The sequence below is a fragment of the Rhinoraja longicauda genome, chromosome 8 (assembly GCF_053455715.1).
Source record: "Rhinoraja longicauda isolate Sanriku21f chromosome 8, sRhiLon1.1, whole genome shotgun sequence".
NCBI classification, from domain to species: domain Eukaryota; kingdom Metazoa; phylum Chordata; class Chondrichthyes; order Rajiformes; family Arhynchobatidae; genus Rhinoraja; species Rhinoraja longicauda.
This window is the reverse complement of record NC_135960.1, coordinates 59,452,452-59,596,630: the sequence shown is the minus strand read 5'-3', so window position 1 is coordinate 59,596,630 and position 144,179 is coordinate 59,452,452. Positions and strand designations below refer to the sequence as shown.

Sequence of the window (144,179 nt, the reverse complement as noted above, 5' to 3'; positions counted from 1 at the left end):
TCCCTGTGATGGAGGCTTGTATTCACTGGAGTTTAGAAGGAAAAGAGGGGATCTTATAGAGACGTATGAAATCATAAAAGGTCTAGACAAGCGAGATGCAGGAAAAATGTTCCCAATGTTGGGGAAGTCCAGAACAGGGGACACAGTCGAAGAATAAAGGGGAGGCCATTTAAAACTATGGCGCGAAGAAACTTTTTCACCCAGAGAGTTGAATTTGTGGAATACTCTGCCACAGAGGGCAGTGGAGGCCAATTCACTGGATGAATTTAAAAGAGAGTTAGATAGAGCCCTAGTGGCTAGTGGAATCAATGGATATGGGGAGAAGCCAGGCACAGGTTACTGATTGTGGATGATCAGCCATGATCACAATGAATGGCGGTGCTGGCTCAAAGGGCCAAATGGACTCCTCCTGCACCTATTTTCTATGTTTCTATCTCACTGCCCCTGTGAACGCTGGAGTCCACCTGTGTATTCTGGAGGTGATTAGGCATCAGGCAATGCAGTGAAAGGTTCAATTCCAGGTAATGGACCATAAGGCTCATTAATTGTAAAAGTCATTGACTTTAAGAGACTTTATCTGACCAAATGGAGACATTTAAAAACTACTTACAGTGTGGAAATAATGTACGGATATATATTTTTAGTAGTTTTAAACACAACAAATCTAAATTATTTTACTTTAGTTTAATGTTTTCATGTTGCCACTGAATGACTGGCCTATGTTAGTGACCAGCTGCAAATATCCTTACAATAGCACAGCCCTCTCTGCCTGTTGCTTGACCTGACCCAGAGCTTAGAGTAGTCATCAATGAGCAAGAACTGCAGGGCCTGAAAGCAGCAGTGTCAGATGTGGCTGTCCTCTCTAGGAAACGTTAGCCTCTGCAAAGCTGAGCATCTGGTACAACTTGAACCATGAGATACTGCAGCCTATCATTTTAAATTATCCTGCCAAGCAGCACAAAAACTCAGGCTGTGTATGCATATGGATGTAAATTTATTTTAGCAACTGTGTGCACAAAGTGGAATTACTTTTGATACACAGTTGTACTAGTCAGCGTTGTTAAATATGTGTTGATCATCTTAAATGAAGGGTTTTATTGTTGGTATTTCTATTACTTGCCTTAGGGAACATCCGCACAAAAGATAGACACAAAGTGCTGTAGTAACTCAGCAGGTCAGGGAGCATCTCTGGAGATAAAGGATAGGTGATGTTTTGGGAAAGATGACATTTCCGACCCAAAATGTCACCTGTCCTTTTTCTCCAGAGATGCTGCCTGACCCATTGAGTTACACCAGCACTTTGTGTCTATCTTTGGTATAAACCGGCATCCGCAGTCCTTTAATTCTACAATTTTGATTGCAGCCACACAAAAGAGCCTAGAGAAACCACATTTGAAATGAATGAGCATGTTGCTGTTTGAGGCAGTATAGACATACAGTGCATTCAGAAAGTATTCAGACCCCTTCGCTTTTTCCACGTTTTGTTACGTTACAGCCTTATTTTAAAATGAATTAAATTCTTTTTTTTTATCATCAATCTACATACAATACCCCATAATAAAAAAGCATAAACAGGTGTTTAGAAAATTTTGCAAAGTAATTTAAAAAAACCCTGATATATCACATTTACATAAGTATTCAGACCCTTTACTCAGTACTGTGTTGAGGCACCTTTGACAGCTATTACAGCCTCAAGTCTTCTTGTGTATGATGCTACAAGCTTGACACACCTGTATTTGGGTAATTTCTCCCATTCTTCTTTGCAGATCCTTTCAAGCTCTGTCAGGCTGGATGGAGATCGTCGATGCACAGCTATTTTCCGGTCCCTCGAGAGATGTTCGATCGGATTCATTTCCGGGCTCTGGCTGGGCCACCCAAGGACATTCACAGACTTGTCACGAAGACACTCCTGCGTTGTCTTGGCTGTGTACTTAGGGTCGTTGTGCTGTTGGAAGGTGAACCTCCGCCCCAGTCTGAGGTCCAGAACGCTCTGGAACAGGTTTTCATCAAGGATCTCTCTGTACTTTGCTCCGTTCATCTTTCCCTCAATCCTGACTAGTCTCCCAGTTCCTGCTGTTGAAAAACATCCCCACAGCATGATGCTGCCACCACCATGCTTCACCATGCTACCTGGTAGGTATGGTATTGGCCAGGTGATGAGCAGTGCCGTTTGGCATTCAGGCCAAAGAGTTCAATCTTGGTTTCATCAGACCAGAGAATCTTGTTTCTCATGACCCGAGAGTCCTTTAGGCAAACTTCAAGCTGGCTGTCATGTGCCTTTTACTGAGGAGTGGCTTCCATCTGGTCACTCTATCATAAAGGCCTGATTGGTGGAGTGCTGCAGATATAGTTGTCTTTCTGGAAGGTTCTCCCATCTTCACAGAGAAACTCTGGAGCTCTGTCAGAGTGACCATCGGGTTCTTGATCACCTCCCTGACCAAGGCCCTCCTCCCCCGATTGCTCAGTTTGGCCGGGCGGCCAGCTCTATGAAGAGTCCTGGTGGTTCCAAAGATCTTCCATTTAAGAATGACGGAGGCCACTGTGCTCTTCGGGACCTGCAATGCTGCAGAAATTGTTTTATACCCTTCCCCAGATCTGTGTCTCGACACAGCCCTGTCTCAGAGGTCTACGGACAATTCCTTCATCTTCATGGCTTGGTTTTTGCACTGTCAACTGTGGGACCTTATATAGACAGGTGAGTGCCTTTCCAAATCATGTCCAATCAATTTAATTTACCACTGGTGGACTCCAATCAAGTTGTAGAAACATCTCAAGGACAATCATTGGAAACAGGATGAACCCAAGCTCAATTTTGAGTGTCAGAGCAAAGGGTCTGAATACTTATGTAAATGTGATATTTCAGTTATTTCTTTTTAATTACTTTGAAAACAATTTTAAACACCTCTTTTCGCTTCTTCATTCTGGGGTGTAGATTGATGAAGGCTGTAACGTAACAAAATGTGGAAAAAGTGAAGGGGTCTGAATACTTTCTGAATGCACTGTAACTGCAGCAGCAATGCTCCAAAGAGTACAAGGTTTGCAGTATAACAAAGGCATGCTCCATCTACGGTGCTCGCACCACATCATTGCAGCCTGCATGTGCAGTGAGGGCCGCAACAAAATGGCAGGAGCATCACGGATGAAGGGCCGAGCTGCAGCCCAGACCCTGCTCCAGAGTTGTTCATCTGATGATCTTATAGGAGAATAGGGTCAGGAGGGAGAGATAGATCAGCCATGATTGAATGGCGGACTAGACCTGATGGGCCGAACGACCTAATTCTGCTCCTATCACTTATGATTTCAGTCAGAAAAAGTGCTCCTGACTCTCGAGCTTTCCGGCCACTTCAACCCCCCTGGTTTGCCCACTGCGGAACTGGGAAACCTACAATAGGAGGGAAGCCTGAAGAAGGAAGCCTCTGAGACTGACTCCTGCTCACCCCCTGGGGACTGGACGGCCAGAGAGGAGGGTAGAGGGAGTCGGCAATGGCGGACACGAGAACAAATGGCTGGTAAGAGGAACCGCGTTCTTACCTTCCGCGCCCTCAAAGTTGGCCTGAGGAGGTGCTCCCGGGGCACTAAGGCTGAAAGGTGGCCGGGCGAGGAGAGGGACGATGGTTCGTTGGACAATTCAGATGGAGGTGAGGGCTGCAATGAGTCTTTATGGCCAAATGCAGCTTGGACTTTGGAAGCGTTGCCAAACTTGGTGACTGTTGTATATGGTCTCGGTGGGCTATTTCTATGTGCTTTGTACTTAACCTGGGGTTGCGTTTATATGTGGTAATAATTTGCTGAACTATATGCAAAAATAGAATTCCACTATACTTCAGTACATGTGAAAGTAAAGATCCATTGAACCAAATTGTATTAAAGCATTAATTGAAAATGGGGTGCTCTGTGTAATGTAGTAATGACTAGACCAGGTGGATCCGTTGGGTCCAAATCTCTCCTGCATTGGTGCAGCACCCTCTCCTCCCCCCTCCCCCACTCCTCCCCACTCCTCCCCCCTCCCTGCCTCTCCCCCCCCCCCCCCCCCCCCCCCATCCCTGCCTCCCCCCCTCCCCCACTCTGCTGAGTAGGGTGCTTTGACAACAATCCAGAAAAGGAAGAATCAGAGACAATAACTTTCAGACTTCAGAAGGGACAGAAAAAGATAAAGGTTCCACCTGGATATCCAGATGTAAAACTCTGAGCAGAGGGACACAGAGAAGGGAAGCATACAGCATAGAAAACAATATAACTAAGTTTATAAAAGCAGGAAATGTTGAAAACACACAGAAGGTCATGCAATATCTGTAGAAATAAAATCAGAGTCAACTACCCTGGTCACAGTCTGATTTCACTTCTACCATCAGGAAGAAAGTCCAGAAACTTGGAAGCCATGACCACCAGGTTCATAAATAGCTTCTTCCCAACGACAATCAGGCGTTGCACATTACATAATGTGCAGGACTTTGCACACTACTTTGCACAACCCCAATTCTGGATTTTCCACTCATCACTTTAATTTCACGTTTCATGTATCTTGTGTTTTATGACTGTTGGCAGACCAATTTCTCTCCTGGGATAGGTAAAGTATTATCGTATCGTATTGTATCGTATTGTATAACACCAAACTCAACAATGTACTACTATGGACAGTGTCTTTGATTGCATGAGGGACTTTGGACTGTTTTGCAGTGGTATTACAGTTATCAACTTATTGAATGTTTGATTTCTTTTTTTGTTTGTGTTTATTGCATTTACTGACCTGTTAAGGTGGTGCAAGTAAGAATTTATTTTTGTTGTTGTCAGTGCATATGACAATTAAACATCTTGACTATTGTCTCTTGTGTTTCAGGACCTTTCATAAGACTCTTTGCTCTTTGGTGTGCCGGACTGCACAATATTAACTGCGGATGGTGCCTTCTGAGTGTTTCCAGTATTTTCTGTTTTTGTTACAGATTTCTTACATCTGGAGTATATTTTTGGATTTTCTTAACTAAGGTAACATTATTATTGCTATGTTATTAAGAATTACTGGAGAGAGTGTATGACTGTAACTACTGTAGTAGTCAGTAAGTGTTATTAGTCTTCATAGTGTTAAAGTTGGTGTTTAGAAACATAACAAAAATGATACTTTATGATGATGTATAGATCAGGTTATATCAGTAGTAAACAACATAAAATTGCCTTTGTTGCAGCTTATTGGAGAAATAATTTACAGGAACTATCTATATCTATTGCAGACATGCATTAATGTTAAATTTACCTCAGGGATTTTGTAGCTGAAGAGCCAGGAAATAAGTACATTTATGTTTGTTTTAAACAATGCTCCTGTTACGATAATTCACAGTAATTTAGACTTATCAGCTCCAAAAGGCATGTGCCTAGAGCCAAACAATACACTGTGTATGTCCTGTCCATGTTAGTCTTCCCAAAATGCAACGCCCCACATTTCTCTGTATTCAATTTCTCTGTATTAAATTCCCTCAGCCCACCAGCCCAAGCGATCAAGATCCCGCTGCAATTTTTGACAACCGTGTTCACTATCTGCAACACCGCCCACTTTTGTGTCATCCTCAAACTTGCTGATCGTGCTGTGTATGTTCTCATCCAGGGGAAAGAATGAATAGGAAAACCAGAAGCAACTTTTTACACGCAGAGGGCGGGTGAATACATGGAACGCACTGCCGGAGGAAGTAATTAAGCTAGGTAAATCATAGAATTTAAAAGACACCTGAACATGAACAAGAATAGGAAACGTTTAGAGGGATATGGAGGCAAAATGCAGGAAAGTAGGACTAACCTAGATGGGGCATCTTGGTCGATCTGGCCGAGTTGAGCGGAGGAGTTTCTGTGCTGTATGACTTTATTATGCAGCCTACTGGATAGGCACGTCATTTAGCCTCCCCTCTCCAGGCATTCTTTCCCTCCACCATAACTGATGTATGGAAACTGTATTGCGCGTTATCTACAAAACGCATTGCAGACGTTTGATGGGTCTGCCCTGTTAGCTAATCCAAAATGCTCAACCTCCACCACTCAGGGCAGGGCAACAAGAGGCAACACCACCACCTGCAGGCTCCCTTCCAAGTAACACACACTCTTGACTTGGAAATATATCTCCAGTCCTCCATCATTGCTAAATCTACTTATTCACAAAGTGCTGGAGTAACTCAGCAGGTCAGGCAGCATCTCGGGAGAGAAGGAATGGGTGACGTTTCGGGTCGAAACCCTTGTGCTCTCTCATTGCTAAATCTACATCGGGAATCTCCCTGCCTGCTAAAGCTGTGGCGGTATTTTACTGAGAAAGTCTGTGGCAGTCAAGAAAGTGTTTCTCCTCCACCGTTTCAAGTTAGGCAATAAATGGTGGCCTTCCCAGCCATGCCCAGATCACAGTTATGAATAAAAACAAACTAATTTACTGTTTATAAGTTCATAAGTTACAGGAACGGAATTAGGCTCTTCGGCCCATCAAGTCTTCTCCGCCATTCAATCAAGGCTGATCTATCGATCCCTCTCAACCCCATTCTCCTGCCTTCTCCCCATAACCTCTGACACCCGTTGCACTATGCACTTGCGACAAGAGGCATATGTGACGTACAATCAGGACAGGGTGAAAGTGGACGACAGACGCTAAGTCCTCAGAACGCATGCTCACAGAGTTCTGTAGCAGATTACCGTTCGTGCACCATAACAAGTTCAATGCATTAGTGGCCTGACAGAAAGTCTATGTGCACTGTCAAAGATAATGGAGCAGCTCAACGCTATGCAGATGCACCTTGCTGCAATCCATTCCAGCCAAGAGATAGTGCACAACTTCATAACGCAATTGCCACAATTGCTGATATCAGCGATTGATAGGGTCAGCATGGTGGCACAGCAGTAGGTGCTGCTTTACAGCACCAGTAGCCTGGGTTTGATCCTGACTATGGGTGCTACCAGTGCCGGATTAACCTAGGAGCAAAAGTAGCATATGCTACTGGCCCCGCATTTTTGAGGGCCCGCACTAAATGCTTCCGCACACTCAAGCTTTTTTTAAAATAACTAAAATACTTTATTTCTGAGTGTTGTTTTGCACAAAGGTTAAGCCAACCTTACCCTTCCCTCACCACCCTCTCCCCAGCCCCACGACAGTCATACTGAGATTAAACGGCCCCTGTAACGCACGGCTCAGTTTGGGCATGGCGATCTGTGGGCGTGTCTCTGTCGCCGGCGCTGTGCGGGCCGCTCCGTCCCACCGGTCGCTCCGCACTCCGTCTGGAGGGGCTGGTAGTAGCAGTAGAATTTCAGACCATAGTCATCATGTTCTGGTGACCAAAGTTCAGAGGGTCTTGTAAACCACACAGGAGACCAACTCTCCCAGAATGCTGTGGCATTGGCTCCATGAGTCATGGTCTTGATGCCTCTGATGATGTGGCAGTATTCATCCTCCTGTCGCTAATGTGTCTTGTGGATTATTGCTGTTACCTGTCGTTCAGGTGTACCTGTTTATAGGCTTTGGGCACCATGTGGGAACAACTCAGCACCCAGTGCATAAAGAAAATAGTGTTATAATCGCACCTGCACAGAAAAATAAAAACAGAAAACTAAAATTTTCTCTTTCGTTTTCTATTATAACTCTGCTATTTTCTAGCTAACACTTGGATATAAGAGGCTTTCCACCCGAGACCACACTTTCAGTTCGGTATATTAGTTTCAAATGGGTATTATATTGCCTTATCATAAGATTTCATCTTTGAGGGAAGTCATTTGATTTTTGGTTACGTGCAAAACCTCTTGAAATCTTGAACCACCCCACAGAATGTGTTCAATTCATGAGTTACCTTTAGCAGAATTTTGAGTGATTGAAAACTAATGAAGGTATTAGGAAGTAAGGCTGCTCAATGGAAGAGCTACTGCCTCACAGATTCTGGTTTCAATCATGACCTTGGATGATGTTTGAGTTGAGTTTGTGCATTCTCCATGTGACTGAATAGGTTACCTCTCACATTACAAAGACGTGTGGGTTTGCAGGTTTATTGGGCTCTGTTAATCGCCCCCTCATGCTAACGGAGTGGGTGAGAAAGTCGGATAACGTAGAACTAATATAAACGGGTGATCAATGGTTGGCCTGGACTCACTGAGCCGAAGGTTCTGTTTTCCTGCTGTACCTTTAAAACAAAACAATCATCAGGAAGAGTTATGGTCGAAGAGGTGCTGAAGGTACTATCATGTATGAAGGTAGACAAATCTCCAGGGCCTGATCAGATACATATATCCGAGGACATTGTGGGAAACTAGAGAGGCTATTGCCGGGGTCCTGGTTTTAATTTACAAGTCGTCTTTAAATACAGGAGAGGTGCCAGAAGACTGGAGGGTGGCAAATGTTGTGTCCCTATTCAAGAAGGGCTGCAAGGAAAATGCTGGGAACTATAGGCCAGTGAGCTCAACATCTGTAGTTAGCAAGTTGCTTGAGGGTATTCTGAAGGATAGGATATACAAGCATTTAGACGGGCAAGGGCTGATTCGGGATAGTCAGCATGGTTTTGTGCGTGGGTGGTCGTGTCTCACAAATCTGATTGAGTTTTTTGAAGATGTGACCAAAAAGGTCGATGAGGGCAGAGCTGTAGATGTTGTATATATGGACTTCAGGAAAGGCATTTGACACGCTTCCGCATGGTAGGCTGCTCTGGAAGGTGAGATCGTTTGGGATCCAAGGAGAGATAGCTGATGGATAGCAAATTGGCTTCATGGAAGGAAGCAGAGGGTGATGGTGGAATGTTGCTTTTTTCGGACTGGAGGCCTGTGACTCGTGGCTCAGGGTTCGGTGCTGGTCCCGTTACTGTTTGTCATCTACATCAATGATTTGGATGAGAACATACAGTACATGGCAAGTTTAGCAAGTTTGCTAATGATACAAAAGTGGGTGGTTTTGCAGATAGTGAAGATGGTTGTGAAAAGTTTTAGCAGGATCTTGATCAATTGGCCAGGTGGGCTGAGGAACGGTTGATGGAATTTAATACAGAGAAATGTGAAGTATTGCATTTTGGGAAGTCTAACAAGGGCAGGACATACATAGTGAATGGTAGGGCTCTAGGGAGTGTTGTAGAGCAGAGGGATCTGGGACTGCAGGTGCATGGTTCATTGAAGGTTGAGTCGCAGGTAGATAAGGTGGTCAAAAAGGCTTATGGTACATTGGCCATCAGTCAGAGTGAGTAAAGAAGTTGGGAGGTCATGTTGCACTTGAATAAGAAGTTGGCATTTAGAGTATTGCGTTCAGATCTGGGCACCATGTTACAGGAAAGATGTTGTCAAGCTGGAAAGGGTACAGTGAAGAATTATGAGGATGTTGCCAGGACTACAGGGTCTGAGTTATAGGGAGAGGTTGAGTAGCCTGGGACTCTATTCCCTGGAGCGCAGGAGGATGAGGGGTGATCTTATTGTGGTGTATAAAATCATGAGAAGAATAGATCGGGTAGATGCTCAGAGTCTCTTGCCCAGATTAGGTGAATCAAGGACCAGAGGACATAGGTTTAAGGTGAAGAGGAAAAGATTTAATAGGAATCTGAGGGGTAACTTTTTCACACAAAGGGGGGGTGGGTGTACGGAACAAGCTGCCATAGGAGGAAATTGAGGCTGGGACTATCCCAACATTTAAGAAGCAATTGGACAGGTACATGGATAGGACAGGTTTGGAGGGATATGGACTAAACGCAGGCAGGTGGGACTAGTGTAGCTGTTGTGGGCAAGTTGGGCCGGTGGGCCTGTTTGCACACTGTATCAGTCTATGACTCTAAGAGGTTCATGTAACAAAAAGAGGGAAAGCTTCAAGAAAATGTGATGTTAATAGATATAATTTCTTTATTTTGTATTAAGCTATATGACCTTTGGAATGTGAGTTCTGGCTGCACTGGAGCAGCTTGCATTTCTGAGAGCTAAGATACGTGCACACAGAGGGAAAAGAACAAAACACAAATGGGATGTGACATCTCGGACAGAAACAAAATGAGACAAACCAGATCTACAAGACAAGGAAAACAGATCAGAAGTAAATAAAACTTAAAGATAAGTAGGATGAAAAGAAGTTAAGTGATTGATATACACGCAAAGAATAGAAATCAGTCATGATTTATAAAGGTGAAATCTGCAGAACATGTACAGAACAAGACAGATAAAGACTTTCAAGATAGGTGAACAAAAACGTCTGGACAGCAACAGGATAAGCAAGCAACATAAATAAAAGTGATCTGGTCAGATAACAATATGACGTTAGCACATGGAGACAAAAGGCAAACGTTGGAAAAACATACTGAACCAACTGTGGCACAGTGGTGCAGCTGGTAAAGCTGCTGATTTACAGCACCAGAGACCTAGATATGATCCTGACCTCAAGTGCTGTTGGGGTGGAGTTTGCATGGTTTTTGTCTGTTTATTTATCAATCTATTTATTTATTTAATTATCTCTCTGTTTATTTATTTATTTATTTATTTATCTATCTATCTATTTATTTATTTATTTATTTATCTATTCAGCCATTTATCTATTTATTTATTTATTTATCTACTTATCTATTTATTTATTTATTTATGTATTTATTTATTTGTCTATTTATTTATCAACTTATTTATTTATTTATCTATTTATTTGTTTGTTTGTTTGTCTATTTATTTATTCATTTATGTACTAATTTATCTATTTATTTATTTATCTATTTATTTAATTATCTCTCTGTTTATTTATTTATTTATTTATTTATCTATTTATTTATTTATTTATCTATTCAGCCATTTATCTATTTATTTATTTATTCATCTACTTATCTATTTATTTATTTATTTATTTATGTATTTATTTATTTGTCTATTTATTTATCTACTTATTTATTTATTTATCTATTTATTTATTTGTTTGTTTTATTTGTCTATTTATTTATTCATTTATGTATCCATTTATCTAGTTATTTATTTATTTATTTATTTATTTATCTGTTTATTTATTTATTTTATTTATTTATTTGTTTATTTGTTTATTTGTCCGTTTATTTATTTATTTATTTATTTATTTATTTATTTATTTATTTATTTATTTATCTATTTATCTATTTATTTATTTATTTATTTATTTATCCATTTATTTATTTATTTATCTATTTATTTATTTATTTGTTTATTTATTTATTTATTTATTTATTTATTTATTTATTTATTTATTTATTTATTTATTTATTTATTTATTTATTTATTTATTTATTTATTTATCTATTTATCTATTTATTTATTTATTTATTTATTTATTTATTTATTTATCTGTTTATTTATTTATTTATCTGTTTATTTATTTATTTATTTATTTATTTATTTATTTATTTATTTATTTATTTATTTATTTATTTATTTATTTATTTATTTATTTATTTATTTATTTATCTATTTATTTATTTATTTATTTATTTATTTATTTATTTATTTATTTATTTATTTATTTATTTATCTGATTATTTATTTATCTATTTATTTATTTGTTTAATTATTTATTTATTTGTTTAATTATTTTTCCGCACAAAACAATACAACAGATTAACCATACAATTGTGAGAGTTAAATAGTACGAAATCATTATATCAAAAATAAAACAATGTAATCACACATGATATTCTCTGACTGAAAAAAAAGGCGCAGGCAGAAGCCAAAGCTTATTGTGTCCACCCTTAATACTTTACAAAGCATTACCCTAACTAGCCAATATAGCAGTGAAACGAAACAATTGAACAAAATATAACAAAAAAAACACAGCATAGGTCAGAAGCAGATAAACAAAACATAGAAAGAAACACAAATATAATCAAGAAACATAATTTCTGTCATGTCAGTCATTTCTCAGTGCTGATCACATATTTTGTATCGTCCAAATATAATGTTTTTTGACCATTTCCTTGAATTTACACATATTACTACACTCTTTTAATTCAGTTGCAACTATTCCATAAATTGACCCCTTTAACAGTCACACATCTATTTTTCACATTTGTCCTTCCCCTCTTTTTTTCAAACATATAATTTCCCCTGAGTGGATACCTGCTCTCCCTCACTGAAAACAAACCTTGGATACAGTCAGGAAGTGTTCTTTCTTTTGCTATAAACATTATTTGTAGAGTATTAAAGTCTACTAGGTCCATAAATTTTAGGGCATATGATTTCATAAATAATGGGTCATTATAACCAGCCTTATTGACAATTCTTATGGTGCTTTTTTGCAGTATAAAGATTGAATTAGTGCTAGTTTTGTAGATGTTTCCCCATACTTTCACACAATATGTAATGTATGGAACAATGAGTGTGCAGTATAGAGTAAATAGTGAATTTTGATTCAAGATATCCTTAGTTCCGTGCAGTATTGCAATGGATTGTTTTGATTTGATATGTTTTATGTGAGGTTTTCAACAGAGTTTATGATCTATTATCACTCCCAAGGATTTATTTTCATGCACTCTTTCAATTTCTACATCATTAATCATAAGTGTTACCTCAGAATTTATTTTACGATTTCCAAACACAATAAATTTTGTTTTACTTAGATTTAATGACAATTTATTAGTATCAAACCAGTTCTGCAGTTTCTTCTGCAGTTGTATAGGGCCCTGGTAAGACTACATCTGGAGTACTGTGTACAGTTTAGGTCTCCTAATTTGAGGAAGGACATCATTGTAATTGAGGCAGTGCAGTATAGTTCACGAGATTGATCCCTGGGATGACGGGACTGACATACGAGGAAAGATTGAAAAGACTAGGCTTGTATTCACTGGAGATTAGAAGGATGAGAGGGGATCTTATAGAAACATATAAAATTATAAAAGGACTGGACAAACTAGATGCAGAAAAAATGTTCCCAATGTTGGGCGAGTCCATAACCAGGGGCCACAGTCTTAGAATAAAGGGGAGGCCATTTAAAACTGAGGTGAGAAAAATCTTTTTTACCCAGAGAGTTGTGAATTTGTGGAATTCTCTGCCACAGAGGGCAGTGGAAGCCAAATCACTGGATGGATTTAAGAGAGAGTTAGAAAGAGCTCTAGGGGCTAGTGGAATCAAGGGATATGGGGAGAAGGCAGGCACGGGTTATTGATTGGCGATGATCAGCCATGATCACAATGAATGGCGGTGCTGGTTCGAAGGGCCGTATGGCCTCCTCCTGCACCTATTTTCTATCTTTCTATGTTTCTATATAACCACTTCTTAAGGGTTTCCAATTCCCCTTTAACTGTGTCCAAACGTTGCTTCAAGTTATTCCCTGAACAAAATAAATTTGTGTCTTCCGCAAATATAACTAAATGTAACAATTTCGACACCTTATAAATATCATTTATATAGAGTAAAAAGAGGATGGAATTTAATACAGAGAAATGTGAGGTGTTGCATTTTGGGAAGTCTAACAAGGGCAGGTTCTCTCTGTGACTGGTTGGGTTTTCTCCGGGTGCTTCACTTTCCTCCCACATCCTAAAATGTAGCTTAATTAGCCTCTGTAAATTGCCCCAAGTGTGTAGAAGACACTAGGGTCTGAAGAAGGGTCTCGACAAGAAATATCACCCATTCCTTCTCTCCAGAGATGCTGCCTGTCCAGCTGAGTTACTCCAGCATTTTATGTCTAAATCTTCGGTGTAAACCAGCATCTGCAGTTCCTTTCTACACACCACTCTTAGTGTGTAGGAAGCAGATGAGAAAGTGGGATAAGAACTGGCGAGATCACAATGACTTGAGTTAAATATCAGATTTTACATAAATTAGGATGAAGGGAATAAATGCAGTCATCATCCATTCTCTGTCCTAAGGACAGATAGCATGGGATGGTCATCCTCCCCTCCCCATTGGGAAATTGTCTTTAAGCAAATTAGAGAGAGAAGTTAATGAATGATGGTGAATGGAGGTCTGGGTTGATTTAAATATGAATGACTTTAAAAATATAACACTGATTTCAATGTAACTTCTTCCATTAGCACCAAAGGGGCGACAGAGAGTACGGTTGGCCTAAAATTGTCACGCTATCATGTACGGTTTTGGCTGTAGTTCAGGAACAAACAAACAAACAAATGAGAGTTTTAGTACATAGATGCAGCTGAAGAAGAAACTCACTGACAGGCAGACCAGAATAAGCTGGTTAAGTTCTCTCCCCCGTGCCTCTTCCTCTTGCTTTTCGTCAAGTGACAGGTTAGTTTAGTTTAGTTTAGTTTAGAGATACAATGCGGAAACAGGTTCTTCGGCCCACCAACTCCTCGCCGACTGGCAATTCCCACATATTAAAACTATCCTACTCACACACTAGGGACAATTTACATTTTTATACAAAGCCAATTAACCTACAAACCTGTACATCTTTGGAGTTTGGGTGGAAACTGAAGATCTCGGAGAAAACCCATGCGGTCATGGGGAGAACGCACAAACTCCAGGCAGACAGCACCCGTAGTCGAGATGGAACCCAGATCTTTTGTACTACAAGCGCTGTAAGGCAGCAACTCTACCACTGCACCACCGTGCCGCCCTAGGTTACTCGGACGTAACCTTCAATGTGCCAAGGTTGTGCAGCATACAACATTCATACCTCATCCCCGCTGTTCCACATAGAATGATGCTTGCCTAGATTGCTCCATGCTGCAGAAGTATCATGTAACCTGCGGCTGGATTGCTATCATTACAAGCATGTTGCTTGTTCTGTCTGGATTCAGGAGCCATGACACTTTTTAACCCAGTAATCATATAATCTGTTGTGTTGACTCCATTGCAAACGGCACATGTTCTTATACAGGATTAACTCTTTGTATCTATCTCCAAGGTATTTGCTATCAATGTGCTTGACGTGCAGTTCACGGTCGCTCACCAACTGGATCCCACGGGACAAAACACCTTTTGATTGTGATGCATCACAGCGTTTGCGTTTGGCACCCATAATGTCACAAGAATATATTCATTAGCATCCTGCTCTCAGGGATGCCTCTTGTCCATGAAGCTGCCTGCCAGGCTTTGGCAAGTCCACATAAGTGAGTTCTCTTTGAATAGCAACTTCACTCACCTCCCTTTTGTAAAAAGTGGACAAGTTGTGAATGACCACAAATAACTGCAGTTTTGTTATGGAACGAATGAATGCATTGAAGTTTATGGACATGGTCACCTTGGCGGCCACAGAGAACGTGATGCAAATATTGTCGATGGTTTGGGTTGAGACCCTGCATCAGGAATTTCCCTCCCCCCATTCCTCGCGGCTGCTAGAGGCTGGATTGTTGAATTCCAGCAGCTAGTTTTTGCTGCAGATTCCAATATCTGCAGTCTCTTGTATCTCCAGGGTTGTTGCCCTGTTCTGAATGGTTGTGGGAGCAGGAAGATCATTTGCTGAGAACATCCTCACCCTAGCCTGGAAATCCAGTACACTGCATCTGAAGGTAATTCAGAGTATTCTGAGAAAATACTTGCTCCCTGAACATCCTGAAAATGCAGAGAAATCTCCTCCATCATATAGAAACAAGGGACTGAAGAAGGGTCTCGACCCGAAACGTCGCCCATTCCTTCTCTCCAGAGATGCTGCCTGTCCCGCTGAGTTAATCCACCGTTTTGTTTCTACCTCTTGAAACAAGGAACTGGTTTATACAAAAGGACACAAAAAGCTGGAGTAACTCAACAGGTCAGGCAGCATCTCTGGAGATCATGGATAGGAGACCATTTGGTTCGTTGAGACATCACCTATCCATGTTCTCCAGAGATGCTGCCTGACCCACTGAGTTACTCCAGCACTGTGTCCTTTTTCTCCTCCATCATCTGTTGTTGTTGCTCCTGTTTCACTACATTGCTTCTGCTCATTATTTCTGTCATGTGATTGTCCAACGGGAGGACCAATTAATAGGCAGCTGACTGAGAACAGTTGGATTTACGAGGCAGCAACAGGTCATGCCACGCCTGATTCTATCACCTTTGACTCGAGAAAGCACGAAATGTCGTAGAAAGAGCTAGCAGAAATCAATTAGCAGCTAATTGATGCCTCTATAAATACCACTGGTCAGGATCAATGCTGCTGCTGAATTAGTGATGAAATGTGTGGGGTTAAGAGGCCATGTTAATGTGAGATTTGCATTCCAGTTTAACACAAGTGGTGACAGATCGGTGCTGTCTGACATGATGATCTGCATATTTACAGTAAATGGGAACAGCAAGCCCAAATACTATCAGCAATCCAGCATCCAGTGCAACTTACACCATTTATCAGCACCAGGTTTGGAGGTAATATTGGCCCTTTCCAAGCATTCCATGGACCCGAATGCTCTGGACAATGCACAGTGTATGACCCCCCTGTGTATCAAAGAACTGCAGATGCTGCTTTACACCAAAGATAGACACAACATGCTGGACCATTGTGGGCTGCACCTTTCCTTGTTCATCGTTGCTGGCTTTAATTTGTTCTTTTCATTCCTTTCACTCGTTTCTTCCTTGTACCATTTCATACCTCTAGTTTCCCTTTCCTCTGACTCTCAGACTGAAGGTCTCGACCCGAAACGTCACCTATTCCTTTCCTCCAGAGAGGCTGCCTGTCCTGCTGAGTTACTCCAGCATTTTGTGTCTATGTTCAGTGTAAACCAGCATCTGCAGTTTCATCCTACACATAAAGGAGGTACTTTTGGATTCAGATATGGTTGGTAGGAGAAGCCAACTAGGTATATTAGGGATCATGAGAGACTGCAAATGCTGGAATCTTGAAGAAATAATAAAGAGCTGGAGAAATCCAGGAGGTCAGGGCCTGTGGAGGGAGATGGACAGATGATGTTTCAGGTCAAGACTCGACTTCAGCCAACTGAGTTTCTCTAGCACGCGTCTTTTTTGATACCGTTTATGATGGAGAAACATTGGGAAACAGCCATTGTTACGTTTAATAATAACCTCTGACAAAAATAATTCTGAGAAGGCAAATAAACTTTTAAAGTAAAAACGTAACAAGAGCAAATTTTAAGGTTAAGAAGCCGCCATGGGCTAAGCTAATATATACAGAGAAATGGATACACCTAACAATGCACAAGTAATTGAACAAATGATGAATGTAGTACAAATAAATGTTCTGCCAAAAGGAAATGAAAAAGGGCTGAAATACAAACAGAAATTAAAGGAAGACAAATTAAAATGCTTTAAAAGGGGGCAAATGACACTCACTCACGTCCAATATAGAATCCCAAATCCTGGAATACTGAGAGAAGTCACAAAGTTGATCACAAAATTTTGACACAAACTCTCAAGTTTACAAAAGTTACGCTAACTTGGGTGACATGGTGGCACAGTGAAAAGTTGCTGCTTCACAGTAACAGTTCGATCCTGACTACAGGTGCTGTCAGTAAGGAGTTCTCCTTGTGACTGCGTGGGTTTCCCCTGGGTGCTCCTGTTTCCTCCCATACGCCAAAGACATACAGGTTTAGAGGTTAATTGGCAGTGGTAAAAATTGTAAATTGTCCTGAGTATGTAGTGTGTCCTGATGCAATGGGGATCGCGGGTCGACGTGGACTCGGTGGGTCGAAAGGCGTATTTCTGCGCTGTATCTCTAAACTAATCTAAACTAAAACTAAACTAAACCATAAACTAAACTAAACAGATTGTCAGATGGGCAATGTAACATTTCAGTTCCAGATGTGATGATGGAATGCATAACATAACTCCAAAGATGTACAGGTATGTAGGTTAATTGACTGGGTAAATGTTAAAAAAAAAAATTGTCCCTAGTGTGTGTAGGATAGTGTTAATGTGCGGGGATCGCTGGGCGGCGCGGACTTGGTGGGCCAAAGTGGCCTGTTTCCGCGCTGTATCTCTAAATCTAAATCTAAAAAAATAACTGTTTATCAGACGTGCAGGTATGCATCCAGGGTCAAAACTGTGGGAAATGTGAATACTGAATGAGATGAAGGCTAAATTAAAAATATATTTTTCTTCATGTAATGTGGGCACTGGCAGAGATGAGATTCTAGTATTTATTGCCCATCTTTAATTGTGTTGAGATTGGTTGAAACCCAAGGACACTTCAGTCAAGAGTGATGCAGCGGTAGAGTTGATGCCTTACAGTGCCAGAGACCCGGGTTTAATCCTGAATATGGGTGCTGTCTGTACGGAGTTTGTACGTTCTCCCCGTGACCTGCATGGGTTGTCTCCGAGATCTTCGGTTTCCTCCCACATTCCGAAGACGTACAGGTTTGTAGGTTAATTGGATTGGTATGTGTAAAGTTGTACGCAGTGTGTGTAGGGTCCTGTTAGTGTGCGGGATCGCTGGTCGGTGTGTGCTCGGTGGGCCGAAGGGCCTGTTTCCACGCTGCATTTCTAACCTAAACTAAACTAAAACTAGGCAAGGATGGTAGATTGATGGACGTGAGTGAACTGGTCATTATTTTAATGAAAATCCAGTAACTTTTTCTCGTCTGTAGCATTGGGACAAACATTTCATTCCAAATTTACCTCGTTCCTCAATTTAAATTCCCCATCTGCTTTGAAGAGATTCAAACTCATGTGTTCAGAACAAATATCCAGGCTTCTGTATTCTATAGCACCAATTTAACGTGCTTATATCTGCAAATAAGCAAACAGCATGGGTTTGTAAAAGAGGTCACGTGGTCAATGTAATGGTGCCCACTGGAAAGAAATGATACACTAAATTAAGAAGAGTTTGTGCATGATGTTTGTATAAATTTTTTAAAGATATTGGATCAAGTTGAGCTTTAGAGACTTATTAAGAAAACATAACTGCACAGGATAAATAACAAAAACAAGCTTTTGAACCTTGGCCTATTTGCTGCTGCTGGTCTTACCCAAGAGGGGTGACCAGCAGAGCAACAGCATTCAAATGAAGATTCGGTGGTGAACAACTGCAGTGTTTCTTTTTAAGATTCTTGCATGGGAACTGTTAACCACTCCCGGTGAATTCCAGTTGGAGAGTTAAAGTGGTCCTCCAGGTTTCTATGTTGACACCATTGCTGCTTTTAGTTTAGTTTAGAAATACAGTGCAGAAACAGACACTTCGGCCAACCGAGCCCACACCGTCCAGTGATCCCCACACACTAACACTGTCCAACAAACACTAGGGACAATTAAATATACACCAATCCAATTAAGCTACAAACCTGTTAATATGTTTAAAGCCAGGTGTCTGGAGTGGACAGAGTACATACATGCAAATATGTACAGATGAGACAATGTGGTTCATTGAGGGCCTGTCCCACTTAGGCAATTTTTTAGGTGACTGCCGGCGACTGTCAAAGTCGTAGCAGATCGCCAATATTTTCTTTTACCCGACGACAATGACCACGATAATGCCGAGTCAGGTCGAGATTACACCGTCTTCGGAAACATCGCAAAATTCCCACGCTGTCAATGCTTCTCCGGCGTCCTAATTCGTCCGGAGGCCAATTCTCTGAATGCATTCAAGAGAGAGGTTGGCGGAGTCAGGGGGTATGGGGAGAAGGCAGGAACGGGGTACTGATTGAGAATGATCAGCCATGATCACATTGAATGGCGGTGCTGGCTCGAAGGGCCAAATGGCCTCCTCCTGCACCTATTGTCTATTGTCTATTGTCCTAATTTTCGCTGAAATCACTGACAAGTCGGTAAGTACTTGAGAGTTTTGAAATATAACATCTTGCCCAGGTTACTTGAAAACCAAGTTTCACGGTAACAAGGCATAAACTGGATTGACTTCCAGTTTACTAATAGCAGTATTAAGAAATATAATTTTAAAAGTGGTTAAATGGATTTTTGTGATGAGTGCGGGCATTCTTTGAAAATGTACAGGAGATGCATATCTGGTTTCTGGGTTGCATATCTGGGTTGGGAACCTACTTTAAATGTAATCGCTGATGGCCATAAACATTGCGAAAATTCCCATGCTTATCTGACCGTCAAACGGCCGCCTCCAATCTACCTGTCAATTGTCCTGACGGTAAACAAATTGGTTAAACACAAGTATTTTATGGTATCTTCAAATGACTTGACTTAATTTAATATTACGTGCTTCTAAATGCATCTAAGAGAACCTAGCAAACCTGGGGACAGCATGCGACAGCGCCCGCAATAAGCAACGATACCTGGCGACAAGCCAGCTGTCGCCGAGAAATTTCATACCGGTTGATTTCTCAGCGACGCGCTGAGATCCACTATGATTCTTTGAAGACTCCTCACGATCATGCCCGCAACACCCCGGCGAACTGTCGGCAACAGCCTAGTCGCCGGCAGTCGCCTTAAAATCACCTAAGTGGGACAGGCCCTTTATTCAATCTTACTGCAATTATACAAGTATTTGCTAATTGCACAAAAAAGACAAAATGGCCTGTTTCCATGCTAACGCTATGAATTTAAATTAGTCAGTTATCTATGATGTTGTTGGTTACTCAATTTTCAGTTGACTAAAAAATGTGTGGTTCATGATCCTATGCTGGGATATTCAAAACATACAATGTCCAAGACAATATACTTTCTGAACTGACCGCCATGAGAAAAGATCCAAAATGGATTTGTAACCTTTAGGATACCAATCAAAACGCCATCTATTCATGTTGGCCAGAGATGCTGCCTGACCAGTTGAGTTGCTTCAGCCATTTGTGTCTTTTTTGCTAAAGTAGCATTCTTGTGACCACATGAGAAAGGTCAGTTCTTTTCACAGTCTGCCAGTTCAGAGCATGTGAAGAAAACAGGGGGATAATGTCAGGGAACTAGAATGGGAGAGCTCAGCATCTAACAGTAGGTGGAGTTGTCAGGAAAAGTTTGACAGAATCACAGGATGATGGCAGTGTGAACCAAGGCAAACCAGCCCATCTTAGCCATGCCAGCGCTCAGTTTTATTAGGCGTGGAAACAGGCCCTTCGCCCACTGAGTCTGCGGCGACCAATGATCCCTGCACACTTGTTCTATGTTATCCCGTTTTCACATCCTACACACTGGGGCAATTTATAGAAGCCAATTAACCTACAAAACTGCACTTCTTAGGAATGTGGGAGGAAACCAGAGAATCCGGAGAAAGCCCACGCAGTCACGTACAAACCGTACAGGCAGCACCCATAGTCCGGATGGAACCTGGGTCTCTGGCATTGTTAGGCGACAACTCTACCGCTGCGCCACTGTGCCGCCCAAAATAAGAAGAATCTATCTCGGTCTACTACCTTCCACTAGGTTTTGCAGATTCATTCCTTTCATTTTGAATCTGTTTCCACTGCTATCTCTGGCATTGCTTTGCAGATCCTCAGTGCTCACTGTACAACAATCTTTCCTCACATCACTTTTGCTTCACCTTATTCTATAACCATTGTTCTTCACCACTTGACTAATTGCAACAGCTTTTTCTATCCACACTCTTCATGATTGCAAATACTTCCATCAGATCTGTTCCAAGGAGAATATTCCCAGCTTGTCCAGTATCTAAAGTCCTTTATTTCATGGTGGAAAGTCCTTCATTTCATGTTTGTTATGGAAAATTTGTCAGACCTCAGTCCTCAAACAATCCTCAACCTGAAACAATAATTATGTTTCTCTTTTCTCTGATGATGCTTGATCTGTTAAGCATTTCCAATATTTTTATTTTCACAATTTTAATCTACTGAAATTTAATTTTTGATTTTCATCCAAAAAAAACCAAAACAATTTCTTGGCCAAGTATGCACCTTGTGTATGGATTGATACAGAAAGAATTTCGCGATTAGATTGATCTTTTGGCAAAATAGTTTTAAAAAAATAGCAGATAGAGTTTAATCCAAGGGTGAGGCGATGCATTTTAGACTTTACACTTCAGACTTTAGAGATACAGCATGTAAACAGCCCCTTCAGCCCACCGAGTCCACGTCGACCAGTGATCACCCTGTAGACTAACATAATCCTACACGCTAGGGACAATTTACAATTTTACCGAAGCCATTTAACCGACAAACCTGTACGTGTTTGGAGTGTGGGAGGAAACCATAGCACCCGGAGAAAACCCACGAGGTCACAGGGAGAATGTACAAACTTCGTACAGACAGAACCCATAGTCAGGATTGAGCCCAGGTCTCGGGCATTGAAAGGCAGCAACTCTACCGCTCTGCCACTGTGCATTGATGAGGCTAGAACATGCACCATGAATAGAGGGGTCTTAGGAAGTATTGAGGAACAGAGGAATCTCAGCGTACAGGTTCATAGGTTTATGAAAATGGCAACTCAGGTAAATAACACTATTGGGAAGGCACGTGGGATACTGGGATTTATTAGTCTGGGCACTGAATACTGAAGTCGAGAGTTTATTCTCCAGCTTTATAAAATCTTGGTCAGTCCACAGATGGAGTACTGTGTGCAGTTATGGTCACCGGGGCATAGGAAGGAAGTGATAGCACTGGAGAGGGTGCAGACGAGATTCACGAGAATGTTACCTGGGATGAAACAGTTCAGTTGAGAGGAGGGGGTGGAGAAGCTCTACTTTCTGGCAGTGGTGGGACGGGTGTGGCGGAGAAACATGACTGAGTGCACACAATTATGACGGGAACATTTAGGGATGGACAGCATAAATCTTCCCTCCATGTCAGAGGTAGATAAAATGAGAGGGCATAGGTTACGGGTAAGGGGAAAAAGAGTCAAATGGGATATGTGGGAGACCTTCTTCACCCAGAACATGAACGTGAGACCTTCTTCACCCAGAAATAGATTCTTGATTAGTACGGGTGTCAGAGGTTATGGGGTGTAGGCAGTAGAATGGGGTTAGGAGGGCGAGATAGATTAGCCATGATTGAATGGCGGAGTAGACTTGATGGGCAGAATGGCTCAATTCTACTCCTATCACTTATGATCTTATGATCTTAATAGGCTGATGACTGTCGGGAAGAAGCTTCAAGATCTTCACAGTCATCCAGTGGTAGAATTCAATTGAATCCCACCATGGTGCGTGTAACAGTCACTCGTGTGATGACTTGATCTGGCACCACACTTGACAGAACTTTAGGCCACCTAACTCACTGCAAAAGCTGCTTGCAGCTCCCTTACCTGTTGTTCAGCTACAAGTGTACATGCTTTGTTTCTACTGATGTTACTTCTCGTCATCTAATCCATTATCTATGGTGAAACTAAGGTGGAAAACATTGGAACGTATTTGAACATGATGAAACTCAGCGGGTCAGGCAACATTTCGGAGGACATGGATAGGTTGACATTTTGGGTCGGGACCCTCCCTCAAACTGATTGCAATAGAGGGGAGAAAGCTGGAAAAAAATGTGGGGCGAGACAATGCCTGGCAACTAGTAGGTGTTACAACCAGTCTTAAGAAAGGTCCCGACTTGAAAAATCACCTATCTCCTCCAGCGATGCTGAGGTGCCACTGAGTTACTTCAGCACTTTGAGGTTTTTTTGTAAACCAGCAAATGCAATTCCTTGTGTCTCCAAATTAAACCATCTCTTAAACTCAGTCGATGTTGTGTGAGCAAACCTTTCCCTATTAATGGGTAAGGAAGCCAATCTGTCTTTTGAGCTGTTCCAGGTTGATAAAGATTGCTTCAGACACGTCAATCACCATTCTGCGTTCGCCGTGGTTCCACTGTTGGACCTCAAGCAGCCCAGGAAACTTTTCAGAGGACGTGAGAGGGAAAAACACTTGTCAATATCGCTAACCGAATGACCAGTGTTTGGAAATTGAACCTTCCCAAGGGAGGTGCACACATGAAGCTTTATGAGGTGAACTCAAACGTGTGGAAGTAGATGGTTTGCAGCTAGCTTTCTCTCACACTGAGTTTCAATCTCCTGCTGGCTCCAAAACCCACTCATTCTTCCAGATTAAATACCAGCCCTGAGATAGATGCTGTGACTCATGCAGCCTTCCGTTGATGAGATAGCATTGGCACTGACCAGAGCTCTCATCAGACTCACAGCTGGATTCTCCAAGCCTGGAAGAAAAGAAATCAGGAGAGTGGATGTGGCTATTTCTGTATGAGCATGGGAGATTAATATTGATAATACTGGAAATAATAGCTTCAATTATTTTCATCAAATCAGGTGACTATAGCCAACTAATTTGTTTTCCATCTTGTCTTAAACGATGGCAGGAAGTGATTAGACACAAAATGCTGGAGTAACTCAGCGGGTCAGGCAGCATCTCGGGAAAGAAGGAATGGCTGACGTTTCGGGTCGAGACCCTTCTTCAGACTGTCTGAATTTAAACCAGCATTCGATTTAAACCAGTTTTTTGTTCCCTACACGGGAAGTGACTAAGTATGTTAGTTAGTATACAGTGATCTAATGCCTTTGGACAAAGCAATCTGATGCTAAAAAGGATTTAACTGTTAACCAGACATTAAGCAATGTCCTTAGTTCTGAGTATATTAAGTCACCATCATTTTAAGCGATAAAGAATTAAAACAATGTTCAGCAATCTTTGAAAATCAGATTGTTTTCGGAGCACAAGCTGAAACAGGGTTGATTTTTCCTCCGCTACTTGTACTTGCTGGGCCACAGCAACTTCGGAAATCATAGTTTTGCTGGAAGCTGCGACTTGCATTTTCGATCTCTCCCTCTCGTGCACTTGTGTTCCATCGCTGGCACGAAAGTAAACAGTTGCTCATAATCGCTTCAGCATTCATATCCTTGCAGTCAGGTTTACAATTGAACATAGTTGGAGCCATGGCCATTGGAGTCCCACAGGAAGAAGGCAAAGCCCCTGATAATGGTGAAAATTATATTTAGTGACAATGGGTGGAAGTTCCAGTTTTGAGACAGAGTTCTCCAACTCAGCTCCCAAAACAATCTAGAAAGGCACAAAAAGCTGGAGTAACTCAGCGGGACAGGCAGCATCTCTGGACAGAAGTTTTGGGTGATGTCACCCATTCCTTCTCTCCAGAGATGCTGCCTGTCCCGATGAGTTACTCCAGCTATTTGTGTCTATCTTTGGTTTAAACCAGCATCTGCAGTTCCTTCCTACACAATCCAGAAAGCCAAGTTGGCATTGGAGAAATCTCCGGTGGTCATTTCTAAACTAATGAACAATTTTATTCGGTAATTTTTCAGGGCCTAAATTGTCACTTGATGGTACTACCAATAGTCAAAACCACAAAACATTGGTCTGAATCTTGCAAGGTTAAAACTTACTGTTGTACTGGGGAACTTAAACTTAGTGAATTAAATGAATCTGGCGTTTTAAGAAAATATGGTATTGGTGCCCATGAAACAATTATAAAACATCCTTTCTAATATCCTTTTAATAAAGGAGATCTAGTATCCCTTAAGAAAGGAAGTTGCTGTTTTTACCTAGTTTGGCCCTGTTATGACCCCAGGCATAAGACAACATTGGTGATCCTTCATTAACTGACACTGCTAGCTCAGTTAGAGTCATTGAATCATAATCATACAGCATAGAAACAGGGCCACACTGACCAACATGTCCCATCTACACTCGTCCCACCTGCCTGTGTTTGTCCCATATCCCTCTAAATTTGTCCTATTTGCACCTGTCTAAATATTTCTTAAACATTGCATTAGTACCTGCCTTAAAGGGCCTGCCCACAGGCGATTTTAAAGCGACTGCCAGTGACTAGGCTGTCGCCGACAGTTCGCTGGGGTGTTGCGGGCATGATCGTGAGGAGGCTTCAAAGAATCGTAGGGGATCTCGGCGCGTCGCTGAGAAATCAACCTGTATGAAATTTCTCGGCGACAGCAGGCTTGTCACCAGTTATCGTTGCTTATTGCGGGCGCTATCGCATGCTGTCCCCAGGTTTGCTAGGTTCTCTTAGATGCATTTAGAAGCACATTATATTAAATTAACTAAAGTCATTTGAAGATACCATAAAATACTTATGTTTAACCAATTTATTTACCGTCAGGACATTTGACAGGTAGATTGGAGGCGACAGTTTGACGGTCAGGTAAGCGTGGGAATTTTCGCAATGTTTATGGCCATCAGCGATTACATTTAAAGTAGGCTCCAACCCAGATATGCAACCCAGAAACCAGATATGCATCTCCCATACATTTTCAAAGAATGCCCACACTACACACAAAAATCCATTTAACCACGTTTAAAAATAAATTTCTAAATACTGCTATTAGTAAACTGGAAGTCAATCCAGTTTATGCCTTGTTACCGTGAAGCTTCGTTTTCAAGTATGTTATATTTCAAAACTCTGAAGTAATTACCGACTTGTCAGTGATTTCAGCGAAAATTAGGACGCCGGAGAAGCATTGATAAGCGTGGGAATTTTGCGATGTTTCCGAAGACGGTGTAATCTCAACCTGACTTGGCATTGTCATGGTCATTGTCGTCGGGTAAAAGAAAATTTTGGCGACCTGCTACGACTTTGACAGTCGCCGGCAGTCACCTAAAAAATCGCCTAAGTGGGACAGGCCCATAACTACCTCCTCCGGCAGCTTGCTCCATACACCCACCACCCTTTGTGTAAAAATTTTACCCCTCAGGTTTCCAATTAAATCTTTTCTCCACACATTAAATCTATGTCCTCTGGTTCGCGATTCCCCCATTCTGGATAAGAGACTCTGTGCGTTCATTCAATCTACGCAATCGCAAGTGGCGATCATGTTTTATAACTACTAGACCAAGTGGACCCGTTGGGCCCAAACCTCTCCTGCATTGGTACAGCACCCTCTCCTCCCCTCCCCCTCACTCCCTCCCTCCCCCTCCCCCATCCCCCCTCCCCCCCACCCCCTCTCCCCTCCCTCCTCTCCCCTCCATTTCCCCATTCCCTCCCCCTTCCCCTCTTGCCACTCCATCCCCCTCAACCCCGGTTATCCCTCCTCCCCCTCTCCCTCCCCGCCCTCCACACCCCTCACTCACTTCCCCCTCCCTCCCTAGGAGATAGATTTAAACTTTAAAATGTGTATAACTTTAAAAATATAACACCAATTTCAATGAAACTTCTTCCATTAGCATCAAAGAGACGATGGTGAGTAAGGAGGGCCTAAATCTGTCACGCTATCGTGTACCATTTTGGCTGTAGTTCAGGAACAAACAAACAAACAAACAAACAAGAGTTTTAGCGTATAGATTAAATGAATATATCAATGGTTTTATATGTTCATTGGTGAGTGAAAGCTGTGGGTTGCACCAACCTGTTTAAATTTAACGATGTTTAACAAATTGGATATTTTATTGGTTACATAACAAATGTTTTCAGCCAGATATTGCACATTCACTTTTGTATTTGACACACAGGAGTGCAATCCCAGAGAGCAGATTCTGGAAATGCAACATTTTAATGGTAAAAATTGAAAACTTTCCCTTATCTCCCCTTGCTTGATGTTTTAGTTGAAGTTTGCCAACTGATAAGAATTAATTCCAAAATTCTTTGTTTAATTGTGTTTGGTTGGTGTGCTTTGATAATGACTTAGAAACATAGAAAACATAGAAACATAGAAAATAGGTGCAGGAGTAGGCCATTCGGCCCTTCGAGCCTGCACCGCCATTCAATATGATCATGGCTGATCATCCAGCTCAGTAACCTGTACCTGCCTTCTCTCCATACCCCCGATCCCTTTAGCAAAAAGGGCCAAATCTAACTCCCTCTTAAATATAGCCAATGAACTGGCCTCAACTACCTTCTGTGGCAGAGAATTCCACAGACTCACCACTCCCTGTGTGAAGAAATGTTTTCTCATCTCGGTCCTAAAAGACTTCCCCCTTATCCTTAAGCTGTGACCCCTGGTTCTGGACTCCCCCAACATCGGGAACAATCTTCCCGCATCTAGCCTCTCCAACCCCTTAAGAATTTTATATGTTTCTATAAGATCCCCCCTCAGTCTTCTAAATTCCAGCGAGTAAACATAACTTACCCACAGCCTCCCTGGGAATTTGCAAAATAAATGTCCTGGACTCAAATCATACAGCAGCACTTCAATAAAACATGTTGACAGCTCGGGGAGGAATGGCCTTACAATAGAATCTAGTAAAGTTAAGTCAGGAAACAGTAGTTTTGAATTCATGTAATGCAAGAAGTAATTTACCTCTAAAATCATGTTTCAACGTAAACTGGTTACCCTGGACCAGTTCGGGTTGAAGGGCCAGTTTTCATGGCATCGACTCTGTAACTTTAATAGCAAGAAACCTATTCAATTTTGTAAATATTGTAGTTTTTGTGTACTTATTTTTAGAAAGACACTGAGCAATACCCAAACTTACTGTTGTACACTCTGCCTAAAGAATGTAAGAATTATTTCAAGAGAGATTTGCCTCATCACTGTGCACTAAAACCCAGTGGAGACTGATTGACACATGGCAACAAAGTAATCAAATACATGGAAATTAATTATTTAAATTAAAATTTAATTTAATATTTAAATTTAAACGGATTTTTCATACTTCCTGTCAAAAAAGTATTGATGTTCACATAGAAACATAGAAACATAGAAAATAGGTGCAGGAGTAGGCCATTCGGCCCTTCGAGCCTGCACCGCCATTCAATATGATCATGGCTGATCATCCAACTCAGTAACCTGTACCTGCCTTCTCTCCATACCCCCTGATCCCTTTAGCAACAAGGGCCACATCTAACTCCCTCTTAAATATAGCCAATGAACTGGCTTCAACTATCTTCTGTGGCAGAGAATTCCACAGACTCACCACTCTCTGTGTGAAGAAATGTTTTCTCATCTTGGTCCTAAAAGACTTCCCCCTTATCCTTAAGCTGTGACCCCTGGTTCTGGACTTCCCCAACATCGGGAACAATCTTCCCGCACCTAGCCTCTCCAACCCCTTAAGAATTTTATACGTTTCACCATGTGTTTCTGCTACTTTTTAACCAACTGATTATTTTACTAAACTTTACTTGGGTACCAGATCTATATTACATAGATCTAGAACAGTACCTGGCTTTTCAATGCTATCTTCAACAAATCAGTTCATCCCAATACTAAAATAGATTAATATAAACATTTTTGTGATAATATTCAGTGGCAAACCAAGATAATATTAAGCAGAGTAAATTTGTTTCTTAATCTTTTTTTGGTGTAGTTTTTGCAACAATAGTCCTAAAAAATAATTTTTAATAAGCACTTTAAATTCAAGTCATTACATTTCAATTATCAAGTCAATTTTTGAACAGCATTAAGTTCACAATTGGACTCTTAACACCAGTGGCTGGATAATTAATTCCGTACAAACAGTACAATTGTAAATTGGTAACTGCGGAATGTAATACATGGAATTATCATTTGGATCATTCACCAAGATTATAAACGATTTATCTGTGATTGCTGACATTGTAATTTTCACTCAGCCAAACACAAAGCATCAGAATGCCTACATCTTTTTACCTTGACAATTACCAAGAATTAGATATTGTTATTTTAAAATATGTTATCAATATATTTTCTCACTGTCTGATCATGAAAATTGTCAAAGAGTGCGTTATGCTTTATTTGGTCGACTACATATTCCCCCTGAATACACAGCCATCTTCCCCAACTTCTCCTTCCCATTCCCCCACTGACCTTTTTGTCCTAGGTGTCCTCCATTGTCAGAGTGAGGCTAAAGGCAAATTGGAGGAACAGCATCTCATATTTCGCTTGGGCAGGTTACAGCCCAGTGGTATGAATATTCATTTCTCTCACTTCAGGTAGCCCCAGCATTCCCTCTCTCTCTATCCCTCCCCCACCCTAGTCGCACTAGCTTCTCGTTTTCACCCTAACAATGGCCTGTTTCCTTTATCATCGTTACTTTTTTTCGTATCTTTTATTAATTATTCTTTATCTCTCCACATTATCGTCTATATCTTTTGTTTCCCTTATCCCTAACTAGTCTGAAGAAGGGTCCCAACCCGAAACATCCCCCATTCCTTCTCTCCAGAGATGCTGCCTGTCCCGCTGAGTTACTCCAGCTTTTTGTGCCTATCTTCCACAACTACCACACGGGCTATTGTACGTACTCACTGCATGACTCAGTGCAGTATGTCCCAAAACTATCGTCTCAATGTCACAGAAGAGTATGTCCCAAGACTACCATCCCAATCTCCCACCTGCATTCTAATGCCATCAATTCAAGCTACCCTCCAAACCAAACGTCATTACTGATTTTAACGTGCATTGCCAATTCTTCAGAACCTAAAGGCCATACTGGATTCACCTTCAGCACACGCTGGAACAAGAGAAAACATTCCAAAGACATCTACAGATGGTCAATATACATAATTAGAACAAAGAAGATTACAGCATAGGAACAGGCCATTCGGCCCACATGTCTGTGCCGAGCATAGTGCCAAGAGAAATTAATCTCTGAAGAAGGGTCTCAACCCGAAACCTAACCAATCCATTTTCTCCCGAGATGCTGCCTGACGTGGTGAGTTACTCCAGCTCTTTGTGGCTTTTTGTAAATTAATCTCATCTACCTGCATTTTCTCCATTCCCAGCGTATCTACATGCTTATCGAAAAGCCTTGTAAACACCAAACACCAAATCCCCATTCATCATGCCAAACAGAACAAACCATAAATACGGCGGCACGGTAGCGCAGCGGTAGAGTTGCTGCTTTACAGCGAATGCAGCGCCGGAGACTCAGGTTCGATCCTGACTACGGGTGCTGCACTGTAAGGAGTTTGTACGTTCTCCCCGTGACCTGCGTGGGTTTTCTCCGAGATCTTCGGTTTCCTCCCACACTCCAAAGACGTACAGGTATGTAGGTTAATTGGCTGGGTAAATGTAAAAATTGTCCCTAGTGGGTGTAGGATAGTGTTAATGTACGGGGATCACTGGGCGGCACGGACTTGGAGGGCCGAAAAGGCCTGTTTCCGACTGTATATATATGATATGATGATATGATATGATACAGTGGCAAGTGTGCTAAAGGCCTGGATTTTATGGGGGGAAATGCCTGCAATTTCACCTGCATCACCCAACTTCATTGCCACTAGGTTTGGCATTCCCAAAAGTGTACAAACATCTGAGTCCCACACAAATCAGTCACTTGTCATTGTTATTTTCATGAGTGCTTTCTGTGGATGGATTCCTGGAATCCAACCAGAACGCTGTGACAAATTCCTCAGCATTTATGCAATGGAATCTACCTGCACAACTAGAGTCAGGTCAAACCTGGTGCAGGGACTGCACATCCATTCATTTGAAGGGAGATGAATGGCTGTGATGGATAAAGGCAAAACATTAGGAATTTGCAGTTTTGAATTGAGTTTGTGAAATTATTTGCATTTAAATGTATTTTGAAGTCATTTCTTGAGGCCAAGAGGAAAATTACAATTTTTTTCATCTGTTTTGTGTGCCAGAATGGTCTTGACACACAAGATCATGACATCCTTGGTGAATAAGTTGATGTCAGTAAATGCACAGAAAGCTATTACCGTGCAGGTCAGCGGATGTGTAGTTGCCTTGCGGCTTGTTCTGAAGCTCAGGGTCAATGTGCATTTAGCACAGAATTGTAAGGAAATTTTAGTTTAGTTTAGAGATACAGCGCGGAAACAGGCCCTTCGGCCCACCATGTCTGCACCGACTAGCGATCACCCCGTACACTAGCACTATCCTACACACTAGGGACAATTTACAATTTTTATCGAAGCCAATTAACCTACAAACCTCTACGGCTTTGGTATGTGGGAGGAAACTGGAGCACCCGGAGAAAACCCACTCAGGTCACGAGGAGAATGTACAAACTCTGTACAGACAGCACCTCTAGTCAGGATCAATCCTGAGTCCCTGGCGCTGTAAGGCAGTAACTCTACTTCTGTGCCACCATGCCACCCCTAAATGTTCACAGATGAGATCTGGTCATAGAAGACATTTCCAGCATCTTAATGCATTGTTGGAAAGGTAGGAGCAGTTGAAAATGGGAGGGAAAAGGGAGCAGTTAATGACATCGGTCACAACGGCCACCATGACCACCACAACTGGCTACCTTGCCCACACCTCCCTCATCCTCCTCATCGCTTCCCCAAACCCCACTCACAGCAATAGAAACATAGAAACATAGAAAACAGGTGCAGGAGTAGACCATTCGGCCCTTCGAGCCAGCACCGCCATTCAATATGATCATGGCTGATCATCCAGAATCAGTACCCCGTTTCCTGCTTTCTCCCCATATCCCTTGATTCCGTTAGCCCTAAAAGCCACATCCATCTCTCTCTTGAATACATCCAGTGAATTGGCCCCCACTGCCTTCTATGGCAGAGAATTCCACAGATTCACAACTCTCTGGGTGAAAATATTTTTCCTCATCTCAGTCCTAAATGGCCTACCCCTTATTCTTAAACTGTGACCCCTGGTTCTGGACTCCCCCAACATCAGGAACATAAGACACAAGATACTTTTCAATGCTGGCTTTGAATAGATACGAATAAAAATTGAAATGGGTCAATGTATCAATTTGGCAGCAGTTGCATCAGTCACAGATACTTTCTATGCAAATATCCATTAATTATAGTACTTGCAAGGCATGGATCATAAAACAGCTTTGTCATTGCTACAATTGGATGATAATATGCATATGGTGATTCCAATGAGAATGTGTAGAAATCATAATGATTTTACCTTCATTAGCTTCAGGATTTTAATAACACAAGCAATGCTGGAATACTGAAGAAGACAAATGGAACCACAATCTGTGGTCTTCGAGCTATGACACAAATGTTCTATAATTCAAAGTGTTCTTAATTAGTTTAATTTATTGGCGACTAGAATCAGTTGAATCAGGTCCCAGTGGACTGCATTTCAGTTTCAAAGTGCAATTTGTCATTTCATTGGTTAAGGATATACTGTCAAGCAATGATTATAACTGACCTTACTGTCCTTTATTTTTACAGTGACAGCTTGACTACAATTTGGAAATTGAGTCCTGCCTTAATACACCTACAATTATTTATGAAGCACTGTGCTGAACTATTTTTTCCATTATAGTTATCTTACACCTTCACACGCTGTTGGCATCACTAGTAATTTCAGCATTTATTATCTATTATTATCCATGCAGCACACATTGAAGGAACAATATTCGTGTGAGACTACAGTCATGTAAAAGACAAGCCAGATTGGAAGAACAATAGTAAGAAAGCCAAAGTTATTTACATGCATCTTTGGGCACTATGTGCTCTTAAAAAGCTCCAAAATATTAAAAATCTGCCAGAAGTTTACATAACAGGTATAGTACAGGTGCGCAGCAGGTGTGGCTGGTGCTTTGCAGCTCCAGTGACCCAGCTTTAGTTCTGACCTCTGGTGCTGTCTGCGTGGAGTTTACATGTTTTCTTTATGAGTTTTCTCCAGGTGTCCTGGTTTCCTTATTAATCCCAAAGGCAGACAGGTTCATAGGTAAAATGGCCTCCTGTACTTGACTCAAGTGTGTAGGTCAATGGTAGAATCTGAAGTGAATGATGGGAATGTGGGAGAAGCATAATTGGGTTTACTTTAGTTTAGAGGTATAGCACGGAAACAGGCCCTTTGGCCCGAATCCGCTCTGACCTTCGATCCCCGCACATGACCACTGTCCTGCACTTCGAGGGACAATTTACACTTATACCAAGCCAATTAACCTACAAACCTGTACGTCTCTAACGAGTGTGGGAGGAAACCGAACATCTCGGAGAAAACCCAGCAGGTCATGGGGAGAACGTACAAATTCCATACGGACCTAACCCGGGTCACCGGCGCTGCAAGCGCTTTAAGACAGCAACTCTACCGCTGCACCATCGTGCCGCCGTGTCGGTGTTTAGACTCGGTGAGTCTGTGACTATAACATGGAACAAATCACTGACATAACACCAATGTCCCCATTTCAGGCCTGAATGCTCCAGTCAGTGGCTGCTTTGAACTTCATGCAGTTTTGCAGCAGGAAGGTACCCCCGTCCCACTATATTTCAGTGAGATTATTGACTATTTGCAGATTAACTGCTGATTTGTTTCAGGAGCAGCTTGGTCAGCCTGGCAGGCTAAAAGAGAACGGCAATGAGTCGCACAAAGTGACAGACCATGGATGATTGAGGTTGTCATGCTGAGAACAGAAGGCCAGTGCCTGACACAGCAATGACTGGGGACAGCTTTGCAACAACCCGATGGACGATTACTGAGTCGCTATAACATCTCACAAGACCATCTGGACACATGTATCTAGGACATAATGGCAGTAGTCTGAGTTCCTTCTGCAGCACAGACATCCAGTGCTTTGTTGCAAATGGCTTTGACCATCTGACATTGCTTTATCAATAAACCTGCCAATATGCTAATTCGTTCATTAGAAACATAGAAAATAGGTGCAGGCGTAGGCCATTCGGCCCTTCCAGCCAGCACCGCCATTCAATATGATCATGGCTGATCATCCAGAATCAGTACCCTGTTCCTGCTTTCTCCCCATATCCCTTGATTCCGTTAGCCCCAATAGCTATATCGAACTCTCTCTTGAAAACATCCAGAGTTGTTTAGCTTTGACCATCCGAGCTATCACTGTACGCTTAGTATTCAAAGGCTACCAACCCAGTAACATGCTCATTCTGTTTGTGTATTGAATATTACAAATCAATAACATTTCAGGAACAGACTCAAACCACTTCCTCAATCCAAATGGTTTGACTGGGTCTGCCAGGCTGCCTGCGGCCATGTGCGGTGGCAGGCCTGGTTGGCCGCTGCAAGAAGATAAGACTGTACTCAGAACTTTAAAACTTTGTCGGCACCAGATACATGGCAACTCTTTGTGTACTGCCTAAGTGAGGTCTGCTGTATGATTTTACCAGATTGTATGCAAAAACAAAGAATTTCACTGTAACGGGGTACATGTAACAATAACGTATCATTGAATCATTGAATTTTCTCCGGGTGCTCCGGTTTCCTCCCAAACTCCAAAGATGTACAGGTTTGTAGGTTAATTGGCTTTGATAAATTTGTAAATTGTCTCTAGTGTGTAGGATAGTGCTAGTGTTTAGGGTGACCGCTGATCAGCGTGGACCTGTTGGGTCGAAGGTCCTGTTTCCGCGCGTAAAAGCAAGTTTGAGGTAGCAGGTTTTCTGGATGCATCGCAGTGTCACCGTCTTTCACTGAATGCATGAAGATGCAATGAGGCATAAGTACAGATTATGAATTCTGATGATGAAAATTGTTGGTAGGTGAATGATAGTAGTGCATGGATCAGTTGCAAGACGTGATCACATTGAATGGCGGAGCTGGCTCGAAGGGCCGAATGGCCTCCTCCTGCACCTATTGTCTATTGTCTATTGTGATGCAACTACTGGGCTGTGGTATTTGAAGATACATTTGTCGGATTTGACCACCCAATCTACTGCAGTGGGACTGGATGTGTAGGAAGAAACTGCAGATGCTGGTTTAAACCGAAGATAGACACAAAAAGCTGGAGTAACTCAGCGGGTCAGACAGCATCTCTGGAGAAAAGGAAAAGGTGACGTTTCGGATCGAGACCCTTCTTCAAGACTCTGAAGAAAACCGTCGTCACTGATCAACTGGACGCTGACTACTTGCATTCATTTTCCAGACATACTTTATTTACTTGTGCACAAGGAGAGAAGCGCAGTCCCAGTTACTGTATGATGAAAATCCACTCGGAACCGGCAACTTTCTATACAAATTTTGACCCTTGAAATTGTGCGCACTTTCTAATTTCTCATCATCAAAAATAATACATTCTCAAAACATTAATATACAAATGCAATAACACTCATACAAGTAAAACGTCAGGCTATTTAATCCTTTATTTGATTTTCAATATCAAGAACCTTGTCGTGTGCGTCAAGGAATACCCATCCCAAACATTGGGGAACGTCAGTGAATACCTATCGGGAACATTGATGTGCGTCAATGGATAAAGGTTGTTGTGCTGTACAGCTATCCTAACCTTTATCATACTGCAGCTTCCACAAAGGGGCTCGACCCGAAGCGTCACCTATTCCTTTTCTCCAGGGCCACAGGGACTGGAACTCCCTGGGCTGAGTCTGGTATCAGACCATCACATCGTCATACTGAACATCAGGAATAAAAGCCCATTTCAAAAATTGGGCAGTCATTAAAGATTTCATCACCTCCAAAGATTTTAATGCATCGGCATTTAAGTACTGAAATGATAATTCCATCCAATGAGACACAAGATGCTTCCATAATAGTTTTTAACAACGAGCTTTGAAAGGAAATAGACTTGAACATTATTGCTGAATTATTAACAGGACTTAATATTATTTCAACACTTAATACACATTTTGTATTTCAATCACTCATAGTTTGTTTGATTATTTGGAGATCAAGTTAACACCCATTCTTCGTGATGTAAGAGCACAGCAAACTGAAGCACGTTTGCTTGCATTCATTTGGCAGTGGTTTATACTTGAGGGTGTTTATGGCACCAGAATAATGTTACATTCTCACTAAATGTAATCACTAAACCCTTTTGCCAACATGGTTTCATTTAAAGCAGATTTTGTAGACAAGTGCCATTAATCCCAGCATCTGTTACAAAGCTAGTTTGACATGTTTTGTTTGGTCCAATTTGTGTTACAAGACAATTAGCACCACATTCAATTTCTTAATTGTGTTTACAGTCATTTTTTGTGTTGTCGCTGGCAAAGACCCAGGCACATCCTGCCAACAGGTAGAAATGAAACTAGAACCAAGAAGACCAGAGTAATGGGAAATTTCAATGGTGGAAAACAACTTCAGCCTGTATATGACATCTGTGAAACCATTACATGTGTAGTTACGCACGGCACGGTGGCGCAGTGGTAGAGTTGCTGCCTTACAGCGAATACAGCGCCGGAGACTCAGGTTCGATCCTGACTACGGGTGCTGTCTGTACGGAGTTTGTACGTTCTCCCCGTGACCTGCGTGGGTTTTCTCCGAGATCTTCGGATTCCTCCCACACTCCAAAGACGTGCAGGTTTGTAGGTTAATTGGCTGGGCAAATGTAAAAATTGTCCCTAGTGGGTGTAGGATAGTGTTAGTGTGTGCGGGGATCGCTGGGCAGCGTGGACCTGGTGGGCCGAAGGGCCTGTTTCTGCGCTGTATCTCTAAATCTAAAATCTAAATGAATCAAAAATAGGCATTTTATACCGTGTTTTCAAAGATTAACATTAATGTGGCGGGAGTGTCCCGGGAGTCGCGCGGCCCCGGTCCACCCGCTGAACAACCGCGGCGCCGACGACCAGAACGACGACTGACGACCAGAATGCGCCCCAGTAGGCCTGACACCCCACGGGCCTCCTAGGGAACTGCGGAGAAGCCGGGCGGCGAGGCCTGTCTGGGCCGAAGGAGTCTCAGCGGTGGTGGCGGTGGGAGCCTCGGTGGCAGCTTGAGCCTCAACGACAACGGGAGCCTCAGCGGTAACGGAGTCTAGGCGGCAACGGGAACCTCAGTGGCGGTGGAGCATGAGTGAGGGAGGAAGGGGGGGAAGGGGAAGAGAATGGGGACCCGACGTGGAGGGACCGCCATGAGGAGGAGGAGCCAGCGCTGCCCTCGCAGCTGCGGCTTGCCTGCAGTCCGTTTGTCTTTTGTGTTTTTTGTTGTTTTTGTCTGAATTGTAGTTTAAATATGATGTAGTGTTTGTGGTTGTGTGTTATGTGGGTGGGGGGGGAACTGTAACATTGTCTCTCCCGAACGGAGACGCGACCTTTGTTTTCTGGGCCGTGTCTTCGTTCCCGCTGTGGCCTACCACTGGCCATGCACCTGGAGCTGGTGGGCTCCGGCTGGGACCACCCAGGCTCTGGTTCACAGAGCCCACGGCCCGGACTCACCACCTGCGGCACTGGCTGCCTTCGGAGGCTGCGGGAGCGGCTGCGACTCGTCTCCGGAGGCTTCGGCGCAGGCCGCGTGGACGTCGGAAGCTCGCAGGCCCCTGGGTGGGGGCCGACATCGGGAGCTCCGGCGCGGCCTGAAATAGGCCGCGGGATTTTCTCCGCCCGGCGGGGGGCTTCAATGTCGGGAGCCCCGACCGCCCCGATGTGGCAACTTCAACAGCCTGACCGCGGGAGAAGACGGCAGGGGAAGAGAAAAAGACATTCTCTGCCTTCCATCACAGTGAGGAGGGGACTGGAGGAGACTCACTGTGATGGATGGTTCTTTTGTTTGGTTTATGGTTGTATGTGTTATTGCATTTTTATTGCTTATTCTTATTGGTCTTATTGTTGAACTGCGGGTAATTTTTCATTTCACTGCACATTTATGTGTCATGTGACAAATAAATTGACTATTGACTATTGACTATTGAGGGACAGTGGGAGAACAAAGGGGGACCCGATGTGGAGGAGGTGGGGGAGCACCCGAGTTTAGAATCCTCTGCCCAGGGGATAAGTCTGTGTTTGTTTGTTTGTTCCGATGAAGGCAATGAGCACACGGCAGCTGGCCAAAAGTCGTTTGTCTTTTTCTTTTTGTTTTCACTTTTAATTTAAAGGTTTTCGTGTACCTTGTTGTGTGTTGTGGCTGTTGGCAGACCAATTTCCCTCCGGGGATGAATAACGTTTATCGTATCATATTAAGAAAGCACACACCATATATCAGAGAAGATGGTTCAGGCTTCGATATTAATACTGGGGTTTGAGCCACATATTACCTGAAGATGGTTAGGACTCTAAAGGAAACTGATGATCTTGGTCAATGGCAGATTTAGATACATGGTCTGCCAATGGTTATGCTATTCTGCATGAATTACTGTTGGGTGAATTCAGAGTCATGGAAGGTGTGTCTCAGAAATGGGGGAAAAAAAATCCTGTTGTTTTCATGCAGAGCAAATAGCTGAAGCGAGCTGAGGTGGTGAATAACAGACACAGTTTCACCACTCCATGAATGCATTGTACATAATGCCAGGTCAGACAGTATGTGTACATTGGCTGGTCCAACTACATCAGACAGGATGCTGGATAAACTCATCTTCCATGCTGCTGCCTGCCCTGGCTCACTTTTTTTAAAATTTATTATTATTTTTTTTTTTTTAATCAAAAATATTTATTCAAATATTAAAATAATATATACAATACAATAAAACCAAAACAGAACCCACCACCAGAGTACTATACAAACAAATATACCTATTGAAACTATTATACAATTATATTACAATCCCCATCCAGGATACACCCAATCCCCCGCGGTGCCCAGCGGTCCCGGAAATCCTCCAGGGTGCCCGTGGACAGCGCGTAGTCCCTCTCCAACACCACCCTGGCACGGACGTAACCCCGGAAAAGGGGCAGGCAGCTGGCTCGGGCAGAGCCCTCTTCTGCCTGGCGCCGTGAGTCGCGGAGCCCTGGCTCACTTTGGCTGGATGCGGAAGGACAATCAAACTCACCCTCATCAGCCAAACAGTCATTGGGTGATCACTATTGAACTCCATGCTGTGTGAGGGCTTTAGGAAGTGTCTCTCAAGGCTGCTCTCCTGAAGTGCTCTCGTGGCCCTTGACAGCTTGCCCGATCATCAGAGTGTTTTAAAGTTGCTGTAAATGCCTTTTAATGGTCAATCACAATTAAAATCTACTCAGATAGATTTAATGAATATGTGATTGATGGTAAAATATACATTTTAACATAGAAAATGTTCAAAGGGTAGACACAAAGTTCTGGAGCAACTCAGCAGGTCAGGCAGCATCTCTGGGGAAAACGGATGGGTGACGTTTTGTCAGAACCCTTCTGAAAGTGAAGGGGAGTGACTCATCTAGACTTCGTTTGTTCCAATAATACCACATCAAATATAAATATTTTGACCATTGCCAAATCGTGCTCATTATTGTATCCAAATTGGCTATTTCACTTGGTTCACGATGAATGAATGAATACGTTTATTGGCCAAGTATGTGCATATACAAGGAATGTGCCTTGGCGCTCCGCTCACAAATGACAACACAATTAAGAATAAAGCATAAACACATCAGAACAATAAGGATACAACATTACGGTCTAAACATGTGGGTGAAAATAAACCAGAGCAATAAAGAAACTACAGACTTTGGTTATTGAGTAGAACTACCACTCGTGAAAAAAAGCTATTTTTATGTCTGGCTGCGTGCGGCTGCTTTGACAGTCCGGAGGGAAGTGCTTCAAAGAGTTTGTGGCCAGGGTGAGAGGGGTCAGAGATGATCTTGCCCGCTCGCTTCCTGGCCCTGGAATATCAACATATGAATACCAACAGTGGTGGCACAGTGGCGCAGCGGTAGAGTTGCTGCCTAACAGCACCAGAGACCCGTGTTCGATTCTGACTACGGGTGCTGCCGGTACAGAGTTTGTAGGTTTTCCCCATGACCTGCGTGGGTTTTCTCCAGATGCTCCAGTTTTCTCAAACACTCCAAAGATGTACAGTTTGTAGATTAATTGGTTTAGATAAAATTGTAAATTGTTCCTCGTGAGTAGATAGTGCCAGTGCATGGGGTGATAGCTGGCCAGCACGGACTCGGTGGGCCGAAGGGCCTGTTTCTGCGCTGTATCTCTAAAGTCTAAAGTCTAAACTATACAGCGAACTACCGACAGAAGAAACTGGGTGTTGGAAGGAGTATTTAATATGTGACACATGCAGTCAAGTCAGGGAGACAGAGAAATTTGACAAATCACTGGAGAATTCAAAGTTGTTCATTTTTTGCGTTAATAGTTTTTTATCTAATATCTTCACATTGAGCAACATGAAAAAATTAGAGAAGTTATATAATCCTCTTGTACTTCTGCCAGCAAGTACTGGCGGAATTATGTCAGCTAAACACAGCTGTTTATGTTGTATTTGCTCCAAAGATAATAGTTTTGAATTTGGATAAATATCAGTGGTGTCAAATAGATTGTTGCAGAGAGAGTAAATAATATTCTTTCAAAGAATAGATTAGATGTGCACAGCGATATTATGTAGAATACAAAGAATAATTCCGTGAGAATTTCCTGCATGCAGTTTATGGGCCATTGAAAACTTGCAAAAGCGAAGGAGGCCATTTGTGTCTGAGCTGTTTAAAGAGGAGCTATCCCTGCCTTCCAACATGTCCTTCCAACATGTTCTTCAGCTACATGTGATGAAGGCTTCCTCACTTGTGCTACCCTTTCAAGCTGCAAGTTTCAAACTTCCGCCAATCCCTGGGCAATAAATATTTTCCTCATCGCTGCTCTACCCTTCGTCCATTACTTTAAATCTGTCTCGACGTCTGTCTGTACGGAGTTTTTACGTTCTCCCCGTAACCGCACGGGTATTCTCCGAGATCTTCTGTCTCAATAGACAATAGGCAATAGACAATAGGTGCAGGAGTAGGCCATTCAGCCCTTCGAGCCAGCACCGCCATTCAATGCGATCATGGCTGATCACTCTCAATCAGTACCCCGTTCCTGCCTTCTCCCCATACTCCCTCACTCCGCTATCCTTAAGAGCTCTATCCAGCTCTCTCTTGAAAGCATCCAACAAACTGGCCTCCACTGCCTTCTGAGGCAGAGAATTCCACACCTTCACCACTCCCTGACTGAAAAAGTTCTTCCTCATCTCCGTTCTAAATGGCCTACCCCTTATTCTTAAACTGTGGCCCCTTGTTCTGGACTCCCCCAACATTGGGAACATGTTTCCTGCCTCTAATGTGTCCAATCCCCTAATTATCTTATATGTTTCAATAAGATCCCCCCTCATCCTTCTAAATTCCAATGTATACAAGCCCAATTGCTCCAGCCTTTCAACATACGACAGTCCCGCCATTCCGGGAATTAACCTAGTGAACCTACGCTGCACGCCCTCCATAGCAAGAATATCCTTCCTCAAATTTGGAGACCAAAACTGCACACAGTACTCCAGGTGCGGTCTCACCAGGGCCCGGTACAACTGTAGAAGGACCTCTTTGCTCCTATACTCAACTCCTCTTGTTACGAAGGCCAACATTCCATTGGCTTTCTTCACACACTCCAAAGACATACAGGTTTGTAGGTTAATTGGCTGGTATAAATGTAAATTGTCCTGAGTGTGATGAGGATCGTGTTAATGTGCAGGAATTGCTGTTCAGTGCAGACTGGCTGGGCCGAAGGACCTATTTCCACACTGCATCTCTGAACTAAACTAATCTAAACTAAACTAAAACTAAACCAAATCCGTGCCCAATGTTTATTGACCCCCCCTACCCCCCATCCCCTCCACTAAAAGCAACAAATGTTTTCTGCTTATTTTATCTAAATCCCCCATCTTTGAACATTTCTCAATTAAATCTCCACTTTGTTACCTCTGTTCCAAAGAAAGCAACTTATTTCACATAGCTATTTCTTATGGCTGCAATTTTCCACTCCTGGCAATAATCTCATAATTTTTCTCTGCATATTGTGCAATCTGAACATTTTTTTCATGTGATGTGGCCGCAATTTTATAATTTGAGCTCTGACAAATCTTCGCATATAATTCTACCAGAACTTCTCTGCTCTTATTTTCTATCCCTTGGCCAATAAAGGAAAGCATTCTGGAAGCCTTTTTAGCCACTTTATTGACTGGACTGATATCTGTTCAGATCTGTGGATCCAAGGCCCTTCAGTTCCTCTCATTAATTGCGCAGTCCCTTACCAAGATGTGTCTCCACAAAGTATTATCTCACATTCCTGTAGTTCCGATTTTTTTAGGGTGGTGACTGCCTCGAACATGCTACAGGGGATGGTGATGAAGGCAGATATGATAGTAACATTTAAGAGATTTTGGGATAGGCACCTGTATATGCAGCGAATAGAACGATATGGCTTATGTGCAGGGAGATATGAGTTGGTCTTGGTATTGTAGGCTCATTGTAGGCTGAAAGTCCAATTTCTAGCCCACCAGGTGGCGCCGTCAGCAATGGCACCCTCGCCAACGGTCTGTCTGTCTTTTCGGCTTTTTTGTTATTTTTAGTGTTAATGTTCTCTGGCCTGTCTTATGTAGGTGATGGTTGGGGGGGGGGGGGGGGGGTCGGGGGACATGTTTTTCAATCTCTTACCTTGCCAGAGATGCGATTGTTTTCCGGATCATATCTTCGGTCGCTCTGTGGCCTAACATCATGGAGCTGGCGGCCTTGCTCGAGACTGACTTTGAGCCCCACAGCAGGGCCATGGATTTACCATCAGAGCCTGCGATCCCTTGCCTGGGATCGACGCTCCAACTAAGGAGCTCGCAGTCTCGGTAGAAACTGATGTCGGGAAGCTCCAAAGTCGCAGGAGGTTCGACTAGTTCTGACCGGGGTTCCGATCGCCCTGCATGGGGAGCTGAGATTCCCCCGATGTGGGAGCTTGATCACCCCGGTGCGGTGGGCCTGACCGCCGGCAACGGGAGCCAAGATCGCCCCGTCAACGGAAGACTCGAGGCCCCCGACCGCGGGAGAATGAAGAAGGGAAGAGATTGAACTTTTTTTTCGCCTTCCATCACAGTGAGGAATGTGGAGGAGTCACTGTGGTGGATGTTTATGTTAAAATGTATTTTGTGTGCTTTGTTGCTTTTTATTTTGTATGACTATATGGCAAATCAAATTCTTCATATGTTGCAAAACATACTTGCCTAATAAAGTTTGATTATGATTATGATACTGTTCTATGTTCTATGTACATATTTAGCTTGGGCAGCTTACAACCCAGATGAGAAAAACTGAGATGAGGAAAAACCTTTTCACCCAGAGAGGTGTGAATTTGTCGAATTCTCTGACACAGATGGCAGTGTCGGCTAATTCTCTGAATGAATTTAAAAGAGAGTTAGATGGAGCTCTTGGGGCTAGCGGAGTCAAGGGATATGGGGAGAAGGCAGGCAAGTGTTTCTGATTGTGGATGATCAGCCATGATCACAACGAATGGTGGTGCTGGCTCGAAGGGCCAAATGGTCTTCTGTGGCACCTATTTTCTATGTTTCTTGGTCTATAGAGGACGGATATTGCAGTCACCAGCCTCATAGTGCCCTCTCTGGCTTCTTTTAATCGCCTGGAATATATCTCACTGGCTCCGGATTATTTATCCATCTGCTAAACCCCTTGTTATTTCGTCTCTTGTCATGCTTTGCCCTTCCAAAATTTCACGTCCATTTGTCTTAATTGTGGCACTGGCACTGTTCCCTTTGTTTGTGAAGACGGGCGAAAGTGCAGGGATATCTGGGCAGGCCTGGTCATCTTGTCAGGAGGTCCCAGTTGCCTCCATTGACATTTTGAAACAGTGGAGGAGTAATGGAGGTCAGCCAAGTGCAAAGAGAATTATATAAATAATTTGGCAGATATCTTCTCAATCACCATGTGATTACCATTTGCAAAGCCAAAACGAATTACTGGAAGAATTTTGCCTTCACACACATTTGTCGAACCTGCTCAACTGTTGCGCGATGCAGAGGCTGAGACCATTTCCTTTCAAAGATAATGCACGGTGGCACAGCGGTAGTTGCTGCCTTACAGCACTAGCAGCGCCGGAGACCCGGGTTCAATCCTGACTACGGGTGCTATCCTGACTACGGGTGCTATCTGTACAGAGTTTGTACGTTCTCCCCGTGACCTGCGTGGGTTTTCGCCGAGATCTTCGATTTCCTCCCACACTCCAAAGACGTACAGGTATGTAGGTAAATTGGCTTGGTAAATGTAAAAATTGTCCCTAGCGTGTGTAGAATAGTGTCGATATACGGGGATCGCTGGTCGGCGATGACCCCGTGGGACGAAGGGCCTGTTTCTGCACTGTATCTCTTGTTTCCAAATACACAGGACAAGATGTTAGAAATCCAAAGTGCCAAATGTCAACTTGCTCCCGGTGGTGATGGGAGGCTTAAGCACTCACCTATGCTCCTCCGATGTTGAGAAAGGCTAGGCAGACACGTCATTGGGGTTATCAAGTGGGCACCTACTTTCATCGACGTTTCGCTGATTGGACCCACGACGTCTCCAGTAGGCTCAGCAGTGCATTCTGGCGTCCCAGAACCACCCCCCTCTGCATCTGCCTAGCCGGCTTATTTGGGAGACCAGATGGGGTCTTTCCTCTTCAGCCAGAGCCACTGGCTACTCCGCTCTGCCACCTGTGATGTTTCCTTGATAGCCTGGCGTAGGGCTTGTCCGCTGATCCCCAGGTCCTTCATCAGTCTTACGGTAGATGTTGCCACAAATCCTCGACATCCAACTTCTACCGGGCAGATCTTTGCTCTCCAGCCCCGCTGTTCTGCCTCCGCTGCAAGGTCTGTGTAGCGCAGTTTCTTTCTTTCAAAGGCTTCCTGCACAGCATCCTCCCAAGGGACTGTGAGCTCCACAAAATACACCATGCGCTGAGAGTTGGACCAGAGGACAAGAACAGGCCTCAAGTTGGTGATGGCTATCTCTGGTGGATCTCTAAATTAAAGTTCAAATTAATTGCAATAATGTCAGTATTATCTCTTACGGGCAGCACAGTGGCACAGCTGATATATCTGCTGCCTTACTACACGACAGACCTGGGTTTGATCCTGACCTCGGATGCTGTATGTGTGGAGTTTGGACGTTTTCCCTTGTGACCATGTGGGTTTCCTCCGGGTGCTCCAGTTTCCTCCCACATTTAATGATATGCGGGTTTGTTGGTTGATTGGTTGTTCTAAAATTGGCGGAAAGCGGAATAATATAGAACTAGTGTGAAGAGGTGATCAATGGTTGGCATGGACTAGGAGGGCAGAAGAGCCTATTTCAATGCTGTATCTCTAAACTACACTAAACTAAACCTGTAGGGTAGTGTTAATGTGAGGGGATCACTGGTTGATCCGGACTCAGTGGGCCGAAGGGCCTGTTTGTCTGGTGTATTTCTAAATTAAAACTAAACTAAACTAAACTGGCGATTGCTTTCTGACAAAAAGCCCCTTGGTAATCCAGAAAATGCAAAGAGATACCAAAGAGATTCATAGTTCAGTCAGTAATGGTTACTTACGTGAGAAACATAACCAGAAATTCCTTCTGATGATTTTGTTTTATGATGAAATGGCAGAGTTTCACTTTATATTTTGACTCGTATGTTGTCTCCAGGTGGTGTGTAGACTCTTTGAAGAGCACCACTGGTTGGTGAGGGCAGAATGGTGTAATCTTTGGTATCCATATAGACAAATTCCAAAGCCAAATCCTTCTGTGACAACTAAAGATACAAAGTGCTGGAGTAAGTCATTGGGTCAGGCAACATCCCTGAAGAACGTGGATAGGGACCTTTCAGGTCTGGACCCTTCTCCAAATCTATCACTCACGTCACGTACCCATGTACTCCACGGATGCTGCCTGAGCTGTTGAGTTACCCTTTGCACCTTTATGTAAATCAGCATCTGCAGTCCTTTTTTCCAACCTTCACTGACAAATGCTTGTTTGATAACTGGAGACGTAGAACAGTACACACAGGGAACAGGCCATTCGACCCACAATGTCTGTTCCGTACATGATGCCAAGACCAACTCTTGGCATTGGCCTAAACATAATCCATATCCCTCCATTCCCTACATATCCATGTGTCTATTTAAAAGTCTCTTACATGCCACTATCATATCTACATCCACCACCACCACCTCCAGCAGCTCGATTAAGGCACCTTCTGTGTAAAAAAAACTTGCCCTGCGTATCTGCTTTAAACTTTGTCCTCTCATCTAAAGCTATTGATATTTCTGTCCTGCAAAAAAAAAAGGTTCTGACTATCTACCTTATCTATGCCACTCGCAATTTTATATACTTTTATCAGGTCTTCCCTCATCTTCCAGTGCACCAGCGACAACAATCCAAGCCTGTCCTGTCCCTGCAGTGAATACCTCCAAAATAGAGGCATTATTCTGGTAAACCTTCCTGGCAACTCTCTCCAAAGCCTCCACACCCTTCCTGTAATGAGGCATCCAGAACTGCACACAATGCACTAAATGCGGCCTAACCAACGTCCTATAAAGTTGCATCATAGGTCACAGAGGACATCATCTCAGAACATGCCCAGGTCACAGGATCTTCACAGACACATTTGACCTAAGGATATCGTCAACAGGAGCCTCTGCTTCCTCTTTGTGTTGAAGATGAAATCTGCAGCACTCTGCAATGTGAACTGGCTTGGACCTGAAATACTCAACCCCCTCCCCCCTTCCCTGTTCTCCGATCAGTCTGACTGTCCTCATTTACATTTTATTTCTGTTTGCTTTGTTGTTACCTCTCCTCGCTAACAGTGACCTATTCTACATTTTCATTGATCTCCACCCTCCTTGTCTTGTTTTCACACCTTGCACTTCCTTATCTCTGTATCTCCCTCTCCCTGGCTCAGTCTGAAGAAGGGGCTCGACCCGAAACATCACCCATTCCTTTTCTCCAGAGATGCTGCCTGTCCCGCTGAGTTACTCCAGCATTTTGTCTCTATCTTCAGTTTGAACCAGCTTCTGCAGTTCCTTCCTACACAGTGTTTACAACATTCGGTGTAAGACATCAATACCTTCTGAGAAACCTAAAACCCATAAGGCCCAAAATAGTAAAGAATATGTTTGATTTCTTCATCTGCAATATTCCCCCATAATCACCATTTTAAATGTTTCAAATAAGAACCAATTCTTCTCCAGATTCCTCATCGCACATGGCCAATTGTTGGCATTTCTTTGCTCTGAGGGATCTTTTTCAACAGTGAAGTTGGAATTGTAGCAGCAAAACACTGCTGGCTTCTCACATTGGCCTCTGTGCCACTAACATTTCGCAAGAAATAACATAATAATGATAATTTCCAGTTGGTTTGTTTGAAGAGACCACTTCAGTGGAGTCATAGGCGTTTCTAGCACATACAGTAGTTTGGAGCAAAACTCATGTCTGATTTACAATACAAAAACCGCAATTTGGGATACTTGGATTTTGTTATAGTCTGACCGCAGATGCCACACAGAACCAAGCCACAACTAAAGAGTGGATGAGTAACATTTGGATTTGTGTTTCCCATTACGCAAGGGATAATTTAGAATAAGAAATCAAAGTCAATGAGTGGAAACAAGAAAATGCAGATGCTGGCTTATAAAAAAAGGAGACAGAGTGCTGGAGCAACTCAGTGGGTTGTTGTGATATTGCTGGGACTACTTTGTGTATCCAAGAACTACTTTGTATGGCTGTGTATATAAGTGATGGGTGTGATTAGGGGTCACTCTGGATCCAGGCGGCCTTGGAATAAACAGCCTGGAGTACAAGCTGCACCATGATAACATCTTAAACATGTGCACTCGTGGTCCGTCCAGAGTCACAACAAAGGTACAACAGGTACCGGACCACGAAGTACAACATGGTGGCAGCGGTTTGGGTGTTTCGCCTAGAAAAGGAAAACAAGAAAAACCCCAAGAAAAAAAGTTAACAAGTGCGTAAAAACAAACAAAAAAGGTTAACAAACAGGAACCCAGCACAAAGGTTAACAGGAAGAAAAGATAGAGCCCTGAAGAACGAAAAAAGTTTCCCGCTCGGTAAGGGGCCAATATATGTAGGTATACTTACCTGCGCAGTAGTCAGCGGCGAGCTGCCGACGTGACGCTGCAAGCTGCTGAGGGCGGTGTGTGAAGGCCCACATCGCGCCCCAGCACCTGTGCAGGCCCGAGATTGGGAGCCTGCGACTGCTTCGCGGGGGAGAGACCGGAGGCGACCGGGAGACCCGACACCCACGGAGGTGTGCGGTGACCGGGGAAGACCGACACCCACGGAGGTGTGCGGCGACCGGTAAGACCGACACCCACGGAGGTGTGCGGCGACCGGTAAGACCGACACCCACGGAGGTGTGCGGTGACCGGGGGGTCTGACACCCACGGAGGTGTGCGGCGACCGGAGGGGGTCGGCGACCGGAGGGACCGACCACCCGCGGAGGTCGGTAAGGCCGAGGCACTAAATACTCACCCAGGCGCGTCGACCGTAGAGTCGGGACGGCCCTGGGCCCGAGGCAGCGGCAGCGCGTTGGAATTGCGCGGCAGTTGCCGGGAGCACCTGTGGGCGGAGCCGGGGAGCACCTGTGGGCGGGGCCAGCGGCAGCGCGTTCGAAAAGTTGAGCGACAGCTGCCGGGGAGCACCTGTGGGCGGGGCCAGAGCGCACTGGAGCGGAGGTGCGATCGCACCGCGATTACAGCAGTGTCAGCCCCGCAGTGGGAGCCCAGCAGTGCCAGCCCAGCAGTGCCAACCCAGTAGTGGGAGCCCAGCAGTGGGAGCCCAGCAGTGGGATCCCAGCAGTGCCAACCCAGCAGTGGGAGCCCAGCTGTGCCAACCCAGTAGTGGGAGCCCAGCAGTGCCAGTCCAGCAGTGCCAGCCCAGCAGTGGGAGCCCAGCAGTGCCAGCCCAGCAGTGGGAGGCCAGCAGTGGCAGGCAAATCATGGTGGTGGAGCATCTAGAGCCTACACTACGTTTGATCTACACAGCACGTCTTCTTGAGGGGAAGATATGGAACAAAATGAATATTTTGTGTTTCATGACCTGTGTAGTGATCTGTGTAATGAAAGCTTAATGTATTATATTTGATGCTTTTGTATAAATGTATATATCTGTGGAGTGACCACACGGAGTGAGTGACCACACGGAGTGAGTGACCACCCGGCGATGAGTGAAATTCCGCAGAGGAGTGACCACCATGATGGCGAAAAAAAGCAATTGTGTTTAATTGTGTTTAGTTGTGTTATTGGTTTTGTTTGCAAAAAGCAATGGTGTTTTGGTTTTGTTTGTTAAATATATTTTAGCCCTCGAATGGTAAAGAAAACAATTTTAAATAAGACAAGGGGGATGTTGTAATATATAAGACAAGGGGGATGTTGTGATATTGCTGGGACTACTTTGTGTATCCAAGAACTACTTTGTATGGCTGTGTATATAAGTGATGGGTGTGATTAGGGGTCACTCTGGATCCAGATGACCACGGAATAAACAGCCTGGAGTTGAGCTCCAGCATTGTAACCTTTTATACACGTGTACTTGTGGTCCGTCCAGAGTCACTAAAGGTACAACAGGTACCGGACCACGAAGTACAACATGGGTCAGGCAGTATCTCCGGAGAACATGGATAGGTGACACTTCAGGGCATGAAGCCAGAGGAGGGAATGTGGGTGGAGGAGGAGGGGATAAATAGGTGCAGGTCCAAGTGGGGCACAGGGAAGGGGAGGAAAGGGTGGGGGGGGGGGGGGGGGGGAGGTTGGGTAAGAAAGAGGAAGATCATTCATGTAGCGGGATTTAAAATAATGATAAAACTCTTTTGTTTAGTTTAGGTTAATTTACTTTAGGGATACAGCATAGAAACAGGTCCTTTGGCCCACGGAGCCCGTACCGACCAGCGATCCCCGCACAGAAGCACTATCCTACACACACTAGGGCAATTTACAATTATACTAAGGCACTTAACCTAGAAACCTGTACGTCTTTGGAGTGTGGGAGAATACCGGAGATCCTGGAGAAACCCCATGCAGTTGTGGAGAACAATACAACTCTGCATAGACAAGCACCCATAGTCAGGATTGAACCTGGGTCTCCGGCGCTGTAAGGAAGCAACTCTAACACTGCACCACCATGCCACCCTTCAACCAGGCCAACGTAGACATTTTGACTGGGGATTATTATCATAAAGCAGCAATGAGTAATCGAGATGAAAACATCATATGTCATTTTTAGCGACGCCAACCATTGCCTCTGACTGCGGCATTGTCCTTCAGTCCAGAAACAAAACCCGAGACATGAGTCAAGAGTGTTTAATTATCATATGTACCGACATCGGAACAATCAAATTGTCACTTGCAGCAGCATCAGAGGCCTGTAAACACAATGCTCGTCCATAATATATAATAAACAAGAAAAATCAATAAATTAATAAACACAATACTAGTGCAAAACAAACCCCTGCAGTCCTTAGCACAACCAAAGAGGAGCCAGACTCCTCTAATCAAGTAATAGATCTTTCAGTTGACAATATTCTTTAGAATGTAACAAAAACTATTAGCGCTGGGAGTGAAAATTCCTGGAGAAATGGGTTTGTTGAGAATTCAGTGCAATGGAACGGCTCTGGATGCAATTTTAAAAATAGGTTTTCCAAAGGGGTAATCTATCCGTGGACATCTATCACAGCTACTTTGTATTTGGCTCACTGAGACAGGCACCTCTCCCTGCCGCTATCTAATCTATTGCTGTGATCTTCAGTGTCTTTTGAAAGGCATCAATCTAATTACCGAGAGACATGGAACTTGCAGATGCTAGTTTACAAAAAGAGGCACAAAGTGCTGGAGTAACTCAGTGGATCAGGCACTTTTTTGGAGAACATGGACAGGTGACATGGACAGGGGCGGGAAGAATGGTCCAGAGAAGGGTTCCGACCCGAAACGTCATCTCTCTATGTTCTCCAGAGATGCTGCCTGACCCCTGGGTTACTCCGGCACTTTGAATCTAATTACTGACTTATCTCTCAACATCACTCCTGTTTTACATTCATGCTGTAGAATCTGAGGTTACTCTGAAAATTACAGCGGGCTCAATGTAGGGCGGCAGCACAGGTGTAGCCCAGACCAGAACCTAAACCGCTGGTAAATAGATCCATGGAAAATGCATGACATTGATTAGGATGACCATCAAGCTATTTTTTTTTCAATATTTTCTTTGGATCTGGTTGTTGCTGGCAATACCAGGATTTATTGCTCATCCCTAATTCCTTTTGAACTGAGTGGCTTGAAAGGCCCCTTCAGCGAACACATTGGTGGGTCTGGAGATAGACACAAAATGCTGGATTAACTCAGTGGGTCAGGCAGTATCTCTGGAGAAAAGGCATAGGTGATGTTTCGGCTCGAGACCCTTCTTATCTTCAGACTATCTTCAGTGTAAACCAGTCTCTATAGTTCCTTCCTGCACATTAGTGGGTGTGGGGTTACGTACACGCCAGAAAGGGCAAGCACGGCAGATTTCCTTCCCTGAACATTAATGTATTCAGCAACAGCCTGCTTGTAAGCCATCAAAATTAACAAATGTTCATTTAGCTAGCTGCCATCTACAGCCTGCACCTGACTGATTGAGACTTGCAGTGCAGGTGGCTTTGCACATTGTTTGATTGAAAATCTTCCTACCATCTCATGTGATATTTGCCGTTTTGCAATAGTCTGCGAACTGCCATTTCCATGTTTATTAATTTATCAGTTACTGCAGGATTTATTTATTTCCGATGAAACAAAAACAAATACAAAAATAAATGGATTGGCAATAGTATTGAAATATAATAATTCCCTCAATGCTGCTAAATATAGATGACACCACTTATGATTAATACCTCAGAAATGAAACAGCCACTGCAATACATGAACTCCAAGCAATGAATCAAAGTCAAAGAGGGAAAGGAAATAATTTGTCTCTCATCAGTTTCTATCGCTCCAAGTGTCTTCAATGTCACAGTTGTAGTAGCCAGGGTATTGTGAGAAATGATTGTCTACATAATTTGCATTTTGATTCTGAATGTACATTAAGTGACAGGGCGGCACGGTGGTGCAGCGGTAGAGTTGCTGCCTTACAGTGCTTGCAGCACCAGAAACCCCAGGTTCGATCCCGACTATGGGTGCTGTCTGTATGGAGTTTGCACGTTCTCCCCGTAACCTGCGTGGGTTTTCTCCAAGATCTTCGGTTTCTTCCCACACTCTAACGACGTACTGGAATGTAGGTAAATTGGCTTAGTAAATGTAAAAATTGTCCCTAGTGTGTGTAGGATGGCGTTAATATGCGGGGATCGTCTGTTGGCGCGGACCCGGTGGGCCGAAGGGCCTGTTTCCGCGCTGTATCTCTAAACTACATGCCTACATGAAGGTGTCACCAGGTATTGGCCTTTTAAACAAAGACTAAATTTTATTATCAGAAAAAAACATACAAATAATCTTTTGCACATTGCCTTGCAACAAAGCATACCATTGTTTTTTACTTGAATTATCTGAAATATCAGAGGTCTGCTTTAAGCTTAAAAGCTCTAATATAATACGGAACTTAAAATGCATTAAAGGATGCACACTGTCTGTAAAAGGAACATGAAATAATAAAACACACCTTGCTATTGTGCTGAAATATAGTTCTCAATATGTAGTTCTCAATTTATAGTTCCATTCATTTTGTCTTTACAATTGGGTTGTTTATTTACCTTGGGAGATGAAAATCCTCAGAAATGCTTTTCGTCATTGCCTGAAAAAAAACAATGTACTGATATTGGTATTGATTTATTACTGTCAAGTGTACGGAGATTAAATGGAAAACTTTGTTTGCATGCTACTCAGTCAAATCAAACAATACATGAGTATAACCAAACCATGCATAAGTACTACAGGAAATACAAGAAGAAAAACACCAGAGTGCAGAATACCGGCACGGTGGCACAGCACTTTCAGCACCGGAAACCCAGGTTCGATTCCGACCACATGGGTTTCCTCCCACACTCCAAAGACGTACAGGTTTATAGGTAAATTGGCTTGGTATAAGTGTGGAGGATCGTGTTAATGTGTGGGGATTGCTGGTCGGTGTGGACTCGATGGGCCGAAGGGCCACTGTATCTCAAAACTAAACTAAGCTGAACTAAACCAGAATACAGAATACAAAGTGTTACAGCATTATAGCAATAAACCTAAAGAGATAAGTCCAAGATCCACAAAGTGGTAGGTTGGAAGATCGGGATAAACTACATCCTAGTTTATGGGAGGATGTTTAGCAGTTTGAGAACAACATGAAAGAAGCTGTTCCTAGATCTGGTGGTGTGTGCGTTTAAGCTTTTGTTTAATTTTTAGTTTAGTGATGCAACATGGAAACAAGCCCATCTGCCCACTGAGTCCTTGCTGACCAACAATCACCCATACACTAGTTCTGTCCTACATACTAGGCATCATTTACTGAAGCCAATTAAGCTACAAACCTGCATGTCTTTGGAGTGTGGGAGGAAACCAGAGCACCCAGAGTAAGCCCACACGGTCACAGGGAAAATGTACAAACTCCATACAGGCAGCACCCATAGTCAGGATCGAACCCTTGGTCTATGGTGCTGTAAGGCAACAACTTATGGGAGAGGGGAGAAGAGGGAATGACCAGGGTGAAAAATCTCCTTGATTATGTTGGCTGCTTTCCCAAAGCTGCGTGAAGTGAAGATGGTGTCGATGATGAAGGGGCTGATTTGTGAGATGGATTGGACCACAATGTTCTGCAATATCTTGAGGTCTGAGGCAGAGCTATTGTTTAGAGCAAGCTCTGATGCATCCCAACAGTATGCTTTCTATGGTACATCTGTAGAGGTTAGTAAGAGTTGGATACATGCTGAACTTCCTTAGTCTTCTGAGGAAGTAGAGGTGTTGGTGTGATTCCTAGGCCATAGCATCAATGTGTTTGGTCCAGGACAAATTGCTGGTGCTATTTAAGGCTAAGAACTTGAAGCTCTTGATCATTTCCATTTTGACACCATTGATGCTGAATGGGCATGCATTCCACCTCACTTCCTGAAGTCAATAGCTAGCTCCTTTGTCTTGCTGACGTTGAGGGAGAAGTTATTGGCTTGACTATAACCTGTTACCAAGCTCTCTACTTCCTCTCTGTACTCTGTCTGTCTCGTCAGAGTTTGAGATCTGGCCTCCTATGGAGGCGGCATTGCAAACTTGTAAATGGACTGACAATGCATCTTTGCAGGCCACTAGTTTAGCTTAGTTTAGTTTAGTTTAGAGATGCGTTAGAGGTGTTAAGAATTATCAACGAGGATATTTTATCACCTATCCTCACTGATTGTGCTTGATGGGTCAGAATATCAAGGATCCAGTGACAGAGGGGAGTGCTGACGTTCTTGACGTCCAGAAGTTTAGAGATGAGTTTGTTGGGATTATGGTGCTGAAGGCAGAACTGTAGCCAGTAATAGGAGTCTGATGTAGGTGTTATCTAGATGTTCCAGCGATGAATGTAGAATCAGGGAGATGGTGGACCGTGCACCTTCGTGATGGTAGACAAACTGCAGTGAATGAAGGCTGTCTGGGAAGCTGCAACCAGTGTGCGCCATGACCAGCATCCCAACGCATTTCACGATGGTGGATGGCAAGTCACTGAATGGTAGCCAATAGGCTACTGGAATGACTCTTCGTAGAGCAGGTGGGAACTTCAGAATGGAGCAGGGAGTTGTTAAAGGTGTCTGTGAATACTCCTGCCGGCTGGACGTGCAGGTCTTGGGGATGCGGCCGTGGACTCCACCTGGGCCATTAGCGTTCCTCAAGTTTATTCTCACGTCATCATGAGAAGGTGGCCAGTCTCTCCCAGCCAATGGTTCATACAGAGAGCTCTGCAGTGGCAGGTGAGTATTCAATATCTTATCCCCAGTCCCCCTGAAAGTAATTTGTTCCAAAACATGACCATTGACTTTTAGGTACAATGAATATTTTGGGAGAACTTTCGTGCTACTGAAAGATTTTCATGACTAAAATCTGGATACCCGTCACGTAACCTGACACAAAGTAGAATTTCATTGTTATATCTGGGACATATGACAATGAAACACTCTTGACTCTCTTGAATGTGCAGGTGGTTTCACTAATGAGGTTCCCCAAAGTGGAAGCATTGTTCCCAGTTGAAGTGAGATAAACGTACCCAGTGCACTAACACTCTGCTGAAGAGTGGAACAAAATAACTGTAGATGCTGGTACAAATCAAAGGTATTTATTCACAAAATGCTGGAGTAACTCAGCAGGTCAGGTAGCATTTCAGGAGAGAAGGAATGGGTGACGTTTCGGGTCGAGACCCTTCTTCAGACTGATGACAGGGGGGCGGGACAAAAGAAGGATATAGGTGGAGACAGGAAGATAGAGGGAGATCTGGGAAGGGGGAGGGGAAGGGAGGGACAGAGGAACTATCTAAAGTTGGAGAAGTCAATGTTCATACCGCTGGGCTGCAAGCTGCCCAAGCGAAATATGAGGTGCTGTTCCTCCAATTTCCGGTGGGCCTCACTATGACACTGGAGGAGGCCCATGATAGAAAGGTCTGACTGGGAATGGGAGGGGGAGTTGAAGTGCTCAGCTACCGGGAGATCAGGTTGGTTAAGGCGGACTGAGTGAAGGTGTGGAGCGAAACGATCGCCGAGCCTGCGTTTGGTTTCGCCGATGTAAAGTAGTTGACATCTAGAGCAGCGGATACAATAGATGAGGTTGGAGGAGGTGCAGGTGAACCCCTGTCTCACCTGGAAAGACTGTTTGGGTCCTTGGATGGAGTTGAGGGGGGAGGTAAAGGGACAGGTGTTGCATCTCCTGGGGATGGGGTGGTTTGGGTAGGAAGGGACGAGTGGACCAGGGAGTTACGGAGGGAACGGTCTCTGCGGAACGCAGAAAGGGGGGGGGGGGGATGGGAAGATGTGGCCAGTAGTGGGGTCCCGTTGTAGTGGGGTCCCGCTGCTGAAGAGGCTCAGTGTCTCTTTCACACCTCTTTACAAGAGGAACCTGAGTTGTTCTCCATTTTTTAAATTGGTTCCTCCTTCCTCCCACATGTCTCTCTCTCTCACCCCTCCTCTCCTTCCTCGTATCCTCACTCTTTTCCCCCTCTCTCACGTCTCTCTGCTCCGAGTCCTCTCGCAGTTATCATTCAGTGCGATGAAGGGAGTCACCATTCACTTTGTGTCTGAAATGCTTTGGATGCCATTGAGGACATGCCCTTTGCAGATTATTCAGGAATGCGCAATTGCGCTTGTACAACAACAGACATTTCTTTGTTTTAAGGAAAAAATGTGCTCAATGCAAAGCTTTTGTCTATTCATGGTGTAATTAAAGAAAAAACAACAGAAAATTGTGGATTTACTGTGAATTCCAAGAAGTGCACATCATTACCTCCAGATCCTACATGCAAGTGACCCTGTGTCACATGAAAGAGTCTGAATAAATGCACAGTGTCTGAATATAATTTCTGCGATATTGCTATATTGTTCATTGGCTATATTTAAGAGGGAGTTAGATGTGGCCCTTGTGGCTAAAGGGATCAGGGGGTATGGAGAGAAGGCAGGTACAGGTTACTGAGCTGGATGATCAGCCATGATCATATTGAATGGCGGTGCAGGCTCGAAGGGCCGAATGGCCTACTCTTGCACCTATTTTCTATGTTTCTATGTTTCTATGCTCTGTGGATGCTTGGGCTGCGGATGGCACTGGCAATGTTGCAGAAGCTGAGTCTCCGGCGCTGCATTCGCTGTAAAGCAGCAACTCTACCGCTGCGCTACCGTGCCGCCCATAACATATCATTGGGGAGGGATTGGGGTGAGGATAATGTGAGTAACAATGAGGGGAATTTAAAGGAGAGTTGGTGCGATGCACATTTTATCTTTCTTGAAGACATGGATAGGACAGGTTTAGAGGGATATGGGTCAAATGTAGTGTAGATGGGGCATGGTGGCCGATGTGGACAAGTTGGGCCAAAGGGCCTGTTTCCACGCTGTATGAGTGGTGAGTCTGTGGAATTCTCTGCCACAGAAGGTAGTTGAGGCCAGTTCATTGGCTATATTTAAGAGGGAGTTAGATGTGGCCCTTGTGGCTAAAGGGATCAGGGGGTATGGAGAGAAGGCAGGTACAGGTTACTGAGCTGGATGATCAGCCATGATCATATTGAATGGCGGTGCAATTTGAAGGGCCGAATGGCCTACTCCTATTTTCTATGTTTCTATGTTTCTATGACTTCATAAGACTCCATATGGATGGGCTCCCAGCCCCAGATTACTTCTGCTACATCTATTAACAGGTGATCAATGGTCAGCATGGATGCACTGGACCAGAGGGCCTATTTCCATGCTGCTTCTATCAATCAATCAATCAATTCAATATACAGCCTGTAGATAAATAGACTGTAGGATGAGGGGCAAGTGTGGCATGAGAAAAAAGATTCACAGTCATCTATCTTCCTTGGTTCAATCCCATCACCAACCACAACTTCAGTCATAATCACTCTCGCTAAAGAGATCAAAACCCCAAGCGGGGCTGTGTGATACAGCTCCACTACCTGCTGCAGCAAGCAGTTACACAGCAGGTTTTCCTTGCAAGGTGCTCTCATGGAAAAAGGCCCTTCGGCCCACCGATTGCAGGCCTGCTTACACTTGTTCTGTTTTATCCCCCTTTTGCATCCACTCCTTACGCACTAAGGGATGACTTATAGAGGCCAATTACCCAGCAAATTTGCATATCTTTGGAATGTGGGATGAAACTGGAGAACCCGGAGGAAACCCACGTGGTCACTGGAGGAACACGCAAACTCCAGCACCCGAGGTCAGGATTGATCCCAGGCCTCTGGCGCTGAGGCAGTGCCTCGACCAGCAGCGCCTGTACATCACTCTAGATATAAGTGTGTTCGTGTCTGTCATGTAATGTGTGATTGTCCGCGTAATGTACCTATCTGTAACGTGCCTAAAATTTGTTGCGCGATTTGGTGGGAAGGGATGAGTTAACCAGGGAGTTGCGGAGGGAACAGTCTCTGCGGAAGGCGGAAAGGGGTGGAGATGGGAAGATGTGGCCAGTGGTGGGATCCCGTTGGAAGTGGCAAAAATGTCGGAGGATTATGTGTTGTATGCGATGGCTGTTGGAAAGTTGAAGACTAGGGGGACTCTGTCCCTGTTGCAACCTGGGGGAGGGGGGGGGAGCAAAAGCGGAGCTGCGGGGTATTGGGGAGACATGTGTGAGGGTCTCATCTGTGACAGAAGAGGGGAATGCTCGTTTCCTAAAGAACAAGGACATCTCAGATATGGAACACCTCATCTTGGGAGCCGGTGCGGCGTAGAAGGAGGAATTGGTTTGCTTGGGCATCTTATAACCAAACGCTATGAATATTGATTTCCCTAACTTCAAGTAACCCTTGCATCCCCTCCCTCTCTGTCCCTCCCCCACCCTCATCATCGTACTAGTTCTATTATCGCCTTGTTAAGTTCCTCTGTCTGTATACTCATTATCATCTATCCCACAGCCAACAATGGCCTATTGCATGCCCCACAATTCCTTGATTATCGTTGCTTTTTGCATATCTTCCATTCGTTTCTAATAAGTACCGTCTATTTCTCTTGTTCCCCGGTCCCCTGACTCTCGGCCTGAGTAAGGGTCTCGATCCGAAACATCACCTATTCCTTTTCTCCAAAGATGCTGCCTGTCCTGCTGAGTTACTCCAGCTCCTTTGTGTCAGTCTTTGGCCACTTTAGATATTCATTACAACCATTACCGGCACACAGTGGCTGAACTGTGAGTCATCACGTCATCACGTAAATTTTCACCTCACTCAACACGTCAATTTTCCCACCCATAACCGTGGGCACATTCTGGACCTTGTCTGCTCCACTGGACTAAATCTACATCACCTCTCTGGCTCCGACCCCACCCTCTCTGATCACTTAGCCATCACCATGTCTGTCAACATTCCCACCCCAGCTCCAAGGCAAAAACGCAAAATCAACTTCCGTAAGCTGAACTCTGTTTCACCAACCTCGCTCTCATCCTCCCTCTCTGAAAAAATCTCCGCCTCTCCCTTCGTTGACCTCCACAGCCCCTCTGACCTCACTGACTACTACAACCACACTCTCTCCTCCTGCCTCGACCAGCTTGCACCTACAAAAACCAAAACAGTTTCCTTCACCCACTCTGCTCCCTGGTTTACCCCCGAACTCCGCATGATGAAAACTCACGCCCGCCAACTTGAAAGACTCCGCAACAAAACAGGTCTCACAATTCACTCCCAAGCCTACAAAGACCACCTGCAGCACTACAAAGATGCCCTCTCCTGTGCCCACTCCACCTACTACTCTCAAATAATTCACTCTGGCTCCGGAAACCCAAAAACACTCTTCTCTACAATAAACAAACTCCTGAGCCCCCTGGACACCATCTCCCAATCATTCACAGTTGACAAATGCACCACTTTCCTTTCATTCTTCCAAAGCAAAATAGACAGCATCTACAGCACCTTAACCACCAACGCACCTGCTCCCCCTCAAACCACCTGCCCCCCCTTATCCTGTTAACCCCTGCCTCAGTTCTCCCCAGTCTCCACCACCGACCTCTCTGACCTCTTCACAGGAATAAAAACTGCCACCTGCTCTCTGGACCCCATCCCCTCCAGCTTTGTCAAGGCCTGCCTTCCTGCTCTCTCTCCACTTATCACTGCAACAATAAACTCCTCCCTGTCCACTGGCATCGTCCCGCCATCCCTCAAAATCGCTGCTGTCACCCCCATTCTGAAAAAACCTGGTCTCGACCCTGACACCCCAAACAACTTCAGACCAATCTCCAACCTACCCTTTCTGTCCAAAGTTTTGGAACGTGCTGTAGCTTCCCAACTCAAATACCACCTCTCTACCAATAACCTGTATGAAACTTTCCAATCCGGGTTCCGCTCCAACCACTGTACTGAAACTGCGCTCCTCAAAATCACAAACGACCTTTTCCTCTCCTCCGACGCTGGCAACCTCAACATCCTCATCCTACTTGACCTCAGCGCCGCCTTTGACACCATAAATCACTCCATTCTCCTCACCCGACTTGAAACCTCCTTTAACATCACCGGCACAGCCCTATCCTGGTTCAAATCTTACCTCTCTGACAGGCACCAGTTCATCTCCATTAACAACTGTAAATCCCCCACCGCTCCCCTCCCCCAAGGTGTCCCCCAAGGCTCAGTCCTTGGCCCCCTCCTCTTCATCCTCTACCTGTTCCCCCTTGGTCAATTAATCCGCCGTCATGGTCTCAACTTCCACTGCTTCGCCGATGATATCCAGCTCCTCATCTCCACCATGTTAATCTCCACCACCACACACTCTACACTGACAAACTGCATCACTGAAATAAAATCTTGGCTTCAATCAAATTTCCTCAAACTCAACTGCAACAAATCTGAAATCATCATCATTGGTCCAAAAACGCTCACCAAATCCACCCAAAACTTCATCCTCAATATTGATGGTCTCCCAGTATCCACCTCCCCTCACATCCGGAATCTTGGAATCATCTTTGATCAAACCCTCTCCTTCGACAAACACATCAAACACATCACAAAGACAGCCTTCTTCCACCTCAAAAACATTGCCCGTCTCCATCCATCCCTCTCCTCCACAGCTGCAGAAACCCTCATCCACGCCTTCATCACCTCCCGTCTGGACTACTGCATCAGCCTCCTCTATGGCGCACCCTCAAAAATCATCAGTAAACTTCAATACATTCAAAACTCCGCTGCCCGTCTACTCACCCACACCCCGATCCGTGACCATATCACCCCCGTCCTTTACAAACTCCACTGGCTCCCCATCCCCCAGAGAATCCAGTACAAAATCCTCCTCATGACCTACAAAGCCCTCCATAACCTGGCCCCATCCTACGTGACTGACCTCCTCCACAGGCACACTCCCACCTGCACCCTCCGCTCTGCTGCTGCCAATCTCCTATCCCCCCCCATCCGGACCAAACTCAGATCCTGGGGGGACAGGGCTTTCTCCATCGCTGCTCTCACCCTATGGAACTCACTACACCAAACCGTCAGAGACTCCTCCTCACTCACCACATTCAAAACATCACTGAAGTCTCACCTGTTCAGTACTGCCTTCAACCACTGAAGGTCACCTCACCTTCTGTCTCCTTTCTCTGTTCGTTTACTTATTTATCTATTTATTCACTTCCCTATGTTCTTTAAAATCCATGTAAAGCGTCTTTGAGTGTATGAAAAGCGCTATATAAATGTAATGCATTATTATTATTATTATTATCTGTTCACTTACCTAAGCTACTCCGACAGCACCTCCCAAATCATTGATCACTATCTACAAGGACAGAAACAGCAGTGGTGTGGAAGCTGGAATGAATCGTGACAGGGACCCCTGCAGACCTCTCCAGACTCTCTTTGCAAATCCACACTCTGTGAAGAGGTGGGCCACTGTCTCCTCTCCATAGCAGCCGTCCCGAGGGCAGCGTGCGCTGGTAGTGAGGTTCCGGCAGTGCAGGAAGGATCTAACTGGGAGGGCTCCCCTCACCGCCAGCCAAGCCAGGTCTTGGTGCTTGTTAGTGAGTTCTGGCGATGAGGCATTTTGCCAGACAAGCTGGGCTGTCTGCTCTGGGAACCACTAACACCTTCATTCGAGAGTCAAGAGGACCCACCTTTTCCTTTTCTCCAGAGATGCTGTCTGACCCACTGAGTTACTCCAGCTTTTTGTGTCTAACTTCTGTAGTTCCGTCCTACACAAGAGGCAAGAGGGTTTTATTGTCATGTGTACCAAAACGAAACAATGAAATTCTTACTTGCAACAGCACAACAGGTTTGTAATCCAAAATGGCGGCGCTGCCGTAGCAGCTGCGGCTTACCTGCGGTCCATTTGTCTTTGTGTTTTTGTTGTTTTTTTGTCTTAATTGTAGTTGTGATGTCGTGTTTTTGTGTTTGTGTACTGTGTGTGTATGTGGGGGGGAGGGGGGGAACTGTAAAATTGTAAATATGTGTCCCTTCCGAACGGAGACCCGACCTTTGTTATCTGGGTGTTGTCTCCGTTCCTGCTGCGGCCTACCATCGGCCCAACTCCTGGAGCTGGCGGCTTCCAGGGCTCCGGTTCGCTGAGCCCGCGGACCGGACTTACCATCAGCGGAGCCGGCCGTCTTCGGAGGCTGCGGGAGCGGCTGCGACTCGCCTTAGGCTCGGGCCGCGTGGATGCCGACATCGGGAGCTCCGGCAGCGGCAGCGGTTTCGCCCGCCCTGGATCGCGGGGCTTGGGTCGCGGACATTTCACCGTCCGGCGCGGCCTAAGATAGGCTGCGGGATATTTCTCTGCTGGGCGGGGGCTTCAATTTCGGGAGCCACGACCGCCCCGACGTGCAGCAACAGCAGCAGCGTGTTCGCCCGCCCCGGATTGGACTTATCATCGGCGGAGCCGGCCGTCTTCAGAGGCTGCGGGAGCGGCTGCGACTCGCCTTAGGCTCGGCCCGCTGCGGACCGTCCGGCGCGGCCTGCAACCACAACAACCTGACTGCGGGAGAAGACGGCAGGAGAAGGGAAAGACATTGTGGCCTTCCATCGCAGTGAGGAGAGGACTGGAGGAGACTCACTGTGATGGATGTTTCTTTGATGGATGTTTCTTTTTTTGTGTGTTTTTGGGGTTGTGTAATTTTAATGCCTATTTAATGCTTTTATTGTTGGACTGTGTTTTTGGGGTTTGTGGGGTTGTGTAATTTTAGTGCCTATTTAATGCTTTTATTGTTGGACTGTGGGTGACTGAATTTCGTCCAATATTGGATGACAAATAAAGCTATCTTGAATCTTGAATCTTGAATCTAATCACAATACTCAATAGATAATATAATAAACAAACATTAAAAATGATTCAATAAATTTTTAAAAAACAATATGTTTTTCACAATTGTGAGGTTATCCACTTTGGCGGCAAAAACAAGGAGACAGATTATTATCTCAATGGTGTCAGATTAGGTAAAAGGGAAGTGCAACGAGACCTGGGTGTCCTTGTACACCAGTCACTGAAAGTAAAGATGCAGATACAGCAGGCAGTGAAGAAAGCTAATGACATGTGGCCTTCATAACGAGAGGATTCGAGTACAGGAGTAAAGGGATCCTTCTGCAGTTATATAGGGCCCTGGTGAGACCACATCTGGAGTATTGTGTGCAGTTTTGGTCTCCTAATTTGAGGAAGGACATCCTTGCTATTGAGGCAGTGCAGCGTAGGTTCACGAGGTTAATCCCCGGGATGATGGGACTGTCATATGAGGAAAGATTGGAAAGACTGGGCTTGTATTCACTGGAATTTAGAAGGATGAGAGGGGATCTTATAGAAAAGTTTAAAATTATAAAAGGATACAAGCTAGATGCAGGAAAATATTTCCCAATGTTGGGGGAGTCCAGAACCAGGGGCCACAGTCCAAGGATAAAGGGAAGGCCATTTAAAACTTTTTCACCCAGAGAGTTGTGAATTTGTGGGATTCCCTGCCACAGAAGACAGTAGAGGCTAATTCACTGGATGAATTTCAAAGAGAGTTAGATAGAGCTCTTGGGGATAACGGAATCAAGGGGTATGGGGAGAAGGCAGGCACGGGTTACTGATTGTGGATGATCAGTGGTGCTGGCTCGAAGGGCCAAATGGCCTCCTCCTGCATCTATTTTCTATGTTTCTATGTTTCTAATATAGTGCAAAAAACAAAAAAATCCCAACGTCCTCAGTGCCGCGCCAGGCCGTTCGTAGGACAGAGTTTAGTTAGTTTGTGCTGTTCAATAATAAATAGCTTGATGGTCGTTGGGAAGAAGTTTTTCCTGAACCTGGACGTTACAGTTTTCAGACACCGATACCTTCTTCCCGATGGCAGGAGTGAAATGAGAGCATGGCCAGGGTGGTGTGAAGAAAGCGAATGGTATGTTAGCATTCATAGCAAGAGGATTTGAGTATAGGAGCAGGGAGGTTCTGCTGCAGTTGTACAGGGCCTTGGTGAGACCACACCTGGAGTATTGCGTAGTTTTGGTCTCCTAATCTGAGGAAAGACATTCTAGCCTTAGAGGGAGTACAGAGAAGGTTCACCAGATTGATCCCTGGGATGGCAGGACTTTCATATGAAGAAAGACTGGATAGACTGGGCTTATACTCGCTGGAATTTAGAAGACTGAGGGGGGATCTTATTGAAACATATAAAATTCTTAAGGGGTTGGAGAGGCTAGATGCGGGAAGATTGTTCCCGATGTTGGGGAAGTCCAGAACCAGGGGTCACAGCTTAAGGATAAGGGGGAAGTCTTTTAGGACTGAGATGAGAAAACATTTCTTCACACAGAGAGTGGTGAGTCTGTGGAATTCTCTGCCGCAGAAGGTAGTTGAGGCCAGTTCATTGGCTATATTTAAGAGGGAGTTAGATGTGGCCCTTATGGCTAAAGGGATCAGGGGGTATGGAGAGAAGGCAGGTACAGGATACTGAGTTGGATGATCAGCCATGATCATATTGAGTGGCGGTGCAGGCTCGAAGGGCCGAATGGCCTACTCCTGCACCTATGTTTCTATGTGTGGGACCTTGATGATGCTGGCTGCCTTTTTGAGACAATGCCTCCTATAAATCCCTTTGATGGTGGAGAGGACCAGGTAGGGTTCATCACTTTTTTGTAATCTCCTTCGTTCCTGGGCATTTGAGTTGCCAAAGCAGGCCGTGATACAACCAATCAATCTGCTCTCCACCCTACACCTGTAGAGAGTATTCATCAACGTACCAAATCTCCTCAATTTTCGAAGGATTCTACAAGCAAAGCAAAATTTTAAAAAAATCATTTCTTAAAGCCAAAGTTCATCCTCCTTCAGCTGACTCTTAGGACAAGCTAGTTTTAACCGGTTAAAACCACTCATGATAATGATGTTCTCCTGCTGAGAAGTTAATCAAACTAAGAGCACACAGCAAGTTCAAGCTAGATGTCACAATCATGCTAATAGCCAGGCAGCATAAATTTTGCTGCTCACATTTGGTTCAATGCGTATAGATTTGACCCTCATTAACTTGCTCTCTGGTCACAACCAAATTGTCTCCCAGCAAGTAACATAACTATGGTATCAACTCAATGAATATTGGCAAATAGGGTTAGCTGAGTAAAGTAAAGTAACAGCACTTTGTGAATTTCGCCTGGGCAGCTTGCAGCCCAGTGGCATGAACAATGACTTCTCCAACTTTTGATAGTTCCTCTGTCCCTCTCTTCCCCTTCCCCTTTCCAGATCTCCCACTGTCTTCCTGTCTCCACCTAAATCCTTCCTTTGTCCCGCCCCCCTGACATCAGTCTGAAGAAGGGTCTCGACCCGCAACGTCACCCATTCCTTCTCTCCTGAGATGCTGCCTGACCTGCTGAGTTACTCCAGCACTTTGTGAATAAACATGTTTTAATTATATTCCTAAAATGATATTGTTTCTCAGAAGAAAATAGCAAATGGATGCAAGAGTAGCACATAGAGTTTCTCAAACACTAAGATTAAGACAGAGCACAAGGCTCTTGGGGATCTCAATAGGTCAGGCAGCATCGATAGAGGGAATGGGCAGATGATGTCTATTTCATGCAATGTCTGTTTGACATCGCCTGTCAATTCCATCCACGTTGGAGTGGAACAGTGGCACGGTGATTGCTACTGATGGCCGATGTGGAGTTTGTATGTTCTCCCTGTGACTGTGTGGGTTTCCCCTGGGTGCTCTGCCTTCCTCCCACATTCCAAAGACGTGCAGGTTTGTAAATTGCACCTTGTGCGTAAGATGCAAAAGTGGAATATCAAGGATAGTGTTAATGTGTGGGGATCGCTGGTCGGTAAGGACTCGGTGGGCCGAAGAGCTTGTTTCCAGACCCTTCGGCCCACCGAGGCCTTACCGACCAGCGATCCCCAGCTGTATCTCTAAACTAAACTAAACGAAGCAGGAAAACTCATTCTTTTTTCTCAACATAACCCACTGGTTTCATTGAATTCCATGCCCATTTCCTCTTGCTTGGTGTAATCAACATACCTCTTTGATTCGGTAACCTGCGACTATTGATTCCTGACTTAATGACACATGACGGTCATATTCCAAAAACCTTGCTCCTGGCCACTCTGCTTCCAGTATTTCCCATTCAACCATTTATAATCCACAGTCTGATCTGTTTGGCTTCCAGACATTTTTCAGGAAAATATATACGGAAATGTTCCTCTATTTACTGATGACAACCATTTGACATGGAGGTCAGGGATCAATGATGCTCTAATGAGAAACGTGTTGATATTCCAACCTCCTTAAACAACATAATCCCTTAGCTCCTTTGCATCTCCTTCTTCCGAGGCATTCTGCCAGGTTCAAGTAGCACTCTGGTTTTAAGGATTCTGAAGTGGCTCTCAGTCCATAATCAATAGTGCTTTATTTCTCACATGTGCAACTGCACAGTGAAATTCTTTTTGCATATATTACACATTATTGATGCCATTATTCAAAGGTTAAAGAGGCCAATGTGGGAGCCGGAGACTCTTCCACAGATGATTTGTAATTCAGATAGGTTGTTGAGTAGCCTGTGAGGTGATGTGCTCCTTACATGGTATATGTAGGATCTCTGAAGCATGGCCTCCAGACTCCCAATACCATCGCCAGATGCTCCTTCTCCATTCTGAGTGATTCAGTGCCAGAGCTTCCCAGGAGACATGCATTTCTTCGAGGAGGTTCTGAGCACGTCTTTGAATCTTTTTATTTGTCAATCTCTTCCCAAGGCAACGCACAGAATATAGTGTCTCTTTCAGGAAACCAGTGCCAAGGCACGCAAACAAAGTGCGGCAACAAGAGAAAGCAGACGCTGGAATCTGTAGCAATAAAAAGGAGAGCTGCCGGAAGAACTCAGTGGATCAGGCAGTATCTATGGAGAGAAATGAACAGTCGACTGTTTCATCTTGCAAACAATGTGGCCTGCCCAACATAGCTAACAGAGTGTAACCAGGGCATCAATGCTGGGACGTTAGCCGAGGACATAACTGCTCAAACTGAGTAGGAGCATCTGAGACAGGATTGAGAATCCCAGGTCCATGCTTCAAAGTCCCAGCACTAATGGCCTCACTGCCACATCAGCCAACATCTGCAACAAAGGTGGAAGAGATGCTTCTTCTTGCAGTGAAGGTGAAGGAATTTGCAGAGACTGCCTTGGAGACATCTATCGAGCGCTTTACCTCTTACTCTCCCTGTGAATAAAATGTTAAGAAAGGAGGAAACACACTTAAAAAAATAAAATAAATGGAAGTGGAGAATAAAGAGAAGACTCAATCCCACTGAGTCAACTACAATTGATTACCTCCAGATTTTGACTTTTGTTCTATATTCCAGCATCTGTAGTCTCCTGTGTCTTCTCTTTGTCTGGCAGCTAACCTCATTGTCACTGTTATCTGACTCTCCCCTCTCAACATGAATTCTTAAACAAATGCTACCTTTACGATGCTTATGGACACACACACACACACACATGCGCTAATCCAGTACTTCTTTTATGATTCATGATGTTCATTCGCGATTTTTAATTTAGTGACTGGAGTGTAAAAAGCTTCCATCACACAAGCCTTGCTGTCCATTTGTCGTGATTTAGTGCCATAAATTCAATCTGAAGAAACAAGATTGGATGCCAAAACTTCATCGTGAATAAGTCTAAACTAAAAGCTTCAAAACGTTACAATAAGAAATAGATCATTCAAAAGATTGCAACAGAGAACTCATTTCAATCAAAGCATAGAATTCAGCAAAGCACTGTCCTTCTTAGCAATGATCACAATGTTTATTCACCTTCTTCAGACACTGAAGGGTCTCGACCCGAAACATCACCTATTTATTTTCTCCAGAGATGCTCCCTGACCCGCTGAGTTACTCTAGCATTTTGTGTCTATCTTCTGTATAAACCAGCATCTGCAGTTCCCTCCTACACATTATGTTTATTGAGACGCATGCTTGTTTGGAAAAAAAATGATATTGATGGATTTTCATAATTATTAATATCATAAAATTCATTTGAAAAATATGAAACCAATATTGATGCAATGTATTGAATTGAAATGATCACAATTGCTTTCCTTCCCACAGATGTTGGATCCCCACTGAGTCAACTCCAATTGAGTACCTCCAGCATTTTGACTTTTGTTCTAGATTCCAGCATCTGTAGACTCCTGTGTCTGAAAAATGTTATTGATTACTTTCTTGATTTATTTGTGCATCATCAAGTCCTATTGCACTTTTTTTGATGGATAATATAACAATATTTTGTTTGGACTATTTAGTTAATAATCCAAGTGTATATCTAGTTTAGTTTAATTTAGTTTAGAGATACAGCGCAGAAACAGGCCCTTCGACCCACCGGGTCCGCACCGACCAGCCATCTGCGCATGTTAACATTATCCTACACACACTATTTTTTACATTTACACTGAGCCAATTCACCTACAAACCTGTATGTCTTTGGAGTGTGGGAAGAAACCGAAGATCTCGGAGAAAACCCACGCAGGTCACGGGGAGAACGTACAAACTCCGTACAGACAGCACCCATAGTCGAGATTGAACCCGGGTCTCCGGCGCTGCAAGCACTGTAAGGCAGCAACTTTACCGCTGCGCCACAGTGCCACTTTCATATGTACCTCCTTACTGTTCTGTTGTAAATGTTATTGTATAGCTTTTGTAAAGGGACATCAGTAGCAATTGAGATCTTTGAATGAGTAATATAGAAGTTTATGGTGTGGATTATATGCAGAGTTGTCACTATTACGAGAGGACTTAGGCAATAATTAATGTAGTTTTAAAACTGTCTTCCATAAATTTCCTTAGAAAGGTAGTAATAATCTTTTATTTTGAGTCATACAGCTTCCTTACTTTCATTGCAGAGACTTGAAAAAAAAATTGGATTGCATGTCTTGTTAATTCCTCCGTAACTGTTTGCTTGATTGACCCAGAGTGATTCACCATCAAGTCAGTTTCCTGCCCTGCAGGGAAACATAGGTTGGGAATTATGTATGAAGCAACAATCAAAATGTCTCATGGTGCCACACACTATTAAGCAAGCATGCTAATCCTTTGTAACCGTATGCAGAGCATATTTGCATTTAAACACAAAAAAGTACCTTTTCCAATATACTTTTGTTCCCAACAAAACTAGCACAACGAAGAAGTAATGTGTAGGAAGGAACTGCAAGTGCTGGTTTAAACCGAAGATATTCACAAAAAGCTAGAGTAACTCAGTGGGACAGGCAGCATCTCTGGAAAGAAGGAATGGGTGAAGTTTCGGCTCAAGACCCCTTTTTCAGACTGAAGTGCTGGAGTAACTGAACGGGTCAAGTAGCATCTGTGGAGAACATAGATACGTGACGTTTCGGGTTGAGACCCTTCTTCAGACTGAAGGCGGCACGGTAGCCCAGCGGTAGAGTTGCTGCTTTACAGCGAATGCAGCGCCGGAGACTCAGGTTCGATCCTGACTACGGGTGCTGCACTGTAAGGAGTTTGTACGTTCTCCCCGTGACCTGCGTGGGTTTTCTCCGAGATCTTCGGTTTCCTCCCACACTCCAAAGACGTACAGGTATGTCGGTTAATTGGCTGGGTAAATGTAAAAAATTGTCCCTAGTGGGTGTAGGATAGTGTTAATGTATGGGGATCTCTGGGCGGCACGGACTTGGAGGGCCGAAAAGGCCTGTTTCCGGCTGTATATATATGATATGATATGATATGATATGTGACCCATTCCTTCTCTCCAGAGATGCTGCCTGTCCCGCTGAATTACTCCAGCTTTTTGTGTCTATCACAAGAAATAATGAGTGCTGCAAATATCAAGAGATGTGCCATGTGAATGAAGATGCTGGAAAGAAATTGTCAGCAAATGTAATGACATTTTTAAAAGGGCACATAGTGCTGGAGTAATTGAGCGGGTCAATCAGCATCTGTGGTGAACATGGATGGGTGATGTTTCAGGTCGGGACCCTTCTTCGGACTGGTTGTTTTTTGAGTTCTGTACAATGATAGGAAGCAACAGCAAAACATCTACCCATGCCTTGGGTTACAAAGTGAGGGAGTGGGCATTGATAAGACTGAAACAAGAATGTTTCACATACATGATGAGAAGACAAGCATAGCTTGTGCCCGTGTGAGTTCCCATAGGCACATATTGGACTTGGAGAAAATGAATATGGAAGGAAAAAGTTGTGCAATGAAAGAACAAGTTCAGCCAATGATTCTTTTCAACCGTCACTTTATTTGTCACACGTACAGTGAAATTAACTTTTGAATTATGTTCAGTACAAGTGTCTGTTCAGTACAAGTGTCTTTTGAATACTGTTCAGTACTATTGCATCCGCTGCTCCAGATGTCAACTTATTTACATCGGCGAAACCAAACGCAGGCTCGGCGATCGCTTCGCTCAACACCTGCGCTCGGTCCGCGTTAACCAATCTGATCTCCCGGTGGCTGAGCACTTCAACTCCCCCTCCCATTCCCAGTCTGACCTTTCTGTCATGGGCCTCCTCCAGTGCCATAGTGAGGCCCACTGCAAATTGGAAGAACAGCACCTCATATTTCGCCTGGGCAGCTTGCAGCCCAGCGGTATGAACATTGACTTCTCCAACTTTAGATAGTTCCTCTGTCCCTCTCTTCCCCTCCCCCTTCCCAGATCTCCCTCTATCTTCCTGTCTCCACCTATATCCTTCCTTTGTCCCGCCCCCCTGACATGAGTCTGAAGAAGGGTCTCGACCCGAATCGTCACCCATTCCTTCTCTCCTGAGATGCTGCCTGACCTGCTCAGTTACTCCAGCATTTTGTGAATAAGTACAACTGTCACTATACATAAGCACTTAGATGCATCTTAGATAGGCATCTCAGATGCAGTATAAGTGTGTAGCAGTAGGACACTGAGACGGTATCCTGAGTCACCAGATTTGGCACCATTGTCAAGTCCCAGTTGTGATAGGTGTAGAGCCAGGTCTTGGTAAGGAACTGGTTGGGCCTCTCTTCAATAAAGATCAATAATGGTATGTCATAGTACGTTCATGGTAAACATGGGTGGTTGGGATCAGAAAATTGGAAATGATCAAAGTTGCAGAGGATATCAGAGGTGTCACAGATGTAAGTGTAAGGGAGTTGACCAGGGAACAAAGAATAGAGTCGTTGCAGGAGGAAATATGTTCTGTGGGACAAGTTGGCTGAAATAATGGGTTTATCACAACGCTTCTGCTTGTGGATCATGGTGGGGGAAGTAGAAGTGGGCTATAGGGGGTTAAGGGATGAAATGGAATACTTTATTGTCACGTGTGACAAGGCACAGTGAAGTTCGGTGCCTGCATAATCAATGTGTACATATAGCGGCCACCTACGGCGCTGACAAAGTTACAAAGTACGGCGGCTCCTCCATTAGCTCTCCCCCCCCCACCACCCACACAGCGGTCCCCATTGTCCATTGTCCCTCCCTTCCCCAATTATCCATTGTTCCCCCCTCACACCCTCCCTCCCCATTATCCATTGTTCTTCCCCCGCACATCACGGCAGTCCTCCCCACGCTCTCATCGACCACCGACTGCGGGTCGACCCGCGAGACCCCACCGCCACCGAGGCTTCACTGCCGCTGCCAAGGCCCCACCACCGTGAGGCTTTAACGTCACAGATGCCCCACCACTGTCAAGGCTTCACCGCTGCTGATGGATTGCAAGGCCATTGGCTTTGGAGGGTGAATCCCCCAGGGCAATGAGACCTGTGATTGTCAGGGTGATCCCAATCTTATGGTTGGTTCTTAGTGCATGGAATGTTGCAAGTCCAGACGGCATTAGGTTAGAGTGAGTAAGGCTGTTAAAAAAATGACATCATCAGTGTTGTGTTGGCAATTAGTAATGAATAGTTCTCGTGAGGTTAAGAGGCTAGAAGCAAATATTAGTCATTGAATTATACAGCACAGTAACAGGCCCAACTAATCTATGCAGCCCAACATGGCTCATCCAAGCTAGTCCTACATGCCTGCATTTGGCCCATCTATATATATATTACTAAAACTCTCATCTTGTATATTTGTCAGTTTGTTTGATTGTGCGTACCTGAAATACAGCCAAAACGGTACACGATAGCACGACAATTTTAGGCCCACCTTACTCACCATTGGCCTGCGGTTCAAATGGTTGTTATATTTTTAGTTATTCACTTTTTAAACTTTAAAAATCACCTTTTAAACTTTAATAAATCCCATTTCCACTTGCCCTGCCCATCAGCTGTGCCTGTGCAGTAATACCTCCGTGTTCGACGTCACAATGAGAACCCAACGTGTCCCCACCTGCGCAGTTGGGGCCCATTGATCTAAGACAGATGCTTCCCGACTTACGATGCTTCGACTTACGATATTTCGATATTGCGATGGTGCAAACGGCAGCGACCCATAGCGAGCCGCAGCTCGCTTCCGGCCACGTGATCAGGCATATTAAATGCATTTCGACTTACGATATTTTCGGTTTCCGATGGGTTTCTCGAAACCTAACCCCGTCGAGCACCTGTACTTACGTGTTCATCTTGCGTCACAACGGTAAGATGGCCGCCGGATCCGCGCGTGCGCAGTTGGGGGAGGGCGAGGATGGGGGATGGGAGGAGGGGGGGGGATAACGGGCGTTGAGAGGGGATGGAGTGGGTGAGTTGGTGAGGGGGGGAAGCGGAGGAGGGGGAGATAACAGGGGTTGAGAGGGGATGGAGTGGGTGAGTCAGTGAGTGGGGGGGGAGGGGGAGTGGGGGAGGGGAGGGTGCTACACCAATGCAGGAGAGGTTTGGACCCAATGGGTCCACAGTAGCTAGTATCTCTAAAACCCTCCCATCTATGGACCAGGGCAAATATCTTCTAAATGCTGTTATTGTATCTGATTCAACCACATCATCCAGCACCAGCCGCTGCATGAAAATGTTGCCCCTCAGGTTCCGGTTAAATCTCTCCCCTTTCACCTTAAACTAATCATGCCTTATACATGCTCATCTAAATCTTTAATATAAATGACAAACAGCTATGGGCGCAGCACCGACCCCTGAAGCACACTACTAGTCACAGACCTCCAGCCCAAAAAACAACCTTCCATCATCATCTACCTTTAAGCCAATTCTGTATCCAGGTAAGTTCACAAGTGATAGGATCACAATTAGGCCAATCGACCTTTCAAGTCTACTCCGCCATTCAATCATGGCTGATCTATCGCTCCCTCCTAACCCCATTTTCCTGCCTTCTCCCCATAACTCCTGACACCCGTACTAATCAACAATCTATCTATCTCTGCCTTAAAAATATCCGTTGACTTGGCCTTCACAACCTTCTGTGGCAATGAAGTCCACGGATTCACCACCCTCTGACTAAAGAAATTCCTCCTCATCTCCTTCCAAAAGGAACGTCCTCTAGTTCTGAGGCTATGACCTCTGGTCCTAGACTCTGCCACTAGTGGAAACATCCTCTCCACATCTCCTCTAGCCAGGCTTTTCACTTCCAGAGCAGCGTACCATGAGGAACCTCATCAAAAGCCTTGCTTAAGTCCATATAGACCTCGTCTATGGCCCTTCCCTCATCAACCTTCTTGGTTCAAAAAACGCAATCACATTTGTGAGACATGATCTCCCACGCACAAATCCGCGCTGACGTTCCCTAATCAACCGCTGTCTTTCCAAATTTCCAGTCGGACTGGAAACTCTGGAGAAGGCAGAAAGGACCTATTGTCCAGAGTCAGGAATACTGCCCAAAGAAATGGGCATGAAGGTGAAGCAAATGGAAGAGCTAGACATTTTGTCAAACTTGCAATTCATTAAGATGGAGATGCATGGAGACGAAACTGAAACCTCTGCAGAGGTCTGATCATTCGGTAATAAAGAGCTGAAGATCAGGAGGAATAGTATATACACTGCAAGAGTTTGGACTGGGAGTGGCGTGGGTTATGAGTCAGAGGAAAATTAAGGGAGAGAACAGCTTGGAGGAATACTTTTCGAATTTATCTCTCTTCTATATTTACCTAGTTACGTATTGATTACTGTCACAGATTTCTAGTTTATGTGGATCAGCTTGATACCAAACCTTGCAGCTATTTTTAGGGATCTCATGGGGATGTTAGTCTCATTGTTGGGTCATTGAGGTATACTGGTAGATTATGCTCCATTAACAAATTGATGCAAAAGTCAATTTATCGTCGAAGCAGAAGAAATAACCACTTCACTGATCAAGTTACATTATCTTCCACAACATATTGTTACTTTTTAAGGAGTAAATTGAGAAGCACAGTTATATTTCTTTTGTTACATGAACTATTCTTGAAATGAAAAACGCCTTGTAGATATTAATCGGCATTATATTTCAAGGATAAAACAAATCACAGGTCTTGGCAAGTTTATAAATGCAAGATGCTGTTTGATCAATAAGAAACAATGTAGGTAGTGATGAGTTCAGAATTTCACATTGTTGGTGATTCAAGAGATTTGGTCTGTCTTCGAATGCAAACTTTTAGAAATGGACAGTAGAAAGTACCTTGACTGGTTGCATCATGGCCTGGTATGGGAACTCTAACACACAGGAATGGATTGTAGGAGTCTGCAGAGAATGGTGGACTCAGCCTGGTATATCACAAGCACTCCATCAAAAGCATCTGCCGAAGGTGCTGCTCAGCAACAAGGCATTGATCAACAACGATCTTCACTATTCAGGCATTGCCCTCTGCTCATTGCTACCATTCAGCAGGAGGTGCAGAAGCCTGAAGTCTCACACCACTAGGTTCAGGAACAGCTACTTTCCTGCATCTATCAGATTCTTGAACCATCCAACACCACGATAATCATACCTCAACAACAGAATGTCTTGCACTATATATACCTGCATTTTTATCTAGTTATATATTTGCCCTAATGTATTGTTTTTTGTGCTGTCTTCTTTCTTTTAGAATTGATGTGTAATTTATGCATCATTTGTTTTTTGATAGTTTGTCTGGATGTATGCATGTATGGTGCTGCCGCAAGCAAGATTTGTCATTGTAACCGTACCTCATTATACACATGCATATGGCAATAAACTTGACTTGCTCGCTCGTGTGTCAGGCGACGTTCTGCCATCGCTTTGCCACAGCCAGCGCTGCCCTCGCAGCTGCGGCTTGCCTGCAGTCCGTTGTCTTTTGTGTTTTTTGTTGTTTTTGTCTTAATTGTAGTTTAATATGATGTAGTGTTTGTGGTTGTGTGCTATGTGGGTGGGGGGGAACTGTAAAAGTGTCTCTCCCGAATGGAGACCCGTCCCTTGTTTTCTGTGTCGTGTCTCCGTTCCCGCTGCGGCCTACCACCGGCCATGCACCTGGAGCTGGCGGCCTCCGGCTGGGACCACCTGGGCTCTGGTTCGCAGAGCCCGCGGCCCGGACTCACCACCTGCGGCGCTGGCTGCCTTCGGAGGCTGCGGGAGCGGCTGCGACTCATCTCCGGAGGCTTCGGCGCGGACCGCCTGGACGTCGGAAGCTCGCAGGCCCCTGGGTGGGGGCCGACATCGGGAGCTCCAGCAGCGGCAGCGAAGGCGTCTTCGCCCGCCCCGAATTGCGGGGCTTGGGTCGGCCCGCCGCGGACCTTTCACCGCCCGGCGGGGCGCTTCAATGTCGGGAGCCCCGACCGTCCCGATGTGGCAACTCCAACAGCCTGACCGCGGGAGAAGACGGCAGGGGAAGAGAAAAAGACATTCTGGCCTTCCATCACAGTGAGGAGAGGACTGGAGGAGACTCACTGTGATGGATGTTTCTTTTGTTTGGTGTTGGTTTATGGTTGTATGTGTTATTGCATTTTTATTGCTTATTTTTATTGGTCTTAATGTTGAACTGTGGGTAATTTTTCATTTCACTCCACATTTATGTGTATGTGACAAATAAATTGACTATTGACTATTGACATCTGTGCCTCTGCGGAGATCGTCCGCAGTGCATGCCTCTCCACCGCAAGTCAGTAGGTGGGCCACTGTCTGTACCTCTCCACAGTTGCAATTGTCAGAGTCCAAGAAGCCCCACTTCTTCAGGTTGAGTCCACAACGTTCCACTCCAGTGCGGAGGCGTTTTAGGGCTTTCCAGGTAGTATAAGGCAGGTGGTGTCCTGGTGCCATCTGTTGTTTGGTTTTGGTACCTGGCACGGTTGGCTCTAGTTCCATGAAGCTGTTCCAACTCTTCAAGCATTTCTTGGCATGTCTCTTCTGCTCCCAGCTCACTCCATCATCTGTGATTTCCCTTCCCCTTTCTTCCCTTCTCTTCCTGCTCCTTACTTTTCCTCAACTCCATTCTCTTTCCTTCCCCCCCAGAGTAGTAGAATACCATTTGGATGTTCAACATTAATCTTACATCGTAAGCAAGCAGTAAAGCAGACTAAATGTGTAGGAAGGAACTGCAGGTGCTGGTTTAAACCAAAGAGAGACACAAAATGCTGGAGTAACTCAGCAGGACAGGTGGCATCTCGGGAGAGAAGGAATGGGTGATGTTTCGGGCCGAGACGTTCAGTCTGAAGAAGGGTCTCGATCCGAAACCACCCGTTCCTTCTCTCCAGAGATGCTGCCTGTCCTGCTAAGTTGCTCCAGCATTTTGTGTGTAAGTGGTAAAGCTGTCCTGAACTTAGTTTGCTTGTGAATTCGTTGAGCATGATTTTATATATGAAATGTAGAATATTCAAGATAAATTAATGTTGTTTCAATTAAAACTGTTAAATAAATCAAGCATGTCACAAGACTAACCTCAATTTAAATTAAATAAATAGCTAAATGCTATTTAATTAAAAAATTGGTTCCAGATGCGTCTTAAATATTGCAGTCCACATTAAGTTTCAATTGCATTCTGAAGGTCGGGCTTGGCTTTGCAATAATAAGCTGCTGCAGGCAATGCTAATGGCTATTTATTACATTTTTTGCAATACACCTGCCACAGCGATCAGAACAATGCCACAGTCACAAATTGTATCCATAAACATGCAAAGCATCAAATCAGCTATGCACTGGCCCATGAGACCCACTTAGAGGCAAGAGGAACCTAGTGTCCATTCAGAAACCTGCCAGCTGTCATGTGGATTGACCCATGGGCAGTCAATCTAGTCAGGAGACAACAACAGCTGCACCTTAAGCCAGGAAATTCTGCACGAAGAAGGAATGCACTATGGTTAAGATTCAAGTGAGGGCACCTGCCCATTTTCTGAAGGTGAAAATGCACCCTAACCCTCAACAGTAACAACTGGAGCTGTTCCAGCATTTGCGATGTTACTGTCAAATACTGGACAGGTTATCCCCATCACAGGCTTGAACTGCATAATTGAGAGAGCTGAACATGACCTCAGTGGTGATGGAAACTGGAAACTATGTCCAAACCTCCGATGGGAGCAATGAAAGGTGCAACGTTTCAAGATATCTTCTGCAATTTTGCATATGGAATGCTACATCTTATGTAGAAACATAGAAACCATCAAAATAGGTGCAGGAGTAGGCCATTCAGCCCTTTGAGCCAGCACCACCATTCAATATGATCATGGCTGACCATCCAAAATCAGTACCCCGTTCCTGCTTTCTCCCCATATCCCTTGATTCTGTTAGTCCTAAGAGCTCTATCTAACTCTCTCTTTAAAAAAATCCAATGAATTGGCCTCCACTGCCTTCTGTGGCGGAGAATTCCACAGATTCACAATTCTCTGGGTGAAAAAGTTTCTCCTCATCTCAGTCCTAAATGGCTTACCCCTTATTCATAAACTGGTTCCCCTGGTTCTGGACTTCCCCCAACATCGGGAATATTTTTCCTGCATCCAGCCTGTCCAATCCCTTAAGAATTTTATACGTTTCTATAAGATCCCCTCTCATCCTTCTAAATTCCAGTGAGTATAAGCCCAGTTGATCCAGAGCCAGTGGGTCCTTGCATTCCAGTGAGTACAAGCCCAGTTGATCCAGAGCCAGTGGGGCCTTGCATTCCAGCATAGACTTCCTGCCTGTGCCCTCTAAGTTCTAGCCGGCATTAGACAATGTTCCTCTCAGACCGTTGTCTCACCACTTGCAAATAAAAACAAAGCCACATTCTTTGGCGGGTGAGATATCTGATCCTCTGTGTCTTTCACCATATTTCGACTACTTGAAAGTGCCTGAGATCTGCAATAAGCAGTTGTGGGTCTTGAGGCACAGAGCCAACCAGAGGCTGTTTAGCTCAGTTTGGGATGCTTCCTTACCAAAACCGCAAGGAATTTTGAGATAGGTAGGCTGGTCTCCAATAACGCCATCATTGGTACTGCGTTCCAATTTAATAAAGATCCAAGGCAGACGTTAGCCACAAGGCTGCTAAATGTAAATGACCGAACAAAGAACAGACTGTCTCAGTTGCCTTGCTGGACATCCATGGTTGACACACAGTCACTCCTCACTTTCAAAATGAATGGAAACATTGAAAGTTTGTCTGCTCTGATTTGCTATCCTGGCACCGGCTCAGCAAGCAGATTTCCTAGCGTGACTGTTTGGAAAGTGTAGGAGATTGGGCCTCTGCCACTGGACTCTATGATGAATCCATTTACTGTGGTGCAACTGCCAAAATTGGCTTCAAGAAATTCAAGACTTCCACACTTGTACAACACACTGCAGGAATCACCAGCTTCTGCACAGCCACTGGGGAATGCCAACTGCTCTGCTTAGAAATGCTGGCATCCCTGAGGTACATCCAGACCAACAGTGGATTCCTTGTTCAAGCCTATTATCCATGGTACTTCTTTAAATAAAGATCTTCTCAATCCTTTCACTAGAGTCAGCTTCTTCCCCTCTGTTATCAAACAACGGAACGGTCCTTCCACAAGCCGGGGAGCTGGCTGATTCTCCTCTACCCCACTGCGAACATTGGCCTTTGTCTCTCGATAATACGTGACAATTTGAGAACAATATTCCCTTTGCTCTACCTATTGTACTTGAGTTGGGCTTGATTGTATTTTTGTGTAGTATAATCTGATTTGATCGGGTAGCAGGCAAAACAAAGTTACCTAAGCACCACATGACAATAATAAACCTAAAGCTAAACCTAAGCTTGAAACTCCAAGTCTGTATGTTATCCCTGGCTAGAAGCTGAGAGTTGTGACCTGTGTACAGAGAGAAAAGCAGAGGACAATGTTATCAGTGTTTTCTCCTCTGTTAATACTAACTGGAATGTTTCAGAGAGTTCCATGTCGAAGCCTATGATCCTCTGTACATTCATTTTTTTGAAATATATTAAAGAAAACATTTTTCAATAACAGATTTGTGGCAGATATCATATTGTTAAAAAGCCGAGCTTGCTGAGGGGTTTTATATCCACCGAACAAACACAAAAAGCTCATCAGTGAGTAAGAACATTCCTTTAAAATGGCACACAGCTCTGATCAAAACAATATAATGAATAACAGTTGTGGAAAGGCACAGCTGTAACCTTTTAGGTGAAGCAGGCCAAAACATTGTTATAACATCACGAACATGAACAATTGACAAGATTATTGTTGTTTTGTTTCATACAATATAACTACCAATTCTTTCATCCAGTTGTATTTATGTTCGCTTGTTGCACATTAATTCCTCCCAATACTAAGCTGTACCAAATCTTACCAAATTCTACAAATCGGGTCTCTTGGCAGACAACGAGGATAAACAGCGATAAAATGCAACTTAATGTTTGTTACACTCTCCTGCTTTTTTCTGAAGCGTCACCACAAGATAAGTGGGCACCACATATGGGAAATGTGCTGCAATTTATACCTGACTACAGCCAGCTGGATAAAATAAAAACAGAAAATGCCAAAATAATAAAATCAGCAGCTGTGAAGAGAAACACGGTTAACATTTCAGGTTGATGATCTGTCTTTGGAACTTGGAAAATGTAGAAACAGTCAGAAAGAGAGGAAGGGGGGAGTGACCAAGTGGACAGCTGAGGTTGGGTGCAGACCGAGGGAAGATGCATGGAACAGATTCAAGTAAACTTGGAGTGGCCAGTGAAGGCTTCCAATGACAGATAATTTGTCTGGAAGATGTGCAAATCGCAGGAGGACAGAGGAGAGGAAGGAACAGCTGGAGTTATGAATTACTGAACATCACAGCTGTTAGAAATTTGAAATAAAGGAAAATGTTGGGAAGCCCAGTAGGCCAACAAACTATCATAATTGTTTTTACATTTCAGATGCTGGAAATCTAAAATTTCAAAAAGAAAATACTGCAAATACTCAGCAAGTTAGGCTACATCTGTGGGAAGAGTAAAAGTTATTGTTTTAGTTTGAAGACTCTTTATTTTCAGTTTGTAGTTTAGATCAAGGAGCATCTGTGGAATGAGAAAAATTGAGTTGGATCGCAGCGAGTCAAGGATCGATGGGGATATGAGTATAATGCTATCTCTACCCTTTATACACAATGTACAAGAGGACATAACCCACATGGCATGTCTTAAAACTAAAATGTGGTTGTATTATATGTAATGAGGAATACATTGTTAAAAGTTATATAATGTTGCAAGAACCTTCTGAAAACATTCTATGGAAATGAATATCACATCCTGGTTTGAATGCGGCATCTAATCTGGCATTCACATGCAATTGGCTTGAATGGTCTCCTTTAGTGCAGCAATTTCTATGTAACCAAGGGCAGTATGCAAATGTGGACAATATATATCTTTAAGTGAATACGTTAATGCTTGTCACTTTTCAACGCATCAATCTTTTGATCAGCTTTTACATTCCAAGTAGAATTATGCCTAGAAGCCCTATTCCAATATTGGCTTTTTCCTATTTTAAAAAAGCAGCTCCATATACAGACCGAGGCATTCTGCACAAATACAAGATTTTTGACTCGCAAATTTCATTTAACAGAAACCATTACACATTCCAGCCATTGCCCCACATGCATTGCAACAGCCCTATATTGTGCATGCAAATTCCACAAGAATAACCAACCTGTGCTGAATAATTCCTTCTTCCTCCCACCAAATCAATAGGCAGCAACTAAACTGCAAATGAAACATGGTAAACAAAAAGTTATAGATTGGAAATCCATTCACGATAAAGACCAGACATTAAGAAGATAATATTTCTGTGACATTTTAGATGGTAAATATTTTACATTAATTAACTACCTGCCAGTTTTGTACAGCCTTTGGAAACTGGTCATCATCCTTCCATTTTGGTGAACAATGTTTGGTATGATTAATGAATGAACTGTGTTTTTGCATTCATTATCATCCTAACCGTGCAACCCAAAATCAAGATCCAATATTGTATGCACAATTTACAATTGTTGTGTTTAACGTTAAGAACGTGTTCTTTTTCAAATAAGGCTGGCTCCCATAGCAATACAATTTAGCTTGTGCCTTCCTGATTATAATATTAAAGTTTGCTTAATAAGTCATTCCAGATTACGTTATGATCAACAGCGATCACTGCAGGAAACAAAGATACCTGGACCATAGGACCCGAAGACATAGGAGCAGAATTAGGCCATTCAGCCCATTGAGTCTGCTCCACCATTCAATTATGGCTGATCGATTTTTCCCTCTCAACCCCATTCTTCAGGCCTCCCCCCATAACTTTTGACATCTTTACAAGTCAAGAAACTTTCAATCTCCTCTTTAAAAATACCCAATTTCTTGAATAGACACAAAATGCTGGAGTAACTCAGCAGGCCAGGCAGCATCTCTGGATAGATGGAATGGGTGACGTTTCAAGTCGAGACCCTTCTTCGGACTGCTGTCTGGTTCTCAACCCGAAACATCACCTATTCTTTCCATCCAGAAATGCTGCCTGTCCCGCTGAGTTACTCCAGCATTTTGTGTCTATCATCGGTTTAAACCAGCACCTGCAGTTCCTTCCTACCCAATCTCTTGGCCTTAGTGGCTGTCTGTGGCAATGAATATTACAGATTCACCACTTTCTGGCAGCAGAAATTCCTCATTTCCATTCTATAGGCATGCCCTCTCCCACTACTGGAAATATCCTCTCCACATCCACTATCTAGGCCTTTCATTCTTTGGTAAGTTTCAATGATACCCCCTCATCCTAAACTCCAGCAAGTACAAGCCCAGAGCCTTCAAATGCTCCTCATGCATTAACCCTCCTCATACACCCCCGGGATAATTCTCCTAAACCTGTAACAAACCAAATTGTTTGGCACAGGTATCTTTGGTTTTACTTAATTGGCTTGTCTTCAATTACATTTTTGTGGCTCACTCTCTTACTTAAACTCCATACCTAAAGTGCATGTGGTGTGAGTCGAAGCAAATGTTGGTTATAGAGAAGATAATGTTAATTTTAAATATACTTGGACTAGTTTCAAGGAAATCTGCACTTCCTTGAAACAATTTAATTACTGACCAAGGACTAAGAATGGAGCAAAGGTAGATAATTTGAGGATTATAACATTGGTGACAATACAAGTTTTAATTTAATTTAGTCTAGAGATACAGTGCGGAAACAGGCCCTTTGTCCCATCGAGTCCAACAAGCGATCCTTGTACACTAGCACTACCCAACACACCAGGAATAATTTACAATTTTATCAGAGCCAATTAACCTATAAACCTGTACGTCTTTGGAGTGTGGGAGGAAACCAGAACACCCAGAGAAAACCCAAGCGGTCACGGGGAGAACGTACAAACTCCTTACTGACAGCAACCGTAGTCAGGATTGAACCCGGGTCTCTGGTGCTGCACGACTTTACCACCGCACCACTGTTCCCCCCTTAATGTGATAAAGTACACATTATTTTATTCATTTGATGCACAAAAGGTAGAAAATAATGATCCTATGATTATTCTCCTGTTAATGAATATATTTGTAGTTCGTCATGTCATGATTTGTTACCAACATATTATTTGCCAATAAAGAAACAAGTCTGACTCCAAATTAATACGTTACCAGCATCTTAGTGATATTTGCTTATGCATTAATGATTATGGTCCTGATTTTAAACACAGAATGCTGGAGTAACTCAGCAGGACAGGCAACACCTCTGGATAGAAGGAATGGGTGGCGTTTCAGGTCGAAATTCTGAAGAAGGGTTTCGACCCGAAACATCACCCATTCCTTCTATCCAGGGATGCTGCCTATTCTGCTGAGTTACTCCAGCATTTTGTGCCTAACTTCGGTGTAAACCAGCATCTGCAGTTCCTTCCTATACACATGGTCTTGATTTTGTTCTACTGGTAATAGAACGCCTGTGGTGAGATTGACAGTGACATCTGTTGCTCGAATGCACAGCCAAACATGGAAATTGAGAAGTTGTTTGCAAAGATGACGTTCCTTCGCAATGTGTTGTAGCAGTCTTGGTGACAGAAGCACCACAGAAATCACTGTTGACTTAAATGACTGCAAAGACTAATGTAAAATTTAAACATTGTTCAATCAAAGAAATCAAGGACCCCACAGCATAGTGAGTCATAATTAATGCTGTACAGTCTCCCTGCCTGCCGCACATTTTATTTATGAGTTTAGAATATTTTCCTCCACGTGAATATTAAAATTAATGATTTGCAGAAAGGTGCAAATTACATTTTAACCTTTTTTGTGTTTCTCCTTAATCCTATACATATCAGTATTTTTACATTATTTTGTGCGACGATTGATATGCTCTTTTGTATTTTCTATGTTAAACTAGCTTTACTTGCTGGGGATTTGTAGAAGTTACAGAGTTACATTGCATGGAAACAATCCCTTCCAGCTAAACCATCTCCACTGACCACGAAGCAAACGTCTACACTGATCCCGTTTTTCCTTTTGCATCCCAACCAATTCACTCCCCCTTTCTCCTCCCCACCTTTCTTCTGCCACCCACCTACACCTTTTTCATTATCTTCACCCATTTGCCAATCACCCCCCACCTCTCACCATGACCAATGTTTCACTCGCCAGGCTTTGCCTCCCTCCCTCCTCCCTTTTCCAGCTTTGATCCCACTACTGCATTGGTCTAAAGAAGGGTCCTGATCCAAAATGTCATCTGTCCTTTTCTTCCACTGATGAAGCCTCACCCTCTGAGATCCTCCAACAACTTTGTGTCAACATTGAACGCTGGTCGCTGGAGCTGTGAAGCAAGTGTGCAAACAACTGTGCCGCTGAGCCATCTAATTCTTTCATCTGTTTGTTAAAGCACCTTCCCTGCTGTTTGATCATGGATGCCGAGCATGGGTGACAGAGGGTGACATCAAATTCAAGCTTGGGTAACAAAAAAAGGAAATATTTTGGTCAGAGTCCACTAAAAATGGAGGCCTTCTCCTGTCCCCTGCTGCCCATATCCCTTATCTGTCTTTACATTTCATTGAAGATAGATACAAAGTGCTGGAGTAACTCAGTGGGCCAAGCGACATCTCTGGACAAAAGGAATAGGTGACGTTTCCCTTTTTTGCTGCCTGACCTGCTGAGATACTTCAGTATTTTGTGTTTATCTTCGGTGTAAACCAGTTCCTTCCTACTACTTTTCATTTTGCTCCTCTTGCTTCCTTATCTGACACAAAATGATGTATCTGTATTAGATCGACGGGCCCCAGCTGTGCATGCACAGACTGACGTTGAAAACACAGCTCGTCCTCCAGGCGGGGTGGGGGGTGTGGAGCGCATTTGTTAAAGTTAGTGGCAGCTCGTCGGCGCAGCAGTGCCCTCCCCCCCCCCCATTGGCCGCTACTCCCGTCACTCTGCCGGGTCCCGCCCCCGGCAGTCATCGTGTGCCCCCCCTCCCTCATTGGCCGCCACTCCTGTCACTCGGGCGGGTCCCATTGTGACGTGGAATGCTGAAGGCGACAAATGTAAGCTTGAAGGGTAATTTTTAAACTTTAAAATGTCTATAACTTTAAAAATATAAGACCAATTTGATTGAAACTTGGGCTAAACATACCCCAGGATAATGGTGAGTAAGGTGGTCCTAAAATTGTCGCGCTATCGTGTACCGTTTTTTCTGGATGAAAACCGCACAAAACATACGGAACAAGGACAAACAAACAAACAAACGGGGGAACTAACATACAGGGGAAGGGAACAAACAAGATGAGAGTTTTAGTAACTCCTGGAGTGTGCATGGGATGGGTTTTTAGACCAACGTATTGAGGAACCAACCAGGAAACGAGCTATCCTAGATGAAGTGTTGTACAAAGAGAAAGGAATTAGATGCATAGAGTCTCCTGCCCAGAGTAGGGGAATCGAGGACCAGAGGACATAGGTTTAAGATGAAGGGAAAAAGATTTAATTGTAATCTGAGGGGTAACATTTTCACGCAAAGGGTGGTGGGTGTATGGAACAAGCTGCCAGAGGAAGTAGTTGAGGCTGAGACTATCCCAATGTTTAACAAACAGTTGGACCGGTACATGGATAGGACAAGTTTGGAGGGATCTGGATCAAGCACAGGCAAATGGGACTAGTGTAGCTGGGACATGTTGGCCCGTGTGGGCAAGTTGGGCCGAAGGGCCTGTTTCCACACTGTATCATTCTATGACTATGACTCTATGAATAATTAACGATCTTGTTGTGCGTGATCCTTTGGGAATTAGTGAGCATGACTTAAGATAGACACAAAACGCTGGAGTAATTCAGCGGGACAGACAGCATCTCTGGAGAGAAGGAATGGGTGATGATTCGGGTCGAGACCCTTCTTCAGGGGAGAGGGAGATGCCTAGATAAGGAAGTGTATGGTGTGGAAATAGGACAAAGGTAATGGTGATCAAGGAAAATGTAGAATAGTTCATTGTGAGCTGGGAGAAGGTAACAACAAAGATTACAACATGACGACAGAATTCTTCATTAAGGGTGAAGATTGAAGCAAGTAGGATCCTCTTGGGAGCCACGATCGCCCTGACGTGCAGCGGCAGAGGCAGCGTCTTTGCCCGCCCTGAGTCGTGGGGCTTGGGTCAGCCCGCCGCGGACCTTTCACCGTCCGGCGCGGCCTGGAACGTGGCAAATATAACAGCGGGAGAAGACGGCAGGGGAAGAGAAATTACATTCTGGCCTTCCATCACAGTGAGGAGGGGACTGGAGGAGACTCACTGTGATGGATGTTTCTTTTTTTTGGTTTTATGTTGGTTTATGATTGTGTAATTGCTTATTTTATTGCTCTTACTGATGGACTGTGGGTGACGAAATCTCGTCCAAAAGACTTGTTTTTTGGATGACAAATAAAGGTAATTCTGATTCTGAATTCTGATCAGAAACTAGGGTCCTGATCCCAAAAGTAATGGAAACTGTAAAAGTGTTAGGCATGATTTGTGGCACTTTACAGAATAGGTTGACAGCTAATAGGCAATGGAAATATTTAAAGAAATTATACATGGGTTATAACAATAATTTATTTCCATCTGATACAAAAATGAGTCAGTGGCTCACAGAACAGGACTAAGGATGGGAAGTAGTTTAGAATTCAATAAAAGAAGACAAAAATATTGATCTAAGAAAGACGGAATATGAGAGTAAGCTTATGTAAAATAAATTATGTTAAAAAATCTTCAATTAATTTGTGGAGAAAAAATTTGGTGAAGACAATGTCAGTCCCGAACAACTAGAAACAGGGAAATTATAACTGGGACAAAAAAACAGAAAAATTAAATGACATAAAGGATATAAATAACCTTCCAGGCAAGGTTTTAGAGAGGGAGATCTGAAGGAAATCAGTGCTAATGGTAAGAAAATTAATAGGTCTGAATACTAGTAAAACCCCAGGGCCTGATAATCTATATCGTAGAGTACTAATGAAAGTGGCCATGGAAACAGCAGATGCCTTTCACAATGGAACAGTTATCACTCATTGCAGGGTGGTGAATTTTAAAAAAGAAAGAGAAAAATGGGGAATTACATATCTGTTAGCCAAACATCAGTTCATAGTCATAGTGTCATCCAGCAGAGAAAAATTGGCACTTCAGCCTTACATTTACATGCTAACCTTTTTTGTCTTTCTATACTAATCCACTTGCTCATATTAGGCCCATTTCCCTCTATACCTGGTTAGCACGCAACAAAAGCTTTTTACTGTACCTCGGTACACGTGACAATAAACGTAACTGAACTGAACTGAAAACCTAGATTATTCAAGTGCCTGTTTAAGTCCCCCTGAAATGTAGTAATTGTATCTGATTCCACCCCTTCCTCTGGCAGCACTTCCCAAATATCAGTCACACTCTGCATTAAAAAAACCTACTGTTCTAATCCCCTTTAAAATGCCTACCTCTCACCTTCACTGATTCCATCTTGCTTTTAATACAACTACCATAGGAAATAGATTCTGTCTATCTATATACCTTGTCTATGTCTCTCATAATTTTATATTTCTCTGGCAGGTCACCCGTCAACCTCCTTTACTCCAGGGAAAACAAACGCAGCCTATCTAATCCCTCTCCATAACAGAAACCCTCCATTCCAGGTAACATCTTGGTGAATGACCTCTGCGCTCTCCAAAGCAGTCACTTCGTTCCTATAATGTGGTGATCAGAATGGCAAGCTATATACTCCAAGTGCAGCCTAATATGGAGATATGTTGGGAATGTGTCCATCAGCAGATGATGAAGGGTAACTGTGTTGGATGATGGAGCAGATCGGAACCGCTGACGACCCTAATCCTGCTCCGAACCCATGTTCCTATGAGATCATATGACTAACATTGCACTTCAGAATGTATTTTACCATTTCCTTTATTACATCAAAACCTTCGTCATCAATGATTCCAAGGAACAAATTAAAGTGTGAATACTATGTTTTTTCTTACGAAATGTTGTTTTACTGATTCATTCATCATTTCTTTTCCATATAGAGTGTGTAAATAATCAAAAATCACAATCCTTTCCTGAAAGATGAAACAAGACTGCATGGAGCTCCATCCCTAAGGGATAAAATGAGATTAAATTACTGTACAGTGGCAACTCCTGTTAGTTAGGCCACTGCTTGGCTGAACCCTCAGCACTGAGACTGACAGGGTCTGGGCACTGCCCAGTCCATGAGGTTTCTCCAGCAGGGGTTGTGGAGAGAGAGCAGAGTGAACATGTGTGCTGGCAGCTTGCTATGTTAATAAAGCCATCCCGACTGAACTAACCTGGCGTCTAGCCTTATTCCGGGCTGAGCCGATCGCTCCCGCTACAGTACACTTGTTTAAAATTTCTGCCAGGCTATGAATTTTCTCACATAAGTATTTTATTACTATAATCAGAAACTTGGGGGAAATGCATGTCAGGTAGGGATACGCCACCCATTCCAAGCACAAGAGCCGTGACTCAGAGTTTACACAAGTTGGGGCAAATGTATACACCTTTCAGATCCAGATTAGATAATGCCATATTTACAGCAGGGTGCAATTACATTTCTTGTTCGCATGATGCTCATTGAGTAAACAGTATACAGTAATGATAGACATTACAAATCAGTAAACCCTCGTTATAACTAACGATGGTGGGGGGGTCCAATCTTGCCGATTGTCCACTATAACCAAGTACGGTATTACCATTGTATTAGTAGTGGAAGCAAACAAATGCAGCTGCCGGTTCATGCACAAAAGGACACAAAGTGCTGGAATAACTAAGCACGTCAGGCAGCATCTCTGGAGAATATGGATAGGTGACGTTTCAGATCAAGACCCTTCTTGAGACTCTCGATCCGGAATTGAGCTGGGTGCCCAGATGAGTTGATGAGCTGGATAAGAGAAGGTTGGCGGAGTCAAGGGCTGTGACCTGCATGGGCCGGAGTTCAGGTGAGGGTCGGCGGCGGCAGACGTGGTCTGGCAGCGGCCGAGGAAGTGTGTGGGTTGGCGGTGGTGACCAGAAAGAGGCGCCTGGAAGAGGAGCTGACCTGGGCAGCCAGTGCTGTCGGCAGCAGGGGAGGCGGGGGGGGGGGGGGGGGGGGGTGGGGTGGGGGGGGGGGGGGAGCAGATGAAGCAAGGAAGGTGTGGGCAGCCTTCGGTAGGTCTCTCCACTATAACCAAAGTCCATTATAAAGACATAGTCTGAAGAAGGGTCTCGATTCGAAAAGTCACCCATCTCTCCAGAGATGCTGCCTGTCCCGTTGAGTTACTCCAGCATTTTGTGTCTATCTTCCATTTTTAAAAATGTGTTAAAACGAGGGCTTACTATAAACAATTTAAATGCAAAACAGATTGCAGTGCATTCTATAGGAGCATAAAACACGTACTAGAGGATAACCGAATGAGGTAGAATTAAGAGTAATAACACTTGGCAGCACCTCTGGGTAGAAGAGATGATTGGTTCAGGACTCTAATAGCCATGGGCATCCTTGCTGATACTCTCAGCCCTCCTGATGCAATGCATCGTGAAGATGGACTGGATGGAAGGAAGTGCTGAGCCTGTGGTGAAATGGGAAGAGTTCACCACCATCTGCAGGGCCAAGCAGAGCAGTAGCCACACCAGGCTGAGATGCAGCCCATCAAAATACTTCTGTTAGTGCATCCGTAGAACTTCATAAGTTGCTAAGTTGGAGGAGCAGAATTAGGCCACTCAGCCCATCAAGTCTATTCCACCATTCGATCATGGCTGACCTATCTTTCCCTCTCAACCCCATTCTCCTGCCTTTTCCCCATAACCACTGACACCCGTACTAATTAAGAAACCGTCAATCTCCGCCTTAAAAATATCCATTGACTTGGCCTGCACAGCCGTCTGTGGCAACGAATTCCACAGATTCACCACACTCTGACTAAAGAAATTTCTCCATGTCTCCTTTCTAAAGGTACGTCCTTTTGTTCTGAGGCTATGGCCTCTGGTCCCAGACTCTCCCACCAGTGGAAACAGCCTCAACACCTTCACTCTCTTCAGACCTTTCACTTCCAGAAGATTCTCATAAATGATGTCCAAACTTCTCAGGCAATTCTCTGCACAGTTGCTCAAGGATGCCTGTCACCCTGGACTTTGTTTTTCCTCTCCTCTCCTTTCTGGGAGAAAATACAGGAGCTTGAAAGCCTGGGTATGTGGACTTACTTCCTCCCTGCTGCTAATGTACTTTGTGAACCAATACAAAGGACCCTGATCTTAAAGCCAACAATAAATTTCCACGTGTAGGAAAATAACTGCAGATGCTCCCGGTGGCTGAGCACTTCAACTCCCCCTCCCACTCCCAGTCTGACCTTTCTGTCATGGGCCTCCTCCAGTGCCATAGTGAGGCCCACCGCAAATTGGAGGGACAGCACTTCATATTTCACTTGGGCAGCTTGCAGCCCAGTCAGTGGTATGAACATTGACTTGTCCAACTTTAGATAGTTCCTCTGCCCCTCTCTTCCCCTCCCCCTTCCCAGTTCTCCCTCTATCTTCTTGTCTCCACCTTCCTTTGACCTACCCACTCCTCCTTCCTTTGACCTACCCCCCCCCCCCCCCCCCCCCCCCCCCCACTAACATCAGTCTGAAGAAGGGTCTGGACCCGAAACTTCACCCATTCCTTCTCTCCTGAGATGCTGCCTGACCCACTGACTTACCCCAGCATTTTGTAATACCTTCAATAAATGTAAAGTTGCATGTCTTTGTGGTGATTTCTCGAGAAGTCTGGTGTTTGCACAACGTCTGGCTGACTTTTTGACCCCTGTATCAAGCAGCACCACAGTCAGACATGACATGGTTTGGGTGTCACCCCCAGTCTCTCCATCCCAGGCACAGGGAGGGTGAGATGGCTTCTGTTTGGACGCACACAAGTAGGTGGGAGCCCAGCTCCCCCTCCCCTCCATGGAGTCATGCCACAGCCGGAAGTAGGTGGGAACTTTACTTAAGAAAAAACTTTGGAGAGCAGGAACGGACCGTCAGAAACAAGCCGAGGCTGCAAACACAGGGTGCGACCGTCCCATCTGCAACATGCTCCTCTGTCTACTGAGCGCTACGCTCCTCCTGCTCACCGCGGACAGCGGCACCACAACAGGTACACGGTGCAAGGGGAAGGGCAAGGGGAAGGGGAAGGGGAAGGCAAGGGGAAGGCAAGGGGAAGGCAAGGGGAAGGGGAAGGGTAAGGGGCAAGGGGAAGGCAAGGGGAAGGGGAAGGCAAGGGGCAAGGGGAAGGCAAGGGGCAAGGGGAAGGGGAAGGTAAGGGGCAAGGCAAGGGGAAGGGGAAGGGGAAGGGGAAGGCAAGGGGCAAGGGGAAGGGGAAGGTAAGGGGCAAGGCAAGGGGAAGGGGAAGGGGAAGGGGAAGGTAAGGGGCAAGGCAAGGGGCAAGGGGAAGGCAAGGGGAAGGCAAGGGGAAGGCAAGGGGAAGGGGAAGGGAAGGGGAAGGCAAGGGGAAGGCAAGGGGCAAGGGGAAGGTAAGGGGAAGGCAAGGGGAAGGGGAAGGGGAAGGGGAAGCCAAGGGGAAGGGGAAGGCAAGGGGGAAGGGGCAAGGGGAAGGTAAGGGGCAAGGGGCAAGGCAAGGGGAAGGCAAGGGGCAAGGGGAAGGGGAAGGGGAAGGCAAGGGGAAGGCAAGGGGAAGGGGAAGGGGAAGGGGAAGGCAAGGGGAAGGCAAGGGGAAGGGGAAGGCAAGGGGGAAGGGGAAGGCAAGGGGAAGGGGAAGGGGAAGGCAAGGGGCAAGGGGAAGGCAAGGGGAAGGGGAAGGTAAGGGGCAAGGCAAGGGGCAAGGGGAAGGGGAAGGGGAAGGTAAGGGGCAAGGCAAGGGGCAAGGCAAGGGGCAAGGGGAAGGGCAAGGGGAAGGCAAGGGGCAAGGGGAAGGGGCAAGGCAAGGGGCAAGGGGAAGGGGAAGGGGAAGGTAAGGGGCAAGGCAAGGGGCAAGGGGAAGGCAAGGGGAAGGTAAGGGGGAAGGGGAAGGTAAGGGGCAAGGCAAGGGGCAAGGGGAAGGCAAGGGGAAGGGGAAGGCAAGGGGAAGGGGAAGGTAAGGGGCAAGGGGCAAGGGGAAGGGGAAGGTAAGGGGCAAGGGGAAGGCAAGGGGAAGGTAAGGGGGAAGGGGAAGGCAAGGGGCAAGGGGAAGGGGAAGGCAAGGGGAAGGTAAGGGGGAAGGGGAAGGGAAGGCAAGGGGCAAGGGGAAGGCAAGGGGCAAGGGGAAGGGGAAGGCAAGGGGAAGGTAAGGGGCAAGGCAAGGGGAAGGGGAAGGGGAAGGCAAGGGGAAGGCAAGGGGAAGGCAAGGGGAAGGGGAAGGGGAAGGTAAGGGGCAAGGCAAGGGGCAAGGGGAAGGGGAAGGTAAGGGGAAGGGGAAGGCAAGGGGCAAGGGGAAGGGGAAGGTAAGGGGCAAGGGGAAGGCAAGGGGCAAGGGGAAGGGGAAGGCAAGGGGAAGGTAAGGGGCAAGGGGAAGGCAAGGGGCAAGGGGAAGGGGAAGGCAAGGGGAAGGTAAGGGGCAAGGCAAGGGGAAGGGGAAGGGGAAGGTAAGGGGCAAGGGGAAGGGGAAGGTAAGGGGAAGGGGAAGGCAAGGGGCAAGGGGAAGGGGAAGGTAAGGGGCAAGGCAAGGGGAAGGCAAGGGGAAGGGGAAGGTAAGGGGCAAGGGGAAGGCAAGGGGCAAGGGGAAGGGGAAGGCAAGGGGAAGGTAAGGGGCAAGGCAAGGGGAAGGCAAGGGGAAGGGGAAGGGCAAGGGGAAGGCAAGGGGCAAGGGGAAGGTAAGGGCAAGGGCAAGGGCAAGGCAAGTGGAAGGCAAGGGGAAGGCAAGGGGAAGGGCAAGGGGAAGGTAAGGGGCAAGGCAAGGGGAAGGCAAGGGGAAGGGGAACAGCAAGGGCAAGGGGCAAGGCAAGGGGAAGGGCAAGGGGAAGGCAAGGGGCATTTGCAAGTGTTGCTACTGTGCTTTCTCGCTGCGATCAAACTCCTTGATCACTCGGAATGGGTAGCTTCTGCGTTAAAACGCCGCCCTTCCCACTTCAGTAATTTGCTGGGATTTAGAATGCTGTTGAGATTGGTCTGATAGTGAAACCCCCCCAGGAGAGGGGCAACTGCAGACACGTCCGTGGCAGGAAGGTTAAGAGCCACAAGGGGAACTGCAGATGCTGTTATCCTGGCTGAGCAAAACACAAAAGTCTGAGCAAAACACAAAGGGAGAGGTTGAGTAGTCTTGAGCTGGAGGTTGGGCAGCCAGGGACTCTATTCCTTGGAGTTCAGGAGGACGAGGGGGTGATCTTATAGAGGTGTATAAGATCATGTCTCTTGCCCAGAGTAAGGGAATCAGGGACCAGAGAACATAGGTTCAAGGTGAAGAGGAAAAGATTTAATAGGAATCTGAGGGGTAACTTGTTCACACAAAGGGTGGTGGGTGTATGGAACAAGCTACCAGAGGGGGTAGTTGAGGCGGGGACTATCCCAACATTTAAGAACCAGTTAGACAGGTATAAGGATAGGACAGGTTTGGAGGGATATAGACCAAACGCGGGCAGGTGGGACTTGTGTAGCTGGGACACGTTGGCCAGTGTGGGCAAGTTGGGCTGAAGGGCCTGTTTCCAAACTGTACTCTAAGTGCTAGAGGAACTCAGCTGGTCTAGCAGCATCTCTGGAGGGAAATGGACCCGTGACATTTCAGGTCAGGACCCTTCTTCAGACTGATTGTGGGTGGGGAGAGGAAGGAGAAAGCTGGAAAAGAGAAGTGTGACAGACAAACCCTGGCAAGTTGTTTGGGTGGGGGGGGGGGGGGGGGGAGTGGGGAGGTGTTGAATAGCAGATGGGTGGAGAAAGTGACAAAGGTTAGCGGTGAACTGGAGACAACAGGGTGTCACAAAAGGAGAGAAGAATATGGCTGAAATGTAAAACCAGAAAGAGGGATATGTGGAATAGGACAAGGGGGAGGGGAAAGGGGGTTGAAGGGAATGAGTGACTTGGGGATAGGAGTTGAGTGTAAAGCATATTCGAGCACTGGTGCACATTTTGTGGAATTTGAAACCTAATTCCAATTAAAGATAATAAAAATTAACTTTCTCCTGGGCTGTTCTTAATATGGTTCAGAGTTACCACAGCACTGTACATTATAATGTAGAGATTAGAAGTAGAAACAAGGAGCCGCAGATGCTGGTTAATACACAAAAGGACACAAAGTGCTGGAGTATCTCAGCGGGTCAGACAGCATCTCTGGAGAAAGCAGTCAAGATGTGGAAATAAGGGACTGCAGATGATGTTCAGGTAACATCCAGCTGCCTGACCCACAGAGTTACTCCAGTACTTTGTGTCTTTATCGTAGGGTTTCCTCAGCATGGTAACAAAAATACTTGCATTTAAACAATGCCCTTAAGGCTGACTTAAAGGGCTACACGTGCACTGATGTACGTTTTGAAGACTGGTTATCTTTGTGACGTAAAGATGATCATTGGCCATTTTTGCTCATAGCAAGTTCCCACTGACAGCAAGATGACAATGTTCAGGTAATTTAGTGACGTTGATGGAGAAAGGAATATTGCGCAAGATGTTGGGAATAATCCCCCTGCTTTTGGGAATAGCACCATGGAAATGTCAAAATCCACCATGAAGCGGTCTGAGTTAAATGTCTGGTCCAAAAAATAGTATCCGCAAACGTGAAGCGTTTTTTTCCTTTTTACCGCATTGGAGACTGACTATAACTGACGAATTCTGAGGCAAAACCACAAACTTCTGACTCAGCAGTGACAGTGCTTCCAATTTAGCCACAGCTATATTAAGACGTACATCAATGTCAGACTTTATACTTAGGACTAAATTGTCTAGCTTGAAGCAATATGGTTTGGATTTTTTAGTTACACTATCAATATGATCGTTATTTGGCCAGCATTAAGTTAAAGGAAAGTCCAAAACCTCCCCTTCCAAAGCTCTTTTTATGACCATATCATGTGAAAATTTCTGGATATTTTGTAGTTAAAGAAATACTTCTGAAGGGGGGTCATTTTTCCAGTTTTGCGAATTATTTGTCTTGGTGCCAATTGCAAACTGAACTATCTGCTGACTATGGCTTCTATTTATCTAGAGGAAACAAAAAAAAAGATTTAAATTCTTTGGCCCTGGATTGGTATGCATATTTAGTAAACTCCCTGTTAACTATGTATTTTCAATCCCAAACGTTTTCCAACAGCTAATAAAACTGCCCGTGAAAGTATCAAAAGGTGGGATGAGTTTGGGAAAGGTATAGTTAATAACAAAGAAGATTAAAACATAGTATGCTGCATGGGTTTCTTGCCAAAAAATGATTAAAAAAAACATGGAACAAACTTATCTGTGGAAAACTTAATTCTATGCAGATAATAAGGATGAATTTTGGTAACAGGCAGAAATGAACTCTGAAGTAAATAGGAGTCCTCAAATTACAGAAGGGATGTGTTCTGAGAGGCATGTTGTTAATTGAAATTCTATAAATTGTAAAGATTGGGCAATATATTAATAGAGTCATAGAGTGATACAGTGTGGAAACAGGCCCATCGGCCCAACTTGCCCACACCGGCCAACATGTCCCAGCTACACTAGTCCCACGTACCCGGGTTTGGTCCATATCCCTCCAAACCTGTCCTGTCCATGTACCTGTCTAACTATTTCTTAACCGTTGGGATAGTCCCAGCCTCAACTACCGCATCTGGCAGCTTGTTCCATTCACTCACCACCCTTATGTGAAAATAGAAACATAGAAAATAGGTGCAGGAGGAGGCCATTTGGCCCTTCGAGCCAGCACCGCCATTCATTGTGATCATGGCTGATCATCCACAATCAGTAACCCGTGCCTGCCTTTTCCCCATATCCCTTGATTCCGCTAGCCCCTAGAGCTCTATCAAACTTTCTTTTCAATTCATTCAGTGAATTGGCCTCCACTGCTTTCTGTGGCAGAGAATTCCACAAATTCATAACACACTGGGTGAAAAAGTTTTTTCTCACCTCAGTTTTAATTGAAACTGAAAATGTCAAAAAAGAGAATTTTCGTACAATATATTCCATGCATAAAGAGTGGCATGTTAATGTGAAAAATAACTTTGTAAACAGAAAGCACCATATTCCGAAAAAGTCATCAGTGTGTTGTGAAACTTTATAAATCAAATGTTAGCAGACTAAGCTGTACTTCCATGTGGTCGAGCAGCAATAGAGGCAAAGGGAGCAGATTCCAAAATCATCAAAAATATCAACACGGGCTGTAAATCTTGCAAGGAATCCACAAATCAATCACTTACTCAGAACGGCTCGATTGTAGAGTTTTGCATCTCACAGGTGGTTGTGATGACCAATTATAGATTTAAGAGTTATAAATTAGAGTCACAGAAGACAGAGGATAGTGGAGGAGGGATGTTTTTATCACTGAGGTCTGTGGCAATTAGTTCACGTTCACGAGTTACAGGAATAGAATTAGGCCATTCGGCCCATTGAGTCTACTCCGCCATTCAATCATTGCTGATCTCTGCCTCCTAATCCCATTTTCCTGCCTTCTCCCATAACCCTTGACACCCGTTCTAATCAAGAATTTGTCTATCGCTGCCTTAAAATTATCCACTGACTTGGCCTCCACAGTCCTCTGTGGCAATGAGTTCCACAGATTAACTACCCTCTGACTAAAGAAGTTCCTCCTTTCCTAAAGAGCGCCATACAAATTGTAAAGACTGGGCAATTAGTGTTCCAATGGGATCAATGCTGGAGCCTCTGTTATATATATTTTAAAATGTCAGTGAAAATGTAGGCGAGCAAAACACAAAAATCAGCAAAGTCATGGTTGGTGAGGAAGTTTGTCAAAGGAAGTACCAAGATATAGATCAGTTGGAAATGTGGACACAGAAAGGGCAGATGCGGTTTAATCCAGACAAGTGTAAGTTATTGTGGGACCTGGGGTGGAGGGTACTGCACCGAGGAGTCCCCTGCAACCTGTTTCTCTCGCGGCTCACAGACCCGCCAGCCGCCTGCCACTGTTGCGGACTGGAAGAGTCTGTGTACCACGTGTATATGGAGTGTGTGAGGTTGCAGCCCCTGTTCCAATATCTAAAGGGTGGAGTGTTGGAAGCTGAAGAGAATCCTGATAATATATACAATTATGTGAGACATGGGTAAAATAGATAGAGACATTTCCCATGAATGGAAAGGCATAGACTGCATAACTTTAAGGTATGAGAGAAAAATGTTAAAGGATGTTTATGTGGAAAGTTGTTTCACATAGGGAATGCTGCCGAGAACACACTGGCAGAAGAGGTTTTGGAAGCAGATATGATAGCGAAGTTTAAAAGGCATTTAGACAGTCTCATGAACAGGCAGAAAATGGAGGGATATAAACCATTAGTTTAGCTTAGTAGTGTGGTTGGCAAAGACATGGTGGGGCTGAAAGGCCTATTCCTGTGCTGTATTATTCTATGTGTAGGAGGAAACTGCAGATGCTGGTTTAAACTGAAGATAGACACAAAATGCTGGAGTAACTCAGTGGGACAGGCAGCATCTCTGGATAGAAGGAATGGGTGACGTTTCGGGTCGAGACCCTTCTTCAGACTCTTGATCTGAAATGTTACCGATGCTGCCTGTCCCGCTGAGTTACTCCAGCGTTTTGTGTCGATCTTCTGTACTGTTCTATGTTCTATGTTTGTTCTATAATGCTGAAGGCCAGATTATATTTGTGGAAAGAGGAACAGAGATAATGTTTACGGATAAAAATTCTACATCAAATTCAAGGATAAGCTTGGTAAATATGTCAGGTATAACTTTTATGATGAAATGTGGTGGATATGCGTAATAATATTGTGGATCAGTTGAGCTAAATACGACACTGCCCCGGTTATTAACACCCACATTGAGATATGTATGGTTTTGATGTTTTAACAAAATGTCTATTTTGTTATTTGTATGAAATATTCAGGTCAGATGTTGTTGGTCCAGTGTGCCACTCATAAACCTGCATGTATGTGCTTACCTGTGCTGGGTTTGGAGGGCTAGCTTTACCCCCCTGCCCCACCTCAACGCCATTTAGGGCGGCATGGTGGCGCAGCAGTAGAGTTGCAGTCTTACAGCACTAGAGACCCGGGTTCGATCCTAATTACGGGTGCTTGTCTGTACAGAGTTTGTACGTTCTCCCCGTGACCCGCGTGCATTTTCTCCGTGATCTTCGGTTCCCTCCCACACTCCAAAGACGTACATGTTTGTAGGTTAATTGGTTTGGTATAAATGTAATATTGTCCCTGGTGTGTGTGGGATAGTGTTAGTGTGCGGGGATCGCTGGTCGGTGCGGACTCGGTGGGCCGAAGGGCCTGTTTCTGCGCTGCATCTCTAAACTAAAAACTAAACCTCCCCATTTATTCACAAAATGCTGGAGTAACTCAGCAGGTCAGGAAGGAATGGGTGACGTTTCGGGTCGAGACCCTTCTTCAGTCTGAAGAAGGGTCTCGACCCGAAACGTCACCCATTCCTTCTCTCCCGAGATGCTGCCTGACCTGCTGAGTTACTCCAGCATTTTGTGAATAAATCGATTTGTACCAACATTTGCAGTTATTTTCTTATTCTAAACCTCCCCATCTCCTGATCTCCAGTTGATAACTGGGCCATGGGTGGCAGAGTACAGAGATCCCCCACTGAAACATCCAGTCAGGCGTTGACAACATGCAGAGCTGCATTTGGAACTTCTTTATAATTGATGTTAACAGTTTTTAAGTGAGACATTATGGAAGTAAATAATTAAAATGAATAACACTGTGAAAAAGTTAAAGTTAATTAAAGCCCCATCTAAAATATTAAACCAAATTATTAAATCATTGTTCAGAGAATAGCTTGAATTTCTCTCAGTCTCCAGTTCTGCAGCCCTGAAATTCACATTAATTTCACTGGAGTCACAGAACCTTTGATGGATGTGTTCTTGATAAATCGTCATAATACCGTGGAAACCATCCCATTAATTTGTTGGCCTCAGGAGAAACACGTAGAATGATGTTAAAACTCATAAAAGTTTCCTTTGACATGTGTGACATCAATCTGATTTTTTAAAAATCTGTGCGTTAAGCAACGAATGGGAACACCAGACACTATTGCAGAAATGCTGTCAATGAGTTAATCATTGCTGAGGAAAGTGACACCATTATTACGAAGAGGTCTATTGAAAGGTTGGCAATGACTGTGCATTAGTCTTCCTTCTTTTGGTGGCGTACTAGTCAGCTTTATCTATGATTCAGTTTAAGGGCACCTTGAAAATCTTCCTATTTCTGAAGATCAAAATAACTTTATTCTGGCTGCCAATATCGTTGCACTCCAAAAATGCAAAACGCAGTTCAGAAATATTCCTGTCTATCATATCATATCATATATATACAGCCGGAAACAGGCCTTTTCGGCCCTCCAAGTCCGTGCCGCCCAGCGATCCCCGTACATTAACACTATCCTACACCCACTAGGGACAATTTTTACATTTTACCCAGCCAATTAACCTACATACCTGTACGTCTTTGGAGTGTGGGAGGAAACCGAAGATCTCGGAGAAAACCCACGCAGGTCACGGGGAGAACGTACACACTCCTTACAGTGCAGCACCCGTAGTCGGGATCGAACCTGAGTATCCGGCGCTGCATTCGCTGTAAAGCAGCAACTCTACCGCTGCGCTACCGTGCCGCCCTATAAGCCTATAGTCTATAATGTCTATAAGCCATTCTTTCCTGCAGGCAGGCAACTAGAGGTCAAAATGATTTTGTTGGGCAGTACCTTTGAGAATTATCTCAGATCTGTCAGAGATAGCCCTAAGAGAAACAGCAGAGACTACACACTGGAACTATGACACATGAGTTGGGAAAAGGAAAGGGTCCATTCATAAATCAAGGTCTTTCACATTTAAAAAATATTAGTTATATATAATTAACAGCGAAACTTGGTGGGTCAACGTCACCCATTCCTTCTCTCCAGCGAAGCTGCCTGTCCCTGTTGAGTTACTCCAGCATTTTGTGTCTATCATTGGCAGAGGAAGTAGTTGAGGCACATATTATTGCAACATTTAAAAGACATCTGGACAGATACATGGACAGGAAAGGTTTAGAGTGATCTGGGCCAAATGCGCACACGTGGGACTGTGGGAGTGTAGATGGGACAGCTTGGTCAGCATGGGTAAGTTGGGCTAAAGGGCCTGTTCTGTCACGTTTGACTCCCTGAGTCTCCTTTTTATGCACCGCCTTGGGATCAAGAATAATGCGCTTCCATAGTGATTCTGTGGGTTCTGAGGTGATTGATGAGGATGAAGTGGGAAGCGCAGACTCTTCCATGAATGGGGCAAGAGCCGCCATGTTACCTAAGCCCTGCTACTTAGTTTAAGTAGTTAGCTCAGCAGTTTAACATGCATAAGTTCTGCAGTGCTGTCAAGACTATTTATGGCCCAAATACTCAAGCCCATCCCCCACTGGGAGACAGGAGCAGAAGGGAACTTATCGAGGACAAATTGGTGGTCAATGCCCATTGAAAGGATCATTTTAAAGACTCCCAACTCCGAGTAGCCTTGACTCCATCCCACAATAGTCTGTTCAGTCCAGCCTTGCCAATACTCTTGACCTACAAGAAGATGAAGTGGCCATACCTTAGCTAAAAATATAACAAGGCCTTCGGAGCAGGCTGCACCCATGCTCAATTTCTAAAGCTCAACAACAAGAAGCTTCGGTCACAGGGACCTTGAAGATGACATAATCATGGCCATCTCCAAGAAAACAATTAAGCCTGACTGTTATCTGTAGAGAGGTGTCCACAGTGCTTGTCACTGTGAGATCACTCCCATGTTTCTCCACGGTGCCTCTCAGTGACCAAGGAGCTGCTTCCCAAATCGGAGTGCAAATTCTGTCCATCTAGTGGCAGAGTGGATACTTTTCATAAATTGATTGCATCTTGTCTGTAAAAATGAAGATTCCCCCTACCATGCCATAGAAACAAAATTCACTCTATCATCTTACTAATTCTGCATAGGCCTAGTTACTCTACCAATTTTGCGATTTAAAAATGTAAATAGAAGAATTACATACTCCTCTATAATAATTTTATGGAAAAGAACACGTAAAAGTGTTCTACATACAAAAATGTTTAAAAACCAGAACACTGCACTTGCAAAAAATCTAAAGCAAAACAAAAGAAGTTGGAAATACTCGGTAGTTTGTGTTAATGTGTTAGTTAGATGAACTTTCATTAGGATATCAAAATAATTCATCGGCAGTGAACTGTTTTGGTAGTATCTACTTTGGGGTTGTTAAAACGTGATAATAGACAATAGACAATAGGTGCAGGAGTAGGCCATTCGGCCCTTCGAGCCAGCACCGCCATTCAATGTGATCATGGCTGATCATTCACAGTCAGTACCCTGTTCCTGCCTTCTCCCCATACCGCTATCTTTAAGAGCTCTATCTAGCTCTCTCTTGAAAGCATCCAGAGAATTAGCCTCCACTGCCTTCTGAGGCAGAGAATTCCACAGATTTACAACTCTCCGACTGAAAAAGTTTTTCCTCATCTCCGTTCTAAATGGCCTACCCCTTATTCTTAAACTGTGGCCCCTGGTTCTGGACTCCCCCAATATTGGGAACATGTTTCCTGCCTCTAACGTGTCCAATCCCTTAATAATCTACTATGTTTCAATAAGATCCCCTCTCATCTTTCTAAATTCAAGTGTATACATGTCCAGTCGATATGAGAGCATAAAGCTCATTGCTTTAATCAGATTTTGCGTACCTGCTGAGATTGATCCCAGCACAAGAGACTTTAAAACAGCACCAGAGACCGGGTTCGGTCCTGACCTCAGGTGCTGTCTGTGTACAGTTTTCACATTCTCCCTGTGACCATGTAGGTTCATAAGTTCACAAATCATAGGAGCACAATTAAGCCAATCAGCCCATCAGGTTTACTCTGCCATTCAATCATGGCTGATCTATCTTTTCTTCTCAACCCTCTTCTTCTGCCTTCTCCACATTAAATTTAATACCCTTACTATTCAAGTATATGTCAATCTCCGCTTTCAAAATACCCAACAGCCTTGGCCTCCCCAGCCATCTGTGGCAATGAATTCCACAGATTCTCCACCGGCTTTCCCAAAGATGTACAAAATTTTACGTTGATTGGGCCGAGAGAGTCGATGCAAAAGTGGGATAACATAGAATTAGTGTGAATGGGTGTTGACTTGGTGGGCCAAAAAGCCTGTTTCGATGCTGTATTTTTCAATTAATCAATCGATCGATTTATCAATCAATCAATTTAATTTTTTGAAATAAATTGTTAAAATTTGAATATGTTATTGAACAACAAATTTAGTACATTCATTGAAATATAAAACCACTACCTACAAGTCAATTATCAGGAATTCTGAATATCACATATTCTCAATATCCTGGTACTTCATTTATTTATGAACTAAGAACATAGAAACATAGAAAATAGGTGCAGGAGGAGGCCAATTGGCCCTTTGAGCCAGCATCGCCATTCATTGTGATCATGGCTGACCATCCACAATCAGTAACCTGTGCCTGCCTTCTCCCCATATCCCTTGATTCTGCGAGCCCCTAGAGCTCTATCTAACTCTCTTTTAAATTCATCCAGTGAATATGCCTCCACTCATTTTCACATTCATGTTGAATGTATGTTGTTTGTCACTAATCAGTCAGGAATTGGATGGAACCTGGCAGTCACATTCTACAGGCAGTCTGGCTTTCAATACCCCTCTCAATCTGCTGCTCCTAGAGTTAAACATTTCATTATCTCTGAGATTAATTATTTTTCTTTTCCTCAAAATGCAATTGGGTATCCCCATCCTCAGAGCAAATGATTGCCAACCTTTCAACTTATAATGTCCATACTCAAGGGGAGCCAATCAGTAGTTTAGCAACTTTAAGAACTGTGCAGTAGATTGCGATGGATGCAATTTCCCTTGATATGGTTTTTAGACAATAGGCAATAGACAATAGGTGCAGGAGTAGGCCATTCAGCCCTTCGAGCCAGGACCGCCATTCAATGTGATCATGGCTGATCATTCTCAATCAATACCCCGTTCCTGCCTTCCCCCCATACCCCCTGACTCTGCTATCCTTAAGAGCTCTATCTAACTCTCTCTTGAATGCATTCAGAGAATTGGCTTCCACTGCCTTCTGAGGCAGAGAATTCCACAGATTCACAACTCTCCGACTGAAAAAGTTTTTCCTCATCTCTGTTCTAAATGGCCTACCCCTTATTCTTAAACTGTGGCCTCTTGTTCTGGACTCCCCCATACTCCTCCACCTGGAGTACTGTGTGCAGTTTTGGTCTCCAAATTTGAGGAAGGATATTCTTGCTATTGAGGGCGTGCAGCGTAGGTTCACTAGGTTAATTCCCGGTATGGCGGGACTGTCGTATGTTGAAAGGCTGGAGCAATTAGGCTTGTATACACTGGAATTTAGAAGGATGAGGGGGGATCTTATTGAAACATATAAGATAATTAGGGGACTGGACACATTAGAGGCAGGAAACATGTTCCCAATGTTGGGGGAGTCCAGAACAAGGGGCCACAGTTTAAGAATAAGGGGTAGGCCATTTAGAACGGAGATGAGGAAGAACTTTTTCAGTCAGAGAGTGGTGAAGGTGTGGAATTCTCTGCCTCAGAAGGCAGTGGAGGCCAGTTCGTTGGATGCTTTCAAGAGAGAGCTGGATAGAGCTCTTAAGGATAGCGGAGTGAGGGGGTATGGGGAGAAGGCAGGAACGGGGTACTGATTGAGAGTGATCAGCCATGATCGCATTGAATGGCGGTGCTGGCTCGAAGGGCTGAATGGCCTACTCCTGCACCTATTGTCGATTGTCTATTGGGAACATGTTTCCTGCCTCTAACGTGTCCAACCCCTTAATAATCTTATACGCTTCGATAAGATCCCCTCTCATCCTTCTAAATTCTGAGATATTGACATGCCTGTGTGTGCATTGTATTGATAAAAGCTCAGTTAGGAGAAACTTGAACACTGTATGTTATCAGCATCAGTTCCAACTTATACAGGAACCCAGAGGACTGAGTCAATTCACTTATTATACCACGGGCTTAAAGATTTTCTGAGCATTCCAGATTCTGCATCTTAAATTGACAGGATTGTAGTTGAAGGCATATCTCTGGAATTAGTTTGTCATGGATGGATACTACCTGATAATCATCACATTACGGAGTAATAAGAATCAGATTGTGGTTACAACCTGAGTAAAGTGCAGAAATTAAAGCTTGTAGTCTTTAGGAATATAGACAATTCAATTTTTAATCAGCGTCCTGTGCTTCTCTATTTGCTTGCCACAATTTTGAGTTTATTTTCCAATTATCAGAGATAACCCAGATCCCCAAACCAGTGGGAACATTTTTTTGCTGTCAGTTATCCTCAGCGCCTTGAACAATGACAAGCCCTGGTTTACAGCTGAACTCAGACAGCTCTGCCAGTCTAAAGATGAGGCCTACAGGAGTGGGGATGCAGACCTCTACAGGCAGGCCAAGTACAAGCTGAGAAGAGGAATTAGAGCTGCCAAGGAAAGGTACTCTTAGAAGTTCAGGAGCAAGTTCGCAGCTAATGACTCATCTTCAGTTTGGAAGGGCTTGCAAGAAATCACCAGCTACAAGAGGAAAACCCCCCGCTCCTTGGACAGTCGTCAGCTGACCAACGACCTGAACGAGTTCTACTGCAGGTTCGATAGACAGAAACATAACCCTGATCGGCTTCTGCTTGTACAAGTTTCAGGTTCTTTCCATGATTGTGTTGGCTTCCTTTGGGCGCTATGATTTCCTCCCACATTCCAATGATTTGCTAGTAGCTGAATCAAGCGCCGTACAATGGTCTTCAATGTGTGTGTAAATGGAGCAAAAAAAGAATCAAAGGGGAGATGTCTTGCATGTGTGATGGAGAGTAGGCTGCAGAGGTTTGGGGGAATAAAGAGAGCGAGAATGGGCCCCAAGGGAATGTGTCCTTGAAAGGTGCCATGAAGTCAGTGAGCTGAATAGGACCTTTCTATCTATGTACTAAAACTCTCGTTTGTTTGTTTGTTTGTTCCTGAACTACAGCTAAAATGGTACATGGTAGCGCGACAATTTTAGGCCCACCTTACTCACCGTTGTCCCTTTGGTGCTAATGGAAGAAGTTTCATTGAAATCGGTGGTATATTTTTAAAGTTATTCACATTGTAAAGTTTAAATCTATGTCCTAGGGAGAGGACGGAGGGGAGTGGGAAGGAAGGGAGGGGGGAGGAGGGAGGATAAAGGGGGTTGAGGGGGATGGAGTGGGGGGGGAGGGAGGGAGGGTGGAGGGGGTGGAGTGAGGAGTGGGGAAGGAGAGGGTTCTGCAACAATGCAGGAGAGGTTTGGGCCCAATGGGTCCACTTGGTCTATGTTGTTATAAAATCCGAACAGCTCAATATAAGACCAATAATAAGACTAAGCTGTTATCAGGCAACTGAAGAGCCTGTCCCACTTAGGCGATTTTAAGGCGACTGCTGGCGACTAGGCTGTCACCGACAGTTCGCCTGGGTGTCACGGGCATGATCATGACGAGTCTTCAAAGAATCATAGTGGATCTCGCCGCGTCGCTGAGAAATCATCCGGTATGAAATTTCTCGGCGACAGGTGGCTTGTCGGCAGGTATCGTTGCTTATTGCGGGCGCTGTCACATGCTGTCCCCAGGTTATTGCCTTATCATGTACCTATACTGTAAATGGCTCGATTGTAATCATGTATTGTCTTTCTGCTGACTGGTTAGCGCACAACAAAAGCTTTTCACTGTACCTCGGTACATGTGACAATATCTAAATTGTAGCTGCAACTGTAACAATATTTCCTTCATTAGATGGTGTCAGCCAGAAAACTACATTTCCAAATTCCAGTTGTGGTTTAACCACAATTTTGTACAGATGGAGCATGATTTTTTTTTTTGCCTTATATTGTCGCTACTTGGATGAAAAGCCCAGCATTCCATTAAACTTTGATTGTAAAAACACGATGAGAAGTTTGAATAAATTAAAGGTTTTTATTCACAAAATGCAGGTCAGGCAGCATCTCGGGAGAGAAGGAATGGGTGACGTTTCGGGTCGAGACCCTTCTTCAGACTGAATTAATTTCTGCCATCATGTAGCAGTAGGATGGTTAAATAGTTTCCCGAATCCTTCTAGGAAGTCTTCAAAAGGCTTTTTTTCCCCCTTAACATTTTGCTTCTCCTCATTTTGGGTTCTGCAGAGAATAGTTCACGATGACATTGGTGATATGGGGCTGGCAACAGGTTTGGAAATTTTCATCAAGAATATTGAAAGCTGAATCCAGAAAATAAGATATGTCAAGGCTGTGAAGCCTAATTTAGTATGGTCAATAAATGCTGGTTGTGCCAGCAACACTCCTTTCCCCAAAAACTACTTTTAAAAATGACTGAGATAAGCTGCTCTCCTGTGACCTATTCTGGCTTTGGTGCTTTGTGGTTGACTAGTTAGCGTAACAACCCGGGTAGTATTCTCAGCCTACACCTTTCACTTTTCTTTACCAAACCAAGCAGCTCTTCTTCAATACCTACGCATTATGGGGAGAATTATCAGAAGTGTTAAAAAAGCCACAAAAGAGGGCAGGTGAGATTTGTACATAACATGGGCGGCACAATTGGCACAGTGATAGATGTTCGACCCGGGTTCGTTCCTGACTGCGGGTGCAATTTGCACAGAGTTTGTATGTTCTCCTCCTGACCACGTGGGTTTTCTTCAGGTGCTCTGGATTCCTCCCACATTCCATAGACGTGTGGGTTTGTAGGTTAATTAGCTTTCGTAAACTGTCCCCAGTGGTAGGATAGAGGTAGTGTACAGGTGATCATTGGTCGGGGCGGACTCGGTGGACTGAAGGGCTTGTCTCCTCACCGTATCTCTGAATTAAGTATACAGCTGGGAAACGCAATGTGCCAGGCAGCATCTGTGGAGTGAAAGGAAAGACCACATTTTAAATATGGACCCTTCAGACTGATGTCAACTATTCTTTAATCTGGGATCTGAAAAAAAAGAGATGTAATCAGGCTCAATAGTAACTCGCAAAATGAAACTGGATAAAAATCACTGTCAGGAAAATTGGAAGACAGGAGTCATATCATATCATATCATATATCTACAGCCGGAAACAGGCCTTTTCGGCCCTCCAAGTCCGTGCCGCCCAGTGATCCCCGTACATTAACACTATCCTACACCCACTAGGGACAATTTTTACATTTACCCAGCCAATTAACCTACATACCTGTACGTCTTTGGAGTGTGGGAGGAAACCGAAGATCTCGGAGAAAACCCACGCAGGTCACGGGGAGAACGTACAAACTCCTTACAGTGCAGCACCCGTAGTCAGGATCGAACCTGTGTCTCCGGCGCTGCATTCGCTGTAAAGCAGCAACTCTACCGCTGCGCTACCGTGCCGCCTATTCTTTGAGTCAATTCAAAGAAATAACTAGCTTTTTGTACAAGCATCCACATGGCTTTCTACTTGGAAAACTGGGATGGCATGATGGCGCAACGGTAGAGTTGCTGCCTTACAGTGCCAGAGACCCAGGTTTGATCCTGACTAATGGTGCTGTCTGTACGGAGTTTGTACATTCTCCCAGTGACCACGTGGGTTTTCTCCGGGAGCTCCGGTTTCCTCCCACACTCCAAAGACATACAGGTTTGTCGGTTAATTGGCTTGATAAAATTGTTAATTCTCTCTAGTGTATGTAAGATAGTGTTAATGTGCGGGGATCGTTGGTCGGTGCAGACTCGGTGGGCCGAAGGGCCTGTTTCCACGCTGTACATTTAAACTAAACTAAACTAAACTACTGTCACGATCATAAATAGGACCAGCTTTGTAATATAAACAAAAACACAGTCAATCTCTTATGAAGACACACATTTTTTCAACTTCAGAGTTTAAATAGATATTTGTTGGACTGTGAGCATGTAGGATGTATTGATTTTTAATGTTTTGAAATGTTGTAACTGATTTTGTAGTTGGGCAGGACTCTCGTCAGTAATTTAAACCACAGCTTTGAACAGATAAATCTCACTGAATAGCTTTTGTGCTATTAATTTACTGCATTCTGGTAAAAGTGCTATTGTGAGCATTCCGAAGATAGACACAGGATGCTGGAGTAACTCAGTGGGACAGACAGCATCTCCAGACTGAAGGAACGGGTCATCACAACTATAGCACACACACTCATTCCTTCTCTCCAGAGATGCTGCCTGTCCTGCTGAGTTACTACAGCATTCTGTGTCTATCTTCGGTTCAAACCAGCACCTGCAGTTCTGTCCTACATATTGTGAGGACTCCAACAGGTTAAGGGATGAACTGCATCCAATGGAAGCTGTCTTGGTTCTTGAAGCAGGGAAATACATTTTGCAGTTGTGATGTAGGTTGCTCAATATTAAAACCAAATTGAAAACAAATTCCTCCAGCAATATGTAATATCAGCTAAACTATTTGGTATCAGAGATAGCAACAAAATACTGGAATAACTCAATGAGGTAGATGACAACTCCAGAGAAAATGGATAGGTGCCGTTTCAGGTTGGGGTCTTTCTTCTATGTGGCATCAGGTTAGCTTCAATTTACAATGCTCAAAATGGATGAATGTGACATTTTCAGTGGCAGGGCATTTACTTTTCTTATTTTACAAATTTGGAAGCAGGAACGAGAGACGGAAAAGATAGAACATTCGTAAGGTCATAAGTGATAGGAGTAGAATTAGGCCATTTGGCACCTCAAGTCTACTCTGCCATTCAATCATGGCTGATCTATCTCTCCCTCCTAACCCCATTATCCTGCCTTCTCCCCATAACCTCTGACACCTGTCCTAATCAAGAATCTATCTATCCCTGCCTTAAAAATATCCTTTGACTTGGCCTCACGGCCTTCTGTGGCAAATAATTCCACAGATTCATCACCCTCTGACTAAAGAAATTTCTCCTCATCTCCTTCCTGAAAAAACGTCCTGTAATTCTGAGGCTATGACCTCTAGTCCTAGACTCTCCCATCTGTGGAAACATCCTCTCCACATCCACTCTATCTATGCCTTTCATTGTGCCTTATGTAAATAATTCCAAGCACGACCGATTCTGGGTCCCTATTCTCCCGACCATATAGAAACAGAAAAATAGGTGCAGGAGTAGGCCACCCCGTTCCTGCTTTTTCCCCATATCCCTTGATTCTTTTAGCCCTAACAGCTAAATCTAATTCTCTAGTGGAAACATCCTCTCCACATCCACTCTATCCAAGCCTTTTACTATTCTGTATGTTTCAATGAGGTCCCCCCTCATTCTTTGAAACTTGAACATAATTTATATTATAATTTACATAAAATATGACCAAATGCAATTTTACCTTGAAACAAATGATCCAATTTGTTTAATATTGCCAACCCTTTCTTTTTCTGCAGAAGACATGCTTCATGATCTGCCATACGGCAATGAAATATGTGTATACCGTGCGGACCCTGGACGTTGTAATGCTTTTTTCCAAAGATATTTCTACAACATCTCAAAACTGAAATGTGAAGAGTTTATCTACGGTGGATGTGGTGGAAATGAAAACAACTTTCAAACCAAGAAAGAATGTCTGGCCAAGTGTAAAGCGAAGGGTAGGTGCACTTATCTCAATGAGATCTTTCAGTCGGTGAATTAAGGCCTTGAATTCGGTTGTCTAGATGCCACTGAGCTGACAGCCTGTAGCCAGTAGCGTAAACTTCTGTAGATTCTTACAGTAGCTCCTGTCAGCCTCTACTGTCTGCTCATCAAACCTGTGGGAATAAGCAAACAAGTCTGTGCCTCGTTAGGTAATCTGATTGAAGAATCATTATCCAGCCTTGCAGACTCTGAACCAGGAAGTTATAATATTAAAGTGTAATATAAAATCTGAACATAAGCAATATATTCACGGATAACAAATATCATGAGAAGGAGAGAGGAAAGGTATTGAGGGAAATAAACAGAAATGACATAAACATAAGCTCATTCAAATTTTAATTAAATCTATATTGAATTACCATCACTAAATAAAATCTGAAGGAATAAGATTCTGTATCTGTAAAAATTATTTTTCAAGATAGACGCAAAAAGCTGGAGTAACTCAGCGGGACAGGCAGCATCTCTGGACAATAGACAATAGACAATAGACAATAGGTGCAGGAGTAGGCCATTCAGCCCTTCGAGCCAGCACCGCCATTCAATGCGATCATGGCTGATCACCCTCAATCAGTACCCCGTTCCTGCCTTCTCCCCATACCCCCTCACTCCGCTATCCTTAAGAGCTCTATCCAGCTCTCTCTTGAAAGCATCCAACGAACTGGCCTCCACTGCCTTCTGAGGCAGAGAATTCCACACCTTCACCACCTTCTGACTGAAAAAGTTCTTCCTCATCTCCGTTCTAACATACGACAGTCCCGCCATTCCGGGAATTAACCTAGTGAACCTACGCTGCACGCCCTCCATAGCAAGAATATCCTTCCTCAAATTTGGAGACCAAAACTGCACACAGTACTCCAGGTGCGGTCTCACCAGGGCCCGGTACAACTGTAGAAGGACCTCTTTGCTCCTGCTGGAGAGAAGGAATGGGTGACGTTTCAGGTCGAGACCCTTCTTCAGACCTGAAACGTCACCCATTCCTTCTCTCCAGAGATGCTGCCTGAGTCACTCCAGCATTTTGTGTCTATCTTCGGTTTAAACCACATCTGCATTTCCTTCTCACACATAATTAATTTTCATGACAGTTTGGCAATTTTTAAGACTTATGTTGTTGAAAGTTACTTATGTTGGAATGAAAAAACTAGAACCTTTTCTGGCAGGTTTAACTTCTATATAAAGGTCCCTGATATATTTCAGAAACTCCAGGCCATTCACAGTGAGCCAGAGGACAGGATGCAGCTTTTGTGGGACTTCAGGATGAGATGAGCATTACTATTTTGCATTTAGTGTTTAAGTGCACTGAGCCCTGTTGATTTTATTTTTATTTCTACCCCACAAAATCTAGCACCTACTTTTAGAGGCATTTGTGGGAGAATAAAAAAAATAAGCCAACATTCGCTATCAAAGTAATGATGAGAATACAAGAAGATGCCTTATTCTGCAGCAACAGTTCTGCAGCATTTGGTGGACCATCTAAATAGCTAGATGTAATGTTCCAAAAATAAAAACACTGGGCATTTTTTTCTGCTGGCCCATTAGGTTTTAATAGAGACTGTTTACAGCAAGCAAACAGGCCATTCAGCCCACATGTCCTTGATTGTGTTTATGCTCCTCCTGCTAACTATCTAGTTTCCTTTTTCTCTTTCGCATTTAATTTGGTGAAAAGTACCAAAGATATTTCTTCCTATGATATGTACTCTATATTGTGGTTGCCATATTGATGGCATGAATAGCAACCACCTTGATACAAAAGATCAAGTCATGTTCACCCCTCTCCAAAGTGTCTTTTGATGTGTTAACTGCTGTCAGCCATTCTTTCCAGCACAAAAAATACTTAACCGCAAGTACGAAGTTTTAATCCTACAGGTTAAAATCCATGTTTTTTTTTAAAATGTGATTTTTATATTAGGAACTAATACATGGATAGGAAAGGTTAGTGGGATATGGGCCAAATATGGGCAAATGTGACTAGCTTCTATGGGGCATCTTGATCGAGTTGGGCTGAAGGGCCTGCTTCCGTCCTGTATAACTCTATGATTTTAATCTCCTTTTTCTCTGCCTTCTAAGAGTGCGTGACTCTTGTCTGATTTCTCAGGGTCTTTAACTTTTGGGAATAGGTGGGACGAAGCAGGCAAACTAAAACCACTGGGATTGTTATGCACTCTCATCAGACTTTCAACCTTAAGATAGATGCTATTTAACTTAAGGTCTCTGACCAAATAGAATAAAGCTATTTTATACTCGGTCAACAACATAAACCAAATATTTGCTTACAATATCCATGAGCAAAAAGCCCATTTAATATATTCACTGGGATGTTGACAAAATGGATAGGTTTTATTTGGCTGATGTTGTTTCTCATGTGTTCTTGGCAACTAACAATCAGTGGTTTATTGGTTTATTATTGTCACCTATACGACGATACAGTGTAGAACTTTGTTTGCTATTCAGTCAATTCTTAATATACATGAGTACAATTAAGCCATACACATGTACAATAGGTGGTGCAAAGAGAACAATGCCAGAGTGCAGAAGATAATATTGCAGCATAATAGTGTTAGAATAACAGGAAAGTGCAGATGACAAAAGTGCAAGGGCCACAACAGGTCAGAAGGTCATAAGTGATAGGAGCAGAATTAGGCCATTCGGCCCATCAAGTCTACTCCGCCATTCGATCATGGCTAATCTATCTCTCCCTCCTAACCCCATTCTCCTGCCTTATCCCCATAACCCCTGTCACCCGTATTAATCAAGAACCTGTCTATCTCTGCCTTACAATTATCCATTGACTTGGCCTCCACAGCCTTCTGTAGGGTAGGTTAGGAGATCGGGACCACATGCTTTGCTTGTGAGAGGACCGGTCAGTAGTGTGATATCAGTGGGTGAAGAGGTTGTTCTTGAATCTGGTGGTACATGCTTTCAAGCTTTTGTATCTTCTGGCTGACAGAGCCAATACGTGCAGGGTTCCTCTCAGTAACCAAACCACTGAAACCAAACATTGCCAATCAAGGTTATTGATGGCTTATGGAAATGGCTGTTCGCATTTCTCTTCAGCTGGCTGCAAGACAACCTGTCCTTGTTCTTGTAGTACTATTGCTAAATAAATCACCATAATCCAATGCTTGTTGCCTGAGACGATTAGCCCATCAATCTCGTCCAGCAAACAATTACAACGAGGCACATTTCGCAAGATGGTTAAAATTGAAAAACACTAATTTTAATTTTATTATATTGAGCGATGTTAGCTTCTTCTGCCCATAATCAACAACCAACTCTCCCACCACCACCACCACCACCCCCCCTCCCCCCCATGAACTAATTTAAAAATATCGCAACAATTGAAATTTGGATGTAAGTGAAGAGACTGCTCGTTTTATTAACCATTAGAAATGATCTCCCACTGATGTCTCTTTCCTCATCATCATGCAGTGGCTAAGCAGTATAAACTCATTTATAAATATCGCAAGTAATTCCAGCCACGTTGTTTCCCTCGTCGTAGAAAAGCAGCAGCCACTGACGTGTTTCTGCTGACCATTCGCTTTTGCTCTGCTAATCAGTGGTATTGCAGCAGGACAATAATGTTGGAACTTGTGGAGAATGTGAAGAGACGGGGGAAGATCAATACACGATCTGAAACTCGTGGAAACACATTTCGGAACAGAAACATTTTGCATCCCATGAAATTGGCAGAGCAAAACAAGTTGATTTATGGCGCAGACACGAACCTTTTCAATTGCGCAACTTAAATTTTGGCAGCGAAAGTGAACTGGAGCTGCAAGCCTGAAGGAGAAGCAGCCAAGATTTTCATGTGTACAAACAAAATGAGCAAACTGCACAGACTGGTAGTAAGTGAGGCATATTGTGCATTTTTAAGATATCTATCCTAAACCAAAATAAGTCACGTGTGAATATATAGGAAGAAAAATAAACCAGCCCAAAGCAAAGAAAAGAGGCTTGTGATGGTAGTATAGTTTAGTTTAGAGATACAGAGCGGAAGCAGGTCCTTTGGCCCACCGAGTCCGCACCGACCAGCGATCCCTGCACACTGATACCATTCTATACACATGAGGGACATTTTACATCCATACCAAGCCAATTAACCTATAAAGCTGTGCATCTTTGGAATGTGGGAGGAAATCGGAGATCCTGGAGAAAACCCATGCAGGTCACGGGGATAATGTACAAACTCCGTACAGACAGCACCCGTAGTCAGGATTGAACCCGGGTCTCTGGTGTGTAAGGCAGCAACTTTACCGCTGTGCCACCGTGCTGCGGTAAATAATTTCCATTTTTCATGCCATCTTGATTTATTATGATTTTTATGTCGTTTGATATTATGGTTGCTATAGTTATATCAGGGGATTATGTTGAAGAAGTGGGTGACTGATTTGCAAAGACTGACGTAATTTACTGAGTCAATTGTAACACCACAGTAACATTGATGGTTAGTAATTGTTCCCGCCCAAGTATTCATCCTTCGTCAGTTCACGTCATACAGTAATTGTTGTTGCAGTTCTATCCCCAGTGAGTATTAACGTAGCATTTTGGCTTTCATCCTGAGTTGATGTGAAAAGGCAGGTTCTGTCGAGCAGCTGTACATTGTCAAAGGAGTGATTCACTGAGTTGAGTTAAAGGATCAAAATGAATATCTGAGACAAATTTTAACACTGGTTGCTGCACTACTAGTGCTCATCCCAACGCTCACACCCAAGGATGACAGAAATTGTTTTCTGGACCTCATCAGCATACTCTGGGCAGCTGCAAGGTGATGAGCCTCTTGCCTCGACAGCAGTGGCAGTTGTGTACAATTTGGGGCAGACTCCACTTACTAGGAAAGTGTTTTCAAAGCCCACAGAACATTGATGAATGATCAATCTTCTCGGATCTCCATGGGAAAAGCTTTCATGTACAAAAATCTTTAGCACTTGGCAGTCATTGAACTTTCTTTCACTTATCGTTTCACTTACCAAGAGATCCTATAATGACCTTTCAGGTTATTTAAGGGGTTCCTTAGTCCCCCCCCGTTAACATTTTCAATTGATGCTTTGGTTAGTACGGGTGTCAGGGGTTATGGGGAGAAGGCAGGAGAATGGGGCTGAGAGGGAATGATAGATCAGTCATGATTGAATGGCGGAGTTGACTTGATGGGCCAAATGGCCTAATTCTGCTGCTAGAACTTAACATAAGCTGAATTCAGAGTCTGCTAGGAATGCATTCAATGGGTCTCACAGGCTACAGAATGGGGGTAAGGCCTGACGGAAAATCAGTTAATGATGGGACAAGAACTGTTGCTGTGACTGAACCTCAAGTATCATTCAGTCAACCATCCCAGAACCATCATGTATTCACCCAAGCAATTAAACCAGGGTTTAACAGTGAAGTCCTTCTGCCTCACTAAAGAGCTCAGCACTTTCTCTGGAACCCGGATGGTGGATAGATTGTGGCTCAACCTCTCACATTGGGAAGTTTGCCAGAATATGACATACTTCCATGATCACATTCTTTCCGAACTATCACTGGTGATGCATGTTATCTTAGACAGTTGCTTCAAAGAGAAATGCATTCATCACTTTAACCATTGCATTGAGGCAATGTATCAACACGGCTTAAAACATATTCTGAGAAAGAGAATATGAGAGAGGTGAACATTGCAGACAGCAGCAATGTACCATGCAAACTATTCACCTTTGTCACGAGCTCCTGACAAGTATGATACCTCCATGTTTCTTTGCTCTCGATCAATGTACCAAGACATCCATTTTTTCCAGCCATCAGATGGCTTCAGGTATAGACTCTGTCTCATGTTTCCACATTGGACAATTTCATTTCTCTGTTTTTTTCTGTCACCATTTGGCCTTTGGCAAACATTTAAAATCAATTTCTCTGTTTGTAGAATTTACTTGTATAACACAGTTGATGACACTGAAATATTCTCCTCTTTAAGATGTATTTCTGTTCAAATACATTATCTGTCAAATACATTATCTGTCAGCTCAACTCCATCCAAGGACCCAAACAGTCTTTCCAGGTGAGACAAAGATTCACCTGCACCTCCCCCAACCTCATCTATTGCATCCGCTGCTCTAGATGTCAACTCATTTACATTGGCGAAACCAAGCGCAGGCTCGGCGATCGCTTCGCTCAACACCTGCGCTCGGTCCGTATTAATCAAACTGATCTCCCGGTGGCCGAGCACTTCAACTCCCCCTCCCATTCCCAGTCTGACCTTTCTGTCATGGGCCTCCTCCAGTGTCATAGTGAGGCCCACCGGAAATTGGAGGAACAGCACCTCATATTTCGTCTGGGCAGTTTGCAGCCCAGTGGTATGAACATCGACTTCTCCAACTTTATATAGTTCCTCTGTCCCTCCCGTCCCCTCCTCCTTCCCAGATCTCCCACTGTCTTCCTGTCTCCACCTATATCCTTCCTTTGTCCCGCCCCCCTGACATCAGTCTGAAGAAGGGTCTCAACCCGAAACGTCACCCATTCCTTCTCTCCTGAGATGCTGCCCGACTTGCTGAGTTACTCCAGCATTTTGTGAATAAAAACCTTCGATTTGTACCAGCATCTGCAGTTATCTTCTTATACATTATCTGTCAGTACAGCTGAAAATGCAAAACCAGAGCAGAGCGGAGGTATTGCGAATTGGACAGTTAAGGTGACACCAGGACAGTGGGGCCCATCTTCGTAGTCCACTGCCAAACAACTGTGGTTGATCGCCCCTCACACAGTCACTGGGAGAATGTGCAAACTCCACACAGACAGTAGTTGGGATTAGGATTGAACATGGGTCATGGCAGCTGTGAGTTGACAGTGACCCAGTAATACAGTTGTCCCGCTGAGTTACTCCAGCATATCGTGCCAATCTTCAGGGTAATCCAGTATCTGCAGTTCCTTCCTACGCCCAGTGTTATAGTTGTGTAGGAAGGAACTGCAGATGCTGGATTACCCTGAAGATTGGCACGATATGCTGGAGTAACTCAGCGGGGGAGACTGTATCACCGAAAATGGACACAAAATGCTGGAGTAATGCTGGAGTGAAATAGATATTGATCCTGCACTGGAAAACTGTGCTTTAGGATTTACAACTACGCAGCGTGTGCTCTAATGGAGTGGCAAGCCACGTGATGCAAATAAATCATTTAGAATTTATGGAAGACTGTACATTATTTAAAGGAAAAATCAAGCCTGCATCGCTGATGCCTGGAGTTATACAGCATGGAAACACATGCCAGGACTCAACCCCTACATGCCGACAAAGATGTCAAAGTTCAACCCATTTGCCTGTGATTGGCCCATATCTCTCCAAATCATTCTTGCCCATTTAACTATCCAAATGCCTTTTTAACATTGTCATTTTTTCCCATCTCCGGCAGCTCGTATATGTATCACCCACATTGTCCCCATAAAATCTTTCCCCTCTCATCTTAAACCTAAGCCCTCTAGATTAAGACTCCCATAAAAATGACCCTCCTAGACTGATGCATGCAACGTGCTATATCTTGTTAACAAAATGTATTTCACTCACTACACAGCCAAACAATGATCTATGTTCTATTCATAAAATATCAAAGAGCTATCACGGAATCAGTGTATAGTCACAGAAAGAGGCCACTCAGCCCATTGTGTCTGGACATCTCTCTGGTTCCACCACCCGGCCTCCTCTCGTAGCCTTGCAAGTTTTTCTGTGCTAAATAGATAGAGGCATTTGATAAGGTAGTCAGTCAGAACCTTTTTACCCTGGGCGAAAATGTCCCAAACTAGAGGGCATGGCTATAAGGTGAGAGGGGGAAAGATGAATGGGGATGTGCAGGGCATGTTTTTTCTACACAGAGGGTAGTGGGGGCGTGGAATGCATTGCCAGAGGTGGTGAAGGCAGGTATGATAGTGGGGTTTAAGAGGCTTATAGGCACATGGAAGTGCAGGGAGAGGAGGAATATGGACCGTGTACAGTCAGATGAGATCAGATTATCTTGGCATCAGACTCGGCACAAACATTGACCCTGTCAACCCTCGCCTTGATTCCATTGTAATAAGCACGCATTCCACACCATTAAATACAAACGTGCTGTTTTATTCCCCCATCAGTTATTTTTCCGCCAACATTTGTCCCCCTGACCATTCTCACAAGTACAACATGTACAACAAGTGATACATTTCAATACATCAGTTACCATGACACCCCTGTTCCCACGCTGTTCTGTTCTATGTCCTTCTGAAGGACACAATAGAACTTCCTTTGATCACACATGCAGACTGAGGAATCCTAGATTCCATCCGTACCCTGCATAAAAGATTTTCTGGCCACTGTTATGAATTCTCCTCCCCTTTATTTTGTACCTTTGACACCTAACCCTCAAACCCTTCCCAAAGGGACTAGCTGTCCACCATTCTCTGGGTCCATAGTTCTATCGATTATCTCCATAGTCTTTTCTCCAACTGTGAAGTTGTCTCTCTCCCTGTCCCTCACTCCAGCAACTGGTTTTTTTTCTGGATCATCTCCAATTTTTTCACATTTTTTTCTCGAACGTGGCAACCAAATTGAATATCCTAGTCTATTTGAGGCTAGACCAATTATAACGGTTCAGCATAACCTTCGAAACCAAAGTGTATCTGAGCAGGTGGAGGGAATGGATAGGTAATGATTTGGGTCGGGACCCTTCTTCAGACAAAACCGTCACCTATCCATCCCTTCCACAGATGCTGCCTGATCTACTGGGTTACTCCAGCACTTGCGAAATAGGCTCTTCAGCCACTGAGGCTGCTCCACCATTAAGCGCCTACCCAAACTCATTTTATCTTCTGCACATTCCCATCAACTCCCTCCCAAATTCCACCATTCATTCTCTAAGCTAAACTAAATTTGGACATTGGGGTAAAATAACATGGACTGTGAACCCACCATTCTGGAAATCTCTGAGAGGAGGGAGGAAGTTGGAGCACACTGAGGAAGCTCATATATTCACCGGGAGGATGTGCAAACTCCACCAATACAGTACCGGAGATCAGCATTGAACCTAGCTGGCTGGAGTTGTGATGCTGCAGCTTTACTGCACCACGGTGTTATTGGTGGGTGGTGTAGATTTTGATCCTGTACTAGAGGGCCTTTAGACTTGCAGCTTCAGACGGCACAGTGGTGTGGCGGTAGAGTTGCTGCCTTACCAGGCCAGAGACCCGGGTTTGATCCTGTCTCCGGTGCTGTCTATGGAGTTTATACATTCTCCCCGTGACTAACTGGGTTTTCTCCGTGTGCTCCTGATTCCTCCCACATTACAAAGGCGTACGGTTTATAGGCTAGACAGTACACTATACACTACAGACATACAGGTTTCTTGGAGGAACAGCTTTTCAAATACTGCTTGAGCAGCTTACAGCCCAGTGGTATGAAAATTGATTTCTCTAACTTCAAGTAACCCCTGCATTCCCTGCATTCCTTCTCTCCATCCCTCCCCACCCAGGTTGCACCAGCTTTTTGTTCTCACCTAGCAAACAGCTAACAGTGGCCTGTTTCCTTTATCGTCATTACTTTTTTGCACATCTTCCATTCATTTGTTCTATAACTCTCTACATCACCATCTATATCCCTTGTTTCCCTTTCCCCTGACTCTAATCTGAAGAAGGGTCTCGACCCGAAACGTCGCCCATTCCTTCTCTCCTGATATGCTGCCTGTCCCACTGAGTTACTCCAGCATTTTGTGTCGATCTTTGGTTAAAACCAGCATCTGCAGTTCCTTCCTACACAGGTTTTTTTGGGTTAATTGACTTCTGTAAATTGTCCTTAGTGTGCAGGATAGAACTGATGTATGGGTGATTGCTGGCCGGCGTGGACCCGGTGGGCTGAAGGACCAGTTTCTACGCTGTCTAAACTAAACTAAACCCTACAGCTTCTATCTCTAAACTAAACTAAACCCTACAGCTTTTGGCTGAGTCTTATGCAATAGCAAGGGAGTGGCATGTGTTGAAGGTCTCAGCTCTTATTTTCAAAATAGATTAAGCTGAGACCCCTTCTGCTCTCGTGTTCCTGTCAGTTTAATTGCGATGTTTTTTTCATTGGGCTTTTTTTTATCAACAGTATCCTGATGCAGTTTATTTGCGTGATATGCATCTGGAGCTGTGATTGTGCAAATTCATAAATTTTTTTATGATTTTTTTTTGCTGGTATTTTCCCTATTTGCTAAACAAGGTCATTTCATGATCATCCCGTTTCTGGGGCAGTGTTCCGAACGACTGTAGTCAAGACTGTAGTCAAGATCGTATAAAGATTCATTGTTAATCATAGCCGCCACCTGCAACTCATCATTACTCCATCATTTTTCCTTCCCCTGCTTCCTGAAGCCTGCACATCTGGTCTGGGTCCAGATGTGTTGCTGAAAGCCAGGCTGAGTCAACAGTGACATGCCCCACTCTTCAGACATGAGTTAGCTGCCTGCCTTAATTCTTCGGTTTATTGGCCAGGACACGAGTCCCAATTCGTGCTGTGCAATAATGTTTTAGGAAGTAAACAGGTGATTACTAATTCTTTCCCGATGGAGGCTCCATGGGTCTGGATCTTGCACAATACCAAGCAGCATAACTACCAGAACTGTGGTTATTGTCTCCCGGATCTACCCCCTTTAATTTTTATAGTTATAGCTCTTTTTTTTATTCTCTCTTCTCAATAGTTTATAGGTTTTTTTTTCATTCTTCTTTATTTTTATTTTCTCTCTTTAAAAATTTAAAAATTGAAGCTATGTAAGAATTTTGTAACAAATTTGTCTTTTATTTCTATCTGTACATATGCTTTTCAAAAAAAAAAAAAAAAAAGAAGATTGGAGAACCACTAACCTCAGCTTTTAGTTTAGCTCAGTTCAGAGTTGGTTCAAAGATACAACACAGAAACAGGCCCTCGGCCCACCAAGTACGCGCCAACCAGCGATTCTCGCACACTAACACTATCCTACGCACACGAGAGAGAAATTACATTTTTACCAAGCCAATTAACCTACAAACCTGCACGTCTTCAGTGTGTGGGAGGAAACTGCAGCACCCGGAAAAAAAACCCATGGGGGAACGTACAAATGACATACAGACAGCACCCGTAGCCAGGATGGAACCCGGGTCTCTGGCGCAGTAAGGCAGCAACTCTGGCGCTGTAAGGCAGCAACTCTACCGCTGCACCACCCTGCTGCCCCTTTGGTTTAGCTATCTTGTGCTTCATGCTCTTTCTAAAAGAAGATTATTAAAAAACAGGCACGAAACCAGGGCAGCAACTGAGACAGAGGTCGGTCGAACTGGTGGCTCAGAGACTTGGTTTTGATCCTGACCTCAGATGCTGTTTTGGTGGAGTTTCCATGATCCTCTCTGTGACCCGGTGGGTTTAGTCATGGTGCTCCGGCTTCCTCCTGCATTCCAGTTAAGCGGCTATAGTTAATGTCCCCTTTGTCGCTAAGTTACAACAAAACTAACAGGAGCTTATGCACTGGAAGGAGAGAATAAGTTACTGGACTAAAGGGAGATAAGAGGGGAATAGGATTGAAAGGATTCTCCAGTCTAATATGAACTAAATTAAATCATTATTGTTTATAATACTTCACAGCGGACTTCACTTCCATCATCAGACGGCATGGATTGAATGCTATTTGTTGTTGCTAACATATGTGAAAATAAAGGAATGAATTACAAAAGATTTTGCTCAGTTGGCTATTTTGCTACCTGACAATTGCACAGTGCAAATCCAATCTGAGACACATCTCTCTGCCCCACATCCCTCTCCTTCTTCAAGACCCTTCTAGTTTACCACCACTTCTTAATTGAGGCTTTTGGGCTATTCCTGCTCATATCAGCTTTGTGGGGGCTGATCCATTTTCTTTCCCTGTATGTATAGACAATAGACAATAGGTGCAGGAGGAGGCCATTCGGCCCTTCGAGCCAGCACCACCATTCAATGTGATCATGGCTGATCATTCTCAATCAGCACCCCGTTCCTGCCTTCTCCCCATACCCCCTGATTCCGCTGTCCTTAAGAGCTCTATCTAGCTCTCTCTTGAATGCATTCAGAGAATTGGCCTCCACTGCCTTCTGAGGCAGAGAATTGCACAGATTCACAACTCTCTGACTGAAAAAGTTTTTCCTCTTCTCAGTTCTAAATGGCCTACCCCTTATTCTTATGTATTTTGTATTATGTATTTATGCATCGGGGCAGCACAGTGGTGCAGAGGTAGAGTTGCTGAGCAGCGTGGAATTTGCACAGAAGTGATCAGCTTTTACAAAAATAAATGACTGGAGGTGCAGGTTTGATGGGACACCAAGCACCACACCATACCATACACATACAGCCGGAAACAGGCCTTTTCGGCCCACCAAGTCCGTGCCGCCCAGCGATCCCCGTACATTAACACTATCCTACACCCACTAGGGACAATTTTTACATTTACCCAGCCAATTAACCTACATACCTGTACGTCTTTGGAGTGTGGGAGGAAACCGAAGATCTCGGAGAAAACCCACGCAGGTCACGGGGAGAACGTACAAACTCCTTACAGTGCAGCACCCGTAGTCAGGATCGAACCTGAGTCTCCAGCGCTGCATTCGCTGTAAAGCAGCAACTCTACCGCTGCGCTACCGTGCCGCCAAGTGGCCAACTCCTGCCCCTATGTCTTTGGTTGTCCTTAGTGTCCTTGTATGTCCATCACTTCAAGTTGATTCTTTTAATGTGCAAGGTTCTCTATAAATAAAATGTTGGCATCTCCCAATGATCTTTTAACACAAAGGCATCTTATATTTTTAAAGTGTTCTAAAATATTAGTATTAAAACATTAAATTGTCCTTTTGTTTACTTTTTTTTTGCATTTGTTAAATTTACTAGAGGGACATTTTGCCATCCGCAAGGCAAGTAATTGTAATGTGGTTATTTTCAGTCAAGCAGTGAAGAAGGCCTGGATTTACATGCTATAAATAAATGTATGAATGATTGCAGATCGCACCAATTGGATTGCTCTGGATTTATCGAGTGTTTCATAGAGTTAGACAGAATGGAAACAGGCTGTTCGGCCCAACACGTCCATGCCGACTAGGATGCCCCATCTAAACTAGTCCCAATTGCCTGGGTTTGGCCATATTCCTCTAATACGTTCCTATCCATGTACCTGTCCAAGTGACTTTTAAATGCTGTTATAGCTTCAACCTCCTCTGGCAGCTTGTTTCATATACCGGCCAGCCTCTGAATGAAAAGTTGCCCCCCAGGATCCCATTAAATCTTACCCCTCTCACCTTAAACTTAAGTCCTCTGGTTCTTGATTCCCTTACATAGAAACATAGAAAATAGGTGCAGGAGTAGGCCATTCGGCCCTTCGAGCCTGCACCGCCATTCAATATGATCATGGCTGATCAACCAACTCAGTATCCCGTACCTGCCTTCTCTCCATACCCCCTGATCCCTTTAGCCACAAGGGCCACATCTAACTCCCTCTTAAATAAAGCCAATGAACTGGCCTCAACTACCTTCTGTGGCAGAGAATTCCACAGATCCACCACTCTCTGTGTGAAAAAAAACGTTCTCATCTCGGTCCTAAAAGACTTCCCCCTTATCCTTAAACTGTGACCCCTTGTTCTGGACTTCCCCAACATCGGGAACAATCTTCCTGCATCTAGCCTGTCCAACCCCTTAAGAATTTTGTAAGTTTCTATAAGATCCCCCCCAATCTTCTAAATTCCAGCGAGTACAAGCCGAGTCTATCCAGTCTTTCTTCATATGAAAGTCCTGCCATCCCATTACCTTGGGTAAAATGCTCCGTGTCTTCACCCTTTCTATTCCCCTCATGATTTTATGCACCTCCAGAAGGTACTCCCTCAGCCTCTTGTTTTCCAAGGAATAAAGTCCTAGCTTGTCCAACCTCTCCCCATAGCTCAGTCCTTTGAGTCCCAGCAGCATCCTCGTAAATTCTTTGTGCACTTTTTCAGGGTTGATGGTTGAACATTAACACTGTATGTTTTTTTATATATATATATATAAATGTTAAAGCTATTGTTGAGCAATATTAGTAAAATCGTCGTGCATTTCTTTAACAGATCAGAGAAACCCTTGTGATTTGGAAGCTAGTGGTGGCCCATGTCGAGGGTATTTTCGTCGGTACTTCTATAATAAACCTGCTAAGAAGTGTGAGCAGTTTATATACGGGGGTTGCTTTGGAAACAGGAACAACTTCAGAACTAAGCAAGATTGTCGGAAAATATGCCAAAAGAAAGGTAAACAAATTTAGCCTCAATTATTTGAGGTCAAGCTTGCTCTCTAATATTTGGAGATTTGGTGTATTAAAAGTTAAATAGATATGTCAAAGTTATATTCCCAAAGAACCTTATAATTTTGAAAAGTTTTATGAAAGAAAAATGCATTTACAGTATGTGGATTGTACCAAAATCTCTGTCTTAAAATGCTTTGCAGACACAAGAAATAAAACATATTTTGATGGTTGGTCACTAAATAATGGGGGTACATATAACGTCTTGTCTTTCATTTTGATGGAAGAGGCAGATTAGTTACAGGCATATTGGTTAGAGTTAAGTTTAGCTCTTTGGGCTAAAGGAATCAAGGGATATGGGGAAAAAGCAGGAACTAATACTGATTTTAGATGATCAGCCATGATCATATTGAATGGCAGTGCTGGCTCGAAGGGCCGAATGGCCCACTCCTGCACCTATTATGAGGCCCTGTATTTGTCTAAGATGGATTTCCTTCAGATCCAATTTTTTCATTGAGTAATCTGCCTTCTGAGTAACATTTTAAAGCACTAGTCAATGTAGTCAATCTAGATATTTTTTATGGTAAAGTTCTGTAACATTATTTGTTAATTGAAAATATTGTTGTTTAACTTTAATTAAGAACATGGTAAAATATAATTTAAAAAAATGAAAGTTCTCTGTGTTGTGTGAGGCAGATGGCATCTGTTTTAATGTAGGCAAGGCAGTGTCTGGTCAATGTTAATTCCTTTCCATCTAAAGCTAGCAGGAAATTAAAATTGCCTGCGGATGGGTGTATAGTCTCTAATGAAAATACACTTGGTACAAAAGCAATGGTTGTTGACACCTTGGTACAAATGTTTACAAAAGCAAGCTACATCTTGAAGCTATGGGTCACTTTAACATTTTAAGATGTTATTCTCGTGGGCATTCCTCATAGTTTAATTTTGGCAAGTTGAAAGATACAAAAATAAAACTGATATTGTTGAATTGATATTGTTCATGCAATAAATCTGTACTAACTATGCTTGATTTAAATATGCTTGAGTGTTTGCAATTAAATTATAAATACATTTCATTTGATTGGAATCTATCAACTAATCATTTTATTCCTGGCTCGGAACTTTTCCAACACCAAGTCCCGGGATGAAGTGCCAAATGAAGTTAGCACTAAAGTTTACAAGGGACAGGGTGACCACTGAGTTGGTAGTACTGTTTGGCATTTGGTAATGAAAAATTAAAGTATCCCAGTGACTGAGGAAAACTGGGTTGAATTATTATTCGGCTTCTGAATGGATGATGTTAGTGGGATTAAATAAAGAGTAGAAAGGATTGTTATGTTTTCTCTGCAGATGTTGGGGTTTCTATGATCACTCACCATATGAATAAGTATGTGTAATCCTGTTGTACTTTTATTGCACCCATGCTTACTCCCATCCAGAATATTCATGTGCAGACAATTCAAACATTGGCCTGTGATGTTTTTGTCAATCTTCATGCACCTTTCTCATGGAAAATCATGTGAAATTATCAGTAAGGTTCACAGTCTGTGGTGTCACAAAGTAAAAGACTCCTCCATTTCCTTCATTGCATTGAGCACAAGACTAGATATGATGCAGCTCTGTAGGACTTTGGTTAGGCTACACTTGGAATATTGCGCGCAGTTCGGATCTCCCCATAACAGGAAAGATGTGGAAGATTTGAAGAGGCTGCAGAGGACATTTATAGACAATAGACAATAGACTATAGGTGCAGGAGGAGGCCATTCAGCCCTTCGAGCCAGCACCGCCATTCAATGTGTTCATGGCTGATCATTCTCAGTACCCCGTTCCTGCCTTCTCCCCATACCCCCTGACTCCGCTATCCTTAAGAGCTCTATCTAGCTCTCTCTTGAATGCATTCAGAGAATTGGCCTCCACTGCCTTCTGAAGCAGAGAATTCCACAGATTCACAACTCTCTGACTGAAAAAGTTCTTCCTCATCTCAGTTCTAAATGGCCTACCCCTTATTCTTAAACTGTGGCCCCTGGTTCGGGACTCCCCCAACATTGGGAACATGTTTCCTGCCTTTAACGTGTCCAACCCCTTAATAATCTTATACGTTTCGATAAGATCTCCTCTCATCCTTCTAAATTCCAGTGTATACAAACCTAGTCGCTCCAGTCTTTCAACATATGATAGTCCCGCCATTCCGGAAATTTAACATTTAACATTTAACAGAAGGCTATCTGGATCAGAGGGCTTCAAATACAGGAAGAGGTTGGATAGACTTGAATTATTTTCTTTGGAATGTCGGAGTTCGAGGGGAGGCCTGATCGAAGCAGATAAAATTATGAGAAACATAAATAGGGTAGATAGAATCTTTATCCCAGGGTAGAGATGTAGCTATAGCTATAAGGTGAGAGAGGGAAGGTTTAATGATGAGTGCAGCGAGTTTTTAATATAGAGGGTGGTGGGGGCATGGAACACATTGCCAGGGATGATGGTGGAGGCAGATGCAATAGTGGCGTTTAAGAGTCTTTGGTAATGCAGGGAATAGAGGGACATGGATCATGTGCAGGCAGATGAGCTCAGTTCAGCTAGGCATCATGTTCGGCACAAACATTGTGGGCCAAAGTGCCCATTCCTGTGCTGTACTGTTCTATGTTTCATCATATGTAACCTGTTTCACAACAACAGTCCAGAACAAGGGGCCACAGTTTAAGAATAAGGGGTGGGTCATTTAGAACGGGGATGAGGAAAAACTTTTTCAGTCAGAGAGTTGTGAATCTGTGGAATTCTCTGCCTCAGAAAGCAGTGGAGGCCAGTTCTCTGAATGCATTCAAGAGAGAGCTAGATAGAGCTCTTAAGGATAGCGGAGTCAGGGGGTATGGGGAGAAGTCAGGAACGGGGTACTGATTGAGAATGATCAGCCATGATCACATTGAATGGCGGTGCTGGCTCGAAAGGCTGAATGGCCTACTCCTGCACCTATTGTCTATTGTCTATTGTCTATTAACTGAATTAGGGATCAGCTGTGGTGGGCAATTAGTCCTTCATCCAGGAAGGCCATGCGCATTGTGCTGGTTCTTGTACTTTATTGACATTTTTCAGTCAATGATTTTGCAATCCTAACTCCCAAAGGTAGGAGGGCGCTGCTCGCAGTGAAACTGGACCTCACCGTTGACTGGATTCCTCTATGCTCCTTGATAGTGTTGCACTCTATTGGGGTCATCAGCCCATCCTTCTGCACGGTGGCACAGTGGCGCAGCAGTAGAGTTGCTGCCTTGCAGTACCAGAGACCAGGGTTCGATCCTTATTACGGGTGCTCGCTGTACGGAGTTTGTACATTCTCCCTGTAATTGCATGGGTTTTCTCCGGGAGCTCCGGTTTCCTCCCACATTCCAAAGATGTGCAGGTTTGTAGGTTAATTGGCTTCTGTAAATTGTCCCTAGTGTGTCGGATAGAATTAGTATGCGGGTGATCAGCGCAGACCCGGTGGGACGAAAGGCCTGTTTTCACGCTGTATCTCTGAACTAAACAATCCATATAATTTATTCCTTTTTATGCTGGCATACTGAGATTCAAGATCATCACCAAGTTTGTTTACATTTCTTTCACTGCAGTCTGATTTTGTCCTGGGATTTGAGAGATGGTGGAAGGGTTGGAGGTGGGAAATGATTCAGGAGACAACTGCAGTGAGTGGCACATGCCAAATCTATAAGTAACAATAATCTATCACTCTAACTTCTGCTGTTGCAATACATTAAACACCACCCTTAGCTTTCATCTGAGTTTGCAAGAGAGCTGAGGATTTTGTGGATTCCTGTGATAAACGATGGAATAAATCCCGAGCACAGTTTAATCAATTCCATTCACAACAGCAAAATAAATGTGGCTCTTCTTCATACGCAAGAAATTAATGACTTAAGAGGAAAGTATTTTGATTTCTTTTGAAATCAAAGCTTCATTAATTTCTGATGCAAAATTTAATATTTTAATTTAAATGACATTCCCCAAGGAAATGATTATCTCAAATTCTACTGGTTTTCTGCAAAGCTTTTTCACTATTTTATTTACAAAGCATACACCCCTTAATCCAATGCAGAAAAGTGCTTTCTGTAGAATGGGCAACGGTTGTTAATGATGATACTGAAAATACAAATGGCAAATTAAATTTAGGGAATATGCAAGTGGAAACAGTAATTTGCAAATGGAAACAGGCACTGAAATAGAAGATGGATCTTGCCACTGCCGATTTTACAAGCACAAAATAATCATAGTGTTGAACTTTAAAATAATGCTGGCGTTATGAGAACTAAGATTTAGGTTTAGGTTTATTATTGTCCTGGCCAAGGAGGTGCAATGAAAACAGATCAGATACATGACACATAAATACAATATGGTCAAACTCGAGAGCAATAGATAGAACAAAGGGGAAGATACAGAGTGCAGAATATAATTCTCAGCATTGTAGCACATCAGGTTCATAGACAAATTCCAATGTCCACATGAGAAAGAGGTGAATTGGACAGTAGCCCCCGTTTATGGAAGGACCATTCGGAAGCCTGATAGCAAAGGGGAAGTAGTTGTTCCTGAGTCTGGTGATGGGTGCTTTCAAATATGGACATCCTGGAATATTAAATTCCTTAAAATAAAACTTTCCAGGTTGTAAGGTAATGACGTCTGAACAGTTATAAACCGAAACTGACTTGGCCATTATTTAAGTATCCTAAATAGTTTGCAGGCGCTGTATCTCTACAAATGAAGACTGAGTGTTTGCTTTAGGGACCTTCTATTTTCAGCCAGATCCATAACAATTGATGGGACTGAGACAGGAAAGAGATTGGGAATCTTGTGCCTTGGTGTCAGAATAACAATCGAACCCTTAACGTCAGCAAAATGAAATCGTTGTTGGTTGAGAGAAGAAATCGGCGGGGACAGGCTGGAGAGTGGGATGAATGCAACCCAGTCCTTGTCAACCCTGCCTTAACCAATGGAGCGGCTGCAGAGATGGTCAACAGATTCAAGGTCCTAGGCATACATGTCACCAGCAACCTAACCTGCTCCCTTCATAATGATGTGGTGATCAAGTATTTACTTTCCTAGGCATCTGAGAGGATTTGAAATGTCAGAGGATTCTCTTGAATGTCTACACATGCACTGTAGAAAGTATTCTGATGGGGTGCATCTCTGCCTGGTATGGCAGTTTCATCACTCTTAACCATCTGATCTTGCACAATGGTAGACATTGCCCAGTTCATCAGAGGCTCATTGCTATTTCCACCCAGTCCATCGTGAAAGTGCGATGCATCACCAAGGCTGTGAGGTATCATAAGGTCATAAGGAATATGAGTAGAATTAGGCCATTCGGCCCATCTAGTCTACTCTGCCATTCAATCATGGCTGATCTATCGTGGACACAAAATGCTGGAGTAACTCAGCGGGACAGGCAGCATCTCTGGAGAGAAGGAATGGGTGACGTTTCGGGTCACGACCCTTCTTCAGACTGATGTCAGGGGAGTGGGCGGGACAAAGGTAGAATGTAGTCGGAGACAGTAAGACTGGTGGAAACACTGGGAAGGGGGAGGGGATGGAGAGAGAAAGCAAGGGCTATCTGAAGTTAGAGAAGTCAATGTTCATACCGCTGGGGTATAAACTACCCAAGCAAAATATGAGGTTCTGTTCCTCCAATTTGCGCTGGGCCTCACTCTGACAATGGAGGAGGCCCAGGACAGAAAGGTCAGATTGCGAATGGGAGGGGGAGTTGAAAGTGCTGAGCCACCGGGAGATCAGGTTGGTTGAGATGGACTGAGCGGAGGTGTTCAGCGAAAAGATCGCCGAGCCTGTGCTTAGTCTCGCCGATGTAGAGAAGTTGACATCTGGAACAGCGGATACAATAGATGAGGTTGGAGGAGGTGCAGGTGAACCTCTGCCTCACCTGGAAAGACTGTTTGGGTCCTTGGATGGAGTCGAGGGGGGAGGTAAAGGGACAGGTGTTGCATCTCCAATGGCTGATCTATCTCTCCCTCCTAACCCCATTCTCCTGCCTTCTCCCCAAATTCATCAAGGATGCTTGCCATCCCGGCCATTCCCTTTTCTCTCTTCAACCTCGGATAGTGCTTGGATACCCAGATGCCCAGACTTAAGAGCAGCTTTTCACTCACTGCTATGAGACACCTTAACCCATCACCTCTTTCACACCCCCTTCCTGGAGTTGCTGCTAACGAACTCTTAACTCTGTCTAATTCACTTATTCTGTTATTGCACTTTAGTATTTGTTTACCCTCCTTCAGATTGCACTACAATCTTTATACAATTCTACTGTTTTGCAGTATGATGAAACTGCATGATGAGTACAGTTTTTCATATTTATTGCTGTATTTATCATTAATATGGATACACAGTTTACTCAGTGGGATTCATGCAAACCTAGAACGTCATGTTACCCTGTGGTAGATATGACAATGTACTCACGTGAATCTAAATCTACTGTGAAATTCAGTAGCAATAAGTGATGCGAAGACTAGGCAGCCTTGACTCAGGAGTCCTCCGAAGCTGCAGCAGCCTTTGACAAAGTTCTTTCCTTTAACTCCGCATCCATTTCTATTCCCCCTTGTCAACCTGGCTTTATTGCTTAATTGAAATTCTCCCTGCTTATCCCAGGGAGTGAATTTGGGTGATGACTAATGAGACAACTGGCCTGACAGTTACAATGTTCAAGCAGAACATAGACCAAGTAGAACCTCATATTTTGCTTGAGTAGTTTACACCCCAGCGGTATGAACGTTGACTTCTCTCACTTCAGATAGCCCTTGCTTTCTCTCTCCAACCCCTTCCCCTTCCCAGTTTTCCCACCAGTCTTACTGTCTCCGACTACATTCTATCTTTGTAGGAACAGGCCTTTCGGCCCACAATGTCCATGCCAAACGTGATGTTGTTAAATTAATCACCACTCCTTGCATGTGATCCATATCCCCCCATTCCCTGCATATCCATGTGATCCATATCCCCCCATTCCCTGCATATCCATGTGATCCATATCCCCCCATTCCCTGCATATCCATGTGATCCATATCCCCCCATTCCCTGCATATCCATGTGATCCATATCCCCCATTCCCTGCATATCCATGTGCCCAATGGCTTCTTAAATGCCACTATTGAATCTGCCTCCACCACCACCAGCACATTCCAGGCACCTAAGTCTCTCTGTGAAAAATCTTGTGCCACGCGTTTGCTTTATATTTTGTCCCTCTCACCTTAGAACTACGCCCTCCAGTGTTTGAAAAAGATTCATGGTGACCAGCGTGGAGATGCAGGTGATCTAGCTGAGAAGCATATTGAAATGACAGAAACACTTACACTGCACAAGTATAAATATACCCCACGGTAGCGCGGCGGTAGAGTTGCTGCTTTACAGCGAATGCAGCGCCGGAGACTCAGGTTCGATCCTGACTACGGGTGCTGTACTGTAAGGAGTTTGTACGTTCTCCCCGTGACCTGCGTGGGTTTTCTCCGAGATCTTCGGTTTCCTCCCACACTCCAAAGACGTACAGGTATGTAGGTTAATTGGCTGGGTAAATGTAAAAATTGTCCCTAGTGGGTGTAGGATAGTGTTAATGTGCGGGGATCAATGGGCGGCACGGACTTGGAGGGCCGAAAAGGCCTGTTTCCGGCTGTATATATATGATATGAAAATATACGATATTAATGAGGCCAAATCCCAGCTTTAACTTCAGGTTCTTGGGCTTTGCATGTTACCCAGGGTTTGTGCAGGCTTTCCTTAGGAAGATATCCATTAAATTTTACGATTTTACCGTGAGTTGAGGGAGCGATCTTGACTGCGGCCATTTTCATGATCAGTATGGCGTCAATGGAATTGACTTTTTAATTGACTGCTGTACCTCACCTGAGAATTAATTGTGCATTCACTGATTCCTCATTAAGAGTCTTTCCCACACACAACCATTCAAAAACTCTACGACGATCTCATGATATTAAGAGATAACTGTCTGAAAGTAATCTTGAAATCGTGCCGGTATTTTTTCAGCAATTGTCACAGCCTGGGGATTTGACATTGTGGGCCTTGTTATCAGCCTGCGGACATCAACACAAATAGCTTCAGCAGCAGGCTACTGCTTTGTCTTCAACCTCTGTCATTTTGTTTTCTACCCACTGTACATTGGAAGGGAAGAGATAGATACGGTTTAAATCGAACACTGCAGCAGGTATTGGGTGACAGCATTTGGGCGGCACGGTGGCGCAGCGGTAGAGTTGCTGGCTTACAGCGAATGCAGCGCCGGAGACTCAGGTTCGATCCTGACTACGGGCGCTGTATGTACGGAGTTTGTACGTTCTCCCCGTGACCTGCGTGGGTTTTCTCTGAGATCTTCGGTTTCCTCCCACACTCCAAAGACGTACAGGTATATAGGTTAATTGGCTGGGCAAATGTAAAACTTGTCCCTAGTGGATGTAGGATAGTGTTAGTGTGCGGGGATCGCTGGGCGGCGCGGACCTGGTGGGCCGAAGGGCCTGTTTCTGCGCTGTATCTCTAAATCTAAATCTAAATCTAAATCAATCCACCACACCAACTGCAAAGTGGTCAAAATTATTCCTCTTTCTTTTTTGAAATGCAAAACATTCAATGTGTGCAAGATATTTGTAAAACGCTCAGTGAAATGGATGGCATTGCGTTTGTTGTCTAATGCAACAAACTCAGTTGGTTCGATGTTGCACCGTTGGCCTGAGTTTCAATGTTGCTGCTTCTTCATCCTTTATGAAAGGGTTCATTTGTTGGAATTCCATCAGAAGTGGGAGAAGTCGCGATATTGGACATTTATAGAGAATCCTCTGCCCACAATCTCTCGTGAACTGAGGAGAATTTCTTTGGCCAGAGGTTGGTGAATCTGTGGAATTCATTGCCACAGGCGGTTGTGGAAGTCACGTCACTGGGTATTTTTAAAGCGGAGATTGATAGGTTCTTGATTGGTAAGAGCATCAAAGTGGAGAAGGCAGGAGAATGGGGGCTGAGAGGGATAAATAGATCGGTCAACCGAAACGTCACCCATTCCTTCTCTCCTGAGATGCTGCCTGACCTGCTGAGTTACTCCAGCATTTTGTGAATAAATACCTCAGATTCCTATTAAATCTTTTCCCCTTCACCTTAAACCTATGTCCTCTTGTGAAGTCCGGGAGCAGAGCAAGGACGCCCGTTGGCTGAGCAGTAAAGTAGTTTAAGTGAGAAGTCAGGTAAATTGGACAATCAGGCAATTTAATTGGGATATAAGCAATACTTGCAAAAGGGTGCAGCCCTGTTCAGGTGCAGCCCAGTGAGAAAAGTGCGAGTCTTTGGCTGCGAGTCTTCGGCGAGGAGGCTGAGGTGAGGAGGATACGATTGTTTTAAGCCAGAGCTGGTTATAGGCACAAGGTGATGGCGGAAAAGTTGGTGCGGTGTGTTTCCTGCAGGATGTGGGAAGACGGGGACGTCGCTGGAGCTTCTGGGAGCTACACCTGCAAGAACTGTGTCCAGGTGCAGCTCCTGAAGGGACGTGTGGTGGAGTTGGAGAGGCAGTTGGATGACCTCAGGGCCATCCGAGAATGCGAGAGTTTCCTCGACAGGACCTATTGTGAGGCTGTCACGCCAAGGGTCCAGGTCGAGCGAAGGTGGGAGACTGTTTCAGGGGGGAGTGGACGTGGACTACAGGAGACCCCAGTGGCTGTGCCTATTGCAAATAGGTATACCCTCTTGGGAACTGTCGGGGCAGAAGACGTTTCCAGTCCGAGTGGCGGACCTGTTGGCAAGGATACTCGACAGGGGAGACCGAAGTCTGGAAGAGCCGTAGTGGTCGGTGACTCCATAGTCCGAGGGACGGACAGAAGATTCTGTGGCAGCAGGAGGGACTTGAGGATGGTCTGTTGCCTCCCTGGTGCCAGGGTTCAACACATCACAGACCGGCTTCAGAAAATCCTAGTGAGGGAAGGCGATCAACCTGAAGTCGTTGTGCACGTGGGCACGAATGACGTCGGGCGGAAGAGGAAGGAGGTGCTACAGCGGGAGTTTAGAGAGTTGTGGAAAGCACTGAGAAGTAGGACGTCGAAGGTAGTTATCTCTGGACTGCTACCGGTACCTCGTGCTGGTGAGGCCAGGAACAGAGAGATAGAGGGTATGAATTTATGGCTGAGGGGCTGGTGCAGAGAGCAGGGATTTAGATTTCTGGACCACTGGGATCTCTTCTGGGCTAGGGGTGACTTGTACAAAAGGGACGGGTTGCATCTTAACAGCAGGGGGACAAACATTCTGGCAGGCAGGTTTGCTAGTGTGACACCTGTGGCTTTAAACTAAGTAGTGGGGGGGAGGGGTTAACAAATTGTGAATATGGAGATGAGGTAAAAGGGAATACAGGAGATATTGCAAAAGACTCTCAGAAGAATGGGAACAGAAGTTCTAGAGCGGAAAAGAAATTAAGGGCAGGGCCAATTGTGAACGATGTGAGAGGGGAGGTAAATACAGAAGTTAAAGTGTTGTACTTAAATGCGCGTAGTATAAAAAATAAAGTGGATGAGCTTGAGGCTCAGTTAGTCATGGGCAAGTATGATGTTGTAGGGATCACTGAGACATGGCTACAAGAGGACCAGGGCTGGGAACTGAATATTCAGGGGTATACAACGTATAGAAAAGACAGACAGGTGGGCAGAGGGGGTGGGGTTGCTCTGATGGTAAGGAATGATATTCATTCCCTTGCAAGGGGTGACATAGAATCAGGAGATGTTGAATCAGTATGGATAGAAATGAGAAATTGTAAGGGTAAAAAGACCCTAATGGGAGTTATCTATAGGCCCCCAAACAGTAGCCTCGACATAGGGTGCAAGTTGAATCAGGAGATAAAATTGGCGTGTCAAAAATGTAATGCTACGGTGGTTATGGGAGATTTCAACATGCAGGTAGACTGGGAAAATCAGGTTGGAAATGGACCCCAGGAAAGAGAGTTTGTAGAGTGCCTTCGAGATGGATTCTTAGAACAGCTTGTACTGGAGCCTACCAGGGAGAAGGCAATTCTGGATTTAGTGTTGTGTAATGATCCTGATCTGATAAGGGGACTAGAGGTAAAAGAACCATTAGGAGGCAGTGATCACAACATGATAAGTTTTACTCTGCAAATGGAAAGGCAGAAGGGAAAATCGGAAGTGTCGGTATTACAGTATAGCAAAGGGGATTACAGAGGCATGAGGCGGGAGCTGGCCAAAATTGATTGGAATGAGGCCCTAGCAGGGAAGACGGTAGAACAGCAATGGCAGGTATTCCTGGGAATAATGCAGAGGTTGCAGGATCAATTTATTCCAAAGAGGTGGAAAGACTCTAAGGGGAGTAAGAGACACCTGTGGCTGACAAGGGAAGTCAGGGACAGCATAAAAATTAAGGAGAGGAAGTATAACATAGCAAAGAAGAGTGGGAAGACAGAGGATTGGGACTCTTTTAAAGAGCAACAAAAGTTAACTAAAAAGGCAATACTGGGAGAAAAGATGAGGTACGAGGGTAAACTAGCCAATAATATAAAGGAGGATAGCAAAAGTTTTTTTAGGTACGTGAAGAGGAAAAAAATAGTCAAGGCAAATGTGGGTCCCTTGAAGACAGAAGCAGGGGAATTTATTATGGGGAACAAAGAAATAGCAGACGAGTTAAACCGTTACTTTGGATCTGTCTTCACTGAGGAAGATACACACAATCTCCCAAATGTTCTAGGGGCCGGAGAACCTAGGGTGATGGAGGAACTGAAGGAAATCCACATTAGGCAGGAAATGGTGTTGGGTAGACTGATGGGACTGAAGGCTGATAAATCCCCAGGGCCTGATGGTCTGCATCCCAGAGTACTTAAGGAGGTGGCTCTAGAAATAGTGGAAGCATTGGAGATCATTTTTCAATGTTCTATAGATTCAGGATCAGTTCCTGTGGATTGGAGGATAGCAAATGTTATCCCACTTTTTAAGAAAGGAGGGAGAGAGAAAACGGGTAATTATAGACCAGTTAGTCTGACATCAGTGGTGGGGAAGATGCTGGAGTCAATTATAAAAGACGAAATTGCTGAGCATTTGGATAGCAGTAACGGGATCATTCCGAGTCAGCATGGATTTACGAAGGGGAAATCATGCTTGACAAATCTACTGGAATTTTTTGAGGATGTAACTAGGAAAATTGACAAGGGAGAGTCAGTGGATGTGGTGTACCTCGACTTTCAGAAAGCCTTCGACAAGGTCCCACATAGGAGATTAGTGGGCAAAATTAGGGCACATGGTATTGGGGGTAGGGTACTGACATGGATAGAAAATTGGTTGACAGACAGAAAGCAAAGAGTGGGGATAAATGGGTCCCTTTCGGAATGGCAGGCAGTGATCAGTGGGGTACCGCAAGGTTCGGTGCTGGGACCCCAGCTATTCACGATATACATTAATGACTTAGACGAAGGGATTAAAAGTACCATTAGCAAATTTGCAGATGATACTAAGTTGGGGGGTAGTGTGAATTGTGAGGAAGATGCAATAAGGCTGCAGGGTGACTTGGACAGGTTGTGTGAGTGGGCGGATACATGGCAGATGCAGTTTAATGTAGATAAGTGTGAGGTTATTCACTTTGGAAGTAAGAATAGAAAGGCAGATTATTATCTGAATGGTGTCAAGTTAGGAGGAGGGGGAGTTCAACGAGATCTGGGTGTCCTAGTGCATCAGTCAATGAAAGGAAGCATGCAGGTTCAGCAGGCAGTGAAGAAAGCCAATGGAATGTTGGCCTTCGTAACAAGAGGAGTTGAGTATAGGAGCAAAGAGGTCCTTCTACAGTTGTACCGGGCCCTGGTGAGACCGCACCTGGAGTACTGTGTGCAGTTTTGGTCTCCAAATTTGAGGAAGGATATTCTTGCTATGGAGGGCGTGCAGCGTAGGTTCACTAGGTTAATTCCCGGAATGGCGGGACTGTCGTATGTTGAAAGGCTGGAGCGATTGGGCTTGTATACACTGGAATTTAGAAGGATGAGGGGGGATCTTATTGAAACATATAAGATAATTAGGGGATTGGACACATTAGAGGCAGATAACATGTTCCCAATGTTGGGGGAGTCCAGAACAAGGGGCCACAGTTTGAGAATAAGGGGTAGGCCATTTAGAACGGAGATGAGGAAGAACTTTTTCAGTCAGAGGGTGGTGAAGGTGTGGAATTCTCTGCCTCAGAAGGCAGTGGAGGCCAGTTCGTTGGATGCTTTCAAGAGAGAGCTGGATAGAGCTCTTAAGGATAGCGGAGTGAGGGGGTATGGGGAGAAGGCAGGAACGGGGTACTGATTGAGAGTGATCAGCCATGATCGCATTGAATGGCGGTGCTGGCTCGAAGGGCTGAATGGCCTACTCCTGCACCTATTGTCTATTGTCTATTGTGCTCGATTCACCTACTTTGGGCAAGAGACTCTTCTACCCGATCTATTCCTCTCGTGATTTTATACCCCTCTGTAAGATCACCCCTCCAGGGAATAGTGTCCCGGCCTACTCAACCTCTCCCTATAGGTCAGACCCTGTAGTCCTGGCAGCATCCTCGTAAATCTTCTCCGTAGCCTTTCCAGCTTGACAACATCTTTCCTATAACATGGTGCCCAGAACTGAGAACAATATTTCTAAATGCGGTCTCACCAACATCTTATACGACTGCAACATGACCTCCCAACTTCTATACTGAGAATACTTACCTGGATGTGACTGGAAGAATGAGGCTGGGAACTTGTTGTTTAGAGCTTAAATTGTAAAAGTGTTCCTCATCTAGAAATGGATGAAGAAGATAACAGGAGGTGTAAGCCACATTACTATCTGTACCACTAGGACAAAGTAATGGATTGGAACAGGAAATTGGACATGCTACATGTCCAGAAATTGGAGTGAAATGAGATTTTGACCTTGTATTTGGGGGAATTGTTTCTGAATTTAAAGAGTCTGGAGAGGAGTCAGTCTGCTTCGCCTTCCTTTATCAGTTGAAATATTTTGTGGCCTTTCAACCAAGCATTGAGAGCTGGAGGAAGTTAAAGAGATTAAGATCTTAAGATGGAATTTTGCTCAGATGACCAGAAGCCAAACGTGCTATTAAAGATAAAGAGAAAACATTCCGATATTTAGGGTGACAGGGTAGTAAGTAAAATTGATTAATTGATTAGATTGAATGATACAGCATGGAAACCGGCCCTTCGGTCCACTGAGTTCAGCCCGACCATCGATCACCCATTCACACTAGTTCCATGTTACCCTACTTTTGCATCCACTCCCTGCACACTCGGGGCAATATACAGAGGCCAACTAACCTACAAACCAGCATGTCTTTGGGATGTGGTAGGAACCCGGAGCACTTGGGCAAAGCTCTCATGGTCACGGGGAGAATGTGCAGGCTCAACACTGACAGTGCCTGAGGTCACGTTGGAACCCGGGTCTCAGGTGATGTGAGGAAGCATTGTCGTGCCGCTGTAAAAAGAGAGTATTTGGAACGGATAGCTGGGACATTTACCGATTCCCATTGGTTTTGTGTGGGAATGTTGCTGAGGTCAGGATGATTTGCTCCTCTCTTTGTGTCATTCACATCCAAACACAATTCTCACCACTGTTAAGCTGGCATCCTGTTCTGTTTGCAAAAGACGAGATTAAACATTCACTTGAACAAAATGATAAATTTCAGCGTTGTTTAACATAGAGCATAAAATATTTTAATTAAAATGAGACCTGGTGATGGAAGAAGTACAGGAATGCTGCCCAGAGTTGTCTGATGATTATTGGCATTTCTTCATCTGCGTTTGCTGTTAAAACTGGTTTATTTAACTCATGCCAGGATGATCAATGGAGCCTGTACAATCTTACAGAGTGCAATTAATTTTGGAATGGAAGATCATTTCAGCGCCAACTTCTGGCTTTCAAATACAACAGGCTTAATTTTTTCTGTATCTTTGCCTTTGCATTCAGATTACCAAAATATCTGCATGGCCCCGGCAGATAAAGGCCACTGCTACAAAAGCTTAACTAGACACTTCTACAACCAGTCCAGTCTCCTCTGTGAGACCTTTACCTTCAGTGGGTGTGGTGGAAATAAGAACAATTTTAGAAACAAAAAGAAGTGCAAACGGACCTGCCGTAAAGGTAGAAACTGTAATGTCTGTTCTTGTCTGATTTTATGTTGTTATGGTGTGGATACAGGTAACTGAAACAGAAGACCATGAGCTACGTTGAATGCAATGAACACGAACTTCTTAAAAGTAATAATAATTGTGTGATAAATACTGACAGTAATAGACCAAGCATGTGTTTAATGGGCAGCCCAATTATTTTATGCAGTTGTAATGAATGTACATATTGACTTGAACTTTGTGGGAAATATTACTGAAGCTGCTAATGTCAGTCCTGCAAAGTTGTCAGTGTGCCTCGGATTTCTGCACATGTACATACAAACACACACATCTTAAGGATTCTATCACCAGTCCTTCTGTCCAGTTATGCTGCCTGACCCGCTGAGTTACCCCAGCTTTCTGTGTCTATCTTCGGTTCAAACCAGCATCTGCAGTTCCTTCCTATACTTGCATCTTAAAGTGACTGTCAGTGGTTTGGTGCTGTCTCTCAGACAGTTTACATCCGGTCCTACGGGAGGATCACTGAAGATACATTTGGATTTATTTATAAAATCAAGAGAGGAATAGACCGGGTAGATGCACAGAGTCTCTTGCCCAGAGTGGGGGAATCGAGGACCAGACGACATAGGTTCGAGGTGAAGGGGAAAAGATTTAATAGGAATCTGAGGGGTAACTTTTTCATACAAAAGGTGATGGTTATATGGAACAAGCCGCCTAAGGAAGTAGTTGAGGCTGGGATATATCCCAATGTTTAAGAAACAGTTAGACAGGTACATGGATAGGACAGGTTTGGAGGGATACGGACCAAGCGCAGGCAGGTGGGACATTTTGGCCGGTGTGGGCAAGTTGGCCAAAGGGCCTGTTTCTACACTATGACTCTATGACTAGCAGTGAACGCAAAAGGTCAACTACAAATACTGTCCTGATAAAAATAAATCTAAACAGGACAATACCACGGAATTTGGCTACATCTCCCTAAAGCAAAGCAAGTGTGTTTTGTTTCACGTAGTAACGGTTTACCAACTGATCTGTTTTTTCGAAAGTCAACAGCTCCCTCTGCTGGTGGACGGGAAAATCACTAAAGCTTTTGGCTGCAGTATTGTGTATGTATGTGCCTGTTGCTTGTTGCCAGCCGGGTCAATCCACTTCCAAGTTCTTGCAAGAATCACAAATGCTATTTTTTAATGTGAAGTGCACTTTCAGCAGATTGGTCAGGATGGCAGGATGCCAACCAGCCATGAATGGTGGACGTGTTTGGCAGATTAAAGACTGATCTTGCGATCGGAATTTCTTATTCTGACGTCAAATTAAGTTGCAATGACCTAGTCATTCAAGAGTCAAGAGCGAAAGAAGGAACGGCAGATACTGGTTTACACCGAAGATGGACACAAAAAGCTGGAGTAACTCAGCGGGACAGGCAGCATCTCTGGATAGAGGGAATAGGTGACGTTTCTGAAGAAGGGTCTCGATCCGAAACGTCACCCATTCCTTCTCTCCAGAAATGCTGCCTGTCCCGCTGAGTTACTCCATTTTTTGGGGTCTATCAAGAGTGTTTAAAAGTCATATTTACTAGGAATAGAACAATGAAAATCTGGCTTAAGGCTGCTTTACAGCCTCATTAATGCAATAACTCTACAAATGAATATACAATAATCATAATGCAATAAATCAGCCATACTAGGTAACCAGACCATTCATTTAATTTAAGATGTGGATAGACACAAAATGCTGGGGTAACTCAGCGGGAACAGGCAGCATCTGTGGAGAGAAGGAATGGGTGACGTTTTGGGTTGAGACCCTTCTCCAAGATACCTCACATGCCCTTCATCTATTTAATGACTTCCACTTTCTGAGCCCCGCTCCCTCATCATTTTAACATGAATTCATTTAATTTAATTTAGTTTATTATTGTCATGCATGCCAAGATACAGTGAAAAGCTTTTGTTTGCATGCTAACCAGACAAAGAAAAGACTATATCTGAATAAAATAAGGTCATCCACAGACTGTACACCGATAAAGGATAAAGGGTTCAGGATTTAGTGCAAGATATAACGCTGACATCAGATAAGGTCTGAATAAACCTAGTTTAAATGTTTCCACTGAGGTAGATGGCAGGTCAGAACCCCTCTCTCGCTGATGAAAGGACCATTCAGTTGCCTGATTGCAGCTGGGAAGAAACTGTCCCTGAATCTGGAGGTGTGCGTCTTCAAACTTCTCTACCTCTTACCTGATGGGAGAGGGAGTGAAGCTCATCCTTGATTATGCTGGTGGCCTTGCCGAGGCAGCGTGAAGTGTAGATGGAGTCAATCTTTGCGATTTCTTGCTATTTTGGATTGAACTGTTCCCATACCAGGGAGAGATGCATCCTAATAAAATGCTTTCGATGGCACATCTGTAGAGGTTGTTGGGGACATGTTGCCTTCTCAGGAAATAGAGTGGTTTGTGTGCTTTCTTCGAATGTACGGGGATCACTGGGCGGCACGGACTTGGAGGGCCGAAAAGGCCTGTTTCCGGCTGTATGTATATGATATGATATGATAAGTTAGCTTTATTAACAGTGCAATCTCAAGGTACATAGTGCACACAGTGGAGAGCCCAGTGTTAAACTTTAGTTTAGAGATACAGTATGGAAACAGGCCCTTCAGCCCACAGAGCCAACGCCGACCAACAATACCCCATGCACTAGTTCTATCCTACACTCTCGGCACAATTTTACAGAAGCCAATTAACCTTTGGAATGTGGGAGGAAACCGAACTGCTGCAGTCCAGGGAATGAAGCAGTACATGCTCTCGTGCTCCAAGACATAGACAACGCTTTGATGTGACAAATGTTATCGACGTCAGACAAGAGCTAGGCAGCAACCTTCTCCAGCAAGAGAAAGTGTAACCACCTCTCTGTGATATTCAGTGACTTTGCCATCATTGAATCCCCCAGTGGAAGTCACTGTTGGTCAGGAACTAGATGTATAATTATTGCAGCTACAAAAAATATGTCAGAGTTCATATGTTCATAAGTGATAGGAGCTGAATTGGGCTATTTGGCCCATCGAGTCTACTCTACCATTCAATCGTGGCTGACCTATCTCTCCCTCCTAACCCCATTCTCCTGCCTTCTCCCCATAACCCCTGACACCCGTTCTAATCGAGAATCTGTCAATCTCTGCCTTATTCCATATACTATTTTTTTTATGATAAGTACTGAGTCCATCTGCAAATAATTTAGTGAATTACTTATCATAAAAAAATAGTATATGGAATAAACTTGTATTTCCCAAAATGGTTCTTCCCATTCCCTGGTGATGGACCACACTGGAATAATACATGCTGACTTATTTTAAGGGCAGAATTTGAGGGATATTTGTAAATGCAAATGTTTTATCACTGTTAAGTAAGTTGCACGTCTTGCTTCTTCATTGTTGCTTTGATTTGAGGCATTTTTATTACTTAGTGTTTTTGACTTCCACAAATTTGTAAGTGTGAATGTGAAGAATACAGTAAGGACTGCAGAGGGCTCTCTGGCCTTGCTCCTCCGTTCTACCCAACACATTCTTGCGTAGATCTGTTTTTATGTTTCTCAATGCAAAGGTAATCACCTAAAACAAGAAGAAAGAACCTTGCGTTTTTCTTCGAGCTGGTGAAAATAAATTTTACAGTGTTATTTTTTTTAACTTTCAGGAAGCAGACGTCGAAATCCTTAAAGTTGGCTGAAAATATGAACAGCATTCGAACAAACTCCAATGAGAATCAGACTGTCGCAGGAAGTCTTGCAACCCTTTGGAATTAGAGATGCAATAGTTAGCACCTTTAATATTTTTGTTTTAATATTTCTGCTTAATCTGTTTACATGTTTGTAAACCAGTGTAATTTAACCCAATGCCAAGACTTTGACACTAGTTAGCAGTATTTGCAAGCTTAAATCAATTAATAGGAACATGTTCCGAAACCATGCAGGCAATGAAAAAAAGATGCAATTACTATTGGGTTTGGGACGTTCCTCAAAAGTGCTGCAAATACCTTTAGGGAATTAGACATGACACATTTTTGGGCAACTTGCATCAGATATCACGTGGCTCAGCGGTAGAGTTGCTGCCTTACAGCGCCAGAGACCCGGGTTCGATCCAGTTGCTCCGGTTTCCTCCCACGCTCCAAAGGCGTACAGGTTTGTCGGTTAATTGGCTTTGGTAAAGATTGTAAATTGTCCCTAGTGTGTGGGATAGTGCTAGTGTACAGGGATCGCTGGTCGGCATGGACTCGGTGGCCCAAAAGGCCTGTTCCCGCGCTGTATCTCAAAACGAAACTAAACTAAGCTAAATCATGCAAAGCCACAAGGCATATCTGGACAAAAACATTGACCATCAGATTTCTTATTCACCTGAAATTATCCTTTCTATTTGTGTTCCACAAAATCAGCATTAATTTGTGTCAGAAATAAAGTGGCACAATATTGTTTTTGTGGCTGAATTATGTATTTCCATGTAAAATCCAAATTGCATTCATCATCCAGTGAATAAACAAAAATAATCGTCTAATTACTGCTTGTAAATACTGTGACCTTATAATTGTGGTAGCATTATTTCAATGTAACAAGAATTGGAATACATAAGCATGATCACACGAGTACAAGCTGCTGTTACGTTGGGAGCTTAAGGTTGTTGGCCTTTCTAACTCATTAATGTTTTACCTTTATATGATTGCAATTCTTTTAAAATAAAACTCACCGTATTATTAATGACAATGCCATTTAAGGATGTGGAGCATGATAACTACAGACTTGCCTTTTGAAATGAATTGACTTTTTTTGTAATATATGTGCATATCAGGACAGTAGTTGCCATATTGACTGAAGATCATTCTATTATACATTAATAACAAACTTAATATGTGCAATGATCCCATAGTTTATATGAATTAAAGTGTTTTAAAACCGATCAATGTGTGTTTAGCTTTATTCAATGATCTAGGTATTTCATCGGTTTTACTGAAAAAGTCGTGAGATTACTGAACAACCTGAGTTAGAAGAATGTTAACCCGAAACGTAGCCTATCCTTTTTCTCCAGAGATGCTGCCTAGCCCGCTGTGTTACTCCAGCACTTTGTGTCTGTCTTTCATAAATTCAGAAGCGATCGGAGCAAAATTGAGCCATTCGACCCATCAAGTCAATTCCGCCATTCAGTCATGGTTGATCTATCTCTCCCCCTCATTCTCCTGCCTTCTCCGCATAACCCCTGACACCCGTACTAATCAAGAATCTATCTATCTCTGCCTTAAAAATATCCATTGACTTGGCCTCCACAGCCT

The 144,179-nt window shown here is 44.0% G+C and overlaps 1 protein-coding gene across 1 annotated transcript; it reads left to right on the top strand.

Moving 5' to 3' along the window:
- Positions 1–90,844: 90,844 nt before the first annotated feature.
- On the top strand, positions 90,845–143,803 carry LOC144596318 (carboxypeptidase inhibitor SmCI-like). Its single transcript, XM_078404564.1, has 5 exons — positions 90,845–90,999; positions 109,309–109,509; positions 123,599–123,775; positions 138,720–138,893; positions 142,557–143,803. The coding sequence occupies exons 1-5, from the start codon at positions 90,936–90,938 to the stop codon at positions 142,577–142,579; spliced, it is 639 nt and encodes a 212-aa protein (XP_078260690.1). The 5' UTR covers positions 90,845–90,935; the 3' UTR covers positions 142,580–143,803.
- The last annotated feature ends 376 nt before the right edge of the window (positions 143,804–144,179 follow it).

Excerpts from the sequence above, each read along its gene's own strand:
- LOC144596318 (XM_078404564.1), top strand. The coding sequence starts at position 90,936 with ATGCTCCTCTGTCTACTGAGCGCTACGCTCCTCCTGCTCACCGCGGAC. Across the intron at positions 123,776-138,719 it reads GAAAATATGCCAAAAGAAAG|ATTACCAAAATATCTGCATG; the intron begins GTAAACAAATTT and ends CTTTGCATTCAG. Across the intron at positions 138,894-142,556 it reads CAAACGGACCTGCCGTAAAG|GAAGCAGACGTCGAAATCCT; the intron begins GTAGAAACTGTA and ends TTTAACTTTCAG.